Source organism: Mus musculus, chromosome 7, assembly GCF_000001635.26.
Source record: "Mus musculus strain C57BL/6J chromosome 7, GRCm38.p6 C57BL/6J".
Lineage (NCBI taxonomy): Eukaryota > Metazoa > Chordata > Mammalia > Rodentia > Muridae > Mus > Mus musculus.
In genome coordinates this window covers 41,661,816-41,805,994 of record NC_000073.6, presented here as the reverse complement: position 1 = coordinate 41,805,994, position 144,179 = coordinate 41,661,816, and the positions used below count along the sequence as shown (strand labels likewise).

The following is a 144,179-nucleotide window of genomic DNA, read 5'->3' as shown; positions in this document are numbered from 1 at the left end:
CTTTAGCACCCCACTCTCATCAATGGACAGACCATGGAAACAGAAACTAAACAGGGACACAGTGAAAATAACAGAAATTATGAAGCAAGTGTGTTTAACAGATATCTACAGAACATTTTATCCTAAAGAGAAAGGATATACCTTCTTCTCAGAACCTCATGGTACCTTCTCCAAAATTGACCATATAATTGGTCACAAAACAGGCCTCAACAGATACAAAAATATTAAAATTGTCCCATGCACCCAATCAGATCACCATGGACTAAGGCTGATCTTCAATAACAAAATAAATAATAGAAAGCCAACATTCACGTGGAAACTGAACAACACTCTCCTCAATGATACCTTGGTCAAGGAGGGAATAAAAAAAGATATTAAGGACTTTTTAGAGTTTAATGAAAATGAAGCCACAACATACCCAAACTTATGGGACACAATGCAAGAATTTCTAAGAGGAAAACTCATAGCTCTAAGTGCCTCCAAAAAGAAATGAGAGAGAATACACAGTAGCAGCTTGACAACACACCTAAAAGCTCTAGAAAAAAAGGAAGCAAATTCAGCCAAGTGGAGTAGAGGGCAGGAAATAATCAAACTCAGGGGTGAAATCAACCAAGTGGAAACAAGAAGAACTATTCAAAAAATCAACCAAAGGAGGAGCTGGTTCTTTGAGAAAATCAACAAGAGAGATCAACCCTAAGCCAGACTCACTAGAGGGCACAGGGACAGGATCCTAATTTAAAAAAATCAGACATGAAAAGGGAGACATAACGAAAGATCCTGAAAAAAATCCAAAACACCATCAGATCCTTCTACAAAAGGCTATACTCAACAATACTGGAAATCCTGGATTAAATGGACAATTTTCTAGACAGATAACAGGTTCCAAAGTTAAATCAGGATCAGATAATAACCTAAACAATCCTATATCCCATAAAGAAATGTATGCAGTCAAAAATAGCCTCCCAACCAATAAAAAAACTCAGGACAAGATGGAATTAGTGCAGAGTTCTATCAGACCTTCAATGAAGATCTAATTGCAATTCTTGTCAAACTATTCCACAAAATAGAAACAGAAGGTACTCTACCCAATTCATTCTATGAAGCCACAATTACTCTGATACCTAAACCACAGAAAGACACAACAAAGATAGAGAACTTCAGACGAATTTCCCTTATGAATATAGATGCAAAACTACTCAGAAAAATTCTCACTGACCGAACCGAAGAACACGTCAAAACCATCATCCATCCTGACCAAATAGGTTTCATTCCAGCGATGCAGGGATGGTTTAATATACAGAAATCCATCAACATAATCCACTGGATTAAAAAACACAAAGAAAAAAACCACATGATAATCTTGTTTGATGAAGAGAAAGTATTCGACAAGATCCAACACCCATTCATGATAAAAGTCTTGGAAAGATCAGGAATTCAAGGCCCATACCTAAATATGATAGAAAGCAATCTACAGCAAACAAGTAGCCAACATCAAAGTAAATGCTGAGAGACTGGAAGCAATCCCACTAAAATCAGGGACTACACAAGGCTGCCCGCTTTCTCCTTACCGATGCAACATAGTACTTGAATTCCTAGCCAGAGATATTCGACAACAAAATGAGATAAAGAGGATACAAATAGGAAAGGAAGAAGTCAAAATATCACTATTTGCAGATGATATGATACTATATATAAGTGACCCTAAAAATTCCACCACAGAACTCCTAAACCTGATAAACAGCTTCAATGAAGTAGCTGTATATAAAATTAACTTGAACAAGTCAATGTGCTTTCTCTGTACAAAGAGTGTACAAGCTGAGAAAGAAATTAGGGAAACAACACCATTTACAATAGTCACAAATAATATAAAATACTTTGGCATGACTCTAACTAAGGAAGTGAAAGATCTATATGATAAGAACTTCAAGTCTCTGAAGAAAGAAATCAAAGTCATCAGATGATGGGAAGATCTCCCACGCTCATGGATTGGCAGGATCAATATAGTAAAAATGGCTATCTTGCCAAAAGCAATCTACAGATTCAATGCAATCCCTATCAAAATTCCAATTCAATTCTTCAACAAATTAGAAAGGGCAAGCGGCAGATTCATCTGGAATAACAAAAAACCTAGGATAGCAAAAACTCTTCTCAAGGAAAAAGAACCTCTGGTGGAATCACCACTCCTGACCTAAAGCTGTACTACAGAGCAATTGTGATAAAAACTGCATTGTACTGGTATATCGACAGACAAGTAGACCACTGGAATAGAATTGAAGACCCAGAAATGAACCCACACATCTATAGTCAGTTGATCTTTGACAAGGGAGATAAAACCTTCCAGTGGAAAAAAGACAGCATCTTCAACAAATGGTGCTGGCACAACTGGCAGTTCTCATGTAGAAGAATGCTAATTGATCCATTCTTATCTCCTTGTACTAAGGTCAAATCTAAGTGGATTAAGGAACTCCACATAAAACCAGAGACACTGAAACTCATAGAGAAATGATGGGAAAAGTGATGAAGATATGGGCAAAGGGGGAAATTTTCTGAATAGAACAGCAATGGCTTGTGCTGTAAGATCGAGAATCAACAAATGGGACCTCATAAAATTGCAAAGCTTGTGTAAGGCAAAAGACACTGTCAATAATACAAAAAGGCCACCAACAATTTGGAAAGGATTTTTACCTATCCTAAATCCGATAGGGGACTAATATCCAATATATATAAAGAACTCAACAAGGTGGACTCCAGAAAATCAAATAACCACATTTAAAAATGGGGCTCAGAGCTAACCAAAGAATTCTCACCTGAGGAATACTGAATGGTTGAGAAGCACCTGAAAAAATGTTCAACATCCTTAATCATCAGAGAAATGCAAATCAAGACAACCCTGAGTTTCCACCTCACACCAGTCAGAATGGCTAAGACCAAGATTCAGGTGGCAGCAGATGCAAGCAAAGATGTGGAGAAAGAGGAACATTCTTCCATTGTTGGTGGGATTGCAAACTTGTACAAGACTCTGAAAATCAGTCTGGCGGTTCCTCAGAAAATTGGACATAGTACTACCGGATGATCCCTCAATACCCCTCCTGGGAATATATCTAGAAGATGTTCCAATCGGTAAGAAGGACACATGCTCCACTATGTTCATGGCAGCCTTATTTATAATACCCAGAAGCTCGAAAGATCCCAGATGTCCCTCAACAGAGGGATGGATACAGAAAATGTGGTACATCTACACAATGGAGTACTACTCAGCTATTAAAAAGAATAAATTTATGAAATTCCTAGCCAAATGGATGGACCTGGAGGGCATCATCCTGAATGAGGTAACACATTCACAAAGGAACTCACACAATATGTACTCACTAATAAGTGGATATTAGCCCAAAACCTAGGATACCCAAGATATAAGATACAATTTCCTAAACACATGAAACTCAAGAAAAATGAAGACTGAAGTGTGGACACTATGTCCCTCCTTAGAAGTGGGAACAAAACACCCATGGAATGAGTTACAGAGACAAAGTTTGGAGCTGAGATGAAAGGATGGACCATCTAGAGACTGACACACCTGGGGTTCCATCCCATAATCAGCCTCCAAATGCTGACACCATTGTACACACCAGTAAGATTTTGCTGAAAGGACCCTGATATAGCTCTCTACCATGAAGCTATGCCGGTGCCTGAAAAACACAGAAGTGGATGCTCACAGTCAGCTATTGGATGGAACACAGGGACCCAATGGAGGAGCTAGAGAAAGTACCCAAGGAGCTAACGGGGTCTGCAACACTATAGGTGGAACAACAATATGAACTAACCAGTATCCCCAGAGCTCATGTCTCTACATGCATATGGAGCAGAAGATGACCTAGTCGGCCATCATTGGGAAGAGAGGCCCCTGGGTCTTGTAACCTTTATATGTCTCAGTACAGGGGAATGCCAGGGTAGGAAGTAGGAGTGGGTGGGGGAGCATGAGGGAGACTTTTGGGATAGCATTGGAAATTTAAATGAAATAAATACCTAATAAAAAATAGAAACTAAAAAATAATAGCAAAACCTATCACTAGAACTCTAATTAATAATGAATACTTCTATTTAAGAATGACAATCCAAAGCTGTTTATCAGGTTTAGTAGTTCTCTGGTGGAATTTTTAGGGTCACTTATATATACTATCATATAATCTGCAAAAAGTGATATTTTGACTTCCTCTTTTCCAATTTGTATCCCCTTGATCTCCTTTTGTTGTAGAATTGCTCTGGCTAATACTTCAAATACTATGTTGAAAAGGTAGGGAGAAACAGCTTTGGTGAAGTAGCTGGATATAAAATTAACTCAAACAAGTCAATGGCCTTTCTCTACACAAAGAATAAACAGGCTGAGAAAGAAATTAGGGAAACAACACCCTTCTCAATAGTCACAAATAATATAAAATATCTCGGCGTGACTCTAACTAAGGAAGTAAAAGATCTGTATGATAAAAACTTCAAGTCTCTGAAGAAAGAAATTAAAGAAGATCTCAGAAGATGGAAAGATCTCCCATGCTCATGGATTGGCAGGATCAACATTGTAAAAATGGCTATCTTGCCAAAAGCAATCTACAGATTCAATGCAATCCCCATCAAAATTCCAACTCAATTCTTCAACGAATTAGAAGGAACAATTTGCAAATTCATCTGGAATAACAAAAAACCTAGGATAGCAAAAACTCTTCTCAAGGATAAAAGAACCTCTGGTGGAATCACCATGCCTGACCTAAAGCTTTACTACAGGGCAATTGTGATAAAAACTGCATGGTACTGGTATAGAGACAGACAAGTAGACCAATGGAATAGAATTGAAGACCCAGAAATGAACCCACACACCTATGGTCACTTGATCTTCGACAAGGGAGCTAAAACCATCCAGTGGAAGAAAGACAGCATTTTCAACAATTGGTGCTGGCACAACTGGTTGTTATCATGTAGAAGAATGCGAATCGATCCATACTTATCTCCTTGTACTAAGGTCAAATCTAAGTGGATCAAGGAACTTCACATAAAACCAGAGACACTGAAACTTATAGAGGAGAAAGTGGGGAAAAGCCTTGAAGATATGGGTACAGGGGAAAAATTCCTGAACAGAACAGCAATGGCTTGCTCTGTAAGATCGAGAATTGACAAATGGGACCTAATGAAACTCCAAAGTTTCTGCAAGGCAAAAGACACCGTCAATAAGACAAAAAGACCACCAACAGGTTGGGAAAGGATCTTTACCTATCCTAAATCAGATAGGGGACTAATATCCAACATATATAAAGAACTCAAGAAGGTGGACTTCAGAAAAACAAATAACCCCATTAAAAAATGGGGCTCAGAACTGAACAAAGAATTCTCACCTGAGGAATACCGAATGGCAGAGAAGCACCTGAAAAAATGCTCAACATCCTTAATCATCAGGGAAATGCAAATCAAAACAACCCTGAGATTCCACCTCACACCAGTCAGAATGGCTAAGATCAAAAATTCAGGTGACAGCAGATGCTGGCATGGATGTGGAGAAAGAGGAACACTCCTCCATTGTTGGTGGGATTGCAGGCTTGTACAACCACTATGGAAATCAGTCTGGCGGTTCCTCAGAAAACTGGATATAGTACTACCGGAGGATCCAGCAATACCTCTCCTGGGCATATATCCAGAAGATGCCCCAACTGGTAAGAAGGACACATGCTCCACTATGTTCATAGCAGCCTTATTTATAATAGCCAGAAGCTGGAAGGAACCCAGATGCCCCTCAACAGAGGAATGGATACAGAAAATGTGGTACATCTACACAATGGAGTACTACTCAGCTATTAAAAAGAATGAATTTATGAAATTCCTAGCCAAATGGATGGACCTGGAGGGCATCATCCTGAGTGAGGTAACACATTCACAAAGGAACTCACACAATATGTACTCACTGATAAGTGGATATTAGCCCAAAACCTAAGATACCCAAGATATAAGATACAATTTCCTAAACACATGAAACTCAAGAAAAATGAAGACTGAAGTGTGAACACTATGCCCCTCCTTAGAAGTGGGAACAAAACACCCTTGGAAGGAGTTACAGAGACAAAGTTTGGAGCTGAGATAAAAGGATGGACCATGTAGACACTAGCATATCCGGGGATCCATCCCATAATCAGCTTCCAAATGCTGACACCATTGCATACACTAGCAAGATTATGCTGAAAGGACCCTGATATAGCTGTCTCTTGTCAGAGTATGCCTGGGCCTAGCAAACATAGAAGTGGATGCTCACAGTCGGCTATTGGATGGATCACATGGCCCCCAATGAAGGAGCTAGAGAAAGTACCAAAGAAGCTAAAGGGATCTGCAACCCTATAGGTGGAACAACATTATGAACTAACCAGTACCCCGGAGCTCTTGACTCTAGCTGCATATGCATCAAAAGATGGCCTAGTCGGCCATCACTGGAAAGAGAGGCCCATTGGACACGCAAACTTTATATGCCCCAGTACAGGGGAACGCCAGGGCCATAAAAGGGGAGTGGGTGGGTAGGGGAGAGGGGGTGGGTGGCTATGGGGGACTTTTGGTATAGCATTGCAAATGTAAATGAGCGAAATCCCTAATAAAAAATGGAAAAAAAAAGAATGTAATGAGAAGCAAAAAAAAAAAAAAAAAAAAAAAGAATGACAATCCAACCTTCTGGGCTGAGCCTTCTGCAAGGGCAGATCATCAGCTTGTCTGCTCTTCTGAAGAGCCAACAGTCTGGAAGCCTCCCAGGAGTCTCGCTGCACTCAGGGCAACAGGTCATGGACCCTTGAAAACAGCCACAGCAGTTTCAATGCCTGAGGAGCCCAGCTGACTTGGAACTTATCTCTCCTTCCCTGAAATCCACTCTTTTTCTCACCTCTGCCTTCTGATGTGGCAAATCACCAACTTATCTGGTCTTGTAAAGTTCCCAATGTATGAAGGCCTTGCAGGAGTCTTGCTGCATGCAGGACAACTGACCCTACAGTATGAAGGCCTCCCAGGAGAACAGCTACCTGCAAGACAACAGCTAGGCTGCTCCTCTGAAGACCCAAAAGTCTGAAGGTCTCCCAGGAAATCAGCTACATGCAGGACCACAGATCAGCAACTTGTCTGTCCCTCTGAAGACAGCACAGTCTGAAGGCCTCACAGGAGGACTACTACAGTCATGGCCACAGGCCTCCCAGGACACCTGCAGCAACACAGGACCACAGGAGACAGGCTCCAGACAGAGACACCCAAGAGAGCTAACACCTGAGATAAACAGAATTGCAAGAGGAAAGCAAAAGACCATAAATAACAGAAGCCAATATACTTTGATATCATCAGAGCACAATTCTCCCACACACAGCAAGCCCTGGGTACACCAACACACCTAAAAACCAGGATATAGACCTAAGATCATATCTCATGAAGATAATAGAGCCATTTAAGGAGGATATAAATGACTCACTGAAATAAATACAAGAAAACACAGGTAATCAACTGGAAGCTCTTACAGAGGAAACAGAAAAAAATCCTTAAAGAAATACAAGAAAACACAATCAAAATGGTGAAGGAATAGAACACAGCATTCCAAGACCTAAAAGTGGAAGTAGAAACAATAAAGAAAACAGAAATGGAGACAACCCTGGAAATGAATGGAAAACTTAGGAGAGAGGTTAAGAAATACAGACCTAGGACTCAGGAGAACTTAGGAAATTAGTCTGAACAGGTTAGAGGGTGCGCCAGAGAACCTGACAGCTGCTGGGATGGGCAGAAGCACAGAGCCGCTGAGGCAGCACCCTTGGCGGGCCGCAGACAGCGGGCCACCATCCGGACCAGAGGACAGGTGTCCGCCTGGCTTGGGAGGCGGCCTCAGCCTCAGCAGCAGCGGTCGCCATCTGGGTTCCGGGACTCCGGGGGACCTAGGAAATTAGTCTGAACAGGTTAGAGGGTGCGCCAGAGAACCGGACAGCTTCTGGGATGGGCAGAAGCACAGAGCCGCTGAGGCAGTACCCTTGGCGGGCCGCAGACAGCCAGCCACCATCCGGACCAGAGGACAGGTGTCCACCTGGCTCGGGAGGCAGCCTCAGCCTCAGGAGCAGCGGTCACCGTCTTGGTTCCAGGACTCCCTGGAACTTAGGATTTTAGTCTGCACAGGTGAGAGTCTGCACCACAGAAGCTGACAGCTTCTGGGAACTGCCAAAGCAACACAGCTTCTGAGAGAGGCCCTGTTTTGGGCCTTCTTCTTCGACCAGGAGGAGGTCCAAAAACAAGATATCTGCGCACCTTCCCTGTAAGAGAGCTTGCCAGCAGAGAGTGCTCTGAGCACTGAAACTCAGAGGAGAGAATCTGTCTCCCAGGTCTGCTGAGAGACGGTAACAGAATCACCAGAAGAACAATCTCTAAACAGAGTCAACTATAACTACTAACTCCAGAGATTACCAGATGGCGAAAGGTAAACGTAGGAATCCTACTAACAGGAACCAAGACCACTCACCATCATCAGAACCCAGCACTCCCACTTCGCCCAGTCCAGGGCACCCCAACACACCCGAAAACCTAGACCTAGATTTAAAAGCATATCTCATGATGATGGTAGAGGACATCAAGAAGGACTTTAATAAATCACTTAAAGAAATACAGGAGAACACTGCTAAAGAGTTTCAAGTCCTTAAAGAAAAACAGGAAAACACAATCAAACAGGTAGAAGTCCTTACAGAAAAAGAGGAAAAAACATACAAACAGGTGATGGAAATGAACAAAACCATACTAGACCTAAAAAGGGAAGTAGAAACAATAAAGAAAACTCAAAGTGAGGCAACACTGGAGATAGAAACCCTAGGAAAGAAATCTGGAACCATAGATTTGAGCATCAGCAACAGAATACAAGAGATGGAAGAGAGAATCTCAGGTGCAGAAGATTCCATAGAGAACATCGGCACAACAATCAAAGAAAATGGAAAATGCAAAAAGATCCTAACTCAAAATATCCAGGAAATCCAGGACACAATGAGAAGACCAAACCTACGGATAATAGGAGTGGATGAGAATGAAGATTTTCAACTCAAAGGACCAGCAAACATCTACAACAAAATTATTGAAGAAAACTTCCCAAATATAAAGAAAGAGATACCTATGAACATACAAGAAGCCTACAGAACTCCAAATAGACTGGACCAGAAAAGAAATTCCTCCCGACACATAAGAATCAGAACAACAAATGCACTAAATAAAGATAGAATACTAAAAGCGGTAAGGGAAAAAGGTCAAGTAACATACAAAGGCAAGCCTATCAGAATTACACCAGATTTTTCACCAGAGACTATGAAAGCCAGAAGAGCCTGGACAGATGTTATACAGACACTAAGAGAACACAAATTCCAGCCCAGGCTACTATACCCAGCCAAACTCTCAATTACCATAGATGGAGAAACCAAAGTATTCCACGACAAAACCAAATTCTCACATTATCTCTCCACGAATCCAGCCCTTCAAAGGTTAATAACAGAAAAAAACCAATACAAGAACGGGAACAATGCCCTAGAAAAAACAAGAAGGTAATCCCTCAACAAACCTAAAAGAAGACAGCCACAAGAACAGAATGCCAACTTTAACAACAAAAATAACAGGAAGCAACAATTACTTTTCCTTAATATCTCTTAACATCAGTGGTCTCAACTCCCCAATAAAAATACATAGACTAACAAACTGGCTACACAAACAAGACCCAACATTTTGCTGTTTACAGGAGACACATCTCAGAGAAAAAGATAGACACTACCTCAGAATAAAAGGCTGGAAAACAATTTTCCAAACAAATGGTATGAAGAAACAAGCTGGAGTAGCCATCCTAATATCTGTTAAGATTGACTTCCAACCCAAAGTCATCAAAAAAGACAAGGAGGGGCACTTTGTTCTCATCAAAGTTAAAATCCTCCAAGAGGAACTCTCAATTCTGAATATCTATGCGCCAAATACAAGGGCAGCCACATTCATTAAAGAAACTTTAGTAAAGCTCAAAGCACACATTGCACCTCACACAATAATAGTGGGAGACTTCAACACACCACTTTCACCAATGGACAGATCATGGAAACAGAAAGTAAACAGGGACACACTGAAACTAACAGAAGTGATGAAACAAATGGATCTGACAGATATCTACAGAACATTTTATCCTAAAACAAAAGAATATACCTTCTTCTCAGCAACTCATGGTACCTTCTCCAAAATTGACCACATAATCGGTCACAAAACAGGCCTCAACAGATTCAAAAATATTGAAATTGTCCCATGTATCCTATCAGATCACCATGCACTAAGGCTGATCTTCAATAACAAAAAAAATAACAGAAAGCCAACACTCACGTGGAAACTGAACAACACTCTTCTCAATGATACCTTGGTCAAGGAAGGAATAAAGAAAGAAATTAAAGACTTTTTAGAGTTTAATAAAAATGAAGCCACAACGTACCCAAACCTTTGGGACACAATGAAAGCATTTCTAAGAGGGAAACTCATAGCACTGAGTGCCTCCATGAAGAAACGGGAGAGAGCACATACTAGCAGCTTGACAACACATCTAAAAGCTCTAGAAAAAAAGGAAGCAAATTCACCCAAGAGGAGTAGACGGCAGGAAATAATCAAACTCAGGGGTGAAATCAACCAAGTGGAAACAAGAAGAACTATTCAAAGAATTAACCAAACGAGGAGTTGGTTCTTTGAGAAAATCAACAAGATAGATAAACCCTTAGCTAGACTCACTAGAGGGCACAGAGACAAAGTCCTAATTAACAAAATCAGAACTGAAAAAGGAGACATAACAACAGATCCTGAAGAAATCCAAAACACCATCAGATCCTTCTACAAAAGGCTATATTCAACAAAACTGGAAAACCTGGACGAAATGGACAAATTTCTGGACAGATATCAGGTACCAAAGTTGAATCAGGATCAAGTTGACCTTCTAAACAGTCGCATATCCCCTAAAGAAATAGAAGCAGTTATAAATAGTCTCCCAGCCAAAAAAAGCCCAGGACCAGACGGGTTTAGTGCAGCGTTCTATCAGACCTTCAAAGAAGATCTAATTCCAGTTCTGCACAAACTGTTTCACAAGATAGAAGTAGAAAGTACTCTACCCAACTCATTTTATGAAGCCACTATTACTCTGATACCTAAACCACAGAAAGATCCAACAAAGATAGAGAACTTCAGACCAATTTCTCTTCTGAATATCGATGCAAAAATCCTCAATAAAATTCTCGCTAACCGAATCCAAGAACACATTAAAGCAATCATCCATCCTGACCAAGTAGGTTTTATTCCAGGAATGCAGGGATGGTTTAATATACGAAAATCCATCAATGTAATCCACTATATAAACAAACTCAAAGACAAAAACCACATGATCATCTCGTTAGATGCAGAAAAAGCATTTGACAAGATCCAACACCCATTCATGATAAAAGTTCTGGAAAGATCAGGAATTCAAGGCCCATACCTAAACAGGATAAAATCAATCTACAGCAAACCAGTAGCCAACATCAAAGTAAATGGAGAGAAGCTGGAAGCAATCCCACTAAAATCAGGGACTAGACAAGGCTGCCCACTTTCTCCCTACCTTTTCAACATAGTACTTGAATTATTAGCCAGAGCAATTCGACAACAAAAGGAGATCAAGGGAATACAATTTGGAAAGGAGGAAGTCAAAATATCACTTTTTGCAGATGATATGATAGTATATATAAGTGACCCTAAAAATTCCACCAGAGAACTCCTAAACCTGATAAACAGCTTCGGTGAAGTAGCTGGATATAAAATTAACTCAAACAAGTCAATGGCCTTTCTCTACACAAAGAATAAACAGGCTGATAAAGAAATTAGGGAAACAACACCCTTCTCAATAGTCACAAATAATATAAAATATCTTGACGTGACTCTAACTAAGGAAGTGAAAGATCTGTATGATAAAAACTTCAAGTCTCTGAAGAAAGAAATTAAAGAAGATCTCAGAAGATGGAAAGTTCTCCCATGCTCATGGATTGGCAGGATCTATATTGTAAAAATGGCTATCTTGCCAAAAGCAATCTACAGATTCAATGCAATCCCCATCAAAATTCCAACTCAATTCTTCAACGAATTAGAAGGAGCAATTTGCAAATTCATCTGGAATAACAAAAAACCTAGGATAGCAAAAACTCTTCTCAAGGATAAAAGAACCTCTGGTGGAATCACCATGCCTGACCTAAAGCTTTACTACAGAGCAATTGTGGTAAAAACTGCATGGTACTGGTATAGAGACAGACAAGTAGACCAATGGAATAGAATTGAAGACCCAGAAATGAACCCACACACCTATGGTCACTTGATCTTCGACAAGGGAGCTAAAACCATCCAGTGGAAGAAAGACAGCATTTTCAACAATTGGTGCTGGCACAACTGGTTGTTATCATGTAGAAGAATGCGAATCGATCCATACTTATCTCCTTGTACTAAGGTCAAATCTAAGTGGATCAAGGAACTTCACATAAAACCAGAGACACTGAAACTTATAGAGGAGAAAGTGGGGAAAAGCCTTGAAGATATGGGCACAGGGGAAAAATTCCTGAACAGAACAGCAATGGCTTGCTCTGTAAGATCGAGAATTGACAAATGGGACCTAATGAAACTCCAAAGTTTCTGCAAGGCAAAAGACACTGTCAATAAGACAAAAAGACCACCAACAGATTGGGAAAGGATCTTTACCTATCCTAAATCAGATAGGGGACTAATATCCAACATATATAAAGAACTCAAGAAGGTGGACTTCAGAAAATCAAATAACCCCATTAAAAAATGGGGCTCAGAACTGAACAAAGAATTCTCACCTGAGGAATACCCAATGGCAGAGAAGCACCTGAAAAAATGTTCAACATCCTTAATCATCAGGGAAATGCAAATCAAAACAACCCTGAGATTCCACCTCACACCAGTCAGAATGGCTAAGATCAAATTTCAGGTGACAGCAGATGCTGGCGAGGATGTGGAGAAAGAGGAACACTCCTCCATTGTTGGTGGGATTGCAGGCTTGTACAACCACTCTGGAAATCCGTCTGGCGGTTCCTCGGAAAATTGGACATAGTACTACCGGAGGATCTAGCAATACCTCTCCTGGGCATATATCCAGAAGATGCCCCAACTGGTAAGAAGGACACATGCTCCACTATGTTAATAGCAGCCGTATTTATAATAGCCAGAAGCTGGGAAGAACCCAGATGCCCCTCAACAGAGGAATGGATACAGAAAATGTGGTACATCTACACAATGGAGTACTACTCAGCTATTAAAAAGAATGAATTTATGAAATTCCTAGCCAAATGGATGGACCTGGAGGGCATCATCCTGAGTGAGGTAACACATTCACAAAGGAACTCACACAATATGTACTCACTGATAAGTGGATATTAGCCCAAAACCTAGGATACCCAAGATCTAAGATACAATTTCCTAAACACATGAAACTCAAGAAAAATGAAGACTGAAGTGTGGACACTATGCCCCTCCTTAGAAGTGGGAACAAAACACCCTTGGAAGGAGTTACAGAGACAAAGTTTGGAGCTGAGATGAAAGGATGGACCATGTAGAGACTGCCTTATCCAGGGATTCACCCCATAATCAGCATCCAAACGCTGACACCATTGCATACACTAGCAAGATTTTATCGAAAGGACCCAGATGTAGCTGTCTCTTGTGAGACTATGCCGGGGCCTAGCAAACACAGAAGTGGATGCCCACAATCAGCTAATGGATGGATCACAGGGCTCCCAATGGAGGAGCTAGAGAAAGTACACAAGGAGCTAAAGGGATCTGCAACCCTATAGGTGGATCAACATTATGAACTAACCAGTACCCCGGAGCTCTTGACTCTAGCTGCATATGTATCACAAGATGGCCTAGTCGGCCATCACTGGAAAGAGAGGCCCATTGGACACACAAACTTTATATGCCCCAGAACAGGGGAACGCCAGGGCCAAAAAGGGGGAGTGTGTGGGTAGGGGAGTGGGGGTGGGTGGGTATGGGGGACTTTTGGTATAGCATTGGAAATGTAAATGAGCTAAATACCTAATAAAAAATGGAAAGAAAAAAAAAAGAAATACAGATGTAAGTATTACCAATGGAATACAAAAGATAGAAGAGAGAATCTCAGGGTAGAAGATACTTTATAACATATTGACACAATGGTCAAATAGAATTTGAACCAAACAAACAAACAAACAAACAAACAAATGCTACTAACCCAAAATAACCAGGAAATCAGGGACACAGAGAAAAGACCAAATTTAATAGGATAGAATGGAGCAAAGATTCCCAGCTCAAAGGATCCAAAAACATGTTCAAAAAGTCTATAGAAGAAAATTTCTCTAACATAAATAAAGAGATGACCATAAATGTGCATAAAGTCTATGGACCACCAAATAAGTTGGGCCAGAAATGAAAATCCTCTTGTCATATAATAATCAAAATACTAAATGCACAGTACAGAGAAAGAATATTAAAAGGTACAAAGGAAAAAGGCCAAATACCATATAAATGCAAATCTATCAGAATTATACCAGATTTCTCCACAGAGATTTTAAAAACCAGAAAGGTCTTGATAAAGCCCATGCAGACCCTAAGAGAACACATATGCTACACCCAGAAAACTCTCAGTCAGCAAAGATGGAGAAACAAAAAGATTCCAGGACAAAACCAAATTCCAACATAGATATCAATTCAATCCTACAGAGAATTCTACAAGGAAAACTACATCACAAGTGGGTACATACACCAAAGAAAAGACAAGATATTAATCATCTCAAAACAAAGCCAATAGGAGATAATCACACACAGAGAATGTCACATGCAACAACAAAAATAGCAATAACTAACAATCATCAGTTAATATCTTTCAACATCAACAGATTCAATTCCCCAATTAAGACATAAGCTGGATACACAAACAGGACTTAGCATTTTGTTGCATATAAGAAGCATACTTCAATGACAAAGGAATATACTACCTCAGAGTAAAAGGCTAGGAAAAAGGCTTTCAAGCACATGTCCCAAGAAACAAGCTGCAGTTGTCATTGTAATATCTAATAAAATTGACTTTCAACCAAAAGTTAACAAGTGAGATGGGGAAGGACATTCATCAAAGGAAAAAAATCGACAAAAGAGAAAGTTTCAATTCTGAACAACTATGTGTTAAGTGAAAGAGAACCTACATTCATAAAAGAAACTATACTAAAGCTGAAAACAGACATTGAACACCACACAATAATAATGAGAGACTTCAACACCACATTCTCACTAATGGACAGGTCATTGAAAGAGAAACTAAACAGAGACACATTGAAACTAATAGAGGTGATGAAACAAATTGATTTTACAGAATATCTTATCCAAAATCAAAACAATCTTCTCAGACTCTCATCGTATTTTCTTCAAAAAGTAACCATATAATTAGTCAAAAAACAAGCCTCAACTGATACAGAGATTGAAATAATACCATCCACCCTATCTGATTACCACTGACTAAGGCTAGACTTCAATAACAACAAAAACAACAGAAAACCCACATACTCATGGAAACTGAACAACTCTCTATTCAATGATAGCTTGGTCAAGGAAGAAATAAAGAAATTAAAGACTTCCTAATTCAATGAAAAAGATGTCACAGCATACCCAAATTCATGGACACAATGAAAGCACTACTAAGAAGAAAATTCATAGCACTGAGTGTCCTGGTAATGAAATTGGGGAGATGCTACTAGCACCTTAAGAGCACAAGAAAAATCTCAAGAACAAAAAGAAGTAAACACACCCAAGAAGAATAGAGGGAAGGACCTTTCTGTTTTCTGAGTGCTTTGGGAGCTGATCCCGTGACACAATGCCCTGAGCTGATCCTGTGCTAAAGTACTCCATAGTCAAATGCCACCAGGAGAGAGCTGATCTCCCAAGAGTACCAACACACATGGAAGAACAAGTAAGACCTCTATTTCTGCTAAAATTCCTGGCCCAAGAGGGAACCTCCCAGAGCCATCAGGACAAAGAAAGCAAGGAACAGCCGGGCAAAAGATCTTTCCGGATACAGTCTGTACTGAACCTGTACCACAGCTCTCCATACTCAAAATCTTCTAAGACAGAACTGGTCTCCCAGGGGTACTGTTTCATAGGCTTTCAGGAGGAACAAGCCACAGTCATAGACAGCAACACCAGATAACACCAGAGATAACTAGGTGGCAAGAGGAAAGGGCAAAAACATTAACAACAGAAACCAAGGCTACTTGGTATCATCAGAACCCAGTTCCCCTACCAAAGTGAGCCCTGGATATTCCAACACACCAGAAAAGCAAGACTCTGATTTACAATAAATCTCATAGTGATGTTAGAGTACTTTAAGGAGGACATAAATAACTCCCTTAAAAATATAGGAGACACAGGTAAACAGGTAGAAGTCCTTCAAGAGGAAACACTAAAATCAGATACAGAATTAAAAGAAAACACAACCACACAGATGAAGGACTTGAAAGAAAAACATTAAGGACCTAAAAATAGAAATAGAAGCAATAAAGAAATCACAAATGGAGACAATCCTGGTGATAGGAAACCTAGGAAAGAGATCAGGAGTCAGAGATGCAAGCATCACCAACAGAATATAAGAGATAGAAAAGAGAATCTTAGGTGCAGAAGATACCATAGAATACATTGACACAACTGTCAAAAAATGCAAAAACAACCTAACCTAGAACATTCAGCAAATCCAGGACACAATGAGAAGGCCAAGCCTAAGGATAATAGGAATAGAAATGAGTGAAGATTCTGAACATAAAAGGCCAGTAAATATCTTCAACTAAATTATAGATGACAACTTCCCTAAAATAAAGACATGCCCATAAAAATACTAGACGCCTACAGAACACCAAATAGATGGACCAGAAAAGAAATATCTCCTGTCACATAATAATCACAACACCAAATGCATAGAACAAAGAAAGATTGTATAGATTCTTCCATTGTGGCATATCTGGGTCATTTCCAGCTTCTGGCAATCACAAATAAGGCTGCTATGAATATAGTTAAACATTCACCACCTACAATGACTATGGGGTATAGAACTAAATGCAGAACTCTCAGTAGAGGAATCTTGGATGTTTGAGTGTGGGCCTGGGTAACAGAGGTTTTCCATGGAGATCTCAGTCCAGGCCTGGTGCTAGGGTTCCAGCCAAGGGAAGCAAGTACAGGCAGGGAGAAAAAGTCGTTGCTGTGCCTTCCAGGTCGCTCTGTAACTCCAAGAAGTTCTGAACTGAGTCTGATCAGGCTGGGCCAAAGAGAAACCGACTATCCAGTGAGGATCGCAGCAGGACCTCAGGTGGCTCTTCAGGAGAGAAGACATCTTCTCAAGTGTTTCATACAGCTCTTAGAACAAAAGACTCAGATAAAGTAATTCTCTTGCACCTTTAATCCCCTGGATGGATTTATATACAGTTTGGGGGGTGATTCAGGGTTTGACAGCAGGTACCTCCCATTGGCTTACACAGAGAGTTTGGGGAAAATCTTATTTGCATGTGGGAAGGCTTGGTGCTGATTCTAAGTGATTGATACCTGTGGGGGATTGGTCTATGCACAGACAATCTAGTCTCCAGTTGAGCTGGGGTGGGGTTAGAGTAGCAAGGGGTAGAGGTGTTGGGAGTATAGTGTGCACAGAGGTTTCCTCAGAGTTCATGGAGCATTTGTACATCTTGTTCTACTAGCCCAGATTCAATGACATAAAAGCAACATTTCTTCCCCAGCAAAACGCAAGTCCCTCCCTTTTCAGCAGTCAGTAAGTCCAGGCCTCACAAGTTTTGGAGAGCAACTCCTGTTAAGGAGGTTATCTGGTGTTGAAGAGACTCAAGGCTGTCTGTAGTGGAAGCCATTACCTGATCATGCTTGTCTTGGAAGTCGCTGGTCAGATGTTGTGTTTGGATGAGGGCTACTCTAGCAGTTCCTGTTGCACCCAGTGAGACAGCAAGGTCTAGTCCAATGAGCAGAGGGATGAAGATCTCTCTCTTCATTCTGCTTTCTCTCATCTGCAAGGCAAATTCTTCAGGTTCATAGAGATAACCTCGGGATGATTATCATTGGGGTGAAGGAACCTTGAAAAGGGGAGTTAATAAAGGAATTTGTAGTGCCTTTGCACCAGAGGAGAGCAGGAGAGTTAACACATACTGATTTGGTGATGGTGATGTCATGGACCCATGTATGATGGGGTTTGAGGAGTGTCCTACAAGGCAAAGAGGGGTGGTTAGGTCAAAGAGAGGAATGTCCTGTGCTTTCCTCATGGGTAGGGTTCCATGGAGGTCATGGGGGAAATGTTAATGGGAACCACTGCTAATAATGGCAGGAGAGAGAAGGACAAAAAAGCATTGGGAGGAGTTGGGGTGGGTTGTTAAGGGAAGTAAGTCAGCTGTATATTGGATGTACTATAGCCAGGACAGGGTAGCTTGAAGCTCCTTCTGAGACTGATTTTCGTGTGGGATAATATTAGCATGGGTAAAGGCTGAACTGGAGGCAGGAACAAGCTCACAGGTGATTTGCAGGTCACCAACTGGATATTGGGCATAGCCATTGGGGTAAAGTTTACCCATGACTCCGGTCTGCCAATGTTCATCCCAAGTATCACTGATGGAAAGCTGAAATGAGTTTTAAGGTTGGTGAGCATTGTGCCACCATGACTGGTGGGTTCTACTCTGCAGCTCCAGTTCTGTAACCTCCTCATGTGTAGACCTCCTGGAGACATTCGCCTGTGTTTTGGTAAGGAAAGCAGAGAAAAGGCCTGAGCATAGTGGAGATGGAATCTGGGTGTAGAGGGATCTCAATCCTGGTTCGACATCCTTTTAGTGGACAGTCCTGGGTCACTATAACTTTGTTGTGTCCATTGTAGGTTTCCCTACCATAGAATCTCCAATGGTAGGTGTTAGGAAGGGTAAGGAGAGGCTGGGCAGCAGCAGATTTAGCATGAAGAACAACAAAAACAGCCAAGAGAATAGAGGAAATGGAGGCTTGTGGAGTGTACATGGCCTGGGCAGCAGTCACCAGGTCATGGATGTCCTTCTAGGAGATCTTGTAGTTCTTCTGGGTGTGGCATTTCCTCTGACTCCTCCTCCTCTTCTGCTGCCCTTGATCTGCCAGTGAGAATCAGGCCATCTTCTTGGTCATGGGAGTGGTGTAGGACATTTCTGGCAGGAACCCAGATAGGCTTAAGCTGGTCCTGTGGAAAGACACAAGCAAAACCCCTCCCGGTTATAAGGAGGGGTCTGGTCCCTTCCAAATTCCATCCAAAATATCTTGCCATAATAGTAAGATGAGGAGGTAATTTTTGTGTGTGCCAATGGAGGGAGATAGGAGAATGTTTGGAATTTTTGTAGATGTTAAATATGTTTAGGGAAGTCAGAGCCATCATTAATTGTACATTATGGGGATAGGTGATTGACTTTTATTTTAGGAGTTGGGCTTTTAGAGTTTGATGTGTTCTTTCTATTATTCCTTTACCCTGGGGGTTGTGGGGAATTCCCGGATGATGACCATTTCCCAGTGTGTGCAGATGGTTCTGAATTGAGAGCTAGTGAAGGCCAGGTCATTATCAGTTTTTATCTGTTGAGGAATGCCTGTGATGGCAAAGGTGGAGAGCATATGGTCTCAGGGGAAACACTAAATAAGCCATCTGCTCTCTGACCCCTCCCTCTCCCACTCAAAGGCAAGGCTCCTTTAAAAAAAACAAAACCAAAAAAAAAAAAACAAACAAAGGAGCTACCACCTTCACCTCCCCCCATCCAACCAGAAAGAGGTATCTCTCCTCCCCCTTCTCCAAGCCATAAAAACAAAATACCTTCAAAACTCATAAGTGATGCCCTACCTACCTCCATAGTCCCACATAGGTGAAAATAACATCCTACTGGGTCCCACCGGCGTTCAAGACCTATGCTCACCTGGAGACCAGTCTGTCTGTGCACAGTCCATTACCCCACATATGAGAAGCACTTAAAGAAATTTTCAACATCCCCAGTTATCAGAGAAATGTAACTCAATATGACCCTGAGACTCCACCTCACACAAGTCAGAATAGCTATGATCAAAACCTCAAGTGACAACTCTTCACAGAGTTAGAAAGGGCAATTTGCAAATTCCTCTGGAATAACAAAAAAAAAAAAAACTAGAATAGCAAAAACTATTCTCAACAATAAAAGAACTTCTGGAGGAATCACCATGACTGACCTCAAGCTGAACTACAGAGCAATTGTGATTTTAAAAAACAGCATGGTACTAGTACAATGACGGACAGGTAAATCAATGGACTAGAATTGATGACCCAGAAATGAACCCAAACATTTATGTTCACTTGATCTTTCCAAAGTAGCTAAAACCATCCATGGGGAAAAAAAGGTAGCACTTTAAACAAATGGTAATGGTCTAAATGGTGGTTAGGATATAGAAGAATGTAAATTGATCCATTCTTAGATGCTTGTACAATGCTCAAGTCTAAGTAGATCGTGGAGCTCCACATAAACACAAACACTGAAACTTATACAGAAGAAAGTGAGGGAGAGCCTCGAAGATAGGGGCACAGGGGGAAAACTTCCGGAATAGAACAGCACTGGCCTATTCTGAAATATCAAGAATCGTCAAGTGGGACCTGATAAAATTGTGAAGCTTCTGTAAGGCAAAGGACACAGTCAATAAGACAAAACAGGAAGCAACCGATTGGGAAAAGATCTTTACCAATCCTAAACTCAATAGAAGGCTAATATCCAATATATAAAAAGATCTCAAGAAGTTAGATTCCAGAGAAATACATAACCCTATTAAAAATGGGGTACAGAGCTAAACAAATAATTCTCAACTAAGGAATAGTGAATAACTGTGAAAGACCACAAAAAATGTTGAACATCCATGGTCATCAGGGAAATGCAAATCAAAACAACCCTGAGGTTCCACCTTACACCAGTCAGAATGGCTAAGAACAAAAGCTAAGGTAACAGCTCATGCTGGTGAAGATGTGGAGATAGAGGAATACTCCCCCATTGCTGGTTTGATTGCAAGCTGGTGCAACCAGGCTGGAAATCATTTTGTCAGTTCCTCAGAAAATTGGACATAGTTCTACCAGAAGATCCAGCAATACCACTCCTGGGCAAATAACCAGAAGATTCTCCAACATGTAATAAGGACCCAAGCTCCCCTATGTTCATATCAGCGTTATTTATAATAGTGAGAAGCTGGAAAGAACCCAGATGTCCCTCAACATATGGATGGATACAGAAAATGTGGTAGATTTACACAGTGGTGTACCACACAGCTATTAAAAAGAATAAAATTATGAAATTCTTAGACTACATGATGGATCTGGAGGGTATCATCGTGAGTGAAGTAACCCAATCACAAAAGAACATACATGATATACATCCATTGATAAGTGTATATTAGCCTAGGAGCCTGGAATACCCAAGATACAATTCTTAAAACATGTAAACATCAAGAAGAAGGAATGCCAGTGTGCATACTTCAATCCTTCTTAGAAAGGTGAACAAAACACCCATGGAAGGAGTTACAGAGACAAAGTGTAAAGCACAGACTGAAGGAATAACCATCCAGACACTTCCCTACCTGGGTATCGATCCTATATCCAACCACCAACCCAGACTATATTGTGGATGCCAATGCGATTTTGCTGACTGGCTTTGCCAGTTCTTGACAAATATATAAGTGGATGATCACAGCCATCTATTGGATAATGCACAAGGTCCCCAACGAAGGAGCTAGAGAAAGTCCCAAGGAGCTGAAGGGGTTTGCAGCCCCCTAGGAGGAACAACAATATGAACTAACCAGTAAGCCCAGAGCTCCCTGAAACTAAACCACTTACCAAAGAAAATACATGGTGGGACTCATGGCTCTAGCTGCATTTGTAGCAGACGGTGGCCTATTCGGTCATCAGTGCGAGCACAGGCCCTTGATCCTGTGAAGTATCTATGCCCCAGTAATGGGGAATGCCAGAGCCAGGAATTGGGAGTGGGTAGGTTGGTGAGCAACGGGAAGAGGGAAGGGATAGGAGGTTTTCAGAGAGAAAACCATAAAATGGTTTAAGATTTGAAATGTAAATAAAGAAAATATCTAATAAAAATGAAACAAAAATGCAATTTTTAGGCAAATGGATGGAACTAGAAAGTATCATCGTGAGTGAAGTAACCTAATCACAAAAGAACACACATTGTATGACCTAACTGGTAAGTGGATGTTAGCCTAGAAGCTCAGAACCCAAGATACAATTAACTAATCACATGAAACTCAAGAAGATGGAAGGCCAAAGTGGATACCTCCAGCCTTCTTAGAAGTGGTAACAAATTACCCTTGGAAGTAGTTACAAAGAGAAATTATGGAGCAGAAACTGAAGGTATGAACATCCAGAGACTGCCCCACCTTGGGATCCATGCCATATGCAGTCACTACACTTGGACATGATTATGGATGTAAACTAGTGCTTGTTGACAGAAGCCTGTTATAGCTGTCTCCTGAGAGTCTCTACCAGTGCCTGACAAATATAGAGTTTGATGTTCACTGTCAACCATCGGACTTCATACAGGGTCCCCTATGGAGGAGCTAGAGAAAGTACCCAAGGAGCTGAAGAGGTTAGCAACCCCATGCAAGTAAAAACAATATCAACTAACCAGTGCCTCTAGAACTCCCAGGAACTAAACCACCAACCAAAGAGTACACATGGTGGGACTCATGGCTCCAGTTGTATATGTAGTAGGGGATGGCCTTGTTCGCCATCTATCAGAGGAGGGGCCCTTGATCCTGTGCAGGCTCTATGGCCCAGTGTAGGGAAATGCTAGGGCCAGGAATTGGGAGTGGGTGGGTTGGTGAGTAGGGGGAGGAGGGAAGGGATAGGCAGGTTTTGTAGGGGAAACCAGGAAAGGGGATAACATTTGAAATGTAAAGTATATCTAATATGTATATATATATATTAACATTTGAATTGTAAAGTATATCTAATATATATATATATGAAAAATAAAGAAAAGTTTCTTGCTTCAAACTTAACCAGAACGTCCTAATAAGGAAGTTAATTATCGAACTCTTACTATCTATGCTCTTGTCTTAAATCTTGGGGCCCATGTCTAGAGAAGATACAAAACATATTTCCAACTTGTTTTTAAGCAGAACATGGAGCCTGATATGAAAACCTAAGGAAGAATAGAGTACCAGAACTCTCACTGGCAGTAAAGAATTGTCAGGAAGAACTCAGGAAAAGTAGTATGACAGCTGAACTCATTAGCCAGTTTTAAGCATTTGTGATCACAAACTCTTACACTCAATATATACCTCCTGGTGTCGTTAGATCTGTATTCATCAGTATTATGGATGATCATGTGCATGCATTAATAGAAGATTATTGATTTTTTATCGTTGGGCTTCTTTATATACCCAATCTCTTTGTGTTCCTTTACTGACAATGACTCCTATGTAATTATCAAGAAATATTTTTGCCATGAAGGAGATGTGATGAGTGATATGTTTTTCCTTCTTCATATTTTCTATGCATGGAACAAAATACCTAACTTGAAGAATTCATACTATTTCCAGGATATTCACACACAGTAAATATTATTATTCATTCTAAGAGTTCAGAATTTTGGTGACTTAGTGAACTTATGGATTAAAACTTCCTTAGATATTTCAAAATCGTGCTTTTACATCAACAAATTATTAAAGGCTATTTTCATGTGTTTCCTCTTTTGAAGGAAAAGTGATCATTTTGCTGTTATTCATTTTGATTTACTACATGATTTTAGATCATCATGTTCTTCCACTTTCAGGTGTAAAATGTGCCCTGATGGGTCTGGGTGGGTCTCTCTTGGGCCAGAAATTTGAGCAGAAGTGGTGGTCTTACCTGTTCTCACAGATGTGTCAGCACTCCTGGGAGACCAGCTCTCTCTGGTCATTATTTGGGTATGGGCCAGTGTGGCACAGGTTCAGCTCACCCATGCAGATGGAAACCAGAAAGATCCTTTCCCAGGCTGCTCCCTGGTTCCTCTGTACTGAGGTCTCTGGTCAGGTCCCTCTGATCAGCAGTGGTGGTCTTACTCAAGCTCACAGGCATGTCCACACTCCTGGCAGAATTTGGGTATGGAATACTGTGGCACAAGATCAGCTTCAGGCACCTGAAAAATTCTTTATGTGCTTCTCAGCCATTCGAGATTCTTCTGTTGTGAACACTCTGTTTAGTTCTATACAATGTTTTTTGATTGGGTTGTTTAGCTTTTATGGTGGTTAGCTTCTTGAGTTCTTTATATATTTGGTATATTAGCCTTCTATGAGATGTGGGGTTTATGAAGATTCTTTCAAAATATGTAGGTTGCTGATTTGTCCTATTAACTATGCCCTTTGCCTTACAGAGTGTTTCTAGTTTCATGAGGTCCCATTTATCAATTCTTGAACTTACAGCTTGAGCAAAAGGAGTTCAGTTTAGGACACATCCACCTGTGCCAATGAGTTCAAGACTCATTCCCATATGTTCTTCTATTGGATTCCATGCTTTTATGTTGAGGTCCTTGATCCAATTGGACTTGAGCTTCGTGCAATTTCACATCATTTTTTCAAAGATCATATGGCTGTAGAAGTGTGATTTTGTGTGTGGGTCCTCAGTTTTCATTCGTTAGTGAGCTCATTTTTAAGGCAGTACCATACAGTTTTTAATACTATAAATCTTGAATTTAACATAAAACATGTAATGGAGATGCCTTTAGCTATATTTTTTTAGATTTTATATTCACTATTTTATTTATTTTCATTTCAAATATTATTCCCCTTCCCACTTTTCCTTCTACAAAAGCCTTATCCAACCCCTCTTCCCTGCTTCTATGAGAGTGTTCCCCCACCCACACACCAACACCTGCCTCGCTGCCCTAGCATTACCCTACATTGGGCCATCAAGTCTCCACAGGACCAAGGCCCTCCCCTCCCATTAATGTCAGATAGGCAACCCTCTGCTAAATATGCAGCTGGAGCAATGCACCTCCATGTGTACTCTTTGGTTGGTGGTTTAATCACTGGGAGCTTTGAGGGGTGTGGCTGGTTGACATTGTTGTTCTTCCTATTGTATTGCAAACTCCATCAGCTTCTTGAGTCCTTCCTCTAACTTTTCCTTTGCATTATGTCAGCTCAGTAGGAAGGTTGACTGCAAGCATGCTCACCTGTATTGGTCAGTCTCTGGCAGTGCCTCTCAGACAGCAGCGATAACTCCTGTTAGAAAGAGATACTTAGCATCAGCAATAGTGTCTGAGTTTGGTGTACTAAGATGATATAGACCCGAGGGGGAACTCATCTCTGGATTGCCTTTCCTCCAGTCTCTGCTTCATTCTTTGTTATATTGAGGGGTTTTTGTTACTCGGGGTCTTTTTTTACACATGAAATTCAAGACGATTTTCAGTTTTTTGAGGACTTGAATATTTTGTGGAGATTGCATTCAATCTATAACTTGCTATTTCTATGGTAGAGATTTTCACAAGTTTATCTTTGCCAATCCATAAACATCTGTACTCTTTCCATTTCTGGCCCCTTTTCAGTGTTATAAAAGTATCCTCCTTTCTGTTATGTGCACACAGACTATGTCTTTTAAATGTGGCATTTCTTTTCTTTTTTTTCTTTTTTGATTTTATTTAATCTTTTTTTTCAATATAGAATTTATCCTCCTCCCTATCCACTAACTGTTCCAAAACCCAAAACTCCTCCCCCGACCCCTTTCTCTACGATGATGTCTCCACCCCAACCCCACACCACCAGACTTCTCCACTGCCTGGGGCGACCAGTCTATGGAATGTTAGAAAAATCTTCTCTGACTGAACCCAGATCCAGCAGTCCTCTACTGTATGTGTGTTGGAGGCCTCTTATCAGCTGGTATATGCTGCCTAGTTGGTGGTCCAGGGTCTGAGAGATTCCAGGAGTCCAGGTTAATTGAGACTGCTGGTCCTCCTACAGGTCTCCCTTCTCTTTCTCTACTTCTAGTTTTTCCCTAATTCAACCTAAGGGGTCAGCAACTTCTGCCAATTGATTGAGTGCAAGTCTCTGAATCTGACTCTTTCATTGGCTTAGTTTGTCTTTCAGAGGGCAATCTTGATATGATCTCTTTTGTGAGCACTACATAGCCTCAGTAATAGTGTCATGCCTTGGAGTCACCTTTTAAGCTGTATTCCACTTTTGGCCTTTCATAGGTCCTGATTTTTCTCAAGCTCTTCCCCATTTGTGTCCCTGCAATTCTTCCAGACAGGAACAATTACAGGTCAGGGGGATGGCAACACAATCTCTCACTCAATGCCCTGACTTGCAATACAAGTTCCCGCTCCTCACTGTAGAGCATTTCATCTAACATCCCTCCTTTTGAGTCCTAAGTAACTCTCACCTCCCAGGTCTCTGGTATATTCTACAGGGTCCACTCACACTGTAGTTCCCAAGGCTCCCTGTTGCCATTCTTTCAGCTGACACTCATGGCTTCAGTCAGTTTCCTCCACTCAATACCTGACCATGTTCTCCTCTTCACTTCCCTGTCCCATTTCCCACCCAGGTAACTTCCTCTGTCCCCAACTCTGGTGACGGCTTTCTTCTTCCTTCCAAGTGGGATTGAGGCATCTTCACTTCGGCCCTTTGGGTTGTTAACTTTTCTGAGATCTGTGAACTGTGTCTTGGGTATTTTGTATGATATTTGGCTAATATCCACTTATTAATGAGTACATACCATGCATGCCCCTTTGGGTCTGAGTGATCTCACTCAGCATGATAATTTCTAGTTCCTTCCATTTACCTGCAAAACTCAGGATGTCCTCATTCTTAACCACTGAGTAGTATTCAATTGTGTAAATGAAGCATATTTTCAGTAACCATTCTTCTTTTTGGAACTTCTGGGTTCTTTCCAGCTTCTGGCTATCACAAACAAGGACACTATGAACATAGTAGGACATGTGCCCCTGTGGTATGCCTATAGTGGGCATCTTTTGGGTATTTTCCAAGAATGGTATAGTTGGGTCTTCAGGTAGATCTATTTCCAATTTTCTGAGGCAACTCGATATTGATTTCCAGAGTGGTTGTACCAGTTTGCAGTCTGACCAGCAGTGAAGAAGTGTTCCTCTTTCTCCACATCCTCACCAACATATGCTGTCATCTGAGGGTTTGATGTTAGCCATTTGGCTTGCTGTAAGGTGGAATCTCAGGGTAGTTTTGATTTGCATTGCTCTGATCACTAAAGATTTAAACACTTCTTTAGGTGTTTCTCGGCCATTCAAGATTTCCCTGTTATGAATTCTTGGTTAGGCTCCATATCCCATTTTTTCATTATGTTTTTGGGGTTCTTTTTGGTGGATAATTTCTTGAGTTCTTTATATATTTTGGATATTAGGCCTCTATTTGATGTGGGGTTAGTGAGAATTTTTTTTTCCAATCTATAGGCTGCCAATTTTTCCTATGGGCTATATCCTTTGTGTTACATAAGCTTTCCAGTTTCTTGAGGTCCCATTTATAAATTCTTGATCTTAGAAGATGAGCTATTAGAATACTGTCTAGGAATTTCCCCCTGTGCAAATGTAACTCTGGCATTTCTAATATTAATGTATACCTTTACTGGAGACATTTTCTTAGTCTTTGCCAATTTTTTCTTCTCCTATTTCCCTGATCATCATTCCAAGATTCATTCTTTCTTGGTATCCCTAAACACTATTATGTTCCCTTCATATACAGTGTTGAGTTTCTTAATGCCTGTTACTGAGTGATCCAGTTCACACTTACTTGGTCTTCTATCCTTAACTTTCTGTTTGCAATATCGATGTTGTTAAAGTGGTATTACACTGAGGTTTGTATTTGCTTTATTAGGCTTGATCTTCAAGAATAGTTTCAGTTTTGCTTTCTTTTTTTTTGAAAAATTCACACTCTATTTTCATATCAGAGTTTGACTTCCATATTAAATGTGCTTGACTTCGTGTTCTTCAAGTATTTTAACTATATGTACAGTCACTATTTTGAATTCTATGTAATTTCTTACAACTATTCTCCTTCTGTCATTTCCTTATGATTTTAAATCTTTAGAAATGAATTGTTAGTTTAGTTTTTCATGTCTTCAAATTTTGTTATTTTCAGTTAAAACATAGTGATATCATTTCTGCATTGGAATTTATATACGTTGAGTTAGGGTTTTTTGTGGGGAAAATTTTTTCCCATATCACCTTTGATCTTTCATCAGAAGCATTTACATTGTTCCGAATGGGGCAAATCTAAACAGTCTTTTGAAGATTTGAGCAATTTACTATTTTTATTTTGTGGTATTGGCATTATGTGCACAGTTAAGTCTGTGAAATTCATGCAAGCCTGTGGTCTTCAAAGACCAGAAATAGGCTTTTGATTCCCTCGAAATAGAGATACCAATAGTTGTCAGCTACAATTTCAGTGCTGGAAATAGATCCCAAGACTTCTGAAACAGAAGCTAGTAGCTTTAAGTGCTGAGGCACATCTTCATCAATAGTGTTGAGGCCATTATTTATTGTGTCTTGTGTTTAAGGATACCACCTGAATTCAGATCTCCTTTTTGATCTTAAGCCTCTTCCTTTCAATAGATAGAAAAAAAATCTTTATAATTAAAATTCCATATACCACAAAGTTCCATTTCCAAGCAAACAGGTCAGTCTGCTCACTTGAATTTAGTCAAATATTTGAATGCTCCTTAGAAAATAATACATACTCACAACTGTGATGCACATCACCCTCCAATAGAACACATGAAAGAAGACCGGAATTTGAGGCAATTATATTAGTGGTCAACCCGGTCACTTAACCAACTGAACTATATTATAAACGTTATTACTTTCCTTTGCTTCTTCATCCTGTCCGAGCTGACATGTCATTGCTGTTTACATATAGTTGTACAAAATGCCATTATTGTTCATGATCAACTTACCTTTTTTTGTATGATATATACATATCAGTCGATTGAAAGTGGGGTTGGGAATGGCATTTGTTTGAAGACTACAAACACACACACACACCACAGAACTAGTTTGAAGTTTTTTATCCTAAGTTTTCCATTCATTATTCTAATTTGTATTCACTGATCATTTCTCACCTGAAGTACCAAAATTCAACTCTTCAAAAAGTCATTCTATTTGCCTCACAGCATGGATTTCTGCAACACAGATCCTAAAAAGCTGAAGACATTTTTAGATCCTATTGTAACTAGGGTTTTGCATGGAACATAAGAGACTGTCAAACAGATCATTTAGTCTGAGATTTGAAAATAACAAAAAAGTAATATGATTTACTTGGCATGTACAGGAAACTGCATTTTGGGTCTGTTTTTAGTATAGTGTTAGGTTTTAATGGAAGGATGGGAGGGTTTGCAAGATCACTGCTGGATGGGTCATTCTAGTCGATCCAATCTCCTTATATTTCCTCTGGTATGCAGCAAAATCTTCTTTGGTATTCTAGGTTCTGTGAATTAACTAATATCCTGTGCATTTGGTCTCTTTTCTGTTGCAAATTCCTTAAGATAACACACTGAGTTTCAACAAAAAGAGAGATTTGAGTTCATGGTTCCAGAAATCCAAGGTTGAATGTCCACATGTAGTGTCACATGTAAAAATAAGATTAAATGCAAATACAAAATTGCTGTAAGTAATCCATGAAATCAGTCACTATAAATGTATGTTTATATTTCTTATGTGTGCTTTTGTTTACCCCACCCCTGTTATGTGTGCTTTAAAATATAAAATTACTATAAGTGTCACAAGATATTTTAATTAAAGTTTCCACACACTATTTTTTTTAATCTTTTGGTCTTGACACCTACATTTCTCAAATTATGTTACTACATAGAAGTAAAATGTTATAAAAATTATTTTCCATGGGAAGAATATTTTTTTCTATAAAATACTTTATATTCAATAGATTTTCCCCATATCTACAAGAAACTGTAAGGAAAAAATGATTTCATTCATAGTGTATGTATGCGTATCATTAGTTATGTTTCTATTTCTGTGATAAAAAGCTACAGCCAAGAAAATTTATAAAAGAGCATAATTAATTCATCTTACAGTTGTAAAGGGTTAGAGTTCATGATACTTGAGCAAAAGGCATGGTGGCAAGAAAAGTTGGGATCAATCAGAAGGTAGAGAGTACTCAAGGATGTTGGGAAGCATTTGAAGCCTCAAAGCCTGCCCCTGCGACACATCTCCACCAACAATGGGGAACTTTGTAATCCTTCCCAAACAGTTCTACCAACTAGGGACCAAACTGTCAAATATATAAGCATATGGGAGCCACTCTTATTCAAATCACCATATTATTAAAATTAAACCAAAATAGGTAGACTGTACATGGATGGATAGATAGATAGATAGATAGATAGATAGATAGATAGATAGATAGATAGATAGATATTAACAGATAGTTAGATGCAGGTGATGCAGATTATGCAGGTGCAGCCAGTCTTGGGTGGAGCCTATGATTGCACAGTTATAGTGAGCTCCAGGTGGTGATCACTGCTTTTGTTCCCCAGACTGCACTTTGAGTCACAAGGCAAATAAATGATGCTTTATTGGATATGATGTCTTTTTATTTTTTTGCTTTGATACGTATCATAGAGATAGTAAAGTAACCATCTTTAGCACTCTTGATGTTAACCCTAAACAGAAAGAAAGAAAGAAAGAAAGAAAGAAAGAAAGAAAGAAAGGAAGGAAGGAAGGAAGGAAGGAAGGAAGGAAGGAAGGAAGGAAGGAAGGAAGAGAGAGAGAGAGAGAGAGAAAGGACAGAAGGAAGGGAGGAAGGAAGGAAGGAAGGAAGGAAGGAAGGAAGGAAGGAAGGAAGGAAGGAAGGGAGGGAGGGAGAAAGAGAAAGAGAGAAAGAAAGAGAGAGAGAGAGAGAGAGAGAGAGAGAGAAGAGAAGAGAAGAGAAGAGAAGAGAAGAGAAGAGAAGAGAAGAGAAGAGAAGAGAAGAGAAGAGAAGAGAAGAGAAGAGAAGAGAAGAGAAACAGAAAAAGAAAAAAGAACCATCAAAAAAATTCCCTGGTAGTTAGAAGTAGTTCTGAGTATCAAATGTGGATAGAGCAGCAAAAGAATGCTAGTTAGGCATCTTTCATCTATCTCTGACTCTATCATTTATGGTGCCTACAGATTCCCTAGACATGCTGGTTGGAATATCTACAAGGTCTGTCATTTTATGCAGTTTTAAATGTGATCCAGAGGAATACAGGTTTAGAGGAAGTATAAATTTAAAATGTTAAATTTACTTTCACAACTCATAAATTAATATATATGAGCGAAAGCAAGGTAACAAGAAACTATGTTCTTGCTAGAGATGAGGATATGAGTATCAAGGCTGCACCATTACACATTAGAAGTTAGGACATGTCCACATTCTTCATAGGTAATCTCATCTGCTTACAAACTCATTCTTCTCTAATGTTTATCCTTTATTACTTGAGAAAACAGAGTTTTTTATTCTGCTTGTATTATGATGTCTATGTCAGTAATGATGAGATTACATTTAAATAGTCACTCATTTCAGACATTGCAACAAGGGTTTTGTCAGAACATGCCAAGGTAAAAAAGATTTTATAGATGTCCAGTCCTGTTACCAAGGACAATTCCTCAACCAAATGTGTTTAAGTATTATGGTTATCCTCCATTAAAGAATCTTGTTGAAGAATTCATCCTGTTATACAGGTTAAGTACTCAGTTACAAAGGAGGAGCATATTTGAATTTAGTGATTCAAAGGCTTGCTCTTTTTGCCCATGATTGCACTGAAATGTAACTTACTGAGAAGAAGGGTTCTCTGGGCCAGTTCATTGCCTTCAGTGTTATAATAGACAGGTCCTGTCTACTATGTACTCATTGTATATTGTTAACCTAAAGCAAAGACAGTCATAACAAGCCACAGTTTGACCAGTTTACATTTCTTATGGTAGTGCTTTTCATTTTTGCTTCATTTGGGATTTTGGTCACTCTATTCTTCCATTATTGTGTAGGCACGTCAACTTATTGGGGAAGCATACTTTCTTTACAATATCAAAATATGTAATACATTCACTGTCTTAAACTCCTGGTGGATAAATATAAAACCCCACTCAAGATCATTTCCCTTAGTATCTTAGGTGAAAGGACACACTATGGTGCCTTTAAATTTATATTTTCTATAAATGAGAAATTTCCTACTGTTTTCAAAGCATGGTAGGCAGTGGGTGATCCTACTGCTCTAGATGAAGGAATTGATCACAATGACATCTCTACTCAAAGATTAATCTTGGATTGAAGAAAAGAGTAAGAGTAGAGAAGTTCAAATCAGAAAATAAACAGGAGACTTGATTTTTATTTTTCATTGAAATTAAGTAGATAATTTGGAAGTGAAAAATGCAGCAGAACTATTGGCTTTTCCAAAGTAAGAAAGAAACTGGTTGTGTTGGGTTGAGATATCATATTTTTCTGCAAAGAAAATATATCATAGAAGAAAATTCTGAGACAAGAAAAAGTAAATAGGATAAGTAAAAGCCAAAGTTGTCATTTGATTGTGATAGCATGGCCCACTGATTTATCCTGTGCTTGATGAGCATGGACATTTTCAAGCTTTCTTCCAATTCATCGACTATTACAATCTCTGAGGTAGCATTATTTCATCAGCCAAAATTCTTTACTAAAAGTTTCAAACTTGGCCAAACAATCCAGTCAGGAAGTTCATACTTTAGCTCCTGCTGTCTTTTGGCTGAAATCATGGTGCCTCTGGCTAGAGGAGAAGATCCAAAATATATTTTTCACTTGTTTTTAAGCAGAACACAGGGCCTCAGATGCAGAGCCTTAGGGAAGAGAGTTCCAAAACTCTCATTGACAGTGGAGGAAATGTCCTGAAAAAAACGTGTGGGTAATTAATGTGACAGCTGCACTCACTAACAATCAGAAGCACAAATGTTCACAAACATGTGAACTAAATATATACTTACTGGACATCATTGAACATGTCTCCATCTGTCTTTGGGATGGACAGATACACATCTTAGTAGGATGTTCTGGATTTTTACCTTTGGGCTCCTATGTATTCCCATTTTTGTATGTGCCTTTACTGACAATGAATGCTATGTAACATGCAGTGATTACTTTTACCGTGAAGGAGATGTGACAATTGGTGCATTTTTCCCTCTTCATATTTATTACACAGGAAACAAAGTTCCTGATAAATATATGCCATACAATTTCCAAGACTATCGTGTACAGTAAGTACAATTATTTATTCTAAGAATTCAGAATTCTTATGACTTATTAGGTATAGGGAATAAAACTTGCTTTAGTTTTTCAAAATCCTTCTTTCCGTTCAAAAATCCCTTCAAGTATATTTTCTTGTGTACTTCTATTCCTCCTTAAAGGAAAAGAGGTAATTTTGATATTATACATTTTGTTTTCCCGGTTGTTATTCAATATACATGATCTTTTGTAATGTGTGGGTCACCAGATAATTTGAATATTTTCAGTGTTATGATTTCAGTGTGTGGATATGTTAATCTAAGAATTACCTTGAACTTCTTGACGTCTACATATACTTGAGGGAAGAGAAGATGTAACTGAGTTAAGAGACACCGGAGTGCCTAGAATGTTGCTAGAATGACAAATACTGACTTTTTACACAGCTGATTTCAGAAGAGGACACTCACCATTAATATTTGTGAGCACTATCTCATCTACACATGACTTTTTCTAATTTTTCTTTTCTTTTTTTCATTGAACTGTTTTGGATTCATTGTTTTGTCCTAAAGTTTTTAATTCTCAGAAAGGTGCAAAATTGTTACCTGGTTCCCATGTGTTTCTGGTGCTTTTCCTCCTTTTTGTGTATGTGTTTCCAGAATATACTATCTTAGAGGATAGCCACTTAAGGGCATTTTTAATTTTTCTGAAATTTGCAGTATTAAGAAATATCATCAGAGAAGTCTGATTTCCTAGGGAACTAATGACAAGAATTAAGTTATTTCTCATTATAGAGGAGATAGACTGTGCTTATCTAAAGTGTATATATATATATATATATATATATATATAGTGTATATATCAATGGTAAAAGACCATGAAGTAGAAAAATAGACCTCGTGAAAGTCTGTGAACATATGAGAAAATCAGTAGGAAGAAAACGGATAAAACGGAAGAAAAAAACATACTTATGAATGTGAATTGTGTTCAGTGTCACATCGCTGTGTAATTATTAAATCCTTGGTGTGGTGCTTAGTAAAAAAAAAAAATCAAAGACAGTAGACAAAGAAATATGTTCAGAAGGAAAAACTCATTCATTTTGTAGTCTAAATTTTTATAGTCAAAAGGAAAATCAAAAAAGTTCATTACTGGAAAGATGTATTTTCACTATAAAATATTAACAATCTTGTCTTATGAAATTCACAGAAATATTTTTCTGCATACACCTATATTTGTGTTATATTTTCCCTAGTAAGAGAGTAGAAAAATAGAGCTGCTGCAAATTTTCTAAGACATTTCTCTGGTGTCTATAATTGATCTAAGATGGCTTTGTCGGTTTTATCCTTCTGTGTTTTAACAGTAAAAATAGTTCTACACCTAAATATATCTTTATCCTGAGTACATTTCTCCACTCTTGCCTGTGGCCTCATAATTGAGGTCTCTGTTTCCATAAGTTGCAGCCCTGTAATCTTTCCTTCATACACAGTCACAATGGCCATTAAGTATACTCTAAATCTTTTCATGGAGGTCTATCAAGTATTTGGGCTGTGTTATTTTTTTGGAAGTACAACTGTGGTGTCCACTTTATTGTATTCAGTGATATTTTGTCATCTAAACTTTATTCTTTAACTGGCACTTGGGTTGTGTTTTCTAGCTTCCTTTTTCTCTGGATAATTAATAATCAAGCTTTGATATACAAAGGTAATTTCCAGCATAGCTGCAAACAAAAAAACAAACAGCAATTCAAGTGTGTACCACTCTTTCTGATTTGAAAGATTTTATCATGGTTTGCTTAGGTGTTGATAGACATCATTAAAAACACTGTGGAAATTTTTCTACCATTTACCTCAAACTATCACTTGCAGAAATAGATAAAGATTACAGAAATATGCTTAGAAAATATCTAGATGCAGGTAAATTTACTTTTAAATTAACAGATTAAGAAATTATTAAACTGTATGATGTTTCAAATTTATCTGACTCTAATTGAATAAGTAAATAATTCACGAAGTATTCTCTAATTTTCAATATAAGTAATCTGATGTGGTATACATGTAGAAATAATACAAGAAATTTCTCAAAATTCTAACTTTTCTGCAGATTTTTCTACATGTTCTGTTAGTATCATTATTCTATTAAGAATCTTGTAAATAACCACTCATTCAGATTTTTTTAAGTATTCACTAGCTTATACCTTTTTTTAGGTACTTTCTTCATTCACATCTCAAGTGTTATTCCAAAAGTCCCACACACACACACACCCCCCACTCCTCCACCCACCCATTCCAACTTCCCGGCCCTGGCGTTACCCTGCACTGAGGCATATAAAGTCTGCATGACCAATGGGCCTCTCTTTTCACTGATGGCCGACCAGGCCATCCTCTGATACATATGCGGCTAGAGACATGAGCTATTAAACTTTATTACCAGTTTCTTTTTTATTTTTTATTTGATATTTTCTTTATTTATACTTCAAAACTTATCCCCTTTATTGATGTACCCCTCTTGTAAAGACCCTGTTCCATCCTCCCTCCCCCTGCTTCTATGAGGGTGTTCCTCAACTCACATATACACTCTGAATTCCCCACCTTTAGTTACCCTACACTAGAGCATCTATTGAGCATTCTTAGGACCAAGAACATCTCCTCCCATTGATGCTTTACAAGGCCATCATATGCTACATATGTAGCTAGAGCCATGTGTACTCCTTGGTTAATACTTAGTCCCTGAGTGTTCTAGAGGATTGGTTTGTTGACATTCTTTTTCTTTCTATGGGGTTGCAAAGCCCTTCAATTCCTGAGGTCCTTTCTCTAAGTCCTGTATTGGGGACCCCTTGCTTACTGCAATGGTTGGCTGTGAACATCTGTCTCTGTATTTGTAATGATCTGGCAGGGCCTCTCAGGAGACAGCTATATTAGGCTCCTGTCAGCATGCACTTCCTGGAATCTACAATAGTGTCTGGCTTTGCTAACTGTATATGGGATGAATCCCCAGGTGGGACAGTCTCTGGATGGCCTTTTATTCAGTCTCTGCTCTACACTTTATCTCCATACTTGCTCCTGTGAATATTTTGTTTTACTTCTAAGAAGGACCAAAGCACCCACACTTTGGTCTTCCTTCTTCTTGAGCTTCATATGGTCCATGAATTGTATTTTGAGTGTTTGGAGCTTTGGAGCTAATATCCACTTATCAGTGAGTACATATCATGTGTGTTCTTTTGTGATTCAGTGACCTCACTCAGGATGATATTTTCTAGTTCCATCCATTTGCCTAAGAATTTTACAAATTCATCATTTTTAATAGCTGAGTAGAACTCAATCATTGAAATGTACCACATTTCTGTATCCACTCCTATGTTGAAGAATATCTGGGTTATTTCCAGTTTCTAGCTATTATAAATAAAGCTGCAATGAACATACTGGAGCATGTGTCCTTATTACATGCTGAAGCATATTCTGGGTATATGCCCAGGAATGGTATAGCTGGGTGCACAGGTACTACTATGACCAAATTTCTGAGGAAACTGCCAAACATTTCCAGGGTGGTTGAACCTGCTTTCAATCATACCAGCAAAGGAGGGGTGTTTCTCTTTATCCACATCCTTGCCAGCACCTGCTGTCACCTAAGTTTTTGATCTTAGCCATTCTGACTGGTGTGAGGTGGAATCTCAGTGTTATTTTGATTTGCATTGCCCTGATGATTAAGGATTTTGAACATTTCTTTAGGTACTTTTCAGCCATTCGTTCGATATTCCTCAGTTGAAAATTCTTTGTTTAGCATTTTAATCCATTTTTTAATTTGGTTATTTGAATCTCAGGAGTCTACCTTCTTGTGTTCTTTGTATATATTGGATGTTAGGCCTCTACCTGCTGTAGGATTGGGAAAGATATTTTCTCAATCTGTTGGTTGCTGGTTTGTCGTATTGACAATGTCCTTTGCTTTATAGAAACTTTGCAATTTTATGGGGTCAGATTTATCAATTCTTGATCTTTGAGCAAAACCATTGGTGTTCTTTTCAGTAAAAATTCTGCGTGCCTATGTGTTCAAGGCACTTTGTGCTTTTTCCTCTATACTTTTCGGTGTATCTGGTTTTATTTTCATATTCTCTAAAACAGTTGTAGAAATTGTATCTCATATTTCTTGGTGTGGTGTTTAGTTTTATATCAACTTGACACAACCTATAGTCATTATAGAGGAGGAAGACACTATGGAGTAGTAGTAATGAGATCAGGAAATGGGCAGTCTTGTAGGGTATTTTCGTAATCATTCATTTATGTGGGAGTGTCCATTCCATTGTTGGTTGAGTGCTACTTCTGCAACTGTGTTTTTGGTTTCCATAAGAATGGAGACTGACCAGTGATCAAACCAAAAAACAGCATTGCTCCATCACCAGTGGATCATCTCCTGTGTGAAGTATCCTGACATACTTGAGTACCTGCCATGACTTCCTCCAATAATGAACAGCAAAGAAAAAATATAAGCTACATGTGCTGCAATGGTTTGTACCAACTTGAAAGTGGGAACAATGGTTAAGAAAATGTCCCTTTTGTTTTAGGATAAAATATTCTGTAGATATCTGCTAAATCCATTTGTTTCATAACTTCAGTTACTGTCCATGTGTCTCTGTTTTGTTTCTGTTTCCACAATCTGTCCATTGATGAAAGTGGTGTGTTGAAGTCTCCCACTATTCTTGTGTGAGGTGCAATGTGTGCTTTGAGCTTTACTAAAGTTTCTTTCATGAATGTGGCTGCCCTTGCAATTGGATTATAGAGATTCCGAATTGAGAATTCCTCTTGGAAGTTTTTACCTTTGATGAGTATGAAGTGCCCCTCCTTGGTTTTTTTTGTTTGTTTGTTTGTTTTGTTTTGTTTTGTTTTGTTGATAACTTTGGGTTGGAAGCCAATTTTATTCGCTATTTGAATGGCTTCTCCAGCTTATTTCTTAGGACCATCTACTTGGAAATTTGTTTTCCAGCCTTTAACTCCGAGGTAGGTTCTGTCTTTTTCCCTGAGATGGGTTTTCTGTAAGCAGCAAAATATTGGGTCCTGTTTGTATAGACAGTCTGTTAGTCTATGTCTTTTTATTGGGGAATTGAGTCCATTGATATTAAGAGATATTAAGAAAAAGTAATTGTTGCTTCCTATTTTTTTACTGTTAGAGTTGGGATTCCGTTCTTGTGGCTGTCTTCTTTTAGGTTTGTTGAAGGATTACTTTCTTGCTTTTTCTAGGGCATAGTTTCCATCCTCGTATTGTTTGTTTGTTTGTTTGTTTGTTTCTGTTATTGTCCTTTGAAGGGCTGGATTAGTGGAAAGATAATGTGTGAATTTGGATTTGTTTTGGAATACTTTGGTTTCTCCATCTATGGTAATTGAGAGTTTGGCTCAGTATAGTAGCCTGGGCTGGAATTTGTGTTCTCTTAGTATCTGTATAACATCTGTCCAGGATCTTCTGGCTTTCATAGTCTCTGGTCAAAATCTGGTGTAATTCTGATAGGTCTGCCTTTATATGTTACTTGACCTTTTTTCTTTACTGCTTTTAATATTCTATCTTTATTTAGTGCATTTGTTGTTCTGATTATTATATGTCGGGAGGAATTTCTTTTCTGGTCCAGTCTATTTGCAGTTCTGTAGGCTTCTTGTATCTTCATGGGCATCTCTTTCTTTAGGTTTGGGAAGTTTTCTTCTATAATTTTGTTGAAGATATTGCTGGCTCTTTAAATTGAAAATCTTCATGCTCATTTACTCCTATTATCCAAAGGTTTTGGTCTTCTCATTGTGTCCTGCATTTCCTGGATGTTTTGAGTTAGGATCGTTTTGCATTTTGCATTTTCTTTGATTGTTGTGCTGATGTTCTCTACGGAATCTTTTGCACCTGAGATTCTCTCTTCCATCTCTTGTATTCTGTCGCTGATGCTCACATCTATGGTTCCATATTTCTTTCCTAGGGTTTCTATCTCCAGCGTTTCCTCACTTAGGGTTTTCTTTATTGTGTCTTTTTCCCTTTTTAGGTCTAGTATGGTTTTGTTCATTTCCATCACCTGTTTGGTTGTGTTTTCCTGTTTTTCTTTAAGGACTTGTAACTTTTTAGCAGTGTTCTCCTGTATTTCTTTAAGTGAGTTATTAAAATCCTTCTTGATGTCCTCTACCATCATCATGAGATATGCTTTTAAATCCAGGTCTAGGTTTTCGGGTGTGCTGGGGTGCCCAGCACTGGCTGAGGTGGAAGTGCTGGTTTCTGTGGATTGTGAGTGGTCTTGGTTTCTGTTAGTAATATTCTTACTTTTGCCTTTTGCCATCTGGTAATCGCTGGAGTTAGTTGTTATAGTTGTCCCTGGTTAGAGCTTCTTCTTCTCATGATTCTGTTAGACTCTATCAGCAGACCTGGGAAACGAGCACTCTCCTGAGTTTCAGTGGCCAGAGCACTCTGTGCAGGCAAGTTCTCCTCTTGCAGGGAAGGTGCACAGATATCTGGCGTTCAGACCTGCCTCCTGGCAGAAGATGAAGGCCTGAAACAGGGCCTGTCCCAAAAGCTCTGTGGCTTCGGTCTGCCCAGAAGATGTTAGCGTCTGTAGTCAACTCTCTCACCTGTGCAGACTAGTCTCAGAGGGATCCGGATACAAGATGGTTCCCCAGGTGATTCAACAAAGCCCTCCAGGGCAGGGCAGACACCTCTTCTCTGGCAGGGAAGGTGCTTGGATGCCTGGAGCACAAAACAGGGTCTGCCTAAGAAGTAGTGTGGCTTCTGCCTGTCCCAGATGTTAGCTTCGGTAATCCACACTCTCACCTGTGCAGACTAGTCTCGGAGTGGTCCAGGGACTAAGATCGCTCCCCCAGGTGCTCCAACCTTGTGCTAATTTTTAAGGTGACTATTGTCACAGAGAAGCGGGTGATTGGATCACACGTATATTGTCCTTTCAAAGTTGTAGAGACTAAAAGGGCAAGATCCAAATCACAAGAGTTCTGAAGTTTTTCAGAACCTAATTTCTTATTCACAGAAAGTTATTTTTCTACATATGAAAGATAAATAAAGCAATATGATGATAAACTACAGTCCCAGAGATAATAATTAGTGAGTATAGGATATTTCTAATCTCATCTGCTTAAAACACACATTCTAATTCCAGGAATTCATGAGAAGATATTATAATAACGATTTCATAGAAACATTGGCATTTACATTACAAAACCACTGCACTAAATAGAAAAGTTGTATGATCTATGGCTTCCTCCTGTGTAATTTTATGAAATCTGTACAGGTATAAGTTTAAGAACTACCAGTTTGTTCTGGCCCTGGTGTTTGCTATTGAAGAAATCAACAGAAACCCTCATCTTCTACCCAATACAACTATTGGATATGATATCTATAATATTCCATTTACTGAAAAGAATATTCTTCGTAGTATTTTTCTTTGGCGCACAAGAATAATTAATCCCCTTCCTGGGGAAAAGCCTTGAAGATATGGGCACAGGGGAAAAATTCCTGAACAGAACAGCAATGGCTTGTGCTGTAAGATCGAGAATTGACAAATGGGACCTAATGAAACGCCAAAGTTTCTGCAAGGCAAAAGACACTGTCTATAAGACAAAAAGACCACCAACAGACTGGGAAAGGATCTTTACCTATCCTAAATCAGATAGGGGACTAATATCCAACATATATAAAGAACTCAAGAAGGTGGACCTCAGAAAATCAAATAACCCCCTTAAAAAATGGGGCTCAGAACTGAACAAAGAATTCTCACCTGAGGAATACCGAATGGCAGAGAAGCACCTGAAAAAATGTTCAACATCCTTAATCATCAGGGAAATGCAAATCAAAACAACCCTGAGATTCCACCTCACACCAGTCAGAATGGCTAAGATCAAAAATTCAGGTGACAGCAGATGCTGGCGAGGATGTGGAGAAAGAGGAACACTCCTCCATTGTTGGTGGGATTGCAGGCTTGTACAACCACTCTGGAAATCAGTCTGGCGGTTCCTCAGAAAATTGGACATAGTACTACCGGAGGATCCAGCAATACCTCTCCTGGGCATATATCCAGAAGAAGCCCCAACTGGTAAGAAGGACACATGCTCCACTATGTTCATAGCAGCCTTATTTATAATAGCCAGAAACTGGAAAGAACCCAGATGCCCCTCAACAGAGGAATGGATACAGAAAATGTGGTACATCTACACAATGGAGTACTACTCAGCTATTAAAAAGAATGAATTTATGAAATTCCTAGCCAAATGGATGGACCTGGAGAGCATCATCCTGAGTGAGGTAACACAATCACAAAGGAACTCACACAATATGTACTCACTGATAAGTGGATACTAGCCCAAAACCTAGGATACCCACGATATAAGATACAATTTCCTAAACACATGAAACTCAAGGAAAATGAAGACTGAAGTGTGGACACTATGCCCCTCCTTAGAAGTGGGAACAAAACACCCATGGAAGGAGTTACAGAAACAAAGTTTGGAGCTGAGATGAAAGGATGGACCATGTAGAGACTGCCATATCCAGGGATCCACCCCATAATCAGCATCCAAACGCTGACACCATTGCATATACTAGCAAGATTTTATCGAAAGGACCCAGATGTAGCTGTCTCTTGTGAGACTATGCCGGGGCCTAGCAAACACAGAAGTGGATGCTCACAGTCAGCTAATGGATGGATCACAGGGCTCCCAATGGAGGAGCTAGAGAAAGTACCCAAGGAGCTAAAGGGATCTTCAACCCTATAGGTGGAACAACATTATGAACTAACCAGTACCCCTGAGCTCTTGACTCTAGCTGCATATGTATCAAAAGATGGCCTAGTCGGCCATCACTGGAAAGAGAGGCCCATTGGACACGCAGACTTTGTGTGCCCCGGTACAGGGGAACGCCAGGGCCAAAGGGGGGGAGTGGGTGGGTAGGGGAGTGGGGGTGGGTGGGTAAGGGGGACTTTTGGTATAGCATTGGAAATGTAAATGAGCTAAATACCTAATAAAAAATGGAAAAAAAAAATCCCCTTCCTAATTGTGACTGTGGACACAAGAGAAAGTCACCTGTTGTAATCACAGGACCATCATGGTCAACATCTGCCCACATTGGAACATTTCTACAACTCTATAAAATACCTCAGGTGAGGAATGGGATGTGGGACCTAAGAGACAAGTATCCTTTTTGACATTATAAGTGTCTGTAAATTTAAAATAGTGGCAATGTAGTTAATCACCTATCAAAGAAAGTATGAATATACTTTATATTAAATTCATATTTACATTACTAAGAATGAAAGTAGGGGAGGGTAAACCAGCCATGTAATTGCAATTGGAAACCTGTCAACAACTTTTTGGAAATAATGTAGTGGATTTACAGGACAAGTCCATCTTCATCGTGATTGTTCCTACTTGTTGATTTAAGACTAAGACTGTGTCTAATGCCAATGTATTTTGTTATCTCTTCAGGTCACCTTTGGCCCTTTTGATTCTATCTTGAATGACCAAGGTCAGTTTAATTCTCTATATCAGATGTCCCCCAAAGACACATCTCTGTCACTTGCTATTGTCTTTTTGTTGCTTCAATTCAGATGGTCCTGGGTTGGTCTGATCATCCCAGATGATCACAGGGGGACTCAGATACTATCAGACTTAAGAGGAAATATGGAAAGCCATGGTATCTGCATAGCCTTTTTGAAAATTATCTCTAGTGCATGGAATGCATTTTCCAATGAACTATGGAAAAATATGTATAAGATTGAGGAATCATCAGCAAATGTCATAGTTATTTATGCAGACATTGTTTCTGTACAAGGTTTAATGCGACATATTGCACAACTGTTAGTGACATGGAAAGTCTGGGTCTTGAGCTCTTCATGGGATGTTGATACCCACTCTGATTATTTTATGGTAGAGTCATTCCATGGGAGTCTAGTTTTTTCACACCACCATGAAGAGATGGTTGAGTTTATGAATTTTGTACAAACAGTTAATCCCTACAAATATCCAGAGGACAACTATCTTCCTAAGTTTTGGTTTTTGTTTTTCAAGTGCTCATTTTCTGAATTTAATTGTCAACTTCTGGAGAACTGCCAACCCAATGCTTCTTTGGATTTACTTCCAAGACACCATTTTGACCCAGCCATGAATGAAGAAGGCTACAATATATACAATGCTGTGTATGCTGTTGCCTATAGTATCCATGAGATGAATCTTCAACAAATACAGACCCAGCCATATGCCAAAGGTGAAGAAATGGTATTCTTCCAGTGGCAGGTAATATTCATTTCTGTGTTATATAATGTCAACAATGTGGCATTTTTATTATTTCTTTAGGCATTCAAATTGAGCATCACATATTTTAGACTAAGCTGTCAATAAGCAATGGAGGGAATATTGTTTCTCTGTCTGGAGGTGAATGCTAAATCCCGAGTAAGTGTTCTTTATGAATAGAATGCCAGGAACAAGAACAAACTTAAGTTAACATTGAATTATGTAAGACATTATCTAACAATTTTCTTCATAATATATTCAGTGTGAAAAGTTGTTATTTCCCATATATATATATTTCTTAGGGAAGAGGACAGGGCAGTAAAACTTTAAGTGTTAAAATGCTCCTGAACATTTACAACAAAGTGTTATAAAGTGAAAGATCACTTTAAAGTAAATTTCAGACTTTTCTGCCCTCTCTTTAAGGACAGAAGCTCTATTCCACAATTGAATAGGTTGGATAAGCTTATTAAAGAAATATGAATTTGTTCAATCCATGTAAATTGGTGGCTTGGTGACATAGCTGTATTTAGTTCAATGATTTATCTTGTACAGAATGAGATCTTTGAAATTTAAAGCACATGAATTCAAGTATCTTTTATCTATTCAGCATCTTTGATTGCTCCTGTATCGATGATTCTTATGACCTGGGCTTATAAAAGTGAGGGCCAGAGATCAACACTACAAGTTGTTAGGGTTCCTCAGGAGAAGATAGCATTTCAGTGAGAGAGGAGTCCCAAGGCATCATTTTCAGGGGAATCACAAAGCTCTGAGTAACTAGCAGTCTGGTATGTTCTTCATTTATACAGGTTCCACAGAAGATAGACAGTGTAATAGTTATCGAAGAAATACAGATTATATCATTTTGTCTCCAACCATGTTTTTTTTTATTTTTCATTACATCTTTGGTGTTAGAAGTTCAATCAAAATTAGAAAGTACAAATAAAAAAGATATTATTTTTACTATCTACCCTAGAACTACACTTCAAAGATTTTAAGGAATGTCTCCAGCAAATCAAACATATTTATTATATGACAGCCTGCATTTAAGCTGGCAGTATTTGCAGTTTTAGACTCCTCCACACAAAGAAAATACCTGAACTGGTTGTTACATGAATAGTAATTACTAATATGTAATGTTTTATTTATATAATTTTATTGTGTCTCCTGTCAAATAGTAAAAGTGTATTTTAGTCAATCTATCTTATTTAGTGAGTTCTATCTGTCCATGTGTATATGGTATATGATTCCCTATTCTAAAGCTACAGTTTCAGAGAGCTCTACCTGTATTGTAAAAAATTGGTCTTGAGACAGTTACAGTTTTCCTGCCCAGTAAGAGTTTGTCTAATATTTCTAAGTTTAACCTGTTCCATCTATAATATTTGGGTGTGCTTTGGGGCATATACCCGGAGTCATGGCCTTATTTATAATTTTTCTATGTTTGGGCTCATTCATGCTTATCATGAGCTCTAGGACATAAGGAACACTTCCACACAGTACCAATGCAATTATTTCCTTAAAAAAACAGAAGGAATATTAAGTTTGTGACTTTCCTAACAATTTAGACATAATTTTCTCAGGAAACAACATATAATAAATCATAATGCAAAATTTTCCAAGAATGCAAGAGGCAGAGACCAAAACCAAAGAGAAACTAAATGATAGTGATTCAGGCATTTGGTTTACCTTTGTTGGAACTGTGACACACAGCTGTCCTGGCTTCATGACTTTCACTATTTCCATTGGAAATGGCTGTTTCAAATGAGATTCTTTGTAATACTTTTTAAAAATCTTTTATTATATCCTATGTTTTACAACATATGTCTTTGTATTTATTTTAGCTTCACCCTTTCCTAAAGAACACGATAATGAGAAGTCATGTAGGAAGACACACAGCAACGCATGGGGGAGGAAACTTAGATGCACAGTATGACATTCTTAATTTTTGGAATTTTCCAAGTGGTCTTGGATTAAAGGTGAAAGTAGGAACCTATTCTCTAAGTGCTCAGCAGGGTCCACAATTCTCTTTATGTGAACAGATGATACAGTGGCCTACAGGGTTTACAAAGGTGAGTTGTGACTCCCCTCACTGCTTTGACCTTTCATAAAAACTAAGATAAATCAAAGGATGTCATGATCATTGAACTCTCACTCAGTACCAACAACCATTGAATTACCAATAAGGATTTTCACATAAAAAAAGAGATAGCAGAGACTACTACTCATTCCTAGACTCTGATCAATGGATATGTTTATTTTAACTTTGTTAATGCCCATATGTTTCTTAAAATTAGACTGTCTAATATTTACTGCCTCAGAACACTGATAGGTTCATTTAGTCACCAAGATGTAGAAATTACAGGAAGGTAAGGCGGCATTTTACTTCCCCAACCTCTAAAAAGGCTTAATGGTATGACAATGTGTGTGTGTGTGTGTGTGTGTGTGTGTGTGTGTGTGTGTGTGTGTGTGTGTGTGTGTGTGTGTTTAATGTTTGACTTGCTACTTCATGTAAATTGTCAAAAAAGCAACTGAGGAGAATATAGATTGTTCTTGCTCATTCTGTGAGCACTCATTATATTGGGGCAAAGGATGTTTTAAAAGCCAGAGGAGGTGATGACAACATTTTCATAGACCAGAATTAGAGTGAAGTTGGAGATGAAAATGTGGTTGCTCACTCCTATCATATTTACATTCTGTGAGTGACAGAGCCAACTTTTCTTGGTTTTTATTATCTCTGGTAGGTGGAAGTATAAAACTATTCATGGAGATGCCTAAGATTTACTTCCATAATGAATCCAAGACCTGTAAAACTGTCAGTCAACATTAACAACCACTTTCAATATAAGAGTTCCTGTTAGTAGCCAGTAAGCATAGAGACCAATTAAATCTAAATGCATGTCATGACTTTCTTCATCACTACTTTAAACACATATACTTATCCGTATCTTCAGGTTCAAACAAGACTTAAAAATATGGGTTGTTTAGCCCAAAACCTGATAAAAATAGCAATATCAAAACCTGTTAGATTCAATTGCAGGTGTAAGCATTAGAAAAGTAACTACTCTATTATACTCAGAAATGCTATATTTACTCAAATTATTCAGAGAAGCCTAGAAATTTGATAGTAACTTTTTTTCTTTTGATTTTTCAAGACACGGTTTCTCTATATAGCTCTGACTGTCCTGGAACTCACTTTTTAGACCAGGATGGCCTCGAACTGAGAAATCTGCCTGTCTCTGCCTTCCAAGTGCTGGGATTAAAGGCATGTGCCACCACACCCGGCTTGCTAATAGCTTTCATTTCTCTTAGATTCCTCAGTCTGTGTGCAGTAAGAGCTGTAGGCCTGGATTCAGGAAAGCTGCCCAGGAAGGCAAGGCTGTCTGCTGCTTTGATTGTATTCCCTGTGCCGACAATGAGATTTCCAACGAGACAGGTAAATACGGGCTCACAGAGAATGTTCCAGCTTGTCCTCATGAGTTGGATATGCCTAAGCTAATGGGAAAATACTGGAGATAAGTAAAAGATTATCTCTTATTCCTTGTTTAGAGATTTAAGCATTGATTACACACTCTAGATAGTGAAATCATCCTTGAATTACATTGCAGATCCATTGGACATATATTTCCCTTAATACTAGCCTTTACTACAAATTAATGGTCTCTTTCATTTCACCATGGACACAGTGCTTTTAGCACCATTTCTTTACTTTTTTAAACAATACTCACTCACGTGTAGGATTCACTTGGTTTCCTCACATCCTCTATATTTATTCCCAGTACAGGGTTTGTTGCTGCTTTGTTGTTGTTGTTTTACACAGTAGATGACTAAGAAGTGAGGGTTTTTTTCTCCACTACATATATTTAATCTCTGTAATTGTTAGCTTTCTTTTATTTTACTTATTTCAAGTTAGGTATCATGTAAAGTGTTTGCCTACCTTTTATTGAACACAGATTCTTTTCTCACACAATATAATCTGAATATATTTCCCCTTCCTCCATTTCTTCAGATTCCTTTCCATCTCCTCTCTCGTCCAGAATTGAACATGTTTATCTGCCTCTCATTAGAATTGAACATGTTTCTATGATGTAAACCGAAAATGGAATAAAATAATGTATAATATGTTTTAATATTTTGAAGCTATGGAGGAAAAGAGAGTAGAAAAATTGAAGTTCCAAAGAGCATTAAAGAATCAGAGACTCACTTGCATAGTGATTCCATTAAAGCCCTAAACTGAAATCTCTAGTATATATGCAGAGAACCTAGTGCAGACCTGTGTAGACACTGATTCCTGCTGAAGACTCTGGGTGTTCATGTAAGCAGTGCATATTTGTTATACAAAGTATTGTTCTTCTGGTGTCCTCTTTTTCATCTGACTCCCGTGAACTTTTGCTACAACTTCTATGGAGTGTTCTGATTTTTTTTTTCTTTTTTAAAGAAAGATTTATTTATTTATTTTTTAACAGTGTTTTATTAGATATTTTCTTCATTTACATTTCAAATGCTATCCCGAAATTCCCCTATACCTTCCTCCGGCATTGCTCCCCACCCACCCACTCCCTCTTCCTGACCCTGGCATTCCCCTTTACTGGGGCATATAATCGTTGTAAGACCAAGGGCCTCTTTTCCCAATGATGGAAGACTAGGCCATCTTCTGCTACATATGTAGGTAGAGACACAAGTTCAGGGGGTAATGGTTAGTTCATATTGCTGTTCCTCCTATAGGGTAACTGACCCCTTCAGCTCCTTTGGTACTTTCTCTAGCTCCTCCATTGGGGCCCCTGTGTTCCATCCAATAGATGACTTTGAACATCCACTTCTGTTTTTTCCAGGCACTGGCATAGCCTCACAAGAGACAGCTATATCAGGATCCTGTCAGCAAATTCTTCCTGGCATATGCAATAGTGTCTGGTTTTGTTGGCTGATTATGGTATGGATCCCCGGGTGTGGAAGTCTCTGGATGATCTTTCCTTCCATATAAGCTCCAACTTTCTCTCTGTAACTTCTTCCATGGGTTTTTGTTCTAAAGAGGGAGGAAGTATCCACATGTTGGTCTTCCTTATTCTTGAGTTTCATGTGTTTTGCAAATTATATCTTGGGTATTCTAAGTATCTGGGCTTTTCTTAGTCGGGGTTTCTATTCCTGCACAAACATCATGACCAAGAACCAGTTCGGGAGGAAAGGGGTTATTCAGCTTACATTTCCACATTACTGTTCATCACTAAAGGAAATCAGGACTGGAAATTGAACAGGTCAGAAAGCAGGTGCTGATGCAGAAGCCACAGAGGATGTTCTTTACTGGATTACTTACCCTGGCTTGCTCATCCTGCTCTCTTATAGAGCCCAAGACTACCATCCCAGAGATGGCCCCACCCACAAGGAGCCTTTCCCCCTTGATCACTTTTTGAGAAAATACCTTACTGCTCATTGAGGCAACTCCCCAACTGAAGCTCCTTTCTCCTTTCTCCAGCCTGTGTCAAGTTGACACCCAACACCAGCCAGTACAATTGACTCCTTGTCAATTTGACACACGAACACATCACTAGTAAGCCTCAACCCTTAGTTCTTACTCATCCCCAAGATCTCAAATAACTTTAAAAGTCCCACAGTCTTTACATATTAAAGTTCATACCTTTAAAAATATCCAATATCTCTTAAAATCCAAAGTCTTTTTACAATTAAAGTCTCTTAACTGTGGGATAGACTAAAATATTTTCTTCCTTCAAGAGGGAAACATAACAGGGCACAGTCACAATCAAAAGCAAAAATTAAACTCCAACTGTCTAGTGTCTGGGATCCAACTCATGATCTTCTGGCCCCCTCTAAGGGCTTGGGTCACTTCTCCAGCCATGCCCTTTGTAACACATATGTTGTCTTTTATGCTCCAGATGCCTGTAGTTGACTGCTGCTGCTGTTCTTGGTGGTCATCTCATGGCCCTGGCATCTCTGAAACAATGCTCTCTTTCACTATAACTTGCCTTCAACAATAGCCTCCCATAGGCAATCTTCATGGTGCCAAGCCTCAACCCCTTTGCATGACTCCTTCAGTTCTGGTCATCAATTGCAACTGAGACTGCACTTTCTCCAATGGCCTTCCCATGGCCTCTCACAGTACTGAGCCTCAGCTGCTCTGCGTGACTCCTTCATGCCTTCAAAATCAGTACCACTGGGTAACTCTTACACATTACGAAGTCCAGCCACAGAACAAGGTACAACCTTGGCTATCTCTGGAACACAACCTCTGTGCTCTCAGAAAACACTTTCCAGAAGATGTCATCTCAATGATGCTGGTCTCTTCTTAATCACTGCTAATTTCTTAGCTCCAGCTAACCAACATCAATAGTCCCAATAATGCAAAGGTTTTGCTTTAGTAGTTCTGCTATCTTGTTAATCACAGCTGATTCTTCTGCCCCAACTAACCAAAACCACAGAATTTTTACAATCAAAATAGCAATGGCCCTGAAAAGTCTTTAATCTTCCCTCTGAAATTTCACAAACCAGACCTCCATCTTCCTCACTGTTCTCAACATTATCTTCCAAGCTCCTATACAACATCCAACAGAGTTCTTAACACCAAATAGATCTTCTAGCCCAAAGTTCCAAAGTCCTCCCACAGTCCTCCTCAAAACATGGTCAGGTTGTCACAGGAATACCTCACTATGCTGGTACAAATTTTTCTTAGTCAGGTTTTTTTATTCCTGCACAAACATCATGACCGAGAAGCAAGTTGGGGTGGGGGGGTGGGGAAGGGTTTATTGAGCTTACTCTTCCATACTGCTGTTCATCACAAAAGGAAGTCAGGACTGGAACTCAAGCAGGGCAGGGAGCTGGAGTTGATGCAGAGGCCATGGAGGGATGTTCTTTACTGGATTGCTTACACTGGTTTACTCAGCCTGCTCTCTTATAGAACCCAAGACTACCAGCCCAGAGATGGTCCTGCCCACAAGGTCCTTTCTTCCTTGATCACTAATTGAGAAAATGCCTTACAGTTGGATCTAGTGGAGGCATCTCCCCAACTGAAGCTCCTTTCTCTATGATAACTCCAGCCTGTGGCAAGTTGACATACAAAACTAGCCAGTACAGGGCTGATATCCAGTTATCAGTGAATGCATATAATGTGAGCTCTTTTGTGAATGGGTTACCTCACTCAGGATGATATACTCCTGATCCATCCATTTACCTAAGGATTTCATAAATTCATTGTTTTTAATAGCTCAGGTGTACTCCATTGTGTAAATATACCATATTTCCTGTATCCATTCTTCTGTTGAGGGACATCTGAGTTCTTTCCAGCTTCTGGCTATTATAAATAAGGTTACTATGAACATAGTGGATTATGTGTTCTTATTACCAGTTGGAACATCTTCTGGGTATATACCCAGTAGAACTATTGCTGGATCCTCCCATAGTACTACGTCCAATTTTCTGAGGAACCACCAGACTGATTTCCAGAATGGTTATACAAGCTTGCAATCCCTATAGCAATGGAGGAGTGTTCCTCTTTCACCACATACTCACTGGCATCTGATGTCACCTGAATTTTTGATCCTAGCCATTCTGACTGGTGAGATGTGGAATCTCAGGGTTGTTTTGATTTGCATTTCCCTGATGATTGAGGATGTTGAACATTTTTTAGGTGTTTCTCAGCCCTTTGTTATTTCCTCAGTTGAAAATTCTTTGTTTAGTTCTGTGCCCAATTTTTTAATAAGATTATTTGATTTTCTTGAGTCCAGCTTCCTGAGTTCCTCCTATGTATTTAATATTATTCCCCTATCAGATTTCACATTGGAAAAAAACCTTTCCCAATCTGTTGGTGGACTTTTTGTCTTATTGATGGTGTTATTTGCCTTACAAAAGTTTGCAATTTTATGATGTCCCATTTGTTGATTCTTGATCTTACAGCACAAGCTATTGCTCATCTGCTTAGGAATTTTTCCTCTGTGCCCATATCTTCAAGTATTTTCCCCACTTTCTCCTCTATAAGTTTTAGTGTCTCCGGTTTTATGTAGAGTTTCTTCATCCACTTAGACTTGAGCTTTGTACAAGGAGATAAGAATGAATCAATTTGTATTCTTCTACATGATAACCACCAGTTAAGCCAGCACCATTTGCTGAAAATGCTGTCTTTTTTTCTACTGGATGGTTTTAGCTCCTTTGTCTAGTATCAAGTGACCATAGGAGTGTGGGTTCATTTATGGGTCTTTAGTTCTATTCCATTGGTCTACCTGTCTGTCGCTGTAACAGTACAATGCACTTTTTATCACAATTGCTCTGTTGTGTGTTGAGGTCAAGCATGGTGATTCCCCTAGAGATTCTTTTATTGTTGAGTGTAGCTTTTACTATCCTAGTTTTTTGTTATTCCAGATGAATTGCAAATTTCCCTTTCTAACTCAGGGAAGAATTGAGTTGGAATTTTGTGGGGATTGCATTAAATCTGCAGATTGCTTTGGCAAGATAGCCATTTTTATTATATTAATACTGCCAATCCATGAGCATGGGAGATCTTTCCACCTTCTGAGACCTTCATTTTTTCTTTCTTCAGAGACTTGAAGATCTTATCATACATATTTTCACTTCCTTAGTTAGAGTCATGCCAAGATATTTTATATTTTTTGTGACTTTTGTGAAAGATGTTGTTTCCCAAATCTCTCTCTCTCTCTCTGCCTGTTTATCTTGTGTAGAGAAAGTCCAATGAGTTGTATGAGTTAATTTTATATCCAGCTACTGCACTGAGGCTGTTTATCAGCTTTAGGAGTTCGGTGGTGGAATTTTTCAGTTCACTTATATATACTATCATATCATCTGCAAATAGTGGTATTTTGACTTCTGCCTTTCCAATTTGTATCCCCTTCACCTCCATTTGTTGTCTAATTGCTCTAGCTAGAACTGCATGTACTATATTGAATAGGGAGGAAGAAATTGGGCAGCCTTGTCTAGTCCCTGATTTTAGTGGGATTGCTACAAGTTTCTCTTCATCTAGTTTGAGGTTGGCTACTGGTTTGCTGAATATTGCTTCTATTATTTTTAGGTATGGGCCTTGAATTCCTGATTTTCCATGATTTTCATCATGAATGGGTGTTGGATTTTGTCAAATGTTTTCTCACCATCTAACAACATAATCACTTGTAATTGGTTTTTGGGTTTGTTTATATAGAGGATTACGTTGATGGATTTCCATATATTGAACCATCCCTGCATACCTTGGATGAAACCTACTTATCATGATGGATGATCTTTTTGATGTGTTCTTGGATTTGGTTTGCGAGGATTTTGTTGACTATTTATGCATTGACATTCATAAGGGAAATTGGTCTGAAGTTCTCTTTCTTTGTTGGGTCTTTAGGAGGTTTAGGTATCACAGTAATTGTGGCTTCATGGAATGAATTGGGTAGAGTACCTTCTGTTTCTATTTTCTGGAATAGTTTGAAGAGAATTAGAATTGGGTCTTCTTTGAAGGTATGATAGAACTCTGCACTAAACCCATCTGCACCTGGGCTTTTTTGGGTTGTAAGACTATTGATGACTACTTCTATTTATTTCGGGGATATGGGACTGTTTAGCTCATTAATATGATTTTGATTTATCTTTGGTACCTGGTATCTGTCTAGAAAATTGTCCATTTTATCCAGGATTTCCAGTTTTGTTGAGTATAGCATTTTGTATTAGGATCTTATGATGTTTTGGATTTCCTCAGGTTCTGTTGTTATTTCTCCCTTTTCATTTCTGATTTTGTTAATTAGGATACTGTCCCTATGCCCTCTAGTTAGTATTGCTAAGGGTTTATCTACCTCATTGACTTTCTCAAAGAACCAGATCCTGGTTTGATTGATTCTTTGTATACTTCTTTTTGTTTCTACTTGGTTGATTTCAGCCCTTGGTTACATTATTTCCTACTGTCCACTCTTCTTGGGTGAATTTGCTTCCTTTTGTTCTAGAGCTTTTAGGTGTGCTATCAAGCTGCTAGTGTATACTCTGTCTAGTTTCTTTTTGGCAGCTCTCAGAGCTATGAGTTTTCCTCTTAGGACTGCTTTCATTGTATCTCATAAGTTTGGGTTTGTTGTAGCTTTGTTTTCATTAAACTCTAAAAAGTCTTTAATCTCTTTCTTTATTTCTTCCTTGACCAGGGTATCATTGGGTAGAGCGTTATTCACCTTCCATGTGAATGTTGGCTTTCTATTACTTATGTTGTTATTGAAGATCAGCCTTAGTCCGTGGTGATATGATTGGATGAATGGGATAATTTCAATATTTCTGTATCTTTTGAGGCCTGTTTTTTAACCAATTATATGGTCAATTTTGGAGAAGGTCCCATGAGATGCTGAGAAAGAATGTGTATCCTTTTGTTTTAGGATAAAATATTCTGTAGATATCATATGTTACATCCGTTTCTTTCATAGCTTCTGTTAGTTTCAATGTGTCTCTGTTTAGGTTCTGTTTCCAGGATATGTCCAATGAGGAAAGTGGTGTGTTGAAGACCCCCACTATTATTTGGTGAGGTGCAATGTGTGCTTTGAGCTTTACTAAAGTTTCCTTAATAAATGTGGATGCCCTCACATTTGGAGCAGAGATATTCAGAATTGAAAGTTCATCTTGGAAGATTTTTAACTTTGATGAGTATGAAGTGCCCTTCCTTATCATTTTTGATAACTTTGGGTGGGAAGTCGATTTTATTCGATATTATAATGTCTACTCTAGATTGTTTCTTAGGACTGTTTTCTAGGAAAATTGTTTTCAAACCTTTTACTTTGAGGTAGTGTCTTTCTTTGTCCCGGAGCTGTGATTCCTGTATGCAGCAACATGTTGGGTCCTGTTTCCATAACCAGTCTGTTAGTCTTTTTCTTTTTATTGAGGAATTGAGTCAATTGATATTAACAGATATTTAAAAAAGTAATTATTGCTTCCTATTATTTTTGTTGTTAGAGTTGGGGTTCTGTTCTTGTGGCTGTCTTCTTTTAGGATTGTTGAAGGATTACTTTCTTGCTTTTTCTTTTTTTTCCATTTCTTTATTAGGTATTTAGCTCATTTATATTTCCAATGCTATACCAAAAGTCCCCCATACCCACCCCCCACTCCCCTACCCACACACTCCCCCTTTTTGGCCCTGGCGTTCCCCTGTACTGGGGCATATAAAGTTTGCAAGTCCAATGGGACTCTCTTTCAAGTGATGGCCTATTAGGCCATCTTTTGATACATATGCAGCTACAGACAAGAGCTCCAGGGTACTGGTTAGTTCATATTGTTGTTCCACCTATAGGGTTGCAGTTCCTTTTGGTTCCTTGGGTGCTTTCTCTAGCTCCTCCATTGGGGGCCCTGTGATCCATTCAATAGCTGACTGTGAGCATCCACTTCTGTGTTTGCTAGGCCCTGGCATAGTCTCACAAGAGACAGCTATATCTGGGTCCTTTCAGCAAAATCTTGCTAGTGTATGCAATGGTGTCAGCATTTGGAAGCTGATCATGGGATGGATCTCTGGCTATGGCAATCACTACATGGTCCATCCTTTCTTCACAGCTCCAAATTTTGTCTCTGTAACTCCTTCCATGTGTGTTTTGTTTCCTATTCTAAGAAGGGGCAAAATGTCCACACTTTGGTCTTCGTTCCCTTGAGTTTAATGTGTTTTGCAAATTATATCTTATATCTTGGGTATCCTAAGTTTCTGGGCTAATATCCACTTATCAGTGAGTACATATTGTGAGAGTTACTTTGTGATTGGGTTACCTCACTCAGGATGATGCTCTCCAGGTCCATCCATTTGCCTAGGAATTTCATAAATTCATTCTTTTTAATAGCTGAGTAGTACTCCATTCTGTAAATGTACCACATTTTCTGTATCCATTCCTCTGTTGAGGGGCATCTGGGTTTTTTCCAGTTTCTCGCTATTATAAATAAGGCTGCTATGAACATAGTGGAGCATGTGTCCTTCTTACCGGTTGGGACATCTTCTGGATATATGCCCAGGAGAGGTATTGCTGGATCCTCCGGTAGTACTATGTCCAATTTTCTGAGGAACTGCCAGACTGATTTCCAGGGTTGTTGTCCAAGTTTGCAATCCCACCAACAATGGAGGAGCGTTCCTCTTTCTCCACATCCTTGCCAGCATTTGCTGTCACCTGAATTTTTCATCTTAACCATTCTGACTGGTGTGACGTGGAATCTCAGGGTTGTTTTGATTTGCATTTCCCTGATGATTAAGGATGTTGAACATTTTTTCATGTGCTTCTCTGCCAGTCTGTATTCCTTGGGTGAGAATTCTTTGTTCAGTTCTGAGCCCCATTTTTTAATGGGGTTATTTGATTTTCTGGAGTCCACCTTCTTGAGTTCTTTATATATATTGGATATTAGTCCCCTATCCGATTTGGGATAGGTAAAGATCCTTTCCCAATCTGTTGGTGGTCTTTTTGTCTTATTGACGGTGTCTTTTGCCTTACTTTCTTGCTTTTTCTAGGGCATAATTTTTGTCCTTTTGTTGGAGTTTTCCCTTTATTGCCTTTTGAAGGGCTGGATTTGTGGAAAGATGCTGTGTGAATTCGGTTTTGTCATGGAATACCTTGGTTTCTCCATCTATGGTCATTGAGAGTTTTGCTGCCTATGGTAGCCTGGGCTGGCATTTGTGTTCTCTTACTGTCTATATAACATCTGTCCAGGATCTTCTGGCTTTCATAGTCTCTGGTGAGAAGTCTGGCTTAATTCTAATGGGAGAGCCTTTATATGTTACTTGACCTTTTTCCTTTACTGCTTTTAGTATTCTACCTTTATTTAGTGCATTTGTTGTTCTGTTTATTGTGTCAGTAGGAATTTCTTTTCTGGTCCAGTCTATTTTGAGTCCTGTAAGCTTCTTTTATGTTCATGAGCATCTCTTTCTTTAGGTTTGGGAAGTTTTCTTCTATAATTTTGTTGAAGATATTTACTGGCCTTTTAGGTTGAAAGTCTTCATTCTCATCTATACCTATTATCTGTAGGTTTGGTTTTCTCATTGTGTTCTGGATTTCCTGGATGTTTTAAGTTAGGATCTTTTTGCATTTTGCGTTTTCTTTGATTGTTATGTCAATGTTTTTCTATGGAATCTTCTGCACCTGAGATTCTCTCTTCCATCTCATGTATTCTGTTGCTGATGCTCATATCTATGATTCCTGATTTCTTTCCTAGGATTTCAAACTCCAGAGTTGTCTCCCTTTGGGTTTTTTATTGATTCTACTTCCATTTTTTGATCTTAGATGGTTTTGTTTAATTCTATCTCCTGTTTGGTTTTGTTTTTCTGTAATTCTTTAAGGGGTTTTTGTGTTTCCTCTTTAAGGACTTCTACCTGCTTAGCAGTGTTTTCCTGTAATTCTCTAAGGACTTCTATCTCTTTTACAGTGTTTTCCTGTATTTCCTTAAGTGAGTTATTAATGACCTTCTTAAAATCTTCTACCACCATCATGATATATTATTTTAAATCTGTGTCTTTCTTTTCAGGTGTGTTGGGATATCCAGGACTCGCTGTGGTGGGCGTACTGGGTTCTGATTCTTTCCAGTTCTTGCTTTGTTAGTAAGATGCTTACATTTGCCTTTCACAATCTGGTAATCTCTGGTGTTAATGTTCTAGCTGTCTCTGGATGGAGCTTGATCCTGCTGTGATTCTATTAGCCTCTGTCAGTATTCCTGAAAGTCCAACTCTCACCTGAGTCCCACTCTCTGCAGGCAAGTTTTCCTCTTGCAGGTCTTTTGACCAGAAGTCTGGAGCTCTGATCCACCTCCTGAGTCCTGGGGTCAGAGCCCTCCCTGTAGGCCAACTCTCCTCTGGCAAGGAATGTGCCCTGGGGTCTGGGTCTCAGCTCTACCTCCTGGCTGAGGATTAAGGTCCAAAAGGACCCTGGCCAAGAAGCTCCATTGCTTCTGTTGCCCATGTGCTCTCCAGTGATCAGGAGGTCCTGGGTTGCTAGTGGTCCTGCTGTGTGGAGTGTCCTCTGGGGACCTTGGCTCCCTCTGCTGGGTTCTGGTGGAAGATGGCAGGGCTGGCCCCAACCAGAACCAAATCCAGCCACTGGCCAAGCAGAGTTCCTATGCCCCTGTTCCTTCTGGCACAAGACCCTCTGGGATTCTTTAGAGCTGATGTTGCATTCCACTTGCTTTAATCTGAGGTCCTGGGTATGCTAAGGGTCCTGCACTGTGTAGAGTCCTCTGGGGCTCTTGGCGCGCTCTGCTGGGTTCATATGGAAGATAGCATATGGTTTTTTTTTAATTAGCTATTTTCTTTGTTTACATTTCCAATGCTATCCCAAAAGTCCCCCATACCCTCCCCGCCTACTCTCCTACCCACCTACTCGCCATTCTTGGCCCTGGCATTCCCCTGTACTGAGGCATATAAAGTTTGCAATACCAAGTGGCTTCTCTTTCCACTAATGGCCTACTAGGTCAACTTCTGATACATATGCAGCTAGAGACACGAGCTCCGGAGGGTACTGGTTAGTTCATATTGTTGTTCCACCTATATGGTTGCAGATCCCCCCAGCTCCTTGGGTACTTTCTCTAACTCCTCCGTTGGGGGCCCTGTGATCCATCCAATAGCTGGCTGTGCTCATCCACTTCTGTGTTTGCTAGGCCCCAGAATAGCCTCACAAGAGACAGCTATATCAGGGTCCTTTCAGCAAATGCTTGCTAGTGTATGCAATGGTGTCAGCCTTTGGAGGCTGATTATGGGATGGATCCCTGGGTTTGTCAGTCTCTAGATGATCCATCCTTTCATCTCAGCTCCAAACATTGTCTCTCTACCTCCTTCTCTGGGTGTCTTGTTTCCAATTCTAAGAAGGGCAAAGTGTCCACACTTTGGTCTTCTTTCTTCCTGAGAGTCATGCGTTTTGCAAATTGTATCTTATATCTTGGGTATCCTAAGTTTCTGGTAGAATATCCACTTACCAGTGAGTACATAACATGAGAGTTCTTTTGTGATTGGGTTATCTCACTCAGAATGATGTCTTCCAAGTCCATCCATTTGCCTAGGAATTTCATAAATTCATTCTTTTTAAGAGCTGAGTAGTATTCCATTGTGTACATGTACCACATTTTCTGTATCCATTTTTCTGTTGAGGGGCATCTGAGTTCTTTCCAGCTTCTGGCTATTATAAATAAGGCTGCTATGAACATAGTGGAGCATGTGACCTTCTTACCAGATGGAACATCTTCTGGATATATGCCCAGGACAGGTATTAAGGGATCCTCCGGTAGTAATATGTCCAATTAATGATGGTAGAGGACATCAAAAAGGACTTTAATAACTCACTTAAAGAAATACAGGAGAACACTGCTAAACAGTTACAAGTCCTTAAAGAAAAATAGGAAAACACAACCAAACAAGTAGAAGTCCTTAAAGAAAAACAGGTAAACACATCCAAACAGGTGATGGAAATGAACAAAACCATACAAGACCTAAAAAGGGAAGTAGACACAATAAAGAAAACCCAAAGTGAGGCAACACTGGAGATAGAAACCCTAGGAAAGAAATCTGGAACCATAGATGCGAGCATCAGCAACAGAATACAAGAGAGAGAAGAAAGAATCTCGGGTACAGAATATTCCATAGAAAACATCTGCACAACAATCAAAGAAAATGCAAAAATATCCTAACTCAAAACATCCAGGAAATCCAGGACACAATGAGAAGACCAAACTTACAGATAATAGGAGTAGATGAGAATGAAGATTTTCAAATTAAAGGGCCAGCAAATATCATCAACAAAATTATAGAAGAAAACTTCCCAAACCTAAAGAGATGCCCATGAAGATACAAGAAGCCTACAGAACTCCAAATAGACTGGACCAGAAAAGAAATTCCTCCCAACACATAATAATCAGAACAACAAATGCACTAAATAAAGATAGAATATTAAAAGCAGTAAAAGAAAAAGGTCAAGTAACATACAAAGGCAAGCCTATCAGAATTACACCAGATTTTTCACCAGAGACTATGAAAGCCAGAAGAGCCTGGACAGATGTTATACAGACACTAAGAGAACACAAATGCCAGCCCAGGCTACTATACCCAGCCAAACTTTCAATTACCATAGATGGAGAAACCAAAGTATTCCACAAAGAAACCAAATTCACACAATATATTTCCAAGAATCCAGCCCTTCAAAGGATAATAACATTTAAAAAAACAATAAAAGGATGGAAACCACTTCATAGAAAAAGCAAGAAATTAATCCTTCAACAATGCATATGTTTTTTAATTCAAGGTAAAACTCACAACTGTGTAGCAGAAAATTACTCAGAACCTATTTTTAATAGCTAATGATAGTTCAATACATATGTTTAAAAAAATATGTTTAAAAAAATGCCATAGCTAAATGTACCAACATAATACTAATGAATGATTTAAGCTTTAAGAATATAATGGCATTTATTAGAATGAAATCATACACACTGTTTATCAAACTGTAGTACCAAAGAGATTTTATAAAAAATAAATAAATATTTCTAAAAACCAAAGACCATTTAAGAATTTCAAACAAATACTGACAGTATTGTAGAAAATATATGTCCAAAATTAGACATTATTCATAAGGTGATATCAGAATCAAATTGCAATTATATTATATTGTTCTGAAATGTTATGGCTCCTAAAATATATGCAACACAATCATAAAATTACACAAAGCATAATAAGAAAGAAAGGCAAAAGGCTTTTTTTAATTTTTGACCCCTTAGGCAAAAAGCACTATAGATTTGAAATTAGAGTACTTATAAAAGAAATGTGTTCCTGAAACAACAAAGGAAGTTGACAGAGAAGCAATACAATGAGCTGTAGATAATTAAAATAATAAAGGCAAAGGAACAGCAGAGGATTGATTCACAGTCACTTTCATTTCTGAACAGATATGGATCAGTGCGTGAAGTGTCCAGAAAGTCACTATGCAAACTCAGAGAAGAGCCACTGCCTCCAAAAATCTGTGAGCTTTTTGGCCTATGATGAGCCTTTGGGGATGGCACTCACCATCACAGCACTGTGCTTCTCTCTACTCATAGCTGCGGTTCTTGTAGTCTTTGTGAAGCACAGAGACACACCCATCGTCAAGGCCAATAACAGGACTCTCAGCTACATTCTGCTGTTGACACTTTTCATCTGTTTACTCAGTTCCTTCCTCTTCATTGGACAGCCCAACACAACAACCTGCATCTTGCAGCAGACAGCATTTGGAATTTTGTTCACTGTGGCTCTCTCCACAGTGTTGGCCAAAGCTATTACAGTCGTTATTGCATTCAAGGCCACAGTTCCAGCTAGAATGGTGAGATGGTTAATGGTATCAAGAGCCCCTAATTTCATCATTCCCATCTGCACACTGATCCAACTTATTATCTGTGGAATCTGGCTGGTTACCTCTCCACCCTTCATTGATCAAGATACTCAGGTTGAACATGGCCACATCATCATTGTGTGCAACATGGGTTCAACAGTTGCCTTCCACACTGTACTGGGATACCTCTGCTCCTTAGCACTTGGGAGCTACACCATGGCCTTCTTGTCCAGGAATTTGCCTGACACATTCAATGAAGCCAAGTTCCTTTCATTCAGCATGCAGGTATTCTTCTGTGTTTGGATCACATTCCTCCCTGTCTACCATAGCACTAAGGGGAAAATCATGGTAGCTATGGAAGTGTTCTCCATCTTAGCTTCCAGTGTAGCACTCTTTGGATTGATTTTTGCCCCCAAGTGCTACATCATTTTGTTAAGGCCTGAAAAAAACTCCTGTCATAATGTCAGGCACAAAAAACATTCAAGGAGGAACATCAATTTATTTACTTAAAAATTAAAAATTATCTATGATTGTAAATTAAATATTATGGTTTACACCAGTGTCACAACATTCTAAATGTCTTATTCTGGTATAACATCATGTGATTGTGTATGCTCATAGTTCTTTATGTTATTGTGTTAAACTCTCTTTCTAATAAAATGATTAGTTTTATTTTATGTTTTAGATACATTAAATGGTTTTTGTAACATTGTTTTAGTACAGTCTCTTGTTGGCCTTTTTCCTGTGATTATACTAGTGTGGTATAACCTGTTGGGTGTAAAGTACTTTTTCTATATACAATGTGCTGCTGTTTAAGATGTGTAACAATGTGCAGCCATTTTGTCCTTCTTTCATTAAAAAAATCACGTGATTGATTTATTTGATTTTGGACTCTAGGATATTCTATTATATTCTATAATGTAAAGTGAACAATATTAGAGCAAACTGTCTCTAAAGATTCAATTTAAGCGGTTCTTATTTCTAGTGATCAGAAATAACATGCAGTGGTTTCAAATGACAGCAGAACTTCCTTCTATTTTAATATATAATTATTTTATTACATGAGAGAAAAATGTAGCATCTTACTCTGGACAACTACAAAAGGTGACTGAGTTGGAACTTGCATTTGTGTAGAAACTTAGAGCTTGTGAAAAGGATGTGAGTGACTGATCAGGTGTTTCATGGGCTTTTATGGTTATACTGCACTTTTATCATGAATAGGTGTTGGATTTTGTCAAATGATTTCCCAGCATCTAATGACATGATTATATAATTTTTGTCTTTGAATTTATCTATATACTGGATTACATTTATGGATTTCCATATATTAAACCATCCCTGCATCCCTGGGATAAAGCCTACTGGATCATGATGGATGATCGTTTTGATGTGTTCTTGGATTGGGTTTGTGAGAATTTTATTGAGTATTTTTGCACCGATATTCATAAGGGAAATTGGTCTGATGTTCTCTTTTTTTGTTGGGTCTTTATGTGGTTTAGGTATCAGAGTACTGTCGATTCTTAGAATGAAATGGGTAGAGTCCCTTCTGTTTCTATTTTGTGGAACAGTTTGAGGAGAATTGGAATTAGATCACCTTTAAAGGTCTGATAGAACTCTGCACTAAACCCTGGGCTTTTTTTTTTTTTTTTGTTAGGAGACTATTAATGACTGTTTCTATTTCTTTAGGGGATATGGAATAGTTTAGATCATTAATCAGATTCTGATTTAACTTTTATATGTGTTATCAGTATAAAAATTTTCTATTATATACAGGTTTTCCAGTTGTGTTAAGTATAGGATTTTGTAGTAGGATCTGATGATTTTTTTGAATTTCTGCAGACTTTGTTTTATCTCCCTTCTCATTACTGATTTTGTTAATTAGAATACTGGTCCCATGCCCTCCAGTTAGTCTGGCAAAGTGTTTATCCATTTTGTTCATTTTCTTAAAGGGTTTTTTTCATTCTTTGTATAGTTCTTTTTGTTTCCACTCAGTTGATTTCAATTCTCAGTTTGATTATTTCCAGCTGTCTACTCTTCTTGGGTGAATTTGCTTCCTTTTGTTCTGTCAAGCTGCTAGTATATGCTCTCTCCAGTTTCTTTTTGGAGGCACTGAGAGCTATGAGTTTTCCTCATAGAACTGCTTTCATTGTGTCCCATAAGTTAGGATATGTTGTGGCTTCGTTTTCATTAAACTCTAAAACGTCTTTAATTTCTTTCTTTACTTCTGACTTGACCAAGTTATCGTTCAATAGAGTGTTATTTTGCTTCCATGTGTGTGGGGGCTTTGTATTATTTATGTTGTTATTGATGATCAGCAAGAGTCAGTGGTGATTTGATAGGACGTATGGGATTATTTCAATAGTTTTCTATCTGTTGAGGACTGTTTTGTGACTGATTATATGGTCAGTCTTGGAGAAGGTACCATGAGGTGCTGAGAAAAAGATATATCCTTTTGTTTTAGGATAAAATGTTCTATAGAAAGCTGTTTAAAAAAACATTCATTTCATCATTTCTGTTAGGTTCACTTTGTCTCTGTTTAGTTTCTTTTTCCATGATCTGTCCATTGATGATTGTGGGGTGTTGAAATCTCCCACTATTATTGTGTGCTATGCAATATGTGTTTTGAGCTTTGGTAAAATTTCTTTAATGAATGTGGATGCCCTTGCATTTGGAGCATAGATATTCAGAATTGATAGTTCATCTTGGTAAATTTTTTCTTTGATGTGTATGAAGTGTCCCTCCTTATCTTTTTTGATAACTTTTGGTTGAAAGTTGATTTTATTCGATATTACAATGAGTATTATAGATTGTTTTTTGGGACCATTTTCTTGGAAAATTATTTTCCAGCCTTTTAATCTAAGGCAGTATCTCTATTTATCCCTGAGGTGAGTTTCCTGTATGCAGCAAAATGTTGGGTTCTCTTTAAATAGCCAGAATTTTAGTCTATGTCTTTTTATTAGGGAATTGACTGATGGTAAGAGAAAAGTAATTTTTGCTTCCTGTTATTTTTGTTGTTAGAACTGGAATTCTAATCATTTGGCTATCTTCTTTAAGGTTTGTTGAAAGATTACTTTCTTGCTTTTTCTAGGTTGTAGTTTCCCTAATTTGTCTTGGAGTTTTCTCTTTATTAGTCTTTGAAGAGCTAGTTTCATGGAAAGATATTGTGTAAAGTTGTTTTATATGGAATACTTTGTTTTCTCCATTTAAGGTTATTGAATGTTTTGTTGGGTATAGTAACCTCGGCTGGCATTTGTGTTCTCTTAGCCTTTGTATGACATCTGTCCATAATCTTCTGGCTTTCATAGTCTCTGATAAGAAGTCTGGAAGGGTCCTCTTTCTCCACAACTTCGCCAGCATCTGCTGTCACATGAGTTTTGATCTTAGCCATTTTCACTGGTATGAGGTGGTACCTCAGGGTTGCTTTGATTTGATTTGCATTTCCCTGATTACTAAGGATGTTGAACTTTTCTTTGGGTGCTTCTCAGCCATTCAGTATTCCTCAGCTGAGAATTCTTTTTTTTAGCTCTGTATCCCATATTAAATACGGTTATTTGGTTTTCTCTAACAAGATTTCTGACTTGGTTAGAAAACCCATGAATTTTTTGATAGAAGCTTTTGTCACTTTGGTCAAAAAAATCTATGAGATATCCAGATAGTATTTACAAATATTTTATAGCAAGAGAAAGCTGTCTCAAATAGACAGCCATCTTGGAGGGAGCTGTCATGAGAAAAATTACAGAAGTTCTAGCTAGAGCAATAAGAAAACTAAAGGAAATCAGGGGAGATAAAATTAGAATGGAAGAAGTTAAAGAATGACAATTCACAGATGGTATGATAAAATCCATATGTGAATCCAGAAATTCTACAGCTAAAAAACACCTTTACAAAACTGGTTAAACAAAATAAAGTCAAAAAATTTAAAAAGCCGTCTTTTAAAGAAAGAGTACCTAGGCTAGGAAAATATTAGGGAAACAAAACCCTTTACAAAAGCCACAAAGAATATAAAATATCTTGCTGTAATTATAGGTGAGCAAGTGAAAGACCAGTATGACAAGAACATTAAGCCTTTGTTGAAGAAAGAAATTGATGAATATTTAGAAATTAAGATGATTTCTCCTGATTGTGGATCAGGAGGGTTAACATAGTAAATACAGACGTTTTGTTAAAAGCAATCTGTAGATTCAATGCAATTCCCACCAAAATTTCACAATAATTTTTACAGACCTTGAAAAACTGGTTCTCAAATTCATGTGAAAAAAAGACCCAGGGTATGTAAAACAATCCTGTATGGGAAAAGAACTTCTAAAAGTATCACCATCCCTGATTCCAAGCTATACTACAGAGCAATAGTAGTAAAAACTACATGGTGTTAGCATAAAAACCTACACTTGATCAGTGGAATAGAATCAAACACTCAGTACTAAACCTTTATATCTAAGGACACTTGATATTTGACAAAGTCAAAACTAAACAATGTAAAAACGGGAGCATCTTCAACAAATGGTGCTGGTTTCACTGGATGTCTGTATGTAGGAGAAAACTAATAAAGCCATATGTATCACCCTGCATATAACTCACCTACAAATGGATCAAAGAACTCGACATAATACCTGACACAGTAAATATAATAGAAGATTAATTGGAGAACTGCCTTGACATCATTGGTACAAGAGACAACATGGTGAACAGAACAATAGCCCAGGGACTAAGATCAACAATTAATAAATTTGACCTCATGACATTTAAAAGCTTTGCTAAGCTAAGTACATCATTAATAGTATAAAACAGCAGCGTGGAGAATTGAAAAAGGTCTTCACCAACCGTACATTCAACAGTGGTCTAATCTCCAAAATTTACAAAGAACTCAAGAAATTAGGTACCAACAAGTAAAATATGCCAATTACAAAATGGAATAAGGGGGACCCAGACGCGCCCTTCCATGCTTGGCGGGGGTGGGTGAGTGGGCAACTATCTCCCAACCCGATCTCTCCCGATGGTCTAAGTCCCCACTGCAGCGCACCGAGGTCAGAGGGCTTGGCTTGAGCCTTGCGTGCCCACCACAGCTCTGCTGCAAGCCTTTCTGCGCACTCGCTCGCTCTGGGGAGGTTGGTCACGTGTCCGTGGTGGAGGTTGGGAGGACCCCGGGCTAGATGAGGGCGGATCTCCAGGGTCAGGAGCTGTGCTCTAACCCCTGGGTTCACAGCAAGGTGGCCAGGCCGCCTGCCTCCAGCCTGCCGCTGGCTGCTGGGCCACTCTCTGTCCCTGCTTGGGACTCAGAAAGGTTTAGGCTCGGGTCGCACTCCAAAAGAACAGCATGCCCTCTCTAAATTGTTCCTGTTGTACCAAAACCTTACAGTCCAATACAGAGAGTTCCTGTCGGTGAGGAGGGTTGCGACAGAGCAGCGGTTCATCTGTGGCTTTCTGTTGACTTGGACTAGGAAGAATTTCGAACACGAACCAAAGTCACGGTCCTAATGCGCCCCTCTCCACTCCCACCCCCTGCACATGTCCTAGATAAACACTCGGCTCCTAACAATCTGGATTCCTCGGTCTCCCGCCCACCCCCACCGGCGCCCTTCCCCTGGATTGAGAAACAAATCCCTGACTGTATATTTCAGTTTATGTCCGATATGGTTGCTGAATCCTGATGAAAGTTTCATTGTTTCTTTAGAAACCTTTCTTTAAAAGCCCAGTAGGTTAAACGGCAAAAAAAAAAAAAAAAAAAAAAAACGTTGAAATAAAGATGGAGGGATAGATTTTTTTAAAAAATGGGATATAGAGTTAAGCAGAGAATTCTCAATAGACGGATCAAGAATAAAATAATAAATTATGGGAAGTTAAAATGAAATAATTTTTTTAAAAGAAATACTTTTTTATAAAAATTTTCCGTGTCTAAATATACAATCTGATGAATGACTTAGATGTCATACATGGTTGATTTACCTTTTTCTATTCCTATCCAATATCCTACCTTAATTCTCTTCACCTAGTTCTCTGGATTCATCTACTCTGTACAAGAATTATTTTACTGCATGCATGTTGATAAAAAAATTTTTCTAAGGTGAACCTCCTGGCCAAGAACTGGCAATTTTTTTTCATTTCAATGTGTTTAGTTTCAGTAGATCAAGTATATGTAGATATCTCTAGTTTATCATTCAACTAACATCAATAATGCATTTACATGACATAATTTTACTTTTCTTAGTTGTCATAAGACATGATTCGATATTAATCTATGTAATAAGTGTCAAACATTCTGTTAATACTGTTTATATATCATAGACATATTGGTCTTGATGAGTTAATGATAATTATCACATTCTTTAAGGTTTAAAAATCTTCATCTGTATGGGTGACATTCATTATTGAAATTACATAAGAAATCCAAATGTCAAATTAGCATAATATATGAAAATATTTAAAGAACGTGATTTTATTCATAATGGGTCATATCAGAAATGTGATTTTCAGATATTTCCCTAGGGATTATGTGCATTGCATCACAGATTTCTGAAGATCTTTGCATTGGAGAATGATCATATGATCTTGAGTTTACTGTTTTGATTGAAGTGAAGCAGGACAGTTAGAGGGAATCTTGAATCTTATGCATGCTATGAAATTTACAAGGTAAATTAATGATGCTAGAAGAAAAAATTATCCTGAGTGAGATAATCAGACAAAAAAGATAAAAGTGTTGTCTATTCAGTTACATGAGGATTTATCTGTTAAGTATTTATGCAACAAGCAATAATACCTATAGCCGCTGATGTTATGTATAAAATAATTCCCTGGGAGTATGAAAAATTACCCTAGGAAGCAGAAATAAAATGTATAGTTATGGATGGATGGGATGCAAGACTGTTATAGAAAGAAATAAATGAGGAATGGAAAGAAAAAGTGAATACAGAAGGGAATATGGGAATAAAGAGCTAAATCTAGAGATCATTTGAGGGATTGTATTTGAAAACAAATACAGTTGAAGTTACTAAGTTTTATGTGTGTGTGTGTTTGTATGTGTATTGTGTGTATGTGTATGTGTATAACAAAATTTAATTGGAATCCCTAAATAATGATAAAATAATGGTAAAACCAAAATCCAAAAGGACATCTCTAGTCAGTAAAAGAGAGCTTTATTGTCAAATGAGTTGCAAATAATTTTTGGCCAAAGGGGATCCATGAGAATCCCTACAACTCAGGTTATTGTCAAGGTAATCAGTTGCTCTACACAATAGCTCAAGACAGCAGCTCATAATTCATTGAGCATAGATAATTGATATTGGCACCTACTTAAAGCCTTTACCACCATTGACTAGATTTCACAGTATTCAGGAGCATTCTGCGTATTACTAGAGGAAAAAAGAAAAAAGAAACACAGCTTTTAATGCTGCAGTCTAAGATGGTGACCTGCCCTCAGCATACGTACAGTAGAGGTTCAAAATGTGTGGAAATATCAACCCACTATCTGATTCAAATAGAGGCCCACTTCATATGACAATGCCTAGGTAGCCAAACACCTGAGATTGGATAGGGAAAGATAGACTTTGGAAAATCTAAATACTACTGTTCTACAACAGTAACCCAGCAATGAAATCTGCTTATAATGTCACTTTTCTGTACACATATGTCAATATTTTTCTCAGTTTTCATCAGAGAAGTGTTCTGCTATGCTAGATAAGCATGAAAATGGAGGTACATAAAAGAACAGCTATCAGAGAATAACAGACTGAAATATTCAGTTCTAAAATGGGAATCTCTATAAAGGTCCCTGGCTTCAGGGCTTAGGGAAAAAAGCAGGAAAGCATTAAGAAAGATTGTAAGAGTGAAGAGGGAAGACATTGCTGAAAGAAAGCCTTCTTTCCACACAAGGATTTATAAGATACAAAATCACAGAGAGTTGGCAGCATGTAAAGTTGTTGCATATGTATAAGTCTGATAAGGTTTTAGTGCAGAAATAGCAACTATACACAAGCCCTATTGGTACTATAGAAGATATTCTAAAAAAATAAGTGCTGGAAATGCATATTTTTATTTTTTCAATGGAACTCTACTCAGTAATCAAATAAAACTTAAGGACCAGGCTTAGTAGCTGATAGGCAATACAAAATTAATTCAATGATATTTTAGAAGATTTTATTATCTCACAGTGCTTTATCTTGGCTTTATTGTTTTAACCTTTCTAATCTTTGAGTATATGTTACAGATTCTGATTTTGTTTTTATTGGATGTACCAGTGTGAAAATGTGTGTGTGTGTGTGTGTGTGTGTGTGTGTGTGTGTGTGTGTGTGTGTGTGTTAATGTTTGCATGTGATTCTTCCAATTTTTTTTAGTATTTATTTACTTTGTTTTGTTTTATGGAAATCTTTTTTGTTTACTTTTATTATATTTTATCCTTATAAATTAGATGTCATTTTATATTCTAATGATAGAGAAAGAAAGGGTATGGATTTGTGTGGGTGGCAATATAAGGAGTACTTGAAAGGAATTTAGGGATGAAAGACCACAAGAATATATTCTATGTATCAAAACTACTTTGACATTCCACCTTAAAACTCTCAGAATGCCTAAGAATAACAGCTCAAGTGGCAGCTCATGCTGGCAAGAATATAAAACAAGGAGAACACTCTCCCAGTGTTGGTGGAAGAACAAACTTGTACAGCCACTATGGAAATCAGTATGATATTTCTGCAGAAAGATGGAAATCAGTCTACCTCAAGATCCAGCTTAAATTCTCTTGGGAATATACCTAAAGTATGCACCATCCTACCTACAGGACATTTGATTAAACATGTTCATTGCTGCTCTACTTAAAACAAACAGAAACTGGGAACAAACTAGATGGTCTCTAACAGAAGAATGAATACAGTAAATATGATACATTAACATAATGGAGTATTAACACTCAGATGTTAAAATGGTATCATGAAATTTTCAGACAAACAGATGAAAACAGAAAAGATTATCCTGAGTAAAATAAAGTAATCCTAGAATGATAAATATTATATGTTTTTGCTTATATATATATATATATTTAGCTGTTAAACAGACTAGAGTCAAGATACATCCTATGGTGGTTAGGAATAAAGGAAAGGACTTGGCATTCCCAAAAATATCCATTGGAGGATAGAATTTCTGGGTGGACTGAGCCAAGGAGGATGAAAATAAAATGAACATGTAGGAGATGGGTGGAGAAATAGAACGGTGGTTGGAAATAATGACAAGAGCGGCTACAAATAGAGGACATTGAAGGAGCAACATGAAAACCTGATGCAATGAATTCATTCCATTGTATATGAAAGTGATCCTATTGAAGTATCCATATAATGAAGGAAATAAAATCTGACTGGCCATCTCCGCTCAACAAATGAAGCAGGGAGTACTGGGACTGAGTACCATTAGTATGAGTTTTTGGTTTAAAAGTTCCAGTGGAATCCTGCCTGTCAAAAACCAGGCTGTTGCTCTCCAAAAATTGACAGCAAAGTCTCACTGCTCAAGATAACACCACACAACTCATCAAACATGTAGTGGAAGCCTGTCCCTGATTCAGTTGGTGGAGGACCCACATGAAGACTAAGCTGTACTTCAGCTACATATGTATTTTGGGCCTAGGTTTATCCCATGCTCACTCTTTTAACCACAAATTTTTGATCTACATTTATTTCTGCCTACAAACTCTGCAAGGATATTGGTAGTATAAACCTTGAAGTAGTAACAAACCAATGTCTGATTTGACTCCATGAGATGGAACCCATTACTGATCTATTTGAGAAAAACAGGAACAAGAGACTTGGCAGATCAAAGACTTTGGGTAAACTCAATACTATTCATATTATAATGTGACTCCAAAAATATTCTGCAGTACTCATAGACAAATTCATTATTCAGCCATCATCAGAGAGGATTCATTCTTTTTTCCTGCAGCAGAAAGGAACAAGTACAGAGCCACACATTGTTAAGAGAGAGAGATGGGAAGAGACATCAGAGGAAGAGGAAGAGATGGAGAGATAGACATACACAGAGAGGGGAAATAAAAAGACAGCTCTAATGAGATATCTCTGCATGTAGTACTTCCTCTCAAAGTTTACAACACTCCATAGAAGATGAAGCAGAAGGAGTAGGGGAGCCATATGGGATAGAGGACACCAGAAAAACTGTGCTTTCTATAATAAATACTCAATGCTTATATGAACACAGAGACTTCAGCAGGAATTACAGGGCCTACACAGGTCTGTACTAGGTCCTCTGCATATATACAAGAGCTTTCAGTTTAGTGATTTTATGTGACTCCTAAGCAAAGGAGTCTCTTCTTCTTGTGTACTTTCTTGGAACATTTTTTTCTAATGTGTTTTCTTCTACAGCTTCAATATGAGGGGTTTTTATATTATTAAACTTTATTGTATTATGTTTTGTTGGTATCTTATAGAATCCTGTTCTATTCTAATGAGAGACAGATAAGTAGTAGATCTGGATGAGAGAGGAGGTGTGAAGGAATCTGGAAGAACTAGAGGGAGGGAAAAATACATTAAAATTATATTGTGTGAGAAAAGAATTTATGCAGCCTGGCAGTGGTGATGCACACCTTTAATCCCAGCACTTGGGAGGCAGAGGCAGGCGGATTTCTGAGTTCAAGGCCAGCTGGGTCTACAGAGTGAGTTCTAGGACTGTCAGAGCTACACAGACAAACCCTGTCTCAGAAAAAAAAAAGAAAGAAAGAAAGAAAGGAAGGAAGGAAGGAAGGAAGGAAGGAAGGAAGGAAGGAAGGAAGGAAGGAAGAAAAGAAGAAAGAAAGAAAGAAAGAAAGGAGGGAGGGAGGGAGGGAGGGAGGGAGGGAGGGAGGGAGGGAGGGAGGGAGGGAGGGGAGGGAGGGAAAGAAATAGAGAAAAAATAATTTATATTCAATGAAAGGGAGACAAAGATTTTAAAGGATCACATAACATGAAATAAGTAAAACAAAAGAAACTTAGAAGTGATAGAGATTAAATAAATATACTAGTAAAATCAAACCTAACTCTTTAGTCACCATCTGTGTAAGACAACAACAAAAACTACAACAACTACAACAACAACAACAAAACGCTCATACCTGAAATAAAGATGAAGAGAATGTAAGGAATCCAAGTTTTAAGTGAATACTGCATGCTAATGAGTATTGTTTGAAAATATAAAGAAATGATGTTAAAAACACTGTGTCCATGTTGAAATGAGATAGACCAATAATTTGTGGGAAAGGTTACTGTCATGACCACTATTAAATTTATCAGTTCACCTTCCCATCATGATTTATTAGTGATTACTTCAATTACCCTAATTCTAATGCAAGTTGAACACTTTTCATGTATCTTAACTTGTTCACTCCATACTTTTGGGGAGCAAATGATATAATTCTGCTCACCTTCTTAATATTCTTCATCTCTTTTACTCATTTGTGGTAGCTGATTATATTTGCTGCCTAGGACTCTTTTCTGAATATCCTTTAGTATTCTCTATTCTTTATGTTTCTAGCTAGCATACATTGATTTTCATGTGTTTAATAAGGTCATTTTGACTAACCTCTTTTTCAGCTTTTCTTATTTGAGATCTATTTTATTTTATCATTTCCTCTAAACATTTGGCCTCCTATACTTTCCAGATGCATTCTCTTTTCTTCCACTTCCCTTCAGGATTCTTATTTCATGTCACAGATAGGTTTCTGAAGTTATAAACTGTAAGCCTTACTTTCTTCATATTTTTGTATATGTAAAAATGTAATATGGGTGTATATAGTAGAGTAAGAGTTGTTTGTTTTGTGTATCTGGTTCATTTTTAGTAAAATAATTTCAAAATGATATGATTTTACTGAAAATGTTATAGTTTAGATGTTACCTATGTGTGAATAAAATTTGTTGAATATATCATATTTTTAATCATCAATCTGTGGGTAAATATAAAAATAACCATAATATATTATTTTACCATAGAGAACTATTTCATTTACAGTCACACTCTTTGGTGGATTAAATAAAAAATATCTTTGAGTATGATGTAAATAGTTTGTAAGGTATTCTGAAAAAAATCATAAAAAATATATCATTTTAAAAGGTATAGTATAAACTGAATTTAAGAAAAATTTAGAAACTAAAAAATAATAGCAAAACCTGTCACTAGAACTCTAATTAATATTGAATACTTCTATTTAAGAATGATAAGGCAACCTTCTGGCCTGAGCCTTCTGCCAAGGCAGATTACCTGCTTTTCTGCTCCTCTGAAGAGCCAACAGTCTGAAGGCCTCCCAGGAGTCTTGCTGTGCTCAGGACAACAAGTCATGGACCCTGGAAAACAACCACAGCACTTGGGATACCTGAGAAGCCCAGCTGATTTGAAACTCATCTCTCCTTCCCTGAAATACACTCTTTTTTCCAACACTGCCTTCTGCTGTGGCAAATCACCAACTTATATGCTCTTGTAAAGACCCCAAAGTCTGATGGCCTTGCAGGAGTCTTGCTGCATGCAGGGCAACTGACCCTACAGTATGAAGGCCTCCCAGAAGAACAGCTACCTGGAGGGCAACAGCTAGGCTGCTCCTCTGAAGACCCAAAAGTCTGAAGGCCTCCCAGGAGATCAGCAACATGCAGGAAAACAGATCAGCGTCTTGTGTGTCCCTCTGAAGACAGTACAGTCTGAAAGCCTCACAGGAGGACTACTACAGTCATGGCCACAGGCCTCCCAGGAGACCTGCAGCAACACAGGAACACAGGAGACACGCTCCAGAGATACCCAATCCAGCTAAACCCAAGACAACCAGATTGCAAGAGGAAAGTGAAAGACCATAAGTAACAGAATCAAATGTACTTTGGCATCATCAGAACACAGTTCTCCCACACAGAGCAAGCCCTGGGTATACCAACACACCTAAAAACCAGGATATTGATCTAAGATCATATCTCATGAAGATAATAGAGCCCTTTAAGGAGGATATATATAACTCACTGAAAGAAATACAAGAAAGCACAGGTAATCAACTGGAAGCTCTTAAAGAGGAAACAGAAAAAAATTCCCTTAAAGAAATACAAGAAAACACAATCAAAATGGTGAAGGAATAGAACACAGCATTCCAAGACCTAAAAGTGGAAGTAGAAACAATAAAGAAAACAGAAATGGAGACAACCCTGGAAATAAATGAAAAACTTAGGAAAGAGGTTAAGAAATACAGACTTAAGTATCACCAATGGAATACAAGAGATAGAAAAGAGAATCTCAAGGGTAGAAGATACTTTATAACATATTGACACAATGGTCAAAGAGAATTTGAAACAAACAAACAAAAGCTCCTAACCCAAAATAACCACAAAATACGGGACACAATGAAAAGACCAAATCTAAGAATAATAGGAATAGAAGGGAGCAAAGATTCCCAGCTCAAAGGAATCAAAAATATCTTCAACAAATCTATAGAAGAAAATTTCTCTAACATAAAGAAAGAGATGACCATGAATGTATATAAAGTCTATGGACCACCAAATAGATTGGGCCAGAAATGTAAATCCTCTTATCACATAACAATCAAAGTACTAAATGCACAGTACAAAGAAAGAATATTAAAAGTGCAAAGGAAAAAGGCCAAACACCATATAAATGCAAATCTATAAGAATTATAACAGACTTCTTCACAGAGACCCTAAAAACCAGAAAGGCTTGGATAAAGGCCATGCAGACCATAAGACCCTAAGAGAACACAAATGCCACACCCAGAAAAATCTCAGTCAGCATAGACGGAGAAACCAAAAGATTCCAGGACAAAGCCAAATTCCAAAAATATCTATCTATCAATTCAGTCCTACAGAGAATTCTACAAGGAAAACTCCAACACAACTGGGTACCTACACCAAAGAAAAGACAAGATATTAATCATCTCAAAACAAAGCCAATAGGAGAGAATCACACACAGAGAATGTCACATACAACAACAAAAATAGCAATAACTAACAATCATCAGTTAATATCTTTCAACATCAACAGATTCAATTCCCCAATTAAAAGACATAAGCTGGATACACAAACAGGACTCAGCATTTTGTTGCATATAAGAAACATACTTCAATGACAAAGGAATATACTACCTCAGAGTAAAAGGCTAGAAAAAAAAGGCTTTGAAGCACATGTCCCAAGGAACGAGCTGCAGTTGTGATTGTAATATCTAATAAAATTGACTTTCAACCAAAAGTTAACAAGTGAGATGGGGAAGGACATTTATCCACAAAAGAGAAAGATTCAATTCTGAACAACTATGCCCTAAGTGAAAGGGCACCTACATTCATAAAAGAAACTATACTAAAGCTGAAAACATACACTGAACACTACACAATAATAATGAGAGACTTCAACACCACATTCTCACTAATGGACAGGTCATGGAAAGAGAAACTAAACAGAGACACATTGAAACTAATAGAGGTGATGAAACAAATTGATTTAACAGAATATCTCATCCAAAAACAAAACAATCTTCTCAGTCCCTCATGGTATTTTCTTCAAAAAGTCACCATATAATTAGTCAAAAAACAAGCCTCAACTGATACAGAGATTGAAATAATACCATCCAACCTATCTGATCACCACGGACTAAAGCTAGACTTCAATAAAAACAAAAAACATCAGAAAACCCACATACTCATGGAAACTAAACAACTCTCTATTCAATGATAGCTTGGTCAAGGAAGAAATAAAGAAATTAAAGACTTCCTAATTCAATGAAAAAGACATCACAGCATACCCAAATTTATGGGACACAATGAAAGCACTACTAAGAAGAAAATTCATAGCACTGAGTGCCCTGGTAACAAAATTGGGGAGTTGCTACTAGCATCTTAAGAGCACAAGTAAAAGCTCAAGAACAAAAAGAAGTAAACACACCCAAGAAGAGTAGAGTGATTGACCTTTCTGGTTCTGTGTGTCTGGGAGCTGATCCCGTGCCACAATGCCCTGAGCCGATCCTGTGCTAAAGTGCTCCATAGTCAAATAGCACCAGTAGAGAGCTGGTCTGCCAAGAGTACCAACACACCTGTAAGCACAGGTAAGACCACTATTTCCACTAAAATTCCTGGCCCAAGAGGGAACCTCCCAGACCCATCAGGAAAAAGAAACCAAGGAACAGCCAGGCACAAGATCTTTCCGGTTTCAGTCTGCACTGAACCTGTACCACAGCTCTCCATACTCAAATTCTTCTAAGACAGAACTGGTCTCCCAGGGGTACTGATCCATAGGATTTAAGGAGGAACAAGCCACAGTCAGAGACTACAAGATGAGATAACACCAGAGATAACCAGATGGCAAGACACAAGGGCAAAAACATTAACAGAAACCAAGGCTACTTGGTATCATCAGAACCCAGTTCTCCTACCAAAGTGAGCCCTGAATATTCCAACACACCAGAAAAGCAAGACCCTGATTTAAAATCACATCTCATAGTGATGATAGAGTACTTTAAGGAGGACATAAATAACTCCCTTAAAGAAATATAGGAGACACAGGTAAACAGGTAGAAGTCCTTCAAGAGGAAACACTAAAATGCCATACAGAATTAAAGGAAAACACAACCAAACAGGTGAAAGACTTGAAAAAAAACATTAAGGACCTAAAAATAGAAATAGAAGCAATAAAGAAATCACAAATAGAGACAACCCTGGTGATAGGAAACCTAGGAAAGAGATCAGGAGTCAGAGATGCAAGCATCACCAACAGAATATAAGAGATAGAAAAGAGAATCTTAGGTGCAGAAGATACCATACTATACATTGACACAACTGTCAAAAAAATGCAAAATGCAAAAACAACCTAACCTAGAACATTCAGCAAATCAGGACACAATGAGAAGACCAAGCCTAAGGATAATAGGAATAGAAATGTGTGAAGATTCTGAACATAAAGGGCCAGTAAATATCTTCAACAAAATGATAGATGACAACTTCCCTAAAATAAAGAGATCCCCATAAAAATACTAGAAGCCTACAGAACGCCAAATCGATGGACCAGAAGAGAAATATCTCCTGTCACAGTATAATCACAACACCAAATGCACAGAACAAAGAAAGATTGTATAGATTCTTCCATTGTGGCATACCTGGGTCATTTCCAGCTTCTGGCAACCACAAATAATGCTGCTATGGACATAGTGAAACATTCACCACCTACAATGACTATGGGGTATAGAACTAAATGCAGAACTCTCAGTAGAGGAATTTTGAATGTTTGAGTGTGGGCCTGGGTAACAGAGGTTTTCCACAAAGATCTCTGTACAGGCCTGGTGCTAGGGATCCAGCGAAGGGAAGCAAGTGCAGGCAGGGAGGCAAAGTCTCTGCTGTACCTTCCAGGTTGCTTGCTAACTCCAAGATGTTCTGAACTGAGTCTGGTCAGGCTGGGCCAATGAGAAGCCGACTATCCAGTGACGAGTGCAGCAGGACCTCAGGTGGCTCTTTAGGAGAGAAGATCTCTTCCCAAGTGTTACATACAGTTCTTTGAACAAAAGACTCAGCTGAAGTAGTTCTGTACACCTTTAATTCCCGGGATGCATTTATATACAGTTTTGGGAGTGATTCAGGGTTTGACAGCAGGTACCTCCCATTGGCTTAGACAGAGAGTTTGGGGAAAACCTTATTTGCATGTGGGAAGGCTTGGTGCTGATTCTAAGTGACTGATACCTGTGGGGAATTGGGCTATGCACAGACAGGCTGGTCTCCAGTTGAGCTGAGGTGTGAACCCCGAAGGGTGATGATTCACCTACATGACACAATAGTCATTCCCACATGCTCCTGGAACTCTGGATCCTGCCTAAGTTACTGCCCCCACAGCCCCCACAAGGGAAGCAGAAGTCACACAGACAAGGGCCCAATCTTCTGACCTTCAGGCTAGACTCCTCCCCAGGTATCTAGCAACAGTAAAGACCATAAAAAGGGCTGTTTAGCCCCACTTCACTCTCTTACTACTCTCTTACTCTCTTATCCCTCACCCTCACCCCCTCTCTCCTCTTCTGTCTTCTCTCCTCTCTCTCTCCTCTTTGTCTTCTCTCCTCTCTCTTCTCTCTTCTCTCCCTCTTACTCTCTTTCTCTCTAGCCTTTCCTCTCTCTCTTTTCTACCTTTCCCTCTTTCCCCCTGCATTTCTAAAATAAAGCTCTAAAACCATAGAATGTCTCTGCTCATCAGGGCCCACTTTGAATGGAGGATGGGATGGGCTTTCTCCCAATGAGCCATTTCTAATCTCCCAATGGAAGGCCTTCCTGTGCTCCAGTCAAGATCCTGGGCTCACTCTCACCAGTGTGGGAATATGTCTTTCCTCATCCCTCTTTCCTGTAATCCTGGAGCTTTAGCAAAGTAACTCCAGGGCTCCCATGTAGGGTTGCCCCTTAGCCACCCCTTGAAGAGTGGGTCAGAAGCTTGAATGCTCACCCAGGGCTGAGTGGAAAGCATATAGCAGCCCTCTCACACCTGACTGACCAGAGAATAGGTGAAACTCTGGCAGGGTGTGGGTCTCCCCTTCCCCCTCTTCCCCTGGCCCCCCTTTTTATTTCCCAACAGATACCCACACACATCTCCTGTGGGGACTGTTGGGGCGGTAACTTTGACATGAGCCAGAGGTCCAGGAGACATGATCAAATTCCTTCTGTCCCATGTAGGTGGAAATTACCCCGGGTCCCACCTGTGTTCAAAACCTATGCTCGACTGGAGACCAGGCTGTCTTGGAATAGTCCATTGCCCCCACAGATCCTCCTTTTCTTTTTATAAGGGAGAGGTGTCACCAGAATAACTGTCTCCTATGTCAGGAACCGTTTGATACTGAACCAAGACCCGATTGGTAGTGATTTTTGAAATGCTACTCATCTGCTGCTTTAGAAACTGAATGAGACAGGGTGTCAAGAGAAGCAAGGCTCCAATGGCTAGTATGGGAACAAGGAGAGGAAGAACTCAGGCTACCAAGGGGTTAGAGTAGGAAGAGGTAAAGGTGTTGGGAGTAAGGCATGCCCAGCAGTTTCCCCAGAGTTCTTTGAGCATTTGTACATCTTGTTCTACTAGCCCAGATTCATTGACATAAAAGCAACATTTCTCCTCCAGCAAAACACAAGTCCCTCCCTGTTCAGCAGTCAGTAAGTCCAGGGCTCTCCAATTTTGGAGAGCAACTCCTGCTAAGGTGGTTATCTGGCATTGAAGAGACTCAAGGCTGTCTGTAGTGGAAGCCATTGCCTGATCAAGCTTGTCTTGAAAGTCGCTGGCCAGATGTTGTGTTTGGATGAGGGCTCCTCCAGCAGTTCCTGTTGCACCCAGTGAGACAGCAAGGCCTAGTCCAATGAGCAGAGGGATGAAGATCTCTCTCTTCATTCTGTTTTCTCTCATCTGCAAGGCGAGTTCTTCAGGTTCATAGAGATAAACTCGGGGACAATTATCATTGTGGTGCAGGAGCCTTGAAAAGGGGGGTGGTAATACAGGCATTTGTAGTGCCTTTGCAACAGAAGAGGGCAGGAGAGTTAACACATACGGATTTTTGATGGTGATGTCATGGACGCATGTAAGATGGGGTTTTGAGGAGTGTTCTACAAGGCAAAGAGGGGTGGGTAGATCAACGAGAGGAATGTCCTGTGCTTCCTCACGGGTAGGGTTCCATGGATGTCATGAAGGGAAATGTTAATAGGAACAGCTGCTAATAATGGCAGGAGAGAGAAGCACAGAAAAAACATTGGGAGAAGTTGGGGTGGGTTGTTAAGGGAAGTAGGTCAGCTGTATATTGGATGTACTATAGCCAGGACAGGGTAGCTTGCAGCTCCTTCTGAGACTGTTTTTCCTGTTGGATAATATTAGCATGGGTAAAGGCTGAATTGGAGGCAGGAACAACGTCACAGGAGATGTGCAGGTCAGCAACTGGATATTTGGCATAGCCATTGGGGTAAAGTTTACCCATGACTCCAGTCTGCCAATGTTCATCCCAAATAATGCTGATGGAAAGCTGAAATGTGTTTTAAGGTTGGTGAGCATTGTGCCACCATGACTGGTGGGTTCCACTCTGCAGCTCCAGTATCTGTAACCTTCATATGTGCAGACCTCCTGGAGACATTTACCTGTGTTTTGGTAAGGAAAGCAGAGAAAAGGCCTGAGCATAGTGGAGATGGAATCTGGGTGTAGAGGGATCTCAATCCTGGTTCAACATCCTTTTAGTGGACAGTCCTGGGTCCCTATAACTTTGTTGTGTCCATTGTAGGTTTCCATAGCATAGAATCTCCAATGGCAGGTGTTAGGAAGGCTAAGGAGAGGCTGGGCAGCAGCAGAGTTAGCATGAAGAACAACAAAAACAGCCAAGAGAATAAAGGAGATGGAGGCTTGTGGAGGGCACATTGTCTGGGCAGCAGTCACCAGGTCATGGATGTCCTTCTAGGAGATCTTGTTGTTCTTCTGGGTGTGGTGTTTCCTCTGACTCCTCCTTCTCTTCTGTCCTTGATCTGCCAGTGAGAGGCAGGACATCTTCTTGGTCATTGGAGTGGTGTAGGACATTTCTGGAAGGAACCCAGATAGGCTTAGGCTGGTCCTGTGGAAAGACACAAGCAAAACCCCTCCCGGGTATAAGGAGGGGGTCTGGTCCCTTCCAAATTCCATCCAAAGTATCTCAGTATCTCGCCATCATAGTAGGATGCGGGGGAGGGGCCAATTTTGGTGTGTGCCAATGGAGGGTAATAGGAGGATGTTTGGAGTTTCTGTAGTTATTAAATATGTTTAGGGAAGTCAGAGCCATCATTAATTGTACATTAGGGGATAGGTGGTTGCCTTTTATTTTAGGAGTTAGGCTTTTAGGGATTGATGTGTTCTTTCTATTATTCCTTGGCCCTGGGGGTTGTGGGGATTTCCTGAATGATGAGCAATTTCTCAATGTGTGCAGATGGTTCTGAATTTAGAGCTACTGAAGGCCAGGTCATTATCAGTTTTTATCTGTTGAGGAATGCCTGTGATGGCAAAGGTGGAGAGCATATGATCTACCCACCCCTGCCTTCTTATGCCTCAGAGGAAACACTAAATAAGCCATCTGCTCCTCTGGCCCCTCCCTCTCCCACTCAAAGGCATGGCTCCATTAAAAAAAACAAAGGAGCTACCACCTTCACCTCCTCCATCTCCAAGCCATAAAAACAAAATACCTTCAAAACTCAAAGATGAAGCCCCGCCTAACTCCATAGTCCCATGTAGGTGGAAATTACATCCTACCGGGTCCCACTGGGGTTTAAGATCTATGCTTGACTGGAGATCAGGCTGTCTATGCACAGCCCATTGCCCCACATTTGAGAAGCACTTAAAGAAATTTTCAACATCCTCAGTCATCAGAGAAATGCAAAGCAAAATGACCCTGAAATTCCACCTCACACAAGTCAGAATGGCTGTGATCAAAGCCTCAAGTGACAGCAGATGTTGATGAGGTTGTGAGCAAAGAAGAACACTCCTCCAATGCTGGTTGAATTGCAAGCTGGTACAAACAGTCTGGAAATCAATCAGGAGGCTACTCAGAAAACTGAAAATAGATCTACCTGAGGACCCAGCTATACAACCCTTGGGCATATGTACCCAGAAGATGTCCCACCATGCACATTTTCGATTATATTCATGGTGGCCTTATTTTTGATAAGCCAGAAGCTGGAAAAAAAACCTCAGATTTTCTATAATGGAAAAATGGATACAGAAAATGTGGTTCCTTTAAACAATAGAATACTATCCAGCTATTAAGAAGGAGGGCATCATGACTTTTGCAGGCAAATGGAAGGAACTAGAAAATATCATCCTGAGTGTGGTAGCCTAGTCACAAAAACACATATGGTATGTACTCAATGATATGTGGACATTAGACAAAACTCTTGGAATACCCATGATGCAACTCACATACCATAAGAAGTTCAAGAAGGAAGACTTAAGTGTGTATCATTCAGACTTATTTAGAAGGATGAAAAAAAGTAGTCATGAGAGGAAGAGAGTGAGAGAAACTTGGAGGGAGAAAGGATGGGGAGGGAAAATGGGGGGGGGGGAGCAGGACCAGGTGTGACAGGAGATGGGGGAGAAGTACAAAGAGTCAATAAATTGAATGGAGGTGTGTAGCAGTGGGGGATGCAAAATTGGAGGTAGCCACTAGAACGTTTCAGAAGCCAGGGAAGCAAGAGATTCCCAGGACCCATCTGGGATAGAATTAATTGACATACACAAGAATGGGGAGAGAGAACCTGTAAAGACCATATCCAGTGGCTGGGCATGGCCACCAGTTGAGGGGTGGGACCACATGTGCATCTCAAAATATTAATCCAGAATTCCTCCTGTGTAAAAGAAATTCAGGGACAAACAGTGGATCAGAACCTGAAGAAAAAGCCTTCCAGAGAATGCCCCAAATAGGGATCCATCCCATCTGCAGACACCAAATGCAGACACTATTGCCAAGTGACAAGAAGCACTTGCTAACAAGAGCCTGGTACAGCTGTTGCCTGAGAGGTTCTGCCAGAGACTGACCAATACAGATATGGGTGCTTGCAGCCAACCATTGGACTGATCATGGGGACCCTATTAGAGAAGTTAGGGGAAGAACTGAAGGTGATAAAGGGGTTTGCAAGCCTATAGGAAGAACAACAATATCAATCAACCAGACCCCTCAGAGCTCCCTGGGACTAACTACCAACCAAAGAGTACACATGGAGGAACCCAACGCTCAGGATGCATATGTAGCAGAATTCTCCCTTATCTGGCATCAACAGGAGGATGGCTCTTGGTCCTGTGGAAGCTCTATGCCATAGTGAAGGGGGATGCTAGGGCCATGAGGTAGGAGTGTGTGGGACGGTGGGTAGAAGAGCACCATTATAGAAGGGGGAAGGATTTGTTGAGGAGAAACTGGAAAGGGGGACCATATCTATTATGTAAATAAATAAAACAACCAATTAAAATAAGGAGGGTTTTTTTCAATTAAATATATGACCTCCATATTACCTCTGCTATAGAATTTTATAACTCCATCTTCCACAATGTTCTTGTTATCTGACGTGAGCCTGAATGCCACTATCCAAAGTGGTGTGCTCATAAAAGCTTATGACAACTAATCAGTGACTCACATTCTGTTCTTGAGCTCTAAGTTTATAAACAAATTCTAGATACAACTGAGGCATCTATTGTTGTTTTCTCAGAGTAAAAAGCTTCATTTTTCCATCATGTAACAAACCATTAAATAGTAGGAACTTCTACTGTTATTTGAAACCATGGCATTATTTTTCTTTTTTTTCCAATTTTTATTAGGTATTTTCTTCATTTACATTTCAAATGCTATCCCGAAAGTCCCCCATACCCACCCACCCCGCTCTAATGCTATAATTATGGACCAGTAGGCCAATAACAGCACATAGTGAAACTATATAACAAAAGCATACAATGAATCTAAAACATAAAAGTAATGAATTCAGTACAAAAAAAGCTTAATACAATTGGATGAAAAAATGATAAATGTATACACCATCCTATCATATTATACCTAAATAAGACATTTAGAAAGATGTGGCACTGGTTTAAACCATAATATTTAATTTACTATTAGATATATTTTATTTTTAAATAAATTTAAGTGGATATTCCTTCTTGAATGTTTTTGTACCTGATGCCAATAGAGGAGGTTTTGGAGTTTGTTTGTTTGTTTGTTTGTTTGTTTGTTTGTTTGTTTGTTTTCCCCCATAACAAAATAATGTAGCACTTGGAGGCAAAAATCAATCCAAAGAGTGCTATACTGAAAGCCAAGATGGAGAACACTTCCATAACCACCATGACCTTCTCCTGTGTGCTATCATAGATAGGGAGGAAAGTGATCCAAACACAAAAGAATACCTGCATGTTGAATGACAGGAACTTGGCTTCATTGAATGTGTCAGGCAGATTCCTGGACAAGAAGGCTATAGTGTAGCTCGCAAGTGCTAAGGAGCAGAGTTTCTTGGGACCATTTGCATGGAAAATTGTTTTTCAGCCCTTTACTCTGAGGTAGTGTCTGTCTTTTGCACTGAGGTGTGTTTCCTGTATGCAGCACAATGCTGGGTCCTGTTTACATATCAAGTCTGTTAGTCTATGTCTTTTTATTGAGGAATTAAGTCCAGTGAGGCTAAGAGATATTAAGGAATAGTGATTGTTGCTTCCTTTTATTTTTTATGTTATTTTTATGTTTGTGTGGCTATCTTCTTTCAGTTTGTTGAAAGAAGGTTACTTTCTTACTTTTTCTAGAGCCTAGTTTCCCTCATTATGTTGGTGTTTTCCATTTATTTTCCTTTGTAGGGCTGGATGTGTAGAAAGATATTGTATAAGTTTGGTTTAGTCATGGAATATCTTGGTTTCTCCATCTATGGTAATTGAGAGTTTTGTTGGGTATAACAGCCTGGGCTAGCATTTGTGTTCGCTTAGGGTCTGAATGAGTTATGACCAGGAGCTTCTACCTTTCATAGTCTCTGGTGAGAAGTGTGGTGTACTTCTGTTAGGTCTGACTTTATATGTTACTTGACCTTTTTTCCCCTTACTTCTTTTAATACTCTTTATTTGTTTTATGCATTTGGTGTTGTGACTCTTATGTGATGGGAGGAATTTTCTGTTGTAATCTATTTGGAGTTCTGTAGGCTTCTTGAATGTTCATGAGCCTTTCATTCTCTAGGTTAGGTAAGTTGTCTTCTATAATTTTGTTGAAGATAATTACTGGCCCTAAAAGTTGAAAGTCGTCACTCTCTTCTTTACCTATTATCCTTAGGTTTGGTCTTCTCATTGAGTTCTGGATTTCCTGGATGTTTTTGGTTAGAAAGTTGTTGCATTTTGCATTTTCTTTCACTTTTGTTTGATGTTTTCTATGGTATATTCTGCACCTGAGATCCTCTCCTCTGTTTCTTGTATTCTGTTTGTGATGCTTGTATCTATGACTCCTGGTTTCTTTCCTAGGATTTCTATCTCCAGTGTTGTCTCCCTTTGTGATTTCTTTATTGTTTCTATTTCCAATTTTAGACCCTCGATGGTTTTGTTCAAATTCCTTGATACATTTGTGTTTTCCTGTTATTCTTTAAGGTATTTTTGTGTTTCCTCTTGAAGGACTTGTGCTGGATTACCTGTATTCTCCTTTATTTCTTTAATGGAGTTATATATGTCCTTATTAAATTCCTCTATCATCACCATGAAATGTTACTTTAAATCAGAGGCTTGCTTTTCTGGTGTGTTGGGGAAATCCAGGGCTTACTGTGATGGGAGAACTGAGTTCTGATAATGCCTATTAGCCTTGCTTTCTGTTGCTTATGTTCTTGCCCTTGCCTCTTGCCATCTGGTTATCTCTGGTGTTATCTGGTCTTGTTGTCTCTGACTGTGGCTTGTGCCTCTTATGTGCACAAGTGTGTCAATACTCCAGAAATACAGGATCTTTCCTGGCAGTATTTAGTTATGGAGCACAATGACACAGGATCAGCTCCAATAACTGAGGGAAACTGGATAACCAAGTTATACTTTTTTCAAAGAAGTATATAACCTCCATATTACCTCTGCTATAAAATTTTGTAACTTCATGTTCACAATGCCCTTGTTACCTGAACTGAAGATACATGACTCTCTCAAATGTTGTGTGCCCATAAAAGCCTATGAAAAACATGCTCACTAACTGTTCCTGAGCTCTAAGTTTATAGATAAAAGCTAGTTACAACTCAAGCATCATTTGTCATTCCCTAAAGTGACATTCTTCATTTTCCATCATGCAACAAAATATTAAATTTGAAGGAACTTCTACTCTTATTTGAAGCCATGTTATTTTTTGATCTGATCACTGGGAATAAGAACCTCTTAGATTGAATCTTGAGATACACTTTGCTCTAATAATGTTCATTTTACAAAGTAGAATATAATAGAATATTCTGGAGCTCAAAAAAATAAATCAAATGGATGCTTTTTAGTGAAAAGTACAAAATGAATCCAACATGGTTGACATGATAACACATGTTCCACAGGAGCACTTTGTATGAAGAGGAAATAACTTTATATTTATCAGTTTATGCCACATTTGCATAATTTGCATAAAATGGAGAACAGGCCAACAAGGGTACATAGCAAAACTGTGTGTGTGTGTGTGTGTGTGTGTGTGTGTACAAAATTCAAAATATAAACTAAAACTAATGGTTTCAGTACAAAGATAGTTTAATACAATTAAATGAAGACATTATGAATGTAAACAATCACATAATACTATATCTGAATAAGGCATTTAGAGTGTTTTGGCACTGATTTAACCATAATATTTAATTTACTATCATAAATAAATTTTAATTTTTAACTAAATTTAAATGGATATCACTTTTTGAATTGTTTTTTGCCTGAAGCCAAAGGAGTCTTTTGCTGGCCTGAACAAAATAATGTAGCACTTGGGGGCAAAAATAAATCCAAGGAGTGCTGTATTGGAAGTCAAGATGGAGAACACTTCCATAGCCACCATGACCTTCCCCTTTGTGCTATGGTAGACAGGGAGGAAAGTGATCCAAACACAGAAGAATACCTGCATGCTGAATGACAGGAATTTGGCTTCATTGAATGTGTCAGGCAGATTCCTGGACAAGAAGGCCATGGTGTAGCTCCCAAGTGCTAAGGAGCAGAGGTATCCCAGTACAGTGTGGAAGGCAACTGTTGAACCCATGTTGTACACAATGATGATGTGACCATGTTCAACCTGAGTATCTTGATCAATGAAGGGTAGAGAGGTAACCAGCCAGATTCCACAGATAATAAGTTGGATCAGTGTGCAGATGGGAATGATGAAATTAGGGGCTCTTGATACCATTAACCATCTCACTATTTGAGCTGGAACAGTGGCCTTGAATGCAATAACGACTGTAATAGCTTTGGCCAACACTGTGGAGAGAGCCACAGTGAACAAAATTCCAAATGCTGTCTGCTGCAAGATGCAGGTTGTTGTGTTGGGCTGGCCAATGAAGAGGAAGGAACTGAGTAAACAGATGAAGAGTGTCAACAGCAGAATGTAGCTGAGAGTCCTGTTATTGGCCTTGACAATAGGTGTGTCTCTGTGCTTCACAAAGACTACAAGAACCGCAGCTATGAGTAGAGAGAAGCACAGTGCTGTGATGGTGAGTGCCATCCCCAAGGGCTCTTTATAGGCTAAAAAACTCACAGATTTCTGGAGGCAGTGATTCTTCTCCGAGTTTGCATAGTGACTTTCTGGACACTTCAAACACTTATCCATATCTGTTCAGAAATGAGAGTGACTGTGAATCGATCCTCCAGTTTTTCCTTCCCCACTAATATATTAATTACCCCCAACTCATTAAAGTGCTTCCTGAGTCACTTTACTTTATTGTTTCAGAGAGTCATTTTATGTACTCTGGGTCATTTTAAATCTATTCAGTGGCAAAAATTACAAAAGCTCAATGCCTTTACTCTGGCCTTGTATGTTTTGCCTTAATGTGTTATTCTCTTGCATCTATTTAAGAGTCATAAGATTTCAGAACAATATTGTAGAACTGCAATTTGATTCCAACATCACCTTTAAAAATGTCTAATTCAGCATATATATTTTGTACAATACTGACATTACACTTTGAAATTCATTTCTTAAATTGTGTTCTTTGATTTTGGATGCATATGTACTCATTTTCTTTTTTTAAGATGTAGTTTGTTTATTTTATGTATATGAGTAAGTGTACTCATGGTGGTGAGCTATCATGGGGTTTCTGGGAATGAAGATTGCTCACTTTGGTCAGCCTTGCTTGCTTGCTTGCTTGCTCTGGCCTAAAGATGTATTGATTATTATATCTAAATACATGGTAGCTGTCTTCAGACGCAGCAGAAGAGGGCATCAAATCTCATTACAGGTGATTGTGAGCCACCCTGTGATTGCTGGGATTTGAACTCAGGGCCTTTGGAAGAGCAGTCAGTGCTATTAAACACTGAACCATCTCTCCAGTCTCGCGTTTTCATGAATTTCCTTGGGTACTCCAATTTGGTTAACAGTCTGAATGATTTCAACCTAATGAATGCCATTGAATTCTTGAAGTTTAACTCCTTCACTAGCATTACGTTATTACATTTAGCTATGGCATTTGTGAACATATAGGGAAGGAACAATACTAGGTATAAAAAAATAGGTTTTGGTATATGTAGCAGAGGATGGCCTTCCCAGGCATCAGTGGAAGGGAAGGTCCTTGGTCCTGTGAAGGCTCAATGCCCCAGTGTAGGGGAATTCCAGGGCAGGGAGGCTGGTGTGGGTAGGTAGGTGGGTGGGGGAACATAAAGGGGGAGGTGTGATGAGATAGGGGGTTTTCAGGGGAGAACTCGGAAAGGGGATAACATTTGAATTGTAAATAAAGAACATATTCAATAAAAATGGTTTTGACCCAGTTTCCATCTCTTCCTGTAGCAGATCCTCTGCCACAGGGCTCAATACTCAAATAGCACTGGGAGGGACCAAGACTCCTAAGAGTGCAGATAGACCTGTGAGTATGGTCACCACTGCTGCTCAGAAGAACCTGCCCAGAACCCTCAGAACACAGGAACCAAGAAGCAGCCTGAGACAAGAAGCTTCCCATTTCTGTCTGCCCACAGAGCTGATCCTGTGCCACAGAGCTACAAACACAAATACCACCAAAAGAGAGCTGGTCTCCCAGGAGTGCCAAAACACCTACAAGGAGAGCTAAGACCACAACATCTCTTCAAATTCCTGGCCCAAGAGAGACCCTCACAGAGACATCAGGACACAGGAACCAGGGATCAGCTGGGGACAGAGTTCAATGCATTCACCATCAAGATTCCAAATTAGTTCTTCACCAAGTTAGAAAGGGTAACTTGCAATCTGCAGGAGACATCTTGGTTCCCAGACTCCACTGAGACTAGTCTGGACAGGTAAGAGTGTGGACTACAAGCTAACAGCTTCTGGGACAGGCAGGAGCCACAGAGCTTCTGAGGCAGATATTTCGGGCTCCAGATATCCGGGCACCCTCCCTGCCAGAGGAGAGGTGTCCGCGAGGCTCAGGAGAGAATTGCCAGAGCATCTGCAGGAGACATCTTGGTTCACAGAGTCCACAGAGACTAGTCTGGACAGGTGAGAGTGTGGACTACAGAAGCTAACAGCTTCTGGGATGGGTCCTGTTTCAGGCCTTCTTCTTCTGACAGGAGGCAAGTCTGAATGCCAGATATCTATGCACCTTCCCTGAAAGAGGAGAGCCTGCCTGCAGAGAGTGTTCTGACCACTGAAACTCAGGAGGGAGCTAGTCTCCCAACTCTGCTGGTAGAGAATAACAGAATCACGAAAGTAACAAGCTCTAACTAGAGACAACTATAACAACTGACTCCAGAGTTTACCAGATGGTGAAAGGCAGATGTAAGAATCTTACTATCAGAAACCAAGACCACTCAACATCATCAGAACCCAGCACTCCCACCTCAGCCAGTGCTGGGCACCCCAACACACCAAAAAACCTAGACCCAGATTTAAAGGCATAACTCATGATGATGGTAGAAGAGATCAAGAAGGTCTTTAATAACTCACTTAAAGAAATACAGGAGAACACTGCTAAAGAGTTGTGAGTCCTTATAGAAAAACAGAAAAACACATCCAAACAGGTGATGGAAATGAACAAAACCATACCAGACCTAAAAAGGGAAGTAAACACAATAAAGAAAACACAAACTGAGGCAATGCTGGAGAAAGAAACCCTAGGAAAGAAATCTGGAACCATAAATGGGAGCATCAGAAACAGAATACAAGAGATGGAAGAGAGAATCTCAGGTGCAGAAGATTCCATAGAGAACATCAGCACAACAATCGAAGAAAATGCAAAATGCAAAACAATCCTAAATCAAAACATCCAGGAAATCCAGGACACAATGAGAAGACTACGGATAATAGGAGCAGATGAGAATGAAGATTTTCAGCTAAAAGGGCAAGCAAATATCTTCAACAAAATTATAGAAGAAAACTTCCCAAACCTAAAGAAAGAGATGCCCATGAACATACAAGAAGCCTACAAAACTCCAAATAGACTGGATCAAGAAAAGAAATTCCTCTGGACACATAATAATCAGAACAACAAATGCACTAAATAAAGATAGAATACTAAAAGCAGTAAGGGAAAAAGGTCAAGTAACATATAAAGGCAAGCCTATCATAATTACACCAGATTTTCACCAGAGACTATGAAAGCCAGAAGATCTTGGACAGATGTTATACAGACATTAAGAGACCACAAATGCCATTCCAGGCTACTATACCCAGCCAAATTTTCAATTACCATAGATGGAGAAACCAAAGTATTCCACGACAAAAAAAAAAAAAAAAAAAAAAAAAAAAGGAAGAAGAAGAAAGAAAGAAAGAAAAGAAAACTTCACACATTATCTTTCCACGAATCCAGCCCTTCAAAGGATAATAACAGAAAAAAAATACGAAAACAGGAACCACGTCCTAGAAAAAGCAGGAAAGTAATCCTTCAACAAACCTAAAAGAAGACAGCCAAAAGAACAGAATACCAACTTTAACAACAAAAATAATAGGAAGCAGCAATTACTTTTCCTTAATATCTCTTAATATTAATGGACACAATTCCCCAATTAAAAAAAAAAAAAACATAGACTAACAGACTGACTAAAAAAACAGGACCCAAGATTTTGTGCTTACAGGGAACCCATCTCAGGGAAAAAGACAGACACTACCTCAGAATGAAAGTCTGGAAAACAATTTTCCAAGCAAATGCTCGGAAGAAACAAGCTGGAGTAGCCATTCTAATATCTAAAAAAATCGACTTCCAACCCAAAGTCATCAAAACAGACAAGGAGGGGCACTTCATACACATCAAAGGTAAAATTTTCCAAGAGGAACTCTCAATTCTGAATATCAATGCTCCAAATGCAAGGGCAGCCATATTCATTAAAAAGTTTAGTAAAGCTCAAAGCACACATTGCACACAATAATAGTGGGAGACTTCAACACACCACTTTCACCAATGGACAGATCATGGAAACAGAAACTAAACAGGGACACACTGAAACTAACAGAAGTTATGAAACAAATGGATCTAACAGATATCTACAGAACATTTTATCCTAAAACCAAAGGATGTACCTTCTTCTCAGCACCTCATGGTACCTTCTCCAGAACTGACCACATAATTGGTCACAAAACAAGTCACAACAGATACAAAAATATTGAAATTGTCCCAGGCATCCTATCAGATCACCATGGACTAAGGCTGATCTTCAATAACAAAATAAATAATAGAAAGCCAACATTCACGTGGAAACAGAACAGCACTCTTCTCAATGATACCTTGGTCAAGGAAGGAATAAAAAAGAAATTAAGGACTTTTTAGAGTTTAATGAAAATGAAGCCACAACACAACCAAACTTATGGAACACAATGAAAGCATTTCTAAGGGGAAAACTCATGGCTCTGAGTGCCTCCAAAAAGAAACTAGTTGACAAAACACATAAAAGCTCTAGAACAAAAGGAAGCAAATTCACTCAAGAGGAGTAGATGGCAGGAAATAATCAAACTCAGGGGTGAAATCAACCAAGTGGAAACAAAAAGAAATATTCAAAGAATCAACCAAACCAGGAGCTGGTTCTTTGAGAAAATCAACAAGATAGATAAACCTTTAGCCAGACACACTAGAGGGCACAGGGAAAGCATCCTAATTAACAAAATAAGGAATGAAAAGGAAGACATAACAACAGATCCTGAAGAAATCCAGAACACCATCAGATCCTTCTACAAAAGGCTATACTCAACAAAACTGGAAAACCTGGATGAAATGGACAAGTTTCTAGACAGATACCATGTACCAAAGTTAAATCAAGATGAGGTTGATGATGTAAACAGTCCTATATCCCCTAAAGAAATAGAAGCAGTCATTAATAGTCTCCCAACCAAAAAAAGCACAGGATCAAATGGGTTTAGTGCAGACTTATGTTAGACCATCAAAGAAGATCTAATCCCAGTTCTTCACAAACTATTCCAAAAAATAGAAGCAGAAGGTATTCCACCCAACTCATTCTATGAAGCCACAATTACTCTGATACCTAAACCACAGAAAGACCGAACAAAGTTAGACAACTTCAGACCAATTTCCATTATGAATATCGATGCAAAAATCCTCAATAAAGTTCTTGCTAACTGAATCCAAGAACACATCAAAACAATCATCCACCCTGACCAAGTAGGATTCATTCCAGGGATGCAGGGATGGTTCAATATACAGAAATCCATCAACATAATCCATTATATAAACAAACTCAAAGACAAAAACCACACGATCATCTCCTTAAACACAGAGAAAGCATTTGACAAAATCCAACAACCATTCATATAAAAGTCTTGGAAAGATCAGGAAATCAAGGCCCATACCTAAACATGATAAAAGCAATCTACAGCAAACCAGTAGCCAACATCAAAGTAAATGATGAGAAGCTAGAAGCAATCCTACTAAAATCAGGGACTAGACAAGGATGTCCACTCTCTCCCTACCTATTCAACATTGTACTTGAAGTCTTAGCCAGAGCAATTCGAAAATGAAAGGAGATCTAGGGGATACAAATTGGAAACGAAGAAGTCAAAATATCACTTTTTGCAGATGATATGATAGTATATATAAGTGACCCTAAATATTCCACCAGAGAACTCCTAAACCTGATAAACAGCTTCAATGAAGTAGCTGGATATAAAATTAACTCAAACAAGTCAATGGCCTTTCTGTACACAAAGAGTAAACAAGCTGAGAAAGAAATTAGGGAAACACCCTTCTCAATAGTCACAAATAATATAAAATATCTTGTCGTGACTCTAACTAAGGAAGTGAAAGATCTGTATGATAAGAACTTCAAGTCTCTGAAGAAAGAAAGTAAAGAATATCTCAGAAGATGGAAAGATCTCCCATGCTCATGGATTGACAGGATCAATATAGTAAAAATGGCTATCTTGCCAAAAGCCATCTACAGATTCAATGCAATCCCCATCAAAATTCCAACTCAATTCTTCAACGAATTAAAAAGGGCAATCTGCAAATTCATCTGGAATAACAAAAAACCTAGGATAACAAAAACTCTGCTCTAGGATAAAAAAACCTGTGGTGAAATCACCATACCTGACCTAAAGCTGTACTACAGAGCGATTGTGATAAAAACTGCATGGTACTGGTACAGCAACAGACAAGTAGACCAATGGAATAGAATTGAATACCCAGAAATGAATCCACACACCTATGGCCACTTGATCTTTTCCAGGGAGCAAAAACCATCCAGTGGAAAAAAGACAGCATTTTCAAAAAATGGTGCTGGCACAACTGGGGGTTATCATGTAGAAGATTTCGAATTGATCCATTCTTATCTCCTTGTACTAAGGTCAAATCTAAGTGGATTAAGGAACTCCTCATAAAACCAAAGACACTGAAACTTATAGAGGAGAAAGTGGGGAAAAGCCTCGAAGATATGGGCACAGGGGAAAAATTCCTGAACAGAGGAACAATGGCTTATGCTGTAAGATCAAGAATCGAAAAATGGGACCTCATAAAATTGCAAAGCTTCTGCAAGGCAAAAGACACTGTCAATAAGACAAAAAGGCCACCAACAGATTGGGAAAGGATCTTTACCTATCATAAGTCATATAGGGGACTAATGTCCAATATATATAAAGAACTCAAGAAGGTGGACTCCAGAAAATCAAATAACCCCATTAAAAAATGGGGCTCAGAACTGAACAAAGATTTCTCACCTGAGGGATACTGAATGGCTGAGAAGCACCTGAAAAAAATGTTCAACATCCTTAATCATCAGGGAAATGCAAATCAAAACAACCCTGAGATTCCACTCACACCAGTCTAAATGGCCAAGATCAAAAATTCAGATGCCAGCAGATGCTGGCAAGGATGTGGACAAAGAGGAACACTGTTCCATTGTTGGTGGGATTGCAAGCTTGTACAACCACTCTGGAAATCACTCTGGCAGTTCCTCAGAAAATTGGATAGTACTACTGGAGGATCCCACAATACCTCTCCTGGGCATATATCCAGAAGATGTTCCAACCGGTAAGAAGGACACATGCTCCACTATGTTCATAGCAGCCTTATTTATAATAGCCAGATGCTGGAAAGAACCTAGATGCCCCTCAACAGAGGAATGGATACAGAAAATGTGGTACATTTACACAATGGAGTACTACTCAGCTATTAAAAGGAATGAATTTATGAAATTCCTAGGCAAATGGATGGACCTGGAGGGCATCATCCTGAGTGAGATAACCCAATCACAAAGGAACTCACACAATATGTACTCACTGATAAGTGGATATTAGCCCAGAATCTTAGAATACACAAGATATAAGATACAATTTGCAAAACACATGAAACTCAAGAAGAACGAAGACCAAAGTGTGGACACTTTGCCCCTTCTTAGAATTGGGAACAAAACACCCATGGAAGGAGTTACAGAGACAAAGTTTGGAGCTGAGGCGAAAGGATGGACCATCTAGAGACTACCATATCCGGGGATCCATCCCATAATCAGCTTCCAAACAATGACACCATTGCATTCACTAGCAAGATTTTGCTGATAGGACCCAAATATAGCTGTCTCTTGTGAGTCTATGCCAGGGCCTAGAAAACACAGAAGTGGATGCTCACAGTCAGCTATTGGATGGATCACAGGGCCTCCAATGGAGGAGCTAGAGAAAGTAACCAAGGAGCTAAAGGGATCTGCAACCCTATAGGTGGAACACCATTATGAACTAACCAGTACCCCGGAGCTCTTTACTCTAGCTCATATGTATCAAAAGATGGACTAGTTGCCCATCAGTGGAAAGAGCGGCCCTTTGGTCGTGCAAATTTTATATGCTTCAGTACAGGGGAACGCCGTGGTCATGAAGTGGGAGTGGGTGGGGGAGTGGGTGGGGAACTTTTGGGATAGCATTGGAAATGTAAATGAAATAAATACCCAATTAAAAAAAAAGAAAGAAAAAAAGGAAAAGGTAACTTGCAAATACATCTGGAATAGCAAAAAACCTAGGATAGCAAAAACTATTCTCAACAATAAAAGAATTTCTGGTGGGATCACCATCCCTAACCTCGAGTTGTACTACAGAGCAATTGTGGGGAAAAAAAAGAAAAGAAAAGAAAGGAAAACTGTGTGGTACTGTTATACTGACAGGTAGGTTGATCAATTAAATAGAATTGAAGACCCAGAAATGAACCCATACACCTATGGTCACTTGATCTTTATCAAAGGCGCTAAAGTCATCCACTGAAAAAAAGACAGCATTTTCAACAAATGGTGCTGGCTCAACTGGCTGTTAGCATGTAGAAGAATGCAAAAGATCCATTCTTACCTTCTTTTAAAAAGCTCCAGTCTAAGTGGATCATGGACCTCCACATAAAATCAGATACACAGAAAGTAATAAAAAGGACAGTTGGGAAGAGCCTCGAGGATATGGACACAGGGGAAAATTTCTTTAACAGAACTCCAATAGCTTATGATCTAATATCAATAATTTACAAATGAGACCTCATAAAATTGCAGATCTTCTGTAAGGCAAAGGACATTTCCAATAGTACAAAACAGCAACCAACAGATTGGGAAAATATCTTTACCAGTCCTACATCTCATAGAGGAAAAATATCCAATACATACAAAGAACTCAAGAAGTTAGTCTCCAGAGAACCAAATAACCCTATTTAAAAATGGGGTACAGAACTAAACAAATTCTCAACTGAGGACTACCAAATGGTTGAGAAGCACCTAAAGTAATGTTCAACATCCTTAGTCATCAGGGAAATGCAAATCAAAACAACGTGCAGATTCCATCTAACACCAGTCAGAATGGTTAAAAAAAAAAAACTCAGGTGACAGCAGATACTGGCAAGGATGTGGAGAAAGAGAAACACTCCTCCATTGCTGGTCGGATTGCAACCTGGTACAACAACTCTGGAAATCAGTTTGGCAGTTCCTCAGAAGATAGGACATAATAATACATGAGGACACAGAAATACCACTCCTGGACATATACCCAGAAGATGCTCCAACATGTAATAAAGCCACATGCTCCACTATGTTCACAGTAGCCTTATTTATAATAGCCAGAATCTGTAAAGAACCCAGATGCCCTTCAACAGAGGAATGGATATAGAAAATGTGGTACATTTATACAATTGACTACTACTCAGCTATTAAAGAGTGAATTCGCTGGATGTGGTGGCGCACACCTTTAGTCCCAGCACTCGGGAGGCAGGCGTTTTTCTGAGTTCGAGGCCAGCCTGGTCTACAAAGTGAGTTCCAGGACAGCCAGGGCTATAAAGAGAAACCCTGTCTTGAAAAAAAAATGAATTCATGAAATTCTTAGCCGACTAGATGGAACTAGAAAATGTCATCCTGAGTGAGGTAACCCAATCACAAAATAACACACACAGTATGCACTCACTGATAAGTAGATATTAGCCCAGAAGCTCCAAATACCTAAGACATAATTCACAGAAAATATGAAGCTCAAGAAGAAGGAATAGCCAAGTGTGGATCTTCCTTCTTAGAAGAAGGGAACAAAACACCCATGGGAGGAGTTACAAAGACAAAATTTGGAGCAGAGACTGAAGGAAAGGCAATCCAGAGACTGCCCCACTGGGGAATCCATCCCATATATAGTCAAAAAACCCAGACATGATTGTACATGACAAAGAGTGCTCCTGACAGGACTCTGATATAGCTATCTCCTGAGGAGCTGTAGTAGTGCCTGATAAATACAGAGGTGGATGGACTCAGCCAACCATTGGACTGAGCTCAGCATCCCCAATGGAGGAACTAAAGAAAGGTCCCAAGGAGCTGAAAGGGCTTGCAGCCCCATAGCAGGACAAACAATATGAACTAACCAGTACCCCCAGAGCTCCCAGGGACTAAACCACCAACCAAAGAGTATATACACATGGAGGTACCCATGGCTCCAATCCCATATATAGCAGAGGATAGCCTTTTTGTTCATCAATAGGAGGAGAGGCCTTTGATCTTCTGAAGGCTATATGACCCAGAGTAGGTGAATTCCAGGGCTAGAAAGTGGGATTGGTGAGCAGGGGGAGGGGATAGAGGATAGAGGGGTTTTAGAGGGGAAACCAGGAAAGGAGATATCATTTGAAATGTAAATAAAGAAAATATATAATAAAAGAAGGAAAAACATGTTTTGAATAACTGTGCTCCTACAGATTTGTGAATTTTACACTGAATTTTAAAAATGTGCCCCTTAGTTTATAATGTCATAATTCTATTATGTTAAACTTTTGTGTATTTCTAAAAAATATCACCTCATTAAGAGATTGTTGTCTATGTTTTATATTTTGAGCTAACACTTATCGAGTCTATTTACAGAAAAATCAAATATCTCCTTTGATACCTTGGGGGTTTTTTTTCCTTGATAACCATGGAACTTTATTCATTTTTTTCTTAATCTGTTTACACATTCACAACTCCTCCTCTGCTTCTAATATGAGCATTTTGGTGTTGTGTTTTTATTGTACAATGTATGCTTCAAGAGTAGAATTCTATCTTTCACTTAATTAAGGAACATGATGTCTGTTTCATTAACTAATTTATTTAAGGATAACACCTTATTTTAAAATTAAGTTTTGCTTATTCTACGGTCATGCATTAGTGATATCTTGAATTTTAAATTGTTATCATGTATGTTTGCACCCTATCTTGCTTCAAAATATAGTCACTAAAATCAAATTATTTTTGTATCCACGACTGAGGTTCTCCTATTTGGTACATACTAAAAATAGCTGTGGATATACCATATAGCTTAAGAGCAGGGAAGAGTTATTTTACCATAGGAGTATTTCATATATGGTATTATGAACCCACATAAAATTTCATAGTGGTAGAAATTCATATCACATAAGGATGAACTCAGTGTTGCCACTAAGCTTGATCAAATCACCATGGAAATGTTTGATTTTATGTACAGCAACAAGTGACATGCTCATCTTTACTGAACATAGCCTATCTTAACAGTGATCTGTGATGAAGGCCAAGATAGATGATAATGGGAGATCATGGAGTAAGTAATGCTTTACTCCCTATTCATAAACAAGTATTTTATAACTATCAATTCTAAGGTATAGTAGAAATAAAGGCATATTAGTTTTAAGATGACCCCGGGACTCAGGTGAGAGTGCCATATTGTATCCCGGGTCTCTCAGAGATCAGTCCATACAGGAGAGCACGTGGGGCACAGAAGAAACAGAGCTTCTTGGATATGGTCACTTCGGGCCTTCATCTTCAGCAAACAGGTGGATCTGAGCTCCAGGCCTTTGTGCACCCTCCCTGAAAGAGGAGAGCTTGCCTGCAGAGAGTGATCTGACTACTGGGACTCAAGAGAGAGTTAGACTCCCGGGAGTGCTGACAAAGGCTAACAGAATCACAGGAGGAACAAACTCCAGCCAGAGATAGCTAGAACATCTAACAACAGATATAACCAGATGGCAAAAGGAAAACAAAACAATCTTAAAGAAACCAAGACCATTTGGCATCATCAGAACCCAATACACCCACCACAGTGAGTCCTGGATACCCCACACACCTGAAAAGCAAGATTCAGATTTAAAATCATATCTCATGATGATGGTAGAGGATTTTAAGAATGGTATTAATAACTCAAAGAAATGCAGGATCTTCTGCCTGAACACAGCAGAGGGCGCAAAGGGCCCCAGAGGACTCTTCATGCCACAGGACCCCTAGCACACCCAGGACTCTGGATCACTGGTGAGTAGAATGCAGCATCAACTATAAGGAATGGAGGAGGGTCTTGTGCCAGTAGGAACAGGGACAAAAGAGCCCTGCCCAACCAGAGGCTAGGATTCTTTCTGGTCCAGGCCAGCCCTACCATCTTCCTCCTGAACAATTCAGAGGGCACCAAGGGCCCCAGAGTACTCTCCATGCCACAGGAACCTTAGCATACCCACGACAGTGTGATCTCTGGAGAGCACTTGGATAACAGAAGCAACAGACCTTCTTGGACAGGGTCCCTTTAGGTCTTCATTCTCAACCAGGAGGCAGAGCTGAGACCCAGACCCCTGGGCACATTCCTTGCCAGAGGAGAGTCAGCCTACAGGGAAGGCTCTAACCCCAGGACTCGGGAGGTGGATCAGAGCTCCAGACTTCTATACACCTGCCCTGTAAGAGGAGAGCTTGCCTGCAGAGAGTGGGACTCAGGTGAGACTTGGACTCCCAGGAGTGCTGAAAGAGGCTAACAGAATCACAGGACCTTCAAGCTCCAACCAGAGACAGATAGAACATTAACACCAGAGATTACCAGAAGGTGAAAGGCAAACGTAAGAATCTTACTAACAGAAACCAAGAACAATGGACAGAATGAGAACCCAATACACCCAACACAGTGAGTCCTGGATACCACAACACACCCGAAAAGCAAGACTCAGATTTAAAATCATATCTCATGATGGTGGTAGAAGATTTTAAGAAGGGCATTAATAACTAAATTAAAAGAATACAGGAGAAACCTGATAAACAGGTAGAAGCCCTTAAAGAGGAAGCACAAAAATCTCTCAAGGAATTACAGGAAAACACTGCTAAAAAACGCAGAAGAACTTAAAGAGGAAACACAAAAATCCCTTAAAGAACTACAGGAAAACACAACCAAACAGGTGATGGAAATGAGCAAAACCATCCAAGATTTAAAAATGGAAGTAGAAACAATGAACAAAACCGAAAGGGAGACAACTCTGGAGATAGAAACCCTAGGAAAGAAATCAGGAAACATAGATGTGAGCATCAGCAACAGAATACAAGAGATGGAGGAGAGAATCTCAGATGCAGAAGATTCCATAGAAAACATGAAGACAACAATCAAAGAAAATGCAAAAAGAACCTAACTCAAAACATCCAGAAAATCCAGAACAAAATGAGAGAACCACACCTATGGATAATAGGAGTACATGAGAATGAAGATTTTCAACTCAAAGGACCAGCAAATATCTTCAACAAAATTATAGAAGAAATCTTCCCAAACCTAAAGAAAGAGATGCCCATGAACATACAAGAAGCCTACAGAACTCCAAATAGACTAGACCAGAAAAGAAATTCCTCCCAACACATAATAATCAGAACAACAAATGCACTAAATAAAGACAGAATGTTAAAAGCAGTAAGGGAAAAAGGTCAAGTAACATATAAAGGCAGGCCTATTAGAATTACTCCAGACTTCTCACCAGAGACTATGAAAGCCAGAAGATCCTGGAGAGATGTTATACAGACACTAAGAGAACACAAATGCCAGCCCAGGCTACTATACTCAGCAAAACTCTCAATTAGCAAAGATGGATAAACCAAAGTATTTCATGACAAAACTAAATTCACACAATGTCTTTCCATGAATCCAGTCCTTCGAAGGATAATAAAGGGAAAACACCAACATAAGGATAGCAACTACACCCTAGAAAAAGCAAGGAAGTAATCCCTCAACAAACCTAAACAAAGACAGCCGCAAGAACAGAACCCCAACTCTAACAACAAAAATAACAGGAATCATAATTACCTTTCCTTAATATCTCTTAATAAAAATGGACTCAATTCCCCAATAAAAAGACATAGACTAATAGACTGGCTATACAAACAGGACCCAACATTTTGCTGCTTACAAGAAACCAGCCTCAGGACAAAGACAGACACTTCCTCAGAGTAAAAGGCTGGAAAACAAATTTCCAAGCAAATGGTCCTTAGAAACAAGCTGGAGTAGCCATTCCAATATCGAATAAAATTGACTTGCAACCCAAAGATATCAAAAAAGACAAGTAGGGGCACTTCATATTCATCAAAGGTAAAATCTACCAATCTGAACTCTCAATTCTGAATATCTATGCTCCAAATGCAAGGGTAGCCTCATTCATTAAAGAAACTTTACTAAAGCTCAAAGCACACATTGCATCACACACAATAATAGTGGGAAACTTCAACATGCCACTCTCACCAATGCACAGATCCTGGAAACAGAAACTAAACAGAGACACAGTGAAACAAACAAAAATTATGAAACAAATGGATTTAACATATATCGATAGAACATTTTATCCTAAAACAAAATGATATACCCCATGGTACCTTCTCCAAAATTGACCACATAATTGGTCACAAAACATGCCTCAACAGTTTCAAGAAGATTGAAAGAATCTCTTGCATCCTATCAGAACACCACGAACTAAGGCTGATCTTCAATAACATCATAAATAATAGATAGCCAGCAGGCATGTGGAAGCTGAACAACACTATACTCAATGATAACTTGGTCAAGGAAGAATTGAAGAAAGAAATTAAAGACTTTTTAGAGTTTAAAGAAAATGAAGACACAGCATACCCAAACTTAGGGGACACAATGAAAGCAGTTTTAAGAGGGAAACTCCTAGCTCTGAGTGCTTTCAAAAAGAAACTAGAGAGAGTATACACTAGCAGCTTGACAGCATACATGAAAGTTCTAGAACAAAATGAAGCAAATTCACACAACAGGGGTAAATGACAGGAAATAATAAAACTCAGAGCTGAAATCAACCAAGTGGATCCAAAAGGAACTATAGAAAAATATCAACCAAAAATGTTTGGTTGTTTTGCTGGTTGTTTTAAAAAATCAGGAAAATACATAAACCCTTAGCCAGACAAACTAGAGTGTGCATGGACAGTATCTTAATGAAAGAAACAAAAATGAAAAAGGAGACTTAACTACAGAATTTGAACAAATCCGAAAAATCATAGGCTACTACAAAAGCCTATACTCAATAAAACTGGAAAACCTGGATGAAATGGACAATTTTCTAGAAAGATAGCAGTTATTAAAGTTAAATCAGGATCACATAAATAATCTAAACAGTCCCATATCCCCTAAAGAAATTAAAAAAAAAAAAAAAAAAAAGACATCAATAGTCTCCCAACAAAAAAAAAAAAAAAAAAAAAAAAAACAAGCCCAGGACCAGAGGCGTTTAGTTCAAAATTCTATCAGACCTTCAAAGAAAACATAAAACCAATACTCCTCAAACTATTCCACAAAATAGAAACAGAAGGTAATCTACTTAACTTGTTCAATAAAGCCACAGTTACTCTGATAGCTAAACCACACAAGACACAACAAAGGAAGAGATCTTCAGACCAATTTCCCTTATGAATACTGATGCAAATATACTTAATAAATTTTTTCCAAACTGAATCCAAGTACACATTAAAACGTTCATCCATCATGATCAAGTAGGCGTCATCCCAGGAATGCAGGAATGGATCAACACATGGAAATCCATCAATGTAATCCACTATATAAACAAAATCAAAGGAAAAAAAACTACACATGACCATCCCATTCGATGCTGAGAAAGCATTTGACAAAATCCAACAGCCTATCGCCTCCAATTCCGACCAGCAGAAAGGAAGGATGACACAGTGTTCTTCTCAAAGCAGTTTATTCAGGAACCTTTCAACATCATGCATGAATCTCTCTCTAGGAATAGTATCTTGTGTATGTATCTCTGCCCCCAATCGCAATCCCTTATATAACCCCTCAACCACGCCCCATCAGCCCAGTCCACACAACAGCAGTCCATTGGCCAGAATCATCACTTGCCATATGGCCTGATCTTGCATCATGGTGCACCTGCGCAGTTCACCCAGTGGATGTGGCTTATTTTCAGGTGTATGAGGAAGTCAGGTGCAAGTCATAAGACTTAGTGGCAGTTCAGGGCGCCATCCTGGGACTGCTGCCACACCCACTTCCCACATCTCCCCCTTCTTTACTTATTGGAAGAGAGAATGTCTGTCTTAGGCTGCCCCCTGCAGCAATGCCCCATACCTGTCCTTGGGAGATAAACAGCATTGGTTTGATCCCTGTCTTAGGTTGGTGACACGCCCAGGGAGTCTTACCCGTCATTGACTACTTCTCTAGCTGCCAAGCCACACTTGAGGAGATTGTCCTATTTCCACTGCCGCAAAAACCTGTATCTTCAAAGATTGGGCTCTGTGCTGATGACTCTACATGCTGCAGGTGCACCAGAAGGCTAGGATGCTGATTAATATCAGACACAGGGCAAGTCCACCAATTCTGGCCCACTCTTTCAAGCGGGAGACAGCTGTCAGCAATCCAAAGCTTCTGCAACACCCACGGATAAATTATTCACAGCCGCAGCTGTTTGTAAGGGATATGGCCACAGCCGTGGCTGTGGTGGCAGAGATTGCTACAGCAGTGACAATGGCTGCAGCAACGCCAAAAATCCCTCTTAGGTCTAAACAAAGTCATAGCAGAAGGAGCTTGAACAGGCCAAGGTACAAAGCAAGGCATCCTAGTCACAACAGCCAAATGGTATTCAGATGCATTCCAGCACATACTGTAATAACAAATATCATTACTACAATTAACAACATTATTAAACAATAAACACAAAAGGAGGCTACATACAAACAGATGTAGCCTGAAAAGAAACAGTCCTCCCTCCAGCAAATTGAAATACAGACGTTTCAAACACACTAGAACCATTCCAATAAAAACTTGCATTGCCCCAGGCCCCTCCCACCACCTGGCTTAAGGAAAAAGATCAGTGCAACTACCATTCACCCCACATAACAACCATACCTTAAAAGAATTACTAGCTCCTACTTGAGCTGGATTTTGATATGTCCAATTATACCCTGAAAAGGAACTATTATGGACTGTACCTATATAAGGGGAAAGGGAAAAATAATTCTTCAGTGCCCAAGGTACTTTTCTAGATTGACAGCAGGTCCAAGGTGGAAGGGAATCACCAACACTCCTACAAAAAGGGGCCCATCTAGATTGGGAGGGTATGGTGCCATTGCCCTTGGATATACTGGCAGGCCACAACCCTCAAATCCAGGTAGCCTTAGCTTTAGTAGATACATCTGAACACAATCACTCATCTGTGAAATATTTTGAATCATCTGAAAACACAACAATCCCTTTAGCTACAGCAGCATAGATTCTTGCACTGGAGCTTTCTCTCCATCCCATGGTAAAAAAGGCAATTGTAGCAAAGCATTAGATGTAAAGAATCGAGGAAACACTTGCGCCGAATGTGTCAATGGCATGGGTTTCAGGAACACAGACATAATTAATTACCCAACATAGCTCTTCAGTTCTCACTAGTGGGAGCATTCCCAGCCACAGGAACATCCATGTCCTCATTGTTCTGCTTGCCCTGAATTGCTCTGGTCAGCCGTTCTGGGACCCACAGCGGTTGTTGATGATCCTGGGGAAACACAAACAAACCCTCTCTCCCAAACCAAAAGTGGGTCAGGGCCCTTCCAACAACCACTCAAGACATCCTTCCACATGACTATGCCTTTTGGAGAAATATCAGGATTAACGTGTCGCTCAGCTGCAACACGCCCTTGTTTATCTTCATTCAAAAAATTCAAAGTAAATAAGGCAATGGCTAATCTCTCTCTTGGTGTGGACCCAGCAGGGGCAATTCCCCCCTTTTGTTTAATTAAACATTCTTTTAAAGTATGATGAGCTCGTTCAATAATGCCTTGGCCCTGAGGGTTGTATGGCAACCCATGCACCAGACAGACACCTATCATCTTGCAAAAGGAAACAAAAGAGGCTGAAGTATAGGCTGGTCCATTATCAGTCTTTAGTTCTTTAGGCTGTCTCCAGGTACCCCAAGCCTCAAAACAATGTGTAATGACCTGGTGTGCCTTCTCGCCTGTCTGTAAGGAGGCAAAAATAATGCCAGATGCTGTATCTATGGAAACATGAATATATTTTAACTTTCCAAACTCAAGAAAATGGGTAACATCCATTTGCCACAAATGTAGGGGGCGCAATCCCCGGGGGATTAACCCCCACACTGACTTGAGGCAATAAAGGGGCACAGGTTTTGCATGCCTTCACGATCTCTCTCGCCTCTGCTCGAGAAATTTTAAATCATGATGACAAAGACTTTGAATTAACATGAAATTGTGCATGAAAATCACGTGCCAAATCAATAGATGAGGCCATTAAAAAGGCCAGGCATTTTCTGGAAGCTTTATCAACTATATCATTCTCTTCTGCAAGGGGTCCTGGAAATCCAGTATGAGCACAAATATGTTGAATAAAAAAGGTGAATGCTGATTCAAAATAATTCTTTGCAACTTAATAACTAATTCTCCAATGGTAGATCTCAAATGTATTTTGCCTGCTATCTCCAAACACTGCAGCATATTTACAACATACTGCCTATTAGAAATCAAATTAAAGGGACCTGGAATTAATTCAAATACTTTAGTCACAATTTGTAATTCAATGACTTGTGGAGATGCAGGGGGAAACTGAATGGTAACTGGGGATGATCCTGTTATTAAATAGGCTCCTTGTCCTGTTTTAGAACCATCTGTAAAAACAAGAGGAGCATCTGGCAATGGATCTCTAGCAGCAATATGAGGAATGATTACTGAATGTACTATAACCAACTGTAATATTGGATCCTTGCAGTAATGATTCTCTATAAGGCCTTGAAAACTGCACCTCAAAATAGCCCAATTATCCTCCGTGGCTGTTAATACTTCAATTTGCTTAGCATTATACGGTACTATTAGACTTTCAGGTGCAACTCCAAAAAACTGCATGCTTTGCTGTATACCAATCAGAGCCAACTGAGCTACTGAGGCAGGATAATAAACAAGTGTCTTGGCTGGGGAGATTTTTGGGTGTGTCCATAACAGGGGAGCTCCCTGCCATAAAACCCCAGTGGGTTGCGACTCTGTTTGCAGTATGCACAAGATAAACTGGATTCATCTCGGAGTTTCAAGGCAGCACTCTGAATACTCTGTTCTACTAACAACAAAGCCTTCCTGGCAGCATCAGTAAGATATCTGGAAGAATTTAAATCTGTATTGCCTGGTAAGATATCATATAATGGCTGTAATTGTTTATTGGTCAAAGAGAGATAGGGTCGGACCCACTGAATATCTCCCAATAACTTTTGAAAATCATTCAGGGTGCATAATCCATCTGTGCGAAACTGAATCTTTTGAGGTGACACATATTTTGCCGTAATTTTTGTGCCTAAATAATTCACTACAACATCCTTTTGCACCTTTTTCTGGGGCCACTACTACTCCAGCAGCTCCATTATCCGCTTCACCTGCTCAAATGAGACTCTCTGGCGCTGGAGGTGCTGGCTTTAATGACCTCCCTGCGCATCCTGAAATACAGGAAAGCACTGGGCTCGCAGTTCCCTCCAGGTTTCTTAATGCAGACTACGCCCTGATGCTCTGTCAGGGGCATACGGAGGCGGCCACCGCTGCCCTGGCACCAAAGGTTCTACAGTCATTTTCACTTTCTCTAGACTGTCGGCTATGCTCTCCAGATCGTCCTCAAACATATCCCCATCACTAGAACTTCCTTCTGTCTCTGACTTTTGGGATCGCTCCTCTCTCACCTGATTTAGTGCCTCATTGCCCTTTTTGAGTTCTGTTCCACATGTCTCCTTATCCTCAATACAATTCCATATTAGCTTCCACACTGGCAGCACCCCTTTAGCGAGAACTTCCTGTTCTTCTGCAAACTTAAAGTCCTTCCCTAACTTCTCCCAACTGGGCCCTGTAAGATGTCCTGATATGGGGAACCAAGGAGCAACCTGATCCACTGCTTTTAAAAAGTTCTCCAGGGTCTCCTTTTTCAGCCTGATTCCTTTGACTTTCAGCAAGTCCTTAAGGGCTTGGCACACTGTTTGACCTGAGGTTGAATTTCCCATGGTGCTTAGTGCAACTTGTCCCAAAACCGGGAACCTTATCATCTCAATCTGAGAACTTAAATTGTCCCATTTACCCAGGAACCTTATCAGCTAGCTGCCCTGACTGCGATGAGTTCTGAACATCCCTGTACGGGCCACCATTTGTCACCTCCAATTCTGACCAGCAGAAAGGAAAGATGACACAGCGTTCTTCTCAAAGCAGTTTATTCGGGAACCTTTCAACATCATGCATGAATCTCTCTCTAGGAAAAATATCTTGTGTATGTATCTCTGCCCCCAATCGCAATCCCTTATATAACCCCTCAACCACGCCCCATCAGCCCAGTCCACACAACAGCAGTCCATTGGCCAGAATCATCACTTGCCATATGGCCTGATCTTGCATCATGGTGCACCTGCGCAGTTCACCCAGTGGATGTGGCTTATTTTCAGGTGTATGAGGAAGTCAGGTTCAAGTCATAAGACTTAGCGGCAGTCCTGGGCGCCATCTTGGGACTGCTGCCACACCTGCTCCCCACAACACCTTTTAATGATAAAAGTCTGGGAAAGATCAGGAAATCAAGGCCCATTCCTAAGCATAGTAAAAGCCATATACAGCAAACCAGAAGCCAACATCAAACCAAATGGAGAGAATTTTGAACCCATTCCAATAAAATGAGGGACTAGACAAGGCTGCCCAATCTCTCCCTACCTATTCAATATAGTACTTGAAGTCCTAATCAGAGCAATTATACAACAAAAGGATATCAGAGGGATAAAATTTGGAGAGGGAGAAGTCAAAAAAATCACTATTTGCAAATGATATGATAGTATACCTAAATGACCCCAAAAATACTACCAGAGAATGCTTAAACCTGATAAACAAGTTCAGTGAAATAGCTGGATATAAAATTAACTCAAACAAATCAGTGACCTTTCTCTCCACAAAGAATAAACAGGCTGAGAAAGAAATTAGAGAAACAACACCCTTCACAATAGTCACAAATAATGTAACACACCTTGGTTTGACTTTAACTAAGGAAGTGAAAGATCTGTATGATAAGAAATTCAAGTCTCTGAAGAAAGAACATCAAAAAAGATTTCAGAAGATGGAAAGATCTCCCATGCTCATGAAAAGGCAGAATTAATATAGTAAAAATGGCCATGTTGCCAAAAGCAATCTACAGATTCAATGCAATTCCCATCAAAATTCCAACTCAATTCTTCACAGAGTTAGAAATGGCAATTTTCAAATTCATCTGGAATGAAAAAAAAAAGGATAGCAAAAATTTCTCAACAATAATAAAACTGGTAGAATCACAATCCTTGACCTCAAGCTGTACTACAAAGCAATTGTGGGTGGGGGGGAACTGCATGGCACTGGTACAATGACAGCAGGTAGATCAGTGGAATAGAACTGTAGACCCAGAAATGGACCCACCGACCTATAGCTACTTGATTTTTGACAAAGGAGATAAAACCATTCAGTGGGAAAAAAGACAGCATTTTCATGAAATGGTTCTGGCACAACTGGAGGTTAGCCTGTAGAAGAATGTGAATCGATTCATTCTTATCTCCTTATACAAAGCTCAAGTTGAAGTGAATCAAGGACCTCCACATAAAACCAGAGACACTGAAACTTATAGAGGAGAAAGTGGGGAAGAGCCTCGAAGATATTGGCACAGGGGAAAAATTCCTGAACAGAACACAAATGGCTTGTGCTATAAGATCAAGATTCGACAAAGGGGACCTCATAACATTGCAAAGCTTGTGTAAGGCAAAAGACACTGTCAATAATCCAAATAGGCAATCAAGTGATTGGAAAAAGATCTTTACCAATCCAGCATCTGATAGAGGGTTAACATTCAATATATACAAAGAACTCAAGAAGTTAGACTACAGAAAACCAAATAATCCTATTTTAAAAATGGTGTACGGAGCTAAACAAAAAATTCTCAACTGGGGAATACCGAATGCCTGAGAAGGACCTAAAAACCTGTTCAACATCCTTAGTCATCTGGGAAATGCAAATCAAAACAACCCTGAGATTCCACCTCTCACCAGTCAAAGGGAGAAGATCAAAAACTCAGGTGACAGCAGATGCTGGTGAGGATGTGGAGAAAAAGGACACTCCTCCACTGCTGGTAGGATTGCAAGCTGATACCACCACTCTGGAAATCAGTTTGGTGGTTCCTCAGAATACTAGAAATAATACTACCCAAGGACCCAGCAATATTACTACTGGGCATATACCCAGGAGATGATCTCACATGTAATAAGGTCACGTGGTCCACTATGTTCATAGCAACCTCTTTTTATAATAGCCAGAAGTGGGAAAGACCCCAGATGTCCCTCAACAGAGGAGTGGATACAGAAAATGTGGTACACTTACACAATGGAGTACTACTAATCTATTAATGATGAATTCTTGAAGTTCTTAGGCAAATGGATAGAACTAGAAAATATCATCCTGAGTGAGGCAATGCAATCACAAAAGAACACACATGATATGCACTCACTGATGAGTGGATATTAGCCCAGAAGCCCACAATACCGAAAATACAATTCATAGAACACATGAAACTCAAGAAGAAAGAAAACCACAGTGTGGATACTTTGATCCTTCTTAGGAGGGGGAACAAAACACCCATGGAAGGAGTAACAGTGAAAAAGTGTGGAACAGAGACTGAAGGAATGACCATCCAGAGACTACCCCACCTGGAGATCCATCCCATATACAACCGCCAAAATCAGACACTATTTTGAATGCCAAAAAGAACTTGCTGACAGGAGCCTGTCAAATATAGCTGTCTTCTGAGAGGCTCTGCCAGTGCCTGACAAATACAGAAGTAGATGCTCACAGCCATCCACTGGACTGAGCACAGGGTCCCTACTGAAGGATCTGCAGAAAGTGTTCAAGGAGCTGAAGTGGTTTGCAGCCCCATAGGAGGAACAACAATACGAACTAACCAGTACTCCCCAGCGTTCCCAGGTACTAATCCACCAACAAAAGAAAACACATGTTGAGACTCATGGCTCCAGCTGCATGTGTAAGAGAGGATGGCCTAGTAGGTCATCAATAAGAGGAGTGGCCCTTAGTCCTGTAAAGGATCTATGCCCCAGCATAGGGAAATGCCAAGGCCAGGAAGCAGGAATGGGTGGGTTGGTGAGCAGAGGGAGGTGGTAAGGTATATGGGGTTTTGGGAGAAAAAAACTAGGAAAGAGATAACATTTGAAATGTAAATAAAGAAAATATCCTTTTAAAATGAATAAATTAAAACACAGTATACATATGCCAGATTACCAACATTGATATATTCTTTGGGAATTTTTTTTTTATGCATTTGAGTGTTTGTTTCCTATGTGTATGAGTACCCTGTGTGTATGGTACTCACAGAGGCCAGAAGAGGGTGTTGGCTCCCCTAGAACTTAAGTTACAGGCAATTTTCAGCTACTATGAGGGTGCTAGAAATCAAACCTGGGTCTTCTATAAGAATATCAAGTGCTGCTAACCACTGAGTCACTGAATTATTTTTTAAAAAAAATAGAGAGACAACACGCCACCACAAAAGTTGCTACTCTCTTAATCAGTTTCTTCAAAATTACTGCTGTTTTTCACTGGCATTCAAATAGATACTTCCATTGTGTCTTACTAATGGTTGTACTGTAATGCTAAACAACATCTTTCAATATTTTTAAGGAGGATTTCATAAACCAACATCATTTTAACAGTGGCCCAATATTTTATGGAATAGATACACCATAATTTATTTAAAATAGTTCTTGTTTATAAATGTTTATTTCAGTAGTTATTTGTCAATTTAAAAAGAGTGCAATTTTTAAAACAGAAAAGAAAGCATAAGGAGTAGGGGAGCCAGATGGGATAGAGGACACCAGAAAAATGCTTTCTATAATAAATATGCAATGCTTTCAAGAACACACAGAGACTACAGCAGGAATCACAGAGCATACACAAGTCTGCCTTATGTCCTCTGTATATATACTAGAACTTTCAGTTTAGTGCTGTTATGGGATTCCTAAACAAGTTTCTGATTCTTGAGGGCTTTCTTGTAATGTTTATTTTTCTACTGTCTTTTCTTCCACAGCTTCAATATGATGATTTTTTTTAAATATTACTATATTTTTTAAGGTTTTATTTTTTATTTTTAAACTCATTTTTAATTAGGTATTTTCTTCATTTACATTTCAAATGCTATCCCAAAAGTCCCCCAGGCCCTCCACCCACCCAATCCCCTACCCAGTCATTCCCACTTCTTGACCCTGGCATTCCCCAGTACTGAGGCATATAAAGTTTGTAAGACCAAGGGGCCTCTCTTCCCAATGATGACCGACTAGGCCATCTTCTGATACATATGCAGCTAGGATGGACCATCTAGAGACTGCCATACCCGAGGATCCATCCCATAATCAGCCTCCAAACGCTGACACCATTACATACACCAGCAAGATTTTGCTGAAAGGACCATGATATAGCTGTCTCTTGTGAAGCTATGCCGGGGCCTGGCAAACACAGAAGTGAATGCTCACAGACAGCTATTGGATGGAACACAGGACCCCCAATGGAGGAGCTAGAGAAAGTACCCAAGGAACTAAACTTTATTTTATTCTATGTTACCTCATACAGACATGTTCAGTTCTAATGAGAGACAGATAATGAGTAGATCTGGGTGAGAGTGGAGGTGGTAAGGAATCTGCAAGATATTGAGGGAGGGAAAATATTTTCAGGTTATATTGTGTGAGAATAGAATCTATGTTCAGTAAAAGGGAAACAAACATTACAAACCCACAACAAGGAATAAGTAAAATAAAAGAAACATAGCAATGATAGAAATTAAATATATGTACTGAGGAAATCAAACCTAACTGCTCAGTCATCATCTGTGAAAAAAAAAACAAAAAAAACAAAAAAAAACAAAAACAACAACACTCCCTGTACAGGACAGAATGGTAAACAGAGGATGTGAAAAGTCCAAGATTAAAGTGAATCCTACATGTAACTGAATAATGTTTGGAAATATAAAGAAATGGTGCTAAAAACAGTGTGTGCAAATGAGGACCAAACACTACCACACCTAGGCATATACTCAGAACATGTTCCAAAAATAAATATTTTCAAAATCAAAAACAAACAAACAAACAAACAAACAAACAAACCACTTTGTTCATGGTGAAATGAAAAATACAATCAATTTGTGGGAAAGGTGAGTATTCAGGGAAAAATATGTGCAATGGATCAGCAATGTAAGTCAAGGATGATTTCACTATGTAGAGTGTGTGATTTCAAAAGGAAATACAACTTATAGGAATGCTTAAATTTCTGATCAAGGAGTAAGAAACAATCTCTTACATATGTCCAGTCATTTCCCATTTTCTTAGGTATAGCAGACAACTGAGGACAAGTTGGAACCTTCTCTGTCAGTCTGTATTTACCTGTCTCATTGGAAATCTCATTGTCTGCACAGGGAGTACAGTCAAAGCAGCAGACAGCCTTGCCTTCCTGGGCAGCTTTCCTGAATCCAGGCCTACAGCTCTCACTGCACACAGACTGAGGAATCTAAGAGAAATGAAAACTATTAGCAAATGCCTGGGCTACTCTGAATATTTGAGTAAATATAAAATGTATGAGTATATGAGCAGTTAGTTTTCAAATACTTACACTTACAATTGAAGCTAATGGGTTTTAATAGTGTTAATTTTATTAGGTTTTGAGCTACACATCCCACAGGTTTAAGTCTTGTTCATACCTGAAGACGTTGATAAGTATAGTTGTTTAAAGTAGTTTTAAAGAAAGTCATAATATTCTTTCAAAAATATCATGTCTGTATGCTTTCTGCCTACTAGGGGGAACTTTTATATTGAAAGTGGTTGTTAATGCTGACTGACAATTTTACAGGTCTTGGACTCATCATGGAAGTAAATATTAGGCATCTCCCTTAGTAGTTTTATACTTGCACCTACCGGAGATAAGAAAACCCACCAAAAGTTGGGGGTCAGTATTTCACAGGCTACTGTCACTCACAGAATGAAAAGGTGATAGGAGTGAGCAACCACATTTTTGATCTCTAAATTCACTCTAATTCTGGTCTATGAATATGTTGTCATCACCTACTCTGGTCCTTTTCCCACAACATAATGAGTGCTCACAGAGTCAACAAAAACAACCTGTTCCCCCCTCAGAAGCTTTTGTTGATGATTTACATGAAGTAGCAAGTCAAACATTACACACACACACACACACACACACACACACACACACTTGTCATAGCATTATGCCTTTTCAGAGGCTGGGAAAATAAAATACTACCTTACCTTACTGTAATTTCTTAATCTAGGTGACCACATGAACCTATCAGTGTTCTGAGGCAGTAACTAATACTCTATTGTGCTGAGGGGCAGGGGATATACAGAGGAGAAACTAGAAAAGGGGATAACATTTGAAATGTAAATAAAGAAAATATCTACAAAAAAAAGGCCAGGCGTGGTGGCACACGCCTTTAATCCCAGCACTTGGGAGGTAGAGGCAGGCAGATTTCTGAGTTCGAGGCCAGCCTGGTCTACAAAGTGAGTTCCAGGGCAGCCAGGACTATACAGAGAAACCCTGTCTCGAAAAACCAATTTAAAAAAAAAATATCTAATAAAAGAAATAGTAGCAAAAAAAGAAATGTATGGTCATTAACAAAGTTGAAAATAAACATATCCACTGATCATAGTCAAGGACTAAGTAATAGTCTATGTTGTCTGCTTTTATGTGAAAAACCTTATGGGTAGTTCAATGTTTATTGGTAGTGAGTAAGAGTTCAATGGTCATGACATCCTGAGAATTACCTTAGTTTTTATGAAAAGTCAAAGCAGTGAGAGAAGTCACAACTCACCTTTGTAAACCCTGTAGGCCACTGTATCATCTGTTCACATATAGAGAACTGTAGACCATTCTGCGCACTTAGAGAATAGGTTCCTACTTTCACCTTTAATCCAAGACCACTTGGAAAGTTCCAAAAATTAAGAATGTCATACTGTGCATCTAAGTTTCTTCCCCATGCATTACTGTGTGTTCTCTCACATGACTTTTCATTATTGTGTTCTTTAAGAAAGGGTGAAGCTAAAAGAAATGCAAAAATGTAAGTTGAAAAATGTATGAGATAGTAAAAGATTTTTTTAAGTACTACAAAGAATTTCATTTGACACAGCCATTTCCAATTGGAAATGGTGAAAGTCATGAAGCCAGGACAGCTGTTTGTCACAGTTTCAGCAAAGGTAAACCAAATGCTTGCACCACTGTCATTCGGTTTCTCTTTTGGTTTTGGTCTCTGCCTCATACACTTTTGGGAACTTTCTGCATAATGATTCATTATATGTCTTTTCCTCAGAAAATTATGTCTTAATCTTTAGGAAAGTCATAAACTTACTATTCCTTCTGCTTTTTTATTAGATACTTTCTTTATTTACATTTAAATTGTTATCCTCTTTGCTGGTTTCCCCTCCGACAACCCCCCTATCTCCTACACACTGTCCCTGCTCAACAACCACATACTCCTGTTTCTTTGCTCTGGGATTCCCCTAAATTGCAGCAAAGAGCCTCCACAGGACCAAGGGTCTATCCTCGAATTGATCAACAAGAAGGCTATCCTCTGCTACATATGTGGCTGGAGCCATGGGTCCCTCCATGTGTACTCTTTGGTTGCTGGTTTAGTCCCTGGGAGCTCTGGGGTTACTGGTTGTTTCATATGTTGTTCTTGTTATGGGGCTGGAAAGATCTTCATCTCCTTGGGTCCTCTCTCTAGCTCCTGCAATTGGGGGGGGGGGGAGGGGTGGGAGCGCTGTGCTCAGTCCAATGGTTGACTGAGAACATCCACCTCTGTATTTTTCAGGAACTGGCAAAGCACCTCAGTAGAAAATATCAGGTTACTATCAGGAAGCACTTGTTGGCACACAAACTAGTGTCTGGTTTTGGTGGTTGTATATGGAATGGATTCCCAGATGGGGCAGTCTCTGGATGGCCTTTCCTTCTGTCTCTGCTCCACACTTTGTCTCTGTAACTCCTCCCAAAGGTGTTTTGTTCCGCCTTCCAAGAAGGACTGAAGTATCCACACTTTGGTCTTCCATCTTCTTGAGATTTATGTGGTCTGTAAATTGTACGTCGGGTATTCCGAGCTTCTGGGCTAACACCCACTTATCAGTGAGTGTATACCATGTGGGTTCTTTTTTGAATGGGTTACCTAACTTAGGATGATATCCTCCATATCCATCCATTTGTCTAAGAATTTCATAAATTCACTGTTTTTAATAGCTGTGTAGTACTCCATTGTGTAAATGTACCACATTTTCTGTATCTATTCCTTTGTTGAAGGACATCTGGGTTCTTTCCAGCTTCTAGCTATTATAAATAAGGCTACTATGAACATAGTGGAACATGTGGCCTTATTGCATGCATGTTGGAACATCTTCTGGGTATATGCCCAGTATTGCTGGGTCCTCAGGTAATACTATGTCCACGTTTTCTGACGAAGCACCAAACTTCCAGAGTGGTGGTACCACCTTGCAAGCCCACCAGCCATGGAAGAGTCTTGCTCTTTCTCCACATCCCTGGCAGCATCTACTGTCACCTGAGATTTGATCTTAGCTGTTCTGACTGGTGTGAGGTGGAATCTCAAGGTTGTATGATTTTCATATCCCTGATGACTAAGGATGTTGAACATTTCTTTAGGCACTTCTCAGCCATTAGGTATTCCTCAGTTGATAATTCTTTGATTAGCTCTGTACCCCATTTTTAATGTGTTTATTTGGTTCTCAGGAGCCTAACTTCTTGAGTTCTATGTATATTTTGGATATTAGCCCTATTCAGATATAGGGTTGGTAAAGATCTTTTCCCACTCTGTTGGTTGCCATTTTGTTCTATTGACAGTGTCATTTACTTTACAAAGCTTTGCAATTATATGAGGTCCAATTTGTCAATTCTTGATCTTAGATCATAAGCTATTGGTGTTCTGTTCAGGAAGTTTTTCCCCTATGATCAAGTATTTGAGGCTCTTCCCCATTTTCTCTTCTATTAGATTCAGTGTATCTGGTTTTATGTGGAGGTCCTTGATCCACTTAGATTTGAGCTTTGTACAAGGAGATAAGAATGGATTGATTTGCATTCTTCTACATGCAAACCACCAGTTGAAACAACACCATTTGTTGAAAATACTGTCTTTGCATCCCTTGGGATCCATCATGATCAGCTAGGCTCCATCTCAGGAACATGGATGTTTCAATGGATGGACACCCATCAACGCAATCCACTATATAAACAAACTCAAAGGGAAAAAAAACATGCAATCATATCATAAGATGTTGAGAAAGGATTTGACAAAATCCAGAACATCATAATAAAAATCTTGGAAAGATCAGAAATTCAAGACCCATTCCTAAACAAAATAAAAGCCATATACAGTAGCCAACATCAAACTAAATGGAGAAAAATTGAAGCAATCTCACTAAAACCAGGAATGAGACAAGGCTGCCCACTCTCTCCCTACCTATTAAATATAGTATTCGAAGTTTGAGCCAGAGCAATTAGACAACAAAAGGAAGTCAAAAGGAAATTGTAAAGGAAGAACTCATAGTATCACTAGTTGCAGATGATATGATAGTATATATAAGTGAGCTCAAAAATTCCACCAGAGAACTCTTAAACCTGAGAAACAAGTTCAGTGAAGTAGCTGGATATAAAATTAACTCAAACAACTCAGTGGCCATTCTCTACACAAAGAATAAACAGGCTGAGAAAGAAATTAGAGAAACAACACCCTTCACAATAGTCACAAATAACATAAAATACCTTGGTATGACTCTAACTAAGGAAGTGAAAGATGTGTATGATAAGAACTTCAAATCTTTGAAGAAAGAAATTGAAGAAGACCTCAGAAGACGCAAAGATATCCCATGCTCATGGAAAGATTAATATAGTAAAAATGGTTATCTTGCTAAAAAAATTTACAGATTCAATGCAATTCCCATCAAAATTTCAACTCAATTCTTCAGAGAGTTAGAAAGGGTAATTTGAAAATTTATCTGGAGCCGGGCATGGTGGCACACGCCTTTAATCCCACCACTCGGGAGGCAGAGGCAGGTGGATTTCTGAGTTCGAGGCCAGCCTGGTCTACAAAGTGAGTTCCAGGACAGCCAGGGCTATAGAGAAACTCTGTCTCAAAAAAAAAAAAAGAGAAAAGTAAAGAAAAGTAAAGAGAAGAGAAGAGAAGAGAAGAGAAGAGAAGAGAAGAGAAGAGAAGAGAAGAGAAGAGAAGAGAAGAGAAGAGAAAAGAAAAGAAAAGAAAAGAAAAGAAAAGAAAAGAAAAGAAAAGAAAAGAAAAGAAAATTTATCTGGAATAACAAAAGACCTGGGATAGCAAAAACTATCCTCAACAATAAAAGAACCTCTGTTAGAATCACCATCCCCAACCTAAAGCTGTACTACAGAGAAGTTGGGGGGGGGGCGAAAATGCATTGTACTGGTACAGTTTCAGGCAGGTAAATCAATGGACGAGGATTGAAGACACAGAAATGAACACACACATCTATGGTCACTTGATTTTTGACAAAGGAGGTAAAACCATCCAGTGGAAAAGACATTTTTACCAAATTATGCTGGCTCAACTGGCAGATAGCATGTAGAAGAATTCGAATTGAGCCATTCTTATCTCCTTGTAGAAAGCTCAAGCCTAAGTGGATCAATGAACTCCACATAAGACCAGAGACCCAGAAATTTATAGAGAAGAAAGTGAGGAGAAGCCTCAAAGATATGGGCACAGGGGAAAAATTCCTGAACAAAACACCATTGGCTTCTGCTGTAAAATCAAGAAATAACAAGTGGGACCTCATAAAATTATAAAGCTTCTGAAAGCAAAGGACACTGTCAATAAGACAAAAAGGTAATCAACAGATTAGAAGTAGATCTTTCCCAATTCTAAATCCGAAAGGTGGTTAATATCCAGTATATACAAAGAACTCAAGAAGTTAGGCTGCAGAAAACCATATAACCCTATTTTAAAAGGTGGGGGTACAGTGCTAAACAAAGAATTCTCAACTGAGGAATATTGAAAGCACTTTAAAATTTATTATACATCCTTAGTGATACCAGAATTGCAAATCAAAACAGCCCTGAGATTCCACCTTACAGCAGTCAGAATGGCTAAGATCAAAATCGCAGGTGACAGCAGAAACTGGCAAGGATGTGGAGAAAGAGGAACACTCCTCCACTGCTGGTGTGATTGCAAGCTGATACAACCACTCTGGAAGTAAGTTTGGTGGTTTTTCAGAAAATTAGACAAAGTACTACCGAAAGATCCAGCAATACCACTCCTGGGCATATACCCAGAAGATGCTCGAACATGTAATAAGGCCACATGCTCCACTATGTTCATAGAAACCTTATTTATAATAGACAGAAGCTGGAAAGAACCCAGATGTCCCTCAACAGAGGAATGGATACAGAAAATGTGGTACATTTACACAATAGGATACTATAAAGTTATATGTAGAGCTTCTGTCCTTGAAAAGAGGACTTGAAAGTGTGAAGTACATTTTAAAGTGATCAGGAACATTTTAACTCTCACAGATCTACTGCTCTGTTCTCTTCACTGAAAAAGAAATATGGGAAATCTCAACTTTTCACATTGAAGATATTATGAAGAAAACTGTGAGGCAACAGGTTACATGAATTCAATATTAATTTAATGTTTTTTTCTTGTCCCTGGCACTCCATTTATAAAGAATGCTTTCTCAGGATTTAGTATTTACCTCCACACAGAGAAACAATATTCTCTCCCTTGTTATTGACAGCATAGTCTAAAACATGATGCTCAATTTAATGCCTTAAGAAACAATGAATATGCCACATTGGTGACATTATAAAACACAGTAAGTAAGAGATATTACCTTCCAGGGGGAAAATGCCATTTGTTCTCCATTGGCATATGGTTGAGTCTGTATTTGTTGAAGATTCATCTCATGGACACTATAGGCCACAGTATACACAGCACTGTATATATTGTAGCCTTCCTCACTCATGGCTGGGTCAAAAAGGTGTCTGGGAAGTAAATCCAAAGAAGCGTTGGGTTGGCAGTTCTCCAAAAGTTGACAATTAAGTTTAGAAAATGAGCACTTGAAAAACAAATGCCAAAACTTAGGAAGATAATTGTCCTCTGGGTATTTGTAGGGATTAACTGTTTGGACAAAATTCATAAACTCAACCATCTCTTCATGGTGGTGTGAAAAAACTAGACTCCCATGGAATGACTCTACCATAAAATAATCAGAGTGGGTATCAACATCCCAGGAAGAGCTCAAGACCCAGACTTTCCATGTCACTAACAGTTGTGCAATATGTCGCATTAAACCTTGTACAGAAGTAATGTCTCCATAAATAACTATGACATTGGCTGATGATTCCTCAATCTCCTCCATAGTTTTCCATAATGCATTGGAAAATGCATTCCATGTGCCAGAGATCATTTTCAAAAAGGCTATGCAGATACCATGGCTTTCCATATTTTCTCTTAAGTCTGATAGAATCTGAATCCCTCTGTGGTCATCTGGGAGGATCAGACCAACCCAGGACCAGCTGAAACGAAGCAACAAAAAGAGTGTGGCAAGTGACAGAGATGTGTCCTTGGGGGCCATTTGGTAAAGAGAATTAAACTTACGTCTGTCATTCAAGATAGAATCAAAAGGGCCAAAGGTAACCTGAAGAGATAACAAAATACATTGGCATCAGACACAATCCTAGTCTTAAATCAACAGGGAGAAACAGTCAAGATGAAGCTGGACTTGTCCTATAAACACATTACATTTTTTCCACAAAAATTGCTGACAAGTCTTCAGTTCCAGTAATATAGCAAGTCTTACCCACTTCTCCTTTCATTCGATTTTAAGTAATATAAATATGGATCTAATATAAAGTATCTTCATACTTTTCTTTGATATGTGATTAAAAGCAGTGCACCTATTTAAAATTAATAGACTCCCATAATGTCAATAAAGGATATTTGTCTCCTAGGTCCTATATCCCATAACTCACCTGAGGTATTTTGTAGAGTTGTAGCAGTGTTCCAATTTGGGCAGATGCTGCCCATGATGGTCCTGTAAGCACAGCAGGTGATTTTCTCTTGTGTCCACAGTCAGTCACAATTAGGAAGGAGATGACTCATCCCTGTGCACCAAAGAAAGGCACTATAAAGAATATTCTTTTCAGAATATTGAATATTATAGATATCATATCCAATAGTTGTATTGGGTAGAAGTTTAGGGTTCCTGTTGATCTCCTCAATGGCAAATACCAGGGCCAGAACAAACTGGTAGTTCTTAAACTTATACCTGCACAGATTTCACAAAATTACACAGGAGGAAGCCGTAGACCATACGAACTTTCTATTTAGTTCAGTGGTTTATAACGTAAATACCAATGTTTCTATGAAATCATTATTATAATATCTTCTCTTGAATGTCTGGAATTAGAATGGGTATTTTAAGCAGATGAAATTAGTAATATTATACACTCATTAATTATGGTTTCTGGGATTATAATTTATCATCATATTGCTTTACTTATCTTTCGTGTATGGAAAAAAAAACTGTCAGTGAATAATAATTAGGTTCTGAAAAACATCAGAACTCTTGTGGTTTGAATCTTGGCAATTTAATCTCTACAATTATGAAAGGACAATATATCTTGATCCAATCACCCACTTCTCTGTGATAATATCCACCTTAAAAATCAACACAAAATTAATTCAAATAATATATTGCTACATGTGACATTTGTATGACTTTTTGATAAGGTGGTCTGGAACACACTCTGTAGATCTGGCTGATGTGGAACTAATGAAGATCTTCCTGGCTCTGCCTCTCTATTTTTGGGATTAGTTTATATGAAACTACACCCAAATTTATTTCACCTTTGTGTTTATTTATGAGTTATGTGTGTCACTTATGTAGATGTGAGGATTTGTGCAGGAATAGGTTCATCGTTTTCATGAACTATGAGTACAAGGCAGAGAAGGACATCCAGGGTCAGTTCTGGTTGTCCACATGATTTCAAATGAAGTCTCTGAATCATTTGTTTAATTATTGACTCACAAACAAACTTATATGATTGATTAAGACAGAGTCTGACCATGTAGCCTTGGCTGGACTGGAGCACACTCTGAAAACAAATTTGACCTAGAAATTATTAAGATTATTTACCTTTCCTTCCCCAGTGCTGTGGAGAAGAAAGAGTACCATGACAACTGACTTCACAGTTCCTTTATTGTTTTTAGCACATAAGTCTGACACTCTAGCCAACAAACTTGCACAGAGTTGCCTCTGTCTATTATACCCTCCATATAACTTTTAGTTTACAAGAGTATACTCGTGGTCTTTGGGATGTCTGAACTCAGGTCCTCAACTTGTACCTAGAGCAGTTTACCTTGTTAGGCAACTGTTGATTTGACTAATAATAATGTGCTAAGAGAAAAAAATTAGACCTTTAACGGTGCCAAAGACCCGCACTCAAAAAACATTGCATTTTAGTATCAAAGTATGCCATTCCCAAATCAGTTTCCTTAAGATTATATTTAGTAAATTGTTCTTCAGTTGGATATAAAAATATTTCATAAGACATTTTCCATATAAAAGCAACATTATGATATATGTGTATATATATATATATATAAGAGAATATTTCTCCACTAAACATATTTGAAAAGAAAATACACAAAGCATCTTTAGATGTAGAAGTTTTTGTCAGAATTCTGTCATTTTAGTCATATATTTTTTGTCCTTTTTCTCTTCCTTCAATGAATGTTTGCATCTCTGATACTCTGTACTTCACTACTCATTTTCTCAACCTTCTTTTTTCTCTATTCATGTAGCTGCTGGTATGACTCATATCTGACATTCATGACGGCTCAAAGAATATTGTCTTTGTTCCTCCCTCCTCTATACTCCTTTGAAGCTGGCTGAAAGTTATAGGTTGAATGCCCTGAATGTGTATCTTTTAAACCAAGTGGATTTTTCTAGTAACATGTCACAAAATAAAACAAAAAGCTTTATATATCACAATTTAAAACAAATATGTAAGGATGCACTTGTATTGACTAGGTTGAAATCATGGCAAGCACAGAACTCATAAAGAGCAGAAGAGACTACAAAGACTAAAATAGAAGTGCAAAGAGTAGCTACAATAATATTTTAAGTAAAAAAGTATCATGAAGGAAGCTGAGGAGGAGGGAGGCCCATGGGAAGACCAGCAGTCTCATCAGACTTAGACAGCCGAGATGTCTCAGACACTGATGCACCAACCAGGTAGAAATGTGAGATTGAAAAAAATCTACAAATGTTCTAGAAAATATGAAAATGTTAAGAAATTGGTAATAATATTTTAAGAAAAGTATAAGCTAATGATTACTCAAAAATAATCTTAACAAGTGGTTAGTTACAAGATGCTTAATAGACTAATGATAATAGCAGAACAATCTGCAGTAAATGTTAGAATTCTGAGAAATTACTTGTATTATTTCTAAGTGGTAACCTCATCAGATAGCTTACGTTGAAAATTAGAGAATGCTTCATGAATTATTATTTATTCCATTAGAGTATATAAAGTTGAAACATACAATTCAATAATTTATTAATCTGCTAATTTAAAAGAAAATTCATCTACAAATGTCTAGATATTTTCTACATCTTTTTCAGTAATCTTAATGTACTTCTACAAGTGATAGTTTGAGGTAAGTGGTAGAAATATTTCCACAGTGCTGACAATGACTGCTATCAGCACTCCCCTAAGCAAAGCATTACAAAACCCCTTCATCAGAGAGGGTGCTACACACGTGAAGGGCTGCTTGTGTTCGTGTTTCCAGTTGTGCTGAAATTACCTTTTGTTATCAAAGCTTCTTTATTAATTGTCCAGAGAAAAAGGAACTAACAAACACAACCCAAGTGCCAGTTAAAGAATAAAGTGTAGATGACAAAATATCAAAGAATTCAATAAAGCAGAAACCACAGTGGTATTTCTCAAATAAATGAACACAGCCTCAATACGTGATAGACCTCCATGAAAAGATTTAGAGTAGGCAGCATGTCTCTGTCGATTGTCGAGTCCCTTCTGTCCCAGTCGTTCGTGCCTCTTGTCCCACGCAACTCCAGCTTGTACCATGCCGGTCAAAGTGCATCAAATACCTGTTCTTCAGATTTAACTTCATCTTCTGGCTCGCTGGCATTGAAGTGCTTGCTATTGGACTATGGCTCTGATTTGACTCTCAGACCAAGAGCATCTTCGAGCAAGAGACTAACCATTTCAGTTTCTGCACAGGAGTGTACATTCTGATTGGAGCCGGGGCCCTCATGATGCTGGTTGGTTTCCTGGGCTGGTGTGGAGCTGTACAAGAGTCCCAGTGCATGCTGGGGTTGTTCTTCGGGTTCCTCTTGGTGGTATTTGCCATTGAGATAGCTGCCACAGTCTGGGGCTATACCCACAAGGATGAGGTGATTAAAGAAGTCCTGGAGTTTTACAACGACACCTACCAAAAGTTACGGAGCAAGGATGAACCCACGCGGGAAACACTCAAAGCCATTCATATGGCTTGGAACTGCTGTGGCATAGCAAGCATCTGCCCCAAGAAGCAGCTTTTGGAAAGTTTACAGGTTAAGCCCTGCCCTGAAGCCATCAATGAGGTCTTCAACAGCAAGTTCCACATCATTGGAGCAGTGGGTATCGGCATCGCTGTGGTGATGATCTTCGGCATGATCTTCAGCATGATCGATCCTGTGCTGCACCATCCACAGGAGCCGAGAAATGGTCTAGAGTTTGCCCAACTCCGAGCAGGAACAACAGCCCTGAAGACTGTCCAGGCTGCTTGGGGTTTTATTTTTTTGCCACTAATATTAGCATTCATTATGCATTTCTAAATAACAGTCATCCTGTTTGTCTTTTTAATGCTTTATTTCATTATTGACATTTGCAGTTGTGGGATCCGGGGGTTCAATTTATTTTGATTTTGTTTTGGTTATTTATTTTTGCTTGTTATGTTAAGCAAAAATCCTGCAATGAAAGGTACTATATTTGCCAGACTCTAGACATAAGATATTGTACATAAAGAAAATCTTTTTGCCTTTAAATAGATAAAAGTATCTATCAGATAAAAATCAGGTTGTAAGTTATGTTGAAGACAATGTGATACATAATAAAAGATTATAACAGTGAAAAAAAAAGAAAATATTCAGAATACTCAATGGCCATTCTGACTGTGTATGAAGGAAAGATCAGAGGGCTGCAATTCATGGAAACAGAGACCTTAATTATAAGGCCACAGGCAAGAGTGGAGAAATGTGCTCATTATAAAGATATATTTATGGGTAGAACAATTTTCACTACTAACACACAGAAGGATAAAATGGACAAAGCAATCTTGGATCACTTATAGATACCAGAGAAATATATTAGAAAACTTGCAGCAGCTCCATTTTTCTATTCCTTTACTTGGGAAAATATAACACAAATATAAGTGTATGCAGAAAAAAAATATGTCTGGGAATTGTATGTCTGGAAGAGCATTTTATAGTGAAAATACTCTTTTCCAGTAATGAATGAACTCCTTTGATTTTATTTTTGACTACATAAAATTTGACTATAAAATGAATAATTTTATAGGATTAAACTCCTTTAATTCATCATGGAAAAGCCAACTACTTATGGCTCATGTACTGGAAAGTACATTCCACATATTGGTCTGCTCCTGCATGATGTACAAAACACTACATACACATGTACATTGATGCCTGGGCTACTGAAAGTAGAGAACAGAGGAGATTAAAAGGAAGAAGAAGCCTTAATTATAATGAAATAGAAAGAGCTCCATCAAGCATCCACTATTCCGAGGCTACTAGGCATATCATGCATATTTGTGATGTTATTTAAGATGTAATCCTTAAGCAATTGTGTCTACCATGAATTACCTCATTGAGATATGAATTATGGTATGTAGATATAAAATTTTGTATCAGTGGCCATCTTTGCTATGTTAATCTCAAACTAAATATGTCAAGACCCAAATATCTCATGGTTCTTTATTTCTGAACATTTTTCTTCCTCTACTGTCTTTGATATTTTACTTAATACCCCACCAAAGATTTAACAATTACACGGGGATGTCATACTGAGCACAATTAACAATCATAAGTATGTATTCTTTCTGTCTTTCTTTTTATTCATTTTCTTCCTACTGATCTCCAATATTCACAGACATTTACAAGCTCTATTGGTCAACTTCGTGGTATTTTATCATTGACCCATAGAGATTCCAGATATATACTTTGTATAAGCACACCTCCTCTCCTTTATAAATAGAAAGAACTTAATTCTTGTCATTACTTGCCTAAGAAAAAAAAGTTTTCTGACACTATTTAATATTGCATATTTCAGAAAACCTTAAAACCACCCGTAGTGATCATCCTCCCAGATAAAGTATTTGGGGAGCACACACACATAAAGGAAGAAAAGCACTAAAAACATATATGGGAAGTAGATGAACATTTAAAATATGTCTGAGAATAAAAATGTTTAAGACAAAAAAAAACAATGAAATGAAAAAAGAAAGAAAGAAAGAAATAGACAAAAACATGTGTAGAATAGAAATTCCTCCCAAATTTTAATGGTGACAGTTCTCTTCTGAAATAGGCTGGGTGTAGCATAGTCAGTACTTGTCACTCTAGCAACATTCTAGACACTCAGGGGTCACTTCACTCAGTTACTTCATCTCTTCTCTCAAGAGCATGTCTGGACTTCAAGAAAACTCTGAAGTTCAAGGTCATACTTAAATTTACTTATCTATACTCTGAAATCATAACACTGAAAGTATTCAAAATATCTGGTGTTACATGCAGGACAAACAAAAGATCATGGATATTGAATAACAACAGGAAAATCAAAAATTAATAACATCAAAATGATCACGTTTCCTTTTAAAGAGGAAAAGAAGTACACAAGAAAATAAGCTTAAAGAGATGTGAGAATGGAAAAGGATAGTGAAAAACTAAAGAAAATTTTGATCCTTATATCCACTAAGTCATAATAATTCTGAACTCTTAGAATGAATAATTGTACTTACTGTATACGAAGATCTTGTAATTTGTATGGCACATATTTATCAGGAACTTTGTTGCCAGTGTATAAAATATGAAGAGGGAAAAATGCTCCAATTGTCACATCTCCTTCATGGTAAAAATAATTGCTGCTTATTACATAACATTCATTGTCAGTAAAGGCACACACAAAATTGGTAATATACAGGAGCCCAAAGATGAAAATTGAGAACAACATATTAACATATATATCTGCCCAGCCATAAGACTGATAGATCTATATCCAATGATGCCCAGTAGGTATACATTTAGTTCACGTTTGTGAACATTTTGTGCTTCTGACTGTTAATGAGTGCAGCTGTCACATTAATCACCCACAAGTTCTTAAAGGCACTTCCTCCTCTGTCAATGAGAGTTTTAGAACTCTTTCATCCCTTAGGCTCTGCATCTGGGACCCTGTGATCTGCTTAAAAACAAGTTGAAAAATATGTTTTTTATCTTCTCCTCTAGCCAGAGGCACTATGATTTTGGCCAAGAAGACAGCAGGAGATAAAGAATCACCTTCCTGACTGGGCTGTTTTGGCCAATTTTGAAACATTTAATATAACAATTTTGGCTGAGGAAATCATGCTACCTCATAGGTTGCAATGGTAGATGAATGAATTAGAAGACGGCCTGAAAATGTTTATGCTCTCCATGCACAATCCAAATCAGTGGGTCATGTTATCATAAACAAAAGACAACTTTTGGATTTTACTCTCGGAATTTTCTTTTATGATATATTTTTATCTGGAGAAAAATATTATGTCTGCACCCAACACAACCAATTTATTTCTCATTTTGGAAAAGCTAATAGTCCTGCTGCATTTCTCACTTCCAAATTATCTACTTAATTTCAATAAAAATATCAAGTCTCCTGTTTATATTCTGAGATTTGAACTTCTCTGCTCCTATTCTTTTCTTTAATCCAAGGTTAATCTTTGAGTAGATGTGTCATTGTGATGCACTCCTGCATCTAGAGCGATATGTCCACCTACTTTTTACCATGATCTGAAAACATTAGTTGTTTCTCGTTTATGTAGAATGTATGATAATTTAAAGGCATTACACTGTGTCCTTTCACTTAAGATACTAAGGGAAGTGATCTTCAGCAGGGCTCTATTTCTAGCCACCAGCAGTTTCTGACAGTGAATGTACTAACTACTATGACATTGTAGTTAAAGTTGTCTCCCCCAATAAGATGACACACCTACATAAGAAAGGGAGAATATAGTTTATGAAATAACAAATGAAACAACAATAAAAAGCACTACTACCATGCAAAATATTAACAGGTCACATGGTAGCTTCCTGAGACTGAATTTTTGTTTTAGATTAACAGTATGCAATGGGTACATAGTAGACAGAACCTGTCTATTATAAGACTGAGGGCAATGAAAATGCTCAGGGAAACCTATTGCTCACTAAGTCACAATTCATTGCAATCATGGGCAATAGAGCAAACCTATGCATCACGCAATTCAAAATTGTTCCTCTCTTAGTAACAGAGTACTAATCCGATAGAAGAGGAAGTGCATTGATGAATTTTTCAACCATATTCTTTGATGCAGGATAACCATAAGACTTAAATACATGGGACTGAGGAATTGTCTTAGTACCAGGACTGGCAATTATAGAATCATTTTTTCCCCTTGGCATGTTGTGACAAAAATCATTGTTATAATGTCTAATGTGAATGATTGTGAAAATGTAATCTTTTCATTACTGACATTATAATCAAATAAGAATAAAAAACTAGTTTGTCACAGGTATTTAAGGATAAACATTAAAGAAAAATGAATTAGTTATAAGGAAATGAGACTGCCTGTGAAGGTTGGGGCAATGTCCTGACTTTTAAGGTGAAACTATGCAGCCCTGATCCTCATGTCCTCATCTTTAGCAAGAACAGAGTATGTTGACACTACTTCATATCTATTAATTTCTGAATTATGAGAATGAATTTAAATTTTTAAATCTATACTTCCTCTGAAACCATACTTCTCTGGGTCTCATTTAAATCCTCATATAATGACACACTTTGTACATATTCCAACTGGCACATCTAGAGAATCTGTAGGCACCATGCATGACACAGAGTCAAAGAGATACAAGAGTGCCTTACTAGATTTCTATAGTTGCCCTATCCACATTTAGAACCCCAAATTGCTTCCCACTGACAGAAGAAAGTTTTTGAAGACTCCTTTTTCTAACTATTGAAAGAACAGGGATTAAGCCATGAAAAAAAAACCTGAATTCAGGCTGTATCCTTAAATACAAGACACAGTAAATCACGGCCCCAACATTATAGACGAATATGTAGCTCAGGTTTAAAGATACTAGCTGCTTTTTCAGAAGACTTGGGATCTATTTCAAGCAATAAAATTGTAGCTTACAACTATTGGTATCCTCAGTTCTAGGGAATCCAAAGACTATTTCTAGTCTCTGCAGGCAACAGGCATGCATGTATTTCACAAACTTACATGTGGATATAATGTCAATGCATACAATATTTTAAAAAGTAAATTGTTTAAATATTCCCAAGACTGTTTTAAATTGCCCTATTCTGAACAATGAACATTTCTTATGAAAGATCAAAGGTGATTTTGGAAAAGGTTGCCACCCCCCCAAAAAGAACTACTAACTCAATAAATGTAAATTTCAATGCAGAAATGATATCATCATATTTTAACTAAAAATAACAAATATGAATACATGAAAAACTAAAGTAATAATTCACCTCCAAAAAATAAAAATCCCATGGAAATGACCCCTAAATTACAAAGAAATTCAAAAGAGTGACTGTAAATAGAGTCAAAGTAGTTAGAGAACACAAACTCAAAGACAATTAAATAGGGAAGTCAAACTCTGATATGAAAAGAAAGTCTGAATTTTTCAAGAAAAACCAAACTGAAACTATTCTAGAAAGGGGAACCCAATAAAGCAAATACAAACCTCAGTATAATAACTCTAACAACATTGATGCTGCAAGGAGAAAATTGAGGATAGAAGACAAAGTAAGGGTGAACAAGATCACTCAATAACAGCCAATGAGAAATGTAAAGCTGTGTATTAATGGAGCATGAGAGTTTGAGGATACCAAGAAAAGACCAAATCTCAGAATTTTTATCAGAGAAAGAGGAGAAGTAAACATTGGCAAACACAGAGAAAATATATCCATTAAAGCTATAGATTTATCTGAGGAATGTCAGAGTTAAAAGACATAAGTCATGTGTACTTAACAGAAAGGAGAAATTTTTTAAAACACTAAAAGAGAAACCAGAAGATGGAAACCAGGAGATTTCCTGGAAAGTTTATCAGGAATAAACTTGTAAAAATGTCTACCCTACCAAAATCAAGTTATATTCAATGCAATCTCCACAAAATATACAGTCCCTCAAAGAAACTAAAAATAGTCTTGAAACACATGTGTAAACAAAGACCCACAAAAATAATCCTTAACTTCAAAAATATAGCAAAAGGCATCTCCATTCCATGCTCTATGCTAAATTCAAGAGGTATAGTTTAAACACCGTATAGTATTATCTTAAAAATGGGCTCACTGACACATGGAGTAGAGTTGAGGACTCACACACAAAACCATACTCCTATAGCCATTTAATCTTTGAAAAACTGATGTGATATTTTAGAGAAAAGACAAAATCTTCCATAGAGCTTGCTAATTGCATAGCTTTACATGAAAAAGAAACTAGGTCTCTGTCCCTCACTTTGTACAAAACTCAACTCCAGAAGTATCAAAAAGGACTGCAACATAATCATTATATCCTAAAACTAATAGAAGAAAAAATAGGGGATATCATTGGTTGGGGGGAAGGTATTTCTGGACAGGGCCAAAAGAGCACGAGTATAAACATAACAATCATTAGTAAATGGAACCTCAAAAAACTAAAGAGCTTTTGCATGCATTCTTTAGGTGATGAGGTAGCATAAAGAAAGAGAAAAATCTTTACCAGCTAACCATCAGACAGGAGGTTTATATTTAGAATGTAGAAAGGACTAAAAGAAAATCAAAACAGGAGACAAACACGTCTTTCAGTTTCCACCTGTGCTGGGATCAAAACCTCAGTTCTGAATTCATACCAACATGAACTACACTCCATTGCAGCTTGACTCCCCAAATATTCTAACAAATCCAGGATCACAGGATAACAGGCTCCCAAGGTCACAGAAAAGATGGGCTCCAATTAGAGACAGGGAGGCCTGAGATAAGCAGACGATGAAAGGCAAGCATAAAAACATAAGCAACATAAACCAATTGACATGGCAACATCAGAACCTATTTATCGCACCACAGTAAGTCCTGGATACTCCAACACACCTATAAAGCAAGATTCATATCTAAATTCTCATTTCCAGAAAATAATAAAGGACTTTAAAAAGGACTTTAAAAAGTCTCTTAAAGAAATATGGGAGAACAAAAGTAAACAAGTAGATGCCCTTAAAGAGGAAAGATATAAATCCCTTAAAGAAATACAAAAGAGCACAATCAAACAAGTGAAGGAATTGAACAAAACCATTCAGGATCTAAAAATGGAAATAGAAACATTAAAGAAAACAAAAAGGGAGACAGCCCTTGAGCTGGAAAACCTGGGAAATAGAGCAGGATTCACAGATGCAAGCATCACCAGAAGAATACATAAGATAGAAGAGAGAGTCTCAGGTGTAGAAGATACCATAGAAGACCTCAACACAACAGTCAAGGAAAATACAGAAACCAAAAAGCTCATATCTCAAAGCATTCAAGAAATTCAGGACACAATAAAAAGCCTGAGCCTGAGAATAATAGGTATAAAAGAGAGTGAAGATTCCCAACTCAAAGGACCTGCAAACATCTTGAACAAAATGATAGAAGAAAACTACCTAACCTAAAAAAAAGAAATGCCCATACAGATACAAGAAGCTTACAGAATACCAGAGGTGACCAGAAAAAAAATTCCTATCATCGCATAATAATCAAAACAACAAATGCACGGAACAAAGAAAAAATATCAAAAGCAGTAACGGAAAGGGGTCAAGTAACATAAAAAGGTAGACCTACCAGAATTACATCATACTTCTCACCAGGAACTATAAAAGCCAGAAGATCCTCAGCAGATGTCACACAGATCCTAAGAGATCAAAAATGCCAGCCCAGGCTACTATGCCTAGCAAAATTGCAATTACCTTAGATGGAAAAAAACAAGGTATTCCAAAACAAAACAAAATTTAAACAATATCTTCCCACTAATCCAGCCCTACAGATGATAAGGAAAAGTCCAATGCAAGATGGGAAAAATCAAAATAAAAAGCAAGAAATGAATCTTTTTTCTTTTTTTATTAGATATTTTCTTTATTTACATTTCAAATGATATCCCCTTTCCAGGTTTCCCCCTCTGAATCCCCCCTCTCCATGCTAACCAACTCTCCCACTCCCAGTTCCCTGTTCTGGCATTCCCCTACACTAGGGCATTGAACATTCTCAGGACTAAGGGCCTCTCCTCCCATTGGACAAAAAGGACATACTCTGCTACATATGTACCTGAATGTAATTTTTCAAGTCGAGCATCATACTTTTTATACAGAAGAGTGACAAGAAACCAGGCGAGATACATCCACCTAGTTACAGTGACACAACACAAAAGGAATGTATACATCAAAAGAAGGTGGGGACCAGGCCACTGCCACTAAGAAGGGAGCCAGGTGTAATGCTAGTCTATTGTTAAGCCTGCCACCAGGGGTTCTTAGTAAATGCCTGGTTATGCTGTTTCTTTGAGCCTAGTGAAGAAACCTGTCTTAGGGGGATTCCCTAATTCTTTCATGGTAAACCCACCTATTTGCTAGGCCATTGTGGATTCCCTTTTCTGGGTAAGACTGGCTATTGTCCCAAGTTAACACTCTGCAGACCAGCCCTGAGCTATTCCAGCTCCGTTCTTTTTAATGCCTAATTAGTTTCACTGTCTCTACTAGAAGTAAATTTGAATGTTACTGAATAGGTAACCTTCTCACTGAATTCCTACTGAATTCCAAGTTTGTCAGCTTCAAGGATTTTGTAGGATGTTTGAACACTGGTGGAGGCTTACCTATGTCAGAATTCAATCCTTAAAGGCACTTATAATAAAATAATACTAAAAGAGAGCACACGGATCCATACACCAGACTAACATGAGGATAAGGTATGAGTATATGGGTTATGAGAATGCTTGGTTTCAGGAGGTTGAGTTTCCTTGAAACTCCCTGCCTCGTGAGTGCTCCCAGGCCTCTTGGCCTGCCAAGCAGACTTCACTGGAGTGTGTATAGCAGACTTGAGCTTTGTACAAGAAGATAAGAATGGATCAAGTTGCACTCTTCTACATGTTGACCACCACTTGGGCCAGCACCATTTGTTGAAAATGCTGTCTTTTTTCCACTGAATGGTTTTAGCGCCTTTGTCAAAGATTAAGTGACCGTAGGTGCGTGGGTTCATTTATAGGTCTTCACTTCTATTCCACTGATCTACCTGTCTGTCACTATACCAATACCATGCAGTTTTAATCACTATGGCTCTGTAGTATAGCTTGAGGTCAGAGATGGTGATTCCACCAGAAGTTCTTTTATTGTTGAGAATAGTTTTTGCTATCTTCTGTTTTTTGTTATTCCAGATGAATTTGAGAAATGCTCCTTCTAAGTCTAGGAAATTGATTTGGAATTTTGATGCGGATTGCATTGAATCTGTAGATTGCTTTCAACAAGATGGCCATTTTTTCTATATTAATGCTGCCAACCCATAAGCAAGGGAGAACTCTCCATCTTCTGAGATCTTCATTGATTTCTTTCTTCAGGCACTTGAGGTGCTTGTCACAAAGATCTTTCACTTGTTTAGTTAGAGTCACACCAAGATACTTTATACTGTTTGTGACTAATGTGAAGGGTGTTGTTTCCCTAATTTCTTTCTCAGTCTGTTTATCCTTTGAGTATAGGAAAGCTACTGATTTGTTTGAGTTAATTTTATATCTTTCCATTTTTCGGAAGTTGCTTATTAGCTGTGAAGTTCTCTAGTGGAGTTTTGGGGATCACTTAAGTATACTATCATATCACCTTCAAATAGCAATACTTTGACTTCTTCCTTTCCAATTTGTATTCTTTGACCACCTTTTGTTATCTAATTGCTCTAGCTAGAACTTCAAGTACTATATTGAATAGATAGGGAGAGAGAGAGCACAGTCTTGTCTAGTCCGATTTTAGTGGGATCGCTTCAAGTTTCTCTCCATTTAGTTTAATATTGGCTACTGGTATTAGCTGTATATTGCTTTTATGTTTAGGTGTGAGCCTTGCATTCCTGATCTTTCCAAGACTTTTAACATAAAGGGATGTTGAATTTTGTCAAATGTTTTTTTAGCATCTAATGAAATGATCATGAGGGGTTTGTTTGTTTATTTGTTTGTTTGAGTTTGTTTATGTAGTGGATTACTTTGATAGATTTCCATATATTGAACCATGCCTGCATCCCTGGGATGAAGCCTCCTTGACTGTGGTGAATGATCGTTTTGATGTGTTCTTGGGTTTGGTTGGCAAGAATTTTATTGAGTATTTTTGCATCAATATTCATAAGGGAAATTGATCTGAAGTTCTCTTTGTTTGGTCTTTGTTTGATTTAGGTATCAGTGTAATTTCTTCATAGAACAAATTAGGTAGTTCTGTTTCTATTTTGTAGAATAGTTTAAAGAATATTGGTATTAGATCTTCTTTGAAGGTCTGATAGAATTCTGAACTAAAACCATATGGTCCTGGGCTTTTTTTGGTTGGGAGACTTTTCATGACTGCTCCTATTTCTTTAGGGGTTACAGAATTGTTTAGATGGTATATCTGATCCTGATTTAACTTGGTTTGGGAAACTTCTAATGTTTGCTTCTATATCCTTGGGCATTATGGGGCTGTTTAGATGGTTTATTTGATCCTGATTTAACTTTGGTACCTGATATCTGTCTAGAAAATCATCTATTTCATCAAGGTTTTCCAGATTTGTTGAGTATAGACTTTTGTAGGAGGATCTGATTATTTTTTTAATTTGCTCGGTTTCTGTTGTTACAGACTAATTTCCCTGATGAATATCAATGCAAAATTATAAATAAAATTCTCACAAACTGAATCCAAGAACACATCAAAAGGATCATGTCGCGTCCCACTCGACCGGCAAGAAAGACACAGCCACCGGTTCTTCTGCGGCAAGCTTTATTGCTTCTTCAGGAGGGAAGACCCCGACCCCGGAAAATGGCGTTGCTTATATAGCCCTCAGCCATGGCATTTCAGCACCTGATGTGGCGTGTCAGCTCCTGATTCGTTGCTCACCCATCACCCCATTACTACGCCCCGAGATGGGCAGTGACTAGGCGTGAGTTCACTCTCGCACCTACGTACAAGGCTTGTTTACTAGTTAGGCACAGCGGAGGCCAGCGCCATCTTATAATGGCGCTTGCTCGAGGCACAGCTCTCCACAGGATCATCCACCATGATCAAGTAGCCTTCATCCCAGAAATGCAGAGATGTTTCAATTAATAGAAATCCATCAATGTGATCCACAATATAAAGAACTCAAAGAGAAAAAATATGATCATCTCACTAGATTCTGAAAAAGCCTTTGAAAAATAATCCAACATCCATTCATGCTAAGCGTATTGGAAACATCAGGAACCCAAGATTCCTACATAAATATAATAAAAGCAATATACAGCAAACTAATAGTCAACAACAAACTAAATGTAGAGAAACTCAAAGCAATCCCATTAAAATCAGGGACAAGTTTGCCCACTCTCTTCCTACCTATAAAATATCGTCCTCAATGTTCTAGCTAGAGCAATAAGACAACCAATGGAGATCAAAGAGATACAAATTGGGAGCAAGGTAGTCAAGGTATCACTATTTGCATATGATATGATAGTACACATAATTAACAACAAAAATTCTATGAGAGAGCTCCTACAGCTGATAAACAACTTCAGCTAAGTGGCAGGATATAAAATTAACTCTAACAAACCATTAGTCTTCTTCTATGCAAAAAATAAAAGGGCTGAGAAGGAAATTAGGGAAATGACACCCTTTGCAATATGACTCTAACCAAGCAAGTAAAAGATCAGTATAACAAGAACTTTAAATCCCTGAAGAAAAAAAAAAATCAAAGAAGACCTCTAAACATGGACAGATCTCCCAGGCTCATGATTGGCAAGATTAATATAGTAAAAATGGCCATCTTTCCAAAAGCAATCTACATATTCAGTGCAATGCCCATCAAAATACCAACTCAGTTCTTCATAGTGTTAGAAAGAGCAATTCTCAAATTCATTTTGAATAACAATAAATCCAGGAGAGGGAAAACTATTCTCAACAATAAAAGAAATTCTGAGGGAATCACCATCCCTGACCTCAAGCTATACTATTGAGCAATAGTGATTAAAAACTGTATTAGGATAAAGACAGGCAAGCAGATCAGTGGAAGATAATTGAAGACCCAGAAATGAACCGATATATCTATGGCCATTTGATCTTTGACAAAGGAATTACAACCATCCACTGGAAAAAAGACAGCATTTTCAATAAATGGTGCTGGTTCAACTGCCAGGCTGCATGTAGAAGAAAGAGAATTGATCCATTTTTATGTCCTCATACAAAGCTCAAGTCTAAGTCAATCAAGGAACTCCACATAAAACCAGAGACACTGAAACTTATAGAGGAGGAAGTGGGGAAGAACCTCAAATATATGGGCACAGGGGAAAAATTCCTGAACAGAACAGCAATGGCTTGTGCTGTAAGATCAAGAATCAACAAATTGCAAAGCTTCTGTAAGGCCAAGGACACTGTCAATAAGACAAAACAGCAACCCACAGATTCAGAAAAAAATCTTTACACACCCTACATTTAATAGAGTGCTAGTGTCCAAAATATACAAAGAACTCAAGGAATTAGACTCCAGAGAACCAAACAACCCTATTAAAAATGGGATACATAGCTAAACAGAGAATTCTCAACTAAGGAGTCTCACATGGCTGAGAAGCACTTAAGGAAATGTTCAACACTGGGCGGTGGTGGCACAGGCCTTTAATCCCAGCACTTGGGAGGCAGAGGCAGGCAGATTTCTGAGCTCGAGGCCAGCCTGGTCTACAAAGTGAGTTCCAGGACAGCCAAGGCTACATAGAGAAACCCTGTCTCAAAAAAAAAGGAAATGTTCAACATCCTTAGTCATTAGGAAAATGAAAATCAAAATGACACTGAGATTCCACCTCACACCAGTCAGAATGGCTAAGATTAAAAAAAAAAAAAAAAAAAAAAAAAAGGTGACAGCATATGCTGGTGAAGATGATGTGGAGACCTCCATTGATGATGGGATTGAAAGCTGGTACAACCACTCTGGAAATCAGTCTCGCAGTTCCTCAGAAAATTGGACATAGTACTACCTGAGGACTCAACTATACTGCTCCTGGGCAAATATCCAAAAGATGTTCCAACATATAACAAGGACATATGCTCCACTATGTTTATAGCAGCCTTATTTATAAAAGCCAAAAGCTGGAAACAACCCAGATGTCCCTCAAGATGGACACAAGATGGATACAAAAAAATGTGGTACATTTGCACAATGGAGTACTACTCAGCCATTAAAAATGATGGATTCTACCCTTTGCTTTCCCCTTCCCCTCCCATCTCCCTCCCTCCCTTCTCCCTAGCCCTCCCCCACTTCCCCCTCTCTCAACTCTCCATCCCCTCCCCTCCTGGTCTCAGAGGAAGGACCCTGTCTCAACCCGACCTGTTTTGGCCTGCAGCCCATGTGAAGTTGTCACTTGCTGCTCATGTGGGCAGCCCACCGCAGGCTGCCCATGCCAGTACCCCAGTTCCCAGTTCCGCTGGGCTTTCCCTTCGCTGGGGGTGGCTTTCTAAGCCACCCACTCTGTGCTCATCTCTGCAGCCTCTCCTGCCGCTTGGGGCCCCGTTCCCCCTCCCTGCGGCAGGGGGGTGGGGGGTGGCGGAGCTGAGCCTGAGGTGAGGTGCCGGGGTCATCGGGATGATGCGGGGCTGCGCAGGTTCACGGCCTTCACCGCCAAGCTCTGGAACTTCTTTATTTACCTTTTGCGGAGGCAGATCCACATGATAATTCAGTATCAGACTGTTCGATATGATATCCTGCTCTTATCTCCTTTGTCCCGGAATCACCTAGCCCAGGTGAAGAGGAAGATCCTGGTGCTAGATCTGGATAAAACCCGATTCACTCTCACCACGATGGTGTCCTGAGGCCTACAGTGAGACCTGGGACACCTCCCGACTTCATCCTCAAGGTGGTAATAGACAAACACCCTGTCCGGTTTTTTGTACATAAGAGACCCCATGTGGACTTCTTCTTAGAAGTGGTAAGCCAGTGGTATGAGCTTGTAGTGTTCAAAGTATGGAAATTTATGGCTCTGCTGTGGCCGATAAACTGGACAATAGCAGAATCATTCTTAAGAGGAGATACTACAGACAGCACTGCACTTCGGAGTTAGGCAGCTACATCAAAGACCTCTCTGTCGTCCACAGTGACCTTTCCAGCACCATGATCCTGGATAACTCCCCCGGGGCTTACAGGAGCCACCCAGACAATGCCATCCCCATCAAATCCTGGTTCAATGACCCCAGTGACACAGCTCTTCTCAACCTTCTCCCAATGCCGGATGCCCTCAGGTTCACTGCTGATGTCCGATCGGTGCTGAGCCGAAAAGGTCACCAACATAGGCTCTGGTATCAGCTGTTCCCCCTCCACCTAAGTTGGGTGAAGGGGAAAGGGAGGGAGAGCTTTTGGGACACCATCTGTTGCCCTGTCCAATGTGAGGACTGCCTGGGCAGAGTCTGCCCCTCCCACCCCTCTACCCTATGAGCCCTACACTCCACTATGGAGTCTGGATGGACACATGGGCAGACTGTGAGGCTGCCTCACTCTGTGCACACTCTGTGGAAATGCCAGATTAGGACAGCGAAGCCCAAACCGTCTGGTGAAGAGGCAGGGCTGGCCAGAGTGACAGACTCCCAGAGGCTCAAAAGAAGCCACTTCAACTTCGTTGTGATTTGATTAAAACAAACAAACAAACAAAAACAAACAAACAAACAAAAAAACTCTTATACAAACTGATCTAATTCGCCCAGTCACCGGAGCCAGCCCTGCCTTCAGTTTCCTGAACTAAGTGCTTCTGCCCACCCAGAGCAACTGATTCTAAGGCCTGACTCTAGCAATGGCATTCAGAAATCTGCAAAATACTCATCAGTGACAGCCTGGACCCCTGCTGCCAGAAGATCCTACAAGATGGAGGGCTGCAGGTGGTGGAGAAGCAGAACTTGAGCAAGGAGGAGCTGATAGCTGAACTCCAGGACTGTGAAGGCCTCATTGTCCGGTCAGCTACTAAGGTCATTGCTGATGTCATTAATGCAGCAGAGAAGCTCCAGGTGGTGAGCAGGGCTGGCACAGGCGTGGACAATGTGGATCTGGAGGCTGCCACGAGGAAGGGCATCCTACCCATGAACACCCCAACGGGAACAGCCTCAGTGCTGCGGAGCTCACCTGTGGAATGATCATGTGCCTGGCCAGACAGATTCCCCAGGCAACAGCTTCGATGAAAGATGGCAAATGGGACCAGAAGAAGTTCATGGGGACAGAACTGAACGGGAAGACACTGGGAATTCTTGGCCTCAGCAGAATCAGAAGAGAGGTGGCCACCCGAATGCAGTCCTTTGGAATGAAGACTGTAGGCTATGATCCCATCATCTCTCCTGAAGTCGCGGCCTCCTTTGATGTTCAGTAGCTGCCGCTGGAGGAGATCTGGCCTCTCTGTGACTTCATAACTGTCCATACCCCACTCCTGCCCTCCACCACAGGCTTGCTGAATGACAGCACCTTTGCTCAGTGCAAGAAAGGCATGCGCGTGGTGAACTGTGCTCGAGGAGGTACTGTGGATGAAGGTGCCCTGCTGCGTGCCCTGCAGTCTGGTCAGTGTGCTGGGGCTGCACTGGATGTGTTTACAGAAGAGCCACCACAGGACCGGGCCTTAGTGGAACATGAGAAAGTCATCAGCTGTCCCCACCTGGGTGCCAGCACCAAGGAAGCCCAGAGCCACTGTGGGGAGGAAATCGCAGTCCAGTTTGTAGACATGGTGAAGGAGAAATCTCTAACAAGCACCGTGAACGCCCAGGCCCTCACCAGTGCCTTCTCTCCACACACCAAGCCTTGGATTGATCTGGCAGAAGCATTGGGCATGCTGATGCACGCCTGGGCTGGCTCCCCTAAAGGGACCATCCAGGTGGTTACTCAAGGAACATCTCTGAAGAATGCTTGGGACCTGCCTGAGCCCTGCAGTCATTGTCGGCCTTCTGAGAGAAGCATCTAAGCAGGCAGACGTGAACTTGGTGAACGCTAAGCTACTGGTGAAAGAGGCTGGCCTCAATGTCACCACCTCCCACAACCCTGGGGCTCCAGGGGAGCAGGGCAGCGGGGAATGCCTCCTGACTGTGGCCCTGGCAGGTGACCCCTACCAAGTTGTGTGGGCTTGATCCAGGGCACCACACTAATGCTGCAGATGCTCAACGGAGCTGTCTTCAGACGAGAGGTGCCACTACGCAGGGGCCAACCCCTGCTCAAATTCCGGGCTCAGCCCTCCAACCCTGTGATGCTGCCCACTATGATCGGCCTCCTGGCAGAGGCGGGTGTACAGCTACTGTCCTACCAAACCTCCATGGTGTCTGACGGAGAGCCCTAGTACGTCACGGGCCTCTCCTCCCTACTGCCCAGCCTGGAAACATGGAAGTAGCATGTATTGGAGGTTTTCCAGTTCTGCTTCTGACCCTGGGGCTCAGCACTGTCAGCCCCACAGGCTCTGTGAAGAAACCCGCTCACTGTGACCTATAGGGAGAGGGGATTGAAGAACCAGGGAATCTGCCTGAACTAATATCTAGTAAAGAATCTTAACTCAAAAAATAAACAAACAAACAAACAAACTGATCTAATTCTTCACTCTTGCTCCAAGGGCTTGGCTGTGGTTGGGGACTGGGATTTCGGGCCACTGGATCTTCCTCAGACTTGTCCCTCCCTTACTTTTCCTCATTTTTTTTCTTTCCCCAATCCCCCAATGCCTGTAATTGGCTCCTTTCTTTTTTCCTCTTTTAAACCATGCACTATAACTTTGAAACCAAAAAAAAAAAAAAAAAAAAAAAAGGTGGTTTCATGAAATTTGCAGGCAAATGAATGAAACTAGAAAACATCAATACATCATACTGAGTGAAGTAACATAGTCACAGAAGAACACACATGGTATGGACTCACTGGTAAGTGGATATTAGGAGAAAAGCTCAGAATTTTCATAATAAAACTTACAGCCCGTGTGAAGGACAAGAAAAAGGAAGACCAAAGTGTGGGTGCCTCAGTCCTACTTAGAAGGAGGAACAAAATAATCATGGGAGATTGAGGGTGGACAGGACTTGAGAGGGAGAGAGAAGGGGAAGAGGAAAAGGGGGGCAGGATTAGGTGTGGGAGGAGACAGGTGAGATGGACAGAGGGTCACGGAATTGAACAGAGATGTTTGGCAATGGGGGATAGAGAACTGGGAATAGCCACCAGAAAGTACCAGATCCCAGAAAAGCAAGACGCTCTCAGGATCCAATGGGGATGACATTAGCTGAAATACCCAGCAAAGGGGAGAGAGAACCTATAGAGACCATATCCAGAAGTTAGGCATGGCCCCCAGTTTGATGGATGAGACCACCCACCCTTCACAAAAATTTAATCCAGAATTGCTCCTGTCTAAAGGAAATACAGAGACAAAGAATGGAGCAGGGACTTGTGAGGCAACAGGCTACGTGCAGACAGCCTGGTTTCCAGTCAAGGCTAGATATTGAACCCCAGGACCAGTGGTGATAATTCATTTCCATGGGACTGAAGGAGTTCTCTCATGTCTCCTGGACCCTGATTCCTGTCCAAGTTACTGCCCCCACAATCCCAAAAAGGAGAGGCGTGGCTATCAGCCATGTAGGAACAGTGCCAAGCCTTCCCACATGCAAATACGTTTCCCCCAAACTCTCAGTCCAAGCCAATGAGAGGTGCCTACTGTCAAACCCTGAATCACCCCCAGAACCATATATAAATCCATGCAAGGTATTAAAGTATGTGAAAACTATTCCTTTGTCTGAGTCTTTTGTTCCAAGAGCTGTATGTAACACTTGGGAAGAGATCTTCTCTCCAGAAGAGCCACCCGAGGCCCTGCCACACTCCCTACTGGATTGTTGGATTTTTGTCAGCCCAGTCTGACCTGGCCAAGTTCAGAGAGGCTCAAAGTTACCAAGCAACCTAGAAGGTGTGGCAGAGACTTTTTCTCCCTGCCTGCACTCACTTCCCTTCGCTGGAACCTTCCCACCCGGCCTGGACAGAGATCTCTCTGGAAAACTTCTGGTACCCAGGCCCACAGGGACTGAAGGAAAGGCCATCCAGAAACTACTCCACCTAGGGGTGCATCGCATATGCAACCACCAAATCCCAACACCAGTGCTGATGCCAAGGAGTACTGATAGGAGCCTGGTATGGATGTCTCCTGAGAGGCTCTATCAGAACCTTATTGATAGAGATGTGGATGCTTGCAGCCAATCATTAGGCTGAGCATGGAAACCCCAATGGAGGAGATAGAGGTAGGACTGAAGGAAGAACAGCAATATCAACAAACCAGACACACACACACCAGAGCTTACAGGAACTAAACCACCAACCAAAGAATATACATGGAGCAACCTATGGGTCCAGCTGCATATGGAGCAGAGGATGGCTTTGTCTGGCACCAATGGGAGGGGAAGTCCTGGGTCCTGTGAAGGCTTAAGGCCTCAGCACAGGGAAATGATAGGGCAGAGAGGTAGGAGTGGGTAGGAGAGTTTTTGTGGAGGGAAAGAGAGAAGGGGGATAACATTTAAAATGTAAATAAACAACATAATCAATAAAAATATAACAATAAATAAAATAAAATCTAAACATGAGGAAAGCAAAATCCTAGTTTAAGAGTGGGACATAAAACTAAACAGAGTTCTCAAAGAAGAAACACAAAAGGCTGAGAATTTTTTTTTCTGGTCTCATACACTAACATTTCCAACTACAGTTTTCTGTCCCTCCAACTGCCTCCACTCTCTCCTAGATCCACTCTTCCTTCAATTCCCTTCAAAGAAAAAAATGAGTAGGCCTTCTAGGGATATCCAATGAACTTGGTATAAACAGTTATAATAAGGCCTGACACAAATAATAATATTAAAACTGGATGAGGTAATGCAGTATGGAGAAACAGGGTCTAAATATAAAAGCAAAAGAAGTACCACTACCAATGTTGGAAATCTCACAAGAATGCCAGGCTAACAACCACAAGGTATATTTAGAGAACCTAACTCAAAAGACTTGTACACGATTCAGATTTTTCACTTCAGTTTCTATGAACCCCTATGAGACCTGGTTACCTAATTCTGTGGGACATGATCTTATGAACATTTTGTGTCTGGCTTCTACAATCCTTGCTCCTCTTCATCTGTAGATCTACCTTAATGTTTGGCTGTGGGTTTATGCGTCTTCTCCCACCAATTGCTGGATGGTGCCTCTCTGATGACAACGGAGATTAGCACAGATCTATGAAGATAGCAGAATATCTGTCATTGACATTTTTTTTGCCAGTCATACTTAGTTCAATCTGGGGTCTCTAGGCTGTTCTGCCTCTGGTTCATAGTCATCCATGCAGTGTGAGATATGGTACCCCTCTCAAGATGTAGGACACAGTTTGGACCAGTCAATGGTTGGCCATTCCCACAAATTCTTCTACTACTACAGCAAATCTTGTAAGCATGGAAGATTGTAAGTTAAATGTTTTTGTGGCTGGGTTGATATCCTAGTCCCCTGCTAGGAGCCTGAGAGTATAACATTGTCAATTCAGACTTCAGATCCCACAGTACTAGGAAACATTTTTAGGATCACTCATTAGATTGTAGGAAGTTTACACTGCAGAAGGTTTTTACATTGCCTCTTCAAAAGGTTTGGCATCCCTATGTCTTAAGAAAATGCATAAGAATACCTTGCTTTGAAAGAAAATGACCAGGCCACAGGAGCAGTAAAGCAGCTGGGACAGGAGCTGGGGCTGTTCCATCTGCACCCAGGAGCTGGGGCTGTTCCATCTGCACCCAGGAGCTGGGGTTGTTCTGCAGTCCTCTCCATGATTCCTGCTAGGGAAGACCTGGTCTCCCAGAAGTGCTGACATAGGCATACAGGCCCACAGGAGGGACAAGCTCAAGCCAGAGATAGCAAGACCAACTAACACCAAAGATAAATAGATGTGAAAGGCAAGTGCAGGAATATAAGCAACAGAAAACAAGACTAATTGACATCATCAGAACACAGGTCTCCCACCACAGTGAACCCTGTTTACCCAAACACACAAGAAAAACAAGACTCTGATTTAAAATCACATCTCATAATGATGGTAGAGGAAATTAAGGAGGACATAAATAACTCCCCTAAAGAACTACAGGAGAACACACATAAACAGGTAGAAGCCTTTAAGAGGAAACACAAAAATCTCTTAAAGAATTACAGGGAAACACAACCAAACAGGTGAAGGAATTGAACAAAACCATCCAGGATCTAAAAATGGAATCACGAAGGGAGACAACTCTGGAGATAGAAACGCTAGGAAAGGAGGTCGGGAGTAATAGATGTGAGGATTACCAACACAATACAAAAGATAGTAGAGATGATTTCAGGTGCAGAAGACACCATAGAAAACATTGACACAATAGTCAAAAAATGCAAAATGCAAACAGCACTTAACCCAAAACCAGAAAATCCAGGACACAGTGATAAGACTAAATCTAAGGATGAAAAGTATAGAAGAGTGTACTGGCTAGTTTTGTGTCAATTTGACACGGCTGGATTTATCACAGAAAAAGTAGCATCAGTTGAGGAAATGCCTCCATGAGATCCAACTGTAAGGCATTTTCTCAATTAGTGATCAAGGGGAAAAGGCCCCTTGTGGGTGGGACCATCTCTGGGCTGGTAATCTTGGTTCTATAAGATAACAGGCTGAGGAAGCCAGAAAAAGCAAGCCAGTAAGAAACATTCCTCCATGACCTCTGCATCAGCTCCTCCTTCCTGACCTGCTTGAGTTGTAGTCCTGACTTCCTTTGGTGATGAACAGCAGTATGGAAGTGTAAGCCAAATAAACCCTTTCCTCCCCAACTTGTTTCTTGGTCATGATGTTTGTGCAGAAATTTATGAAATTCCTAGGCAAATGGTTGGACCTGGAGGGCATTATCCTGAGTGAGGTAACCCAATCACAAAAGAACTCAAATGATATGTACTCACTGATAAGTGGATATTAGCCCAGAAACTTAGAATAACCAAGATATAAGTTACAATTTGCAAAACACATGAAACTCAAGAAGAACGAAGACCAAAGTGTGGACACTTTGCCCCTTCTTAGAATTGGGAACAAAACACCCATGGAAGGAGTTACAGAGACAAAGTTTGGAGC

At 39.3% G+C, this 144,179-nt stretch overlaps 6 pseudogenes across 1 annotated transcript; 4 read left to right on the top strand and 2 right to left on the bottom strand.

Annotated features, from left to right (window-relative positions):
- On the top strand, positions 33,085 to 61,258 carry Vmn2r-ps56 (vomeronasal 2, receptor, pseudogene 56; annotated as a pseudogene).
- On the bottom strand, positions 78,802 to 137,981 carry Vmn2r-ps54 (vomeronasal 2, receptor, pseudogene 54; annotated as a pseudogene). The gene is made up of 7 exons (NR_004441.2): positions 137,907 to 137,981; positions 119,570 to 119,703; positions 118,429 to 119,235; positions 113,385 to 113,611; positions 111,943 to 112,066; positions 86,919 to 86,992; positions 78,802 to 80,312 (listed from the first exon to the last, which is right to left on the bottom strand). The product of NR_004441.2 is annotated as a vomeronasal 2, receptor, pseudogene 54 (transcript).
- Positions 83,396 to 83,713, bottom strand: Vmn2r-ps55 (vomeronasal 2, receptor, pseudogene 55; annotated as a pseudogene).
- On the top strand, positions 122,607 to 123,744 carry Cd9-ps (Cd9 antigen, pseudogene; annotated as a pseudogene).
- On the top strand, positions 136,687 to 137,389 carry Gm6872 (predicted gene 6872; annotated as a pseudogene).
- On the top strand, positions 137,785 to 139,606 carry Gm9252 (predicted gene 9252; annotated as a pseudogene).